Source organism: Poromitra crassiceps (genome assembly GCF_964638095.1).
Source record: "Poromitra crassiceps genome assembly, chromosome: 14".
In the NCBI taxonomy this organism is placed as follows: domain Eukaryota; kingdom Metazoa; phylum Chordata; class Actinopteri; order Beryciformes; family Melamphaidae; genus Poromitra; species Poromitra crassiceps.
This window is the reverse complement of record NC_139633.1, coordinates 17,265,978-17,395,977: the sequence shown is the minus strand read 5'-3', so window position 1 is coordinate 17,395,977 and position 130,000 is coordinate 17,265,978. Positions and strand designations below refer to the sequence as shown.

At 44.0% G+C, this 130,000-nt stretch overlaps 3 protein-coding genes across 3 annotated transcripts in view; 1 reads left to right on the top strand and 2 right to left on the bottom strand.

Moving 5' to 3' along the window:
* plekha7b (pleckstrin homology domain containing, family A member 7b) overlaps positions 1 to 28,662 on the bottom strand; it is a gene marked incomplete at both ends in the record, with an annotated part of 118,196 nt that extends 89,534 nt beyond the window's left edge. Inside the window, 3 exons of the mRNA XM_083651268.1 lie at positions 28,230 to 28,287; positions 28,395 to 28,471; positions 28,580 to 28,662. Of these exons, the coding sequence (XP_083507394.1) occupies positions 28,230 to 28,287; positions 28,395 to 28,471; positions 28,580 to 28,662 (218 nt within the window). The remainder of the gene's footprint in view (positions 1 to 28,229; positions 28,288 to 28,394; positions 28,472 to 28,579) is intronic.
* A 9,661-nt stretch (positions 28,663 to 38,323) lies between these two features.
* ext2 (exostosin glycosyltransferase 2) lies at positions 38,324 to 65,987 on the top strand. The gene is made up of 15 exons (XM_083651255.1): positions 38,324 to 38,439; positions 38,984 to 39,326; positions 39,454 to 39,677; positions 39,883 to 39,972; positions 41,659 to 41,775; positions 42,493 to 42,688; positions 43,781 to 43,920; positions 44,089 to 44,182; positions 50,425 to 50,556; positions 55,666 to 55,855; positions 59,569 to 59,735; positions 60,419 to 60,562; positions 61,161 to 61,289; positions 63,931 to 64,013; positions 64,340 to 65,987. The coding sequence occupies exons 2-15, from the start codon at positions 39,012 to 39,014 to the stop codon at positions 64,476 to 64,478; spliced, it is 2,160 nt and encodes a 719-aa protein (XP_083507381.1). The 5' UTR covers positions 38,324 to 38,439; positions 38,984 to 39,011; the 3' UTR covers positions 64,479 to 65,987.
* A 5,912-nt stretch (positions 65,988 to 71,899) lies between these two features.
* Positions 71,900 to 98,371, bottom strand: alx4a (ALX homeobox 4a; the record flags this gene model as incomplete). Its single annotated transcript, XM_083651265.1, has 4 exons — positions 71,900 to 72,220; positions 72,852 to 72,980; positions 83,889 to 84,202; positions 98,005 to 98,371. 4 exons carry the CDS (start codon positions 98,369 to 98,371, stop codon positions 71,900 to 71,902), a joined length of 1,131 nt encoding a protein of 376 aa, XP_083507391.1.
* Between the last annotated feature and the right edge of the window lie 31,629 nt (positions 98,372 to 130,000).

The following is a 130,000-nucleotide window of genomic DNA, read 5'->3' as shown; positions in this document are numbered from 1 at the left end:
TCAGGATTTTCTGTTTCCATACAGGCCACCAGCGTTGGCTAATTGTTGATATTTATAAAGATATCGCCCCTCTCAAATAAATTATTTTTGAGGCAGTAGGCAAACTGTAATGGCGTCGATTTCCGAAAAAAAATCTTGACTTAACACAGCCAAAGAGTCTAGTATAGACAAGAGTATATGTCATTTCTTGGTTTTTTCCATAGGTATTTTCAAATCACTGTTCTAATACATATCTAGGGGGTAAGTCCTCCTTTAATCACTACATTATATGACTACAGATGTTGCTCATGTCGTTTGGCAACCTTACTGCTGCGTTTCCAACGTACTGCCACAGCGGTCAAAGTGGGGCCTTTGTTATCAGGTTATTAAATTCCCAGTGAAATTTACCATTTCATTGCATTGATGTCACTTTGGACAATAAAGTTTATTGATAAGCTGTAAAATATCCTGCCTACATTACATATCTCAAGTCATGTCAAGTGATATCTTTGTCAAGTGTTTGATATTTGAGGGATCATTGCAATTTTTTTTTTTATATATAATGTGTATAATATAATATGAGGATATCGGCCGATATATCGATATCGGAATTTTTTTACTTCCTAATATCGGTATTGGCATCGGCCTCAAAAATCCAGTATGGGTCGGGCTCTAGTATAGACCTTAAAATGATGGTTATAATAATTCAGTTGAAGCCAAGGCACATCTGTCCCTCCATGGTCCGAGGACACATGGGCTATCATCACATTACCATTTTATCAGGAAAATTAAAGAGATTGGGTTAGATAAATTGGGTAAGGTTCCACTTGGCTGGCAGAGGGTAACTGAATCTAGAGGCTATTTTTAGTCCCCTCTGTCCCGAGAGTGTGGAGAGATTCCTGAGACTTAAGAAGCTTATTAAGTCAGGCATGATCAGAGGAGGAAGCGAGGCCACATCTGGCCCACAGCTCCAAAGGTCCAACAGGACCGATTTCTTACCAGAACCATCCCTTCCCTGGAATTTCCCTCCCGCAACAGAGGCTGATCTAAATCATATAACTGGGGAATTCAAAAGGTCATGGTCCTAATAACCAGAGAATCTACTCCCTTTTCAAATGCCTCAACCTTCTGTTAGATATCATCATCATGTCTATTCTTGGAAGCATTAAGTCTCCCTGGAAATGCACAGAAATCAGCAGGACAGAAACATGGGAGTTTAAAGAGAGGTCACCTCCTTCTTTCCCTGATACCGTCTCGTCTCTACACCTGCGAGCATTGTCCCCTGCACCAATTTTAGGTGTCTCATTTTTCCGTCCGGCCGCTCAAAAAGTGCGGTTAAGAAAGATTTGACCTTTATAGCAGCTAAGCATACCAATGAGGCACGGTGCCTCTGTGAGACACGGTTCAGCCTGTGGCCGAGGGATAGCAGAGGATGGGTGGGCTTTGCTGAGCTGGGCTGGGTGTGACTGGACTGGGCTGGTGTGGACTTAAACGTGACTGGAATAGACTGGGTGGAGCTTTGAAGTATGCACCAGATCAGGACTTACTGTATCAAGCAGCGGCGTGGGCTGGACCAGACCAGCAGGCTAAAGCAAAGCAACAATCTGATGAAAGCAGACCACCATGCTGGCCTGGATGAACCTGCGTGAGGCTCAGTCATGTTGATTTAGAATGAGTTTGGTTATGACTGCAGTTATTCATCCTACCCATGGACTGTAAATAATAATGGACGCAGCCAGCCATCGTTTTTTGGACTCATGTTTGGAAGCCTAGTGTTGCCTGTCGCCATTTTGGGGTCCTTGCGCATGGGGGGTTTCCCAGAGCCGCAGCTGCGCCTGCTATTGGTGCTATTGATCGGCAAGCTGCGCGATCACTGGACAGGCGACTTGTCAATCACCCCTAAAACATAGCCTTTTCTGTCATCTATTTTACTCTAAACGGGCGGGGTATATAAAAATCCATCCCCCGTTCAGTTGTTATGAAAAGGTGAAATTAGCTATATACTGTATAGGCCAAAACTGTGTCTTAGTCCAGGCTGTAAACATGCTTAATGCTCTTACAAAGTGGGGCATTTTAACATGGGGTTGAGCGGCAACGACTCCCTTTTGGGTCCAGCCTCAAGTGGCCATTTGAGGAACTACAGCTTTCAGTATCACTTCGGCGACGTCCTCGTCCAAACCCCCGAGCTAGACCACTGATCCTACCCATGATAATATGGATTCAAAGTGGGGCTCCTGAACTCTCTGTCCCCTCCCCTGTCATCTGTTGCTCATAGGTCACAGTGTGGTCTGTTGTGTGTCACCCGGTGCTTACGGACAGAGAGCCCAGCAGGAGGCCTGACAGAGCAGCGAGCACAGGCAGGAATGATCAATAGGCTACGTAACCTTATTGCTGTGGCTGACATCCAGACCCCAACAGAATGATAACAAGCTTCATATCATATGCATGGAGCTAGAAAAAAAGGGCCGGTTTCATCGCATATCCCAATCATGGCAGAAGAAACTAACGAGGCTGCAGCAGCCTAGCAGCCATAGAAGATGGCTTGAGACAGGAGGGTTGCCAGTTCAAATCCCTCAGCAACAGGAAATCTGGGCAGGGAAAATGAATTCCTCCAAACACTCTCCAGCAGGAGCCTCTCAGGGCCAACCAGTACAAACGCTCAGGTGTACTGGGGAGTCGCCAGGTCTTGAATTAACTGAACTTAAGAGCATGCAGCATCTTCACCTGACTTCCATCCATCCATCCATCTTCAACCGCTTATCCGGAGGCGGGTCGCAGAGGTGGCAGATCCAGCAGGGGAACCCAAACTTCCCTTTCCCTGGCCACATTAACCAGCTCTGACTGTTCACCTGACTTTCCCTGCATAAATACATATGAAAAAAGCACTATTCAAGGTTCCAAGCCCCAGTCACAGGTGAGCCAGAACAAGAAGAACAAACACTTTCAGCAAATTGAGAAATAAATGGTCCATCAGTGCATGAAAACATCTGAGAGGCAGCAGGTGTGTGTGTGTGTGTGTGTGTGTGTGTGTGTGTGTGTGTGTGTGCGTGTGTGTGTGTGTGTGTGTGTGTGTCTGTGTGTGTGTGTGTGTGTGTGTGTGTGTGTGTGTTTGTGTGTGTGTGTGTGTGTGTGGAGCTGGGCTGGGCCCTCAGCAGATGTGCTGTAGGGCTGAGGAGCAGACAGACCCATGTAAACAAACACATTCCAAAGAGGAGTGTTTCACTGAACTGGAACCAAGGGGAGGATCTGGGTCTCTGTGCTGCATCAAACCTGCCCTCCACTACTGTACTACCTTAAGAGACATATATAGAGTATTACCCAGCATGCATGTGTATAGGAGAGCGTCGTAATTAGCAAGTGAGAGAGCAGTTGTGCTGACATCAACACGCTGGTCAATGACCTGTGATGATCATAATGAGCATCTCTCTCTTTCTCTCTCTCTCTCCCATCCCTTTATAGACAGCTGCATCAGTGCACAGTGATAAACTGTCTTCCCAAAGGCAGCCAAACGCTTCCCTCACTAGTAGCCAGTTGCCTTTTCAAAACACTGATGACACACACACACTTCTTCTCAGCATGCACACTGTCCCTGCCTGTGCCCATACACTTTGTACAAACACTTTACCCTATAGGCAATGTAAAGCAGATCCTCTCCTGCGGCTGCTGCAATGCTTGAGCGAAAAAGCACCTTGTGTGCGGCTAGCAGCAAGACAACCCTCTCTATTGGCTGGGATACACACCTGCGAGTCGCACCAGACACGGGGATGTGAGAGGCTGAGGAGTTTCCTGGCTGGCCCCACATGCTAGGTAGCTGCAGGACTGTGATCTGCTGTGTGTGCTGTGCTGTGCTGTGCTGTGCTCCCCTCAGCTGCTGCTGCTGCTGCTCCTGCTGCTGCTGCTGCTGACGTCCTCCACTCAGCAGCGTCCCGTTGATTTGTTCAAAACATCCTCTTTCCCGCTTCCCCTGTGCTGGGCTGCGGGGGCGGAGCTACAGAAACATGCAGAGCCCACACCTGATCGCCGAGCCCCCTACAGACGCAGCCCCCTGCGTCCCAGCGGGTCGGGCCTATGATGTGACAGGCAGAATTTAAAAGGCAACCTTTCCACTGCAGCGTCTGAGAGGCCCCAAAGCACCGAGGAGAAGTGCAGGGAGGTAGAGTGAGCCATAACCCATCTAACTACAGCATATAACCAGAGCAAATTCTCTGTTCTCATGTTCCCTCCCTCTAGTGGTGCTCTTTCTCTCCACACCTCTCCTCTGCTCATTCCTCAGCAGCAGTGCTGCTGTGACGTCAAAGCCCTTCCCTGGACTGGACTAGCCCTATCTGTTCCATTCCCTCTGCACTCATGCAGGCAACACACACACGCACACACACACACACACACACACACACACACCCCCGGCATGCACAGCGAGCGTGAGTAAAGAGGGGAGGGGGGATGAGGGAGAGAGGGGGGATGAGGGAGGGAGGGAGGAAAGGCTGAATTAGTGAGCTAGAGAAGAGAGGAAAAGATGAGGGAGTGATGGAGGGAAAGTGAAGAAGGATTAGAGCGGGGGATAAAAGCTCGCAGGGGAAACGGTGTAACAAGAGGTAAGCGCAAAGGAAAGGAGGGGAGGGTGAGTGGGGGAGAAAGGAAGGGAGGGTGAGTGGGGAGAAAGGAAAGGAGGGGAGGGTGTGTGGGGGAGAAAGGAAAGGAGGGGAGGGTGAGTGGGGGGGGGGAAAGGAAGGGAGTGTGAGTGGGTGAGAAAGGAAAGGAGGGGAGGGTGAGTGGGGGGAAGGAAAGGAGGGGAGGGTGAGTGGGGGAGAAAGGAAAGGAGGGGAGGGTGAGTGGGGGGGAGGAAAGGAAGGGAGGGTGAGTGGGTGAGAAAGGAAAGGAGGGGAGGGTGAGTGGGGGAGAAAGGAAAGGAGGAGAGGGTGAGTGGGGGAGAAAGGAAAGGAGGGGAGGGTGAGTGGGGGGGAGGAAAGGAAGGGAGGGTGAGTGGGTGAGAAAGGAAAGGAGGGGAGGGTGAGTGGGGGAGAAAGGAAAGGAGGGGAGGGGGAGTGGGGGAGAAAGGAAAGGAGGGGAGGGGGAGTGGGGGGGAGGAAAGGAAGGGAGGGTGAGTGGGTGAGAAAGGAAAGGAGGGGAGGGTGAGTGGGGGAGAAATGAAAGGAGCAGAGGGTGAGTGGGGGAGAAAGGAAAGGAGGGGAGGGTGAGTGGGGGAGAAATGAAAGGAGCAGAGGGTGAGTGGGGGAGAAAGGAAAGGAGGAGAGGGTGAGTGGGGGAAAGGAAAGGAGGGGAGGGTGAGGGGGGAGGCAAAGGAAAGGAGGGTGAGTGGGGGGGAAAGGAAAGGAGGGGAGGGTGAGTGGGGGAGAAAGGAAAGGAGGGGAGGGTGAGTGGGGAGAAAGGAAAGGAGGGTGAGTGGGGGGGAAGGAAAGGAGGGTAGGGTGAGTGGGGGAGAAAGGAAAGGAGGGTGAGTGGGGGGGAAGGAAAGGAGGGGAGAGTGAGTGGGGGGAAGGAAAGGATGTTAGGGTGAGTGGGGAGAAAGGAAAGGAGGGTGAGTGGGGGGGAAGGAAAGGAGGGGAGGGTGAGTGGGGGAGAAAGCATTCACAGCCTGCTGAGAAATGGCCGCGAGGAGTTGGCAGTGACCCAACAGCCTAAGAGACTGATTGCTAGTCCTGCTACAACTGCCTCCTATCAGCTAATGAAGAGAGAGGGGGGTACAGGTGAAGGATGACTTCTGCACTGAGAAAAGACTAAGGAAGTCAACCCAACAGCCTACACTGACAGTAGATGTGCACACACACACACGCACACACACACACACACGCACACACACACACGTGCGCACACACACAAACACGCACGCACACACGTCCAGCTGCTGCTACCCTCATCCCCTGAGCCTCCTCCTCTGCTGCTCCATCTCATCCATCTATACTCCACACCTCGTTAGCATAACCCAGGAGTAAAAGGTGCTCATATTGTAAATAAAGAGCTGTTTAGCCATGTAGATGCACACTAGGCTGACACTTTTCAGTCTCACCTGCGCCAATTCATTGTCATTTGAATAATGTATTATCCTGTTTCTTGATTCACGTCACGTTGCGTATAAAGAAGGAGATCCTGTCTTCTGATTATATATGCACTGTAAGATAGACAGAAAGTCATTTGAATTGAACGGTGCAGTGTGAGTGCACAGACCAATCAAAATTGCTAATCCAGGTTGATGAATATATTCATTTTGTAAAATATCATATGATTGTAAAACTGCTAATTCCAGGAGAGACAGATTGACGCATTTCACTATGAAAAAATATCTAATCTGATCAGTGACAAACCTTTGGTGCTGTAGTGCTATCCTTTCCCCCTCACCAAGGGTCACTCTGCTTTATAATGGCACCATTTGAAGGGCATTTGTTCAGTGGCACTGCTCTTCTTCTCTGAAACCAAGCTGTATTTCATTGGGTGATCAGATTTTTTTTTTTTTTTCATGTTGTATAGTACATCACTGTACTACAATAACAGACTCTCCATATATGACCACTATTGAACTGTTTGCAGAAACCACTTGGTGCATTCTGGCCATTTATCACAAACACATGATGATGATCATGAAAAAAAGAATTCTCCTCCGCTAGCATTTGCTAGCTATGTTAGCTTGTGCTTGTGACTAGCAAGGCTGCCCTGCCATGCCGGCCGGTTGGCCAAGAGCCTGGTGACGCGAGGTTAGGTTGCCGTGGACACCTTGGTCTCTAGTGATTGGTTAGGAAAGACCGAAGCCTGCCCCCTCATAGAAATGGTCTGAAGTGAGCGCAATCTCAGACGAAGAGGAAATGATTTTATGATTTGACGATGCAGTCTGAATATCAGGCTAGTTCTAACTGGGCGTACACACCGAAAGCGATTTCACAAATTTGTGTAGCGAGCTTATATACACAGTCAATGTAGGTAACGAGCAGATGCCATTTCTCCCCTGGCGGCGCGAATGAAGCGAAATTTCACATCACAAATGACAGCAAATTCACCTCAGCCGCTATTCGCTAATGATTTGCTAATGATTTGCACTGTCAAACTCGAGAGTAACGAGATTCTCGTTCTTGCTGTGAATGTACCTTAAGAAGTATGATCGTTCAGTTCAACTATTCTTAGAACTATGAAAAAGTTCCCCCGGTCCGAAAACACCTATTGAGTTGGCCAGCCTGCTCTTGTCGAGCAGGTTGTCTAAATAAGCTCTTACTGAGACAAAGCTGTCTGAAGTCTGTGTATCACTATATAATTGGTTGTTCTACTCTCCTCAATCTATTCAGTACTCTTTCCACTCGAAGAGCTTCAGATTTTTCCTGATCCTGGTCTAGCCACTTACAGTATATCCTGTTACTAGATTGCTACTCACCAGAATGTGGACAGATATGGAGGGAGCAGCAAGTCCAATTCAAAGGCCTCAAAAGTCCAATCCGGTCCTGACCTTGTCCTCAACAGCCGACCAATGCAGAAGATGATCAGTATGCACACACAATAGCACAGTGTGTCCCTTCCCGTTTCCCTTGATGCACGGCGGCGACAGTGGCTGATCTGAGCGTGTGCAGAGCAGCGCTAGGTGAGTGTGCGAAGAAAGGCCACAGAGTGCAGTGTCAGAGAGGGAGATTACTGCTGTCTCAGCCCCCTCTCTCCGCTCTCTCCGTCACCCCGAGTAACACCGCCGGCACTTATATAGCTCTACTTGGCCTCTCCGGGGAAGAAAAGATGATAGCGCTCCATTGTTCCATCCCCATATGGAGGATGGAGGAGGAGGAAAGGGGAAAGGTCTGCCTCGCTCAGGAACATCTCTGCTCTCATGCAAGTCTCTCCAGTCTCTCCAGTTACCCCAGATGAGCAGTTATCGTCACATTGTGTTGTCAGATCAGCGCTAAGTGCTGACCTTGGTCTGTGAAGTGCAACCAGAGCCTTCCACCTCAGCCTGGGCCCTCTTCGTCAGCTCGGGTCCCCGTCAGAGCGGGAGACAGACAGGGGGGGTGGAGGACCGACTGGAGCTGAGTCTAGCTGGATTAGACTCGCTCAATAGTCCACAGACAGACATATAGACGAGGGTAGTTTAGGTTGATATATAGATAATCCAATAGGCTTTTGGTCAATATTCATCCTTGGCTTTATCACTCATGGTCCTTAGATTGTTGTCATTTTGGCTGCTGTATAAGTGAAGCTAGCAGCTGTTATACCCTTGTCCCAATAATATATCTATATCACTCAGACAGCGGCAACAAACCTAAACTCTATAGGGTGATGACTCAAATATTTTCATGTTGGTTCATTAGAAAGCCATAAAAGCAGCAAAAGGGCGTTGCAAATATGGCACTGGTGTGAACTTTCTATTTGAATTGATATTTAACTGACTGCTCAGAAAAGGATGGCACATTAGAACTGTTCAATACAAAAGTGATACAGCAATTGTTTTTTTTATCAAATTGAAAACGTAGGAAAGGAGCACTGTGACTGACAAATGCTGAAGACGACTATGATCAGAAATTATACAAACCTGTAACTATTTTCAATGGGAAACATCTGAATAAAAAAGTCGTGAGTGATCATTCTTTGGTTGTTCTGGACAACTCTTCTGTGTTGCTTGTTTTTCATATTAGAAAACTGAATTTTGTTTGGATGTTCAAAATCAAATAAAATTGAAGAATGAAAGAATACCATAGAAAGCAAAAATATGCTCTATACTCAACAAGGAATTTAGCAGGCATTTAACTTTTTACCTTCGCCAAGAAGGTTATGTATTTGGTGCCGTCTGTCTGTCTGTCTGTCTGTCTGTCTGTCTGTCTGTCTGTCTGTCTGTCTGTCTGCCTGCCTGTCTGTCTGTTAGCAGGATTACGGGAAAACTACTGACCCGATTTTCATGAAACTGGGAGGTACCATGGGCCGGCCCGGAAGAACTCATTAAATTTTGGAGTGGATCTGGATCCGACTCACGAACAAGCCTCACGGTCAAGCAATGATAGCGGATCTGGCTTTGGCGGTCTGCGCTCTCCGAGTGCCCTTCTGGTTTGTACTGTATATTTGTTTGCTTTTTCATCAATGCAGATAATATGAGATATGCCAGTGAGCTTGCACACTAAGGAAGGCCTGAGTGACAAAAGCATTGTATGCATTATCTGCATTGACTAAAAATACTAAATAAAAAAACATTAATGTGGAACGTTTTTGGGGATCAATGCTGAGAACATCTGACCTGAGATGTGGAGTGGCATCAATGGTCAAGCGTCAAGTGGCTGAAGATTCAACAGCAGTATCTAGTGGCTAATCAGAGAACAGCACAGCCCTGCACAGGCACATGCACGTGCACACCACACATGCACATACTCACTGGTCAGAGAATGGTTCATTGACAGACAATAACAGCAATATATTGGCTTCAGTTAACTTAAAATTCTACTTTCTTGTTCAATTTTTTTTTTTTGCCTAGAATTGTATTTCTTGTTCAGGCTCAGACAAAAAAACAAAAACAAACAAAACATACATATATCAACAATACATTAATGTTACAACATGGCGCTAATGTGCATGGAATCCCATGCAAGGGGTCCATGAGAAGTCAGCTGAGCAAGTTACTTGTCGCTCTTAACCTCATCTAAGTAGGCTAGAAATGGGTCCCAGATAATTGTGAATTTCCTAAATGAATTGGTCCTCGGGAACCGGAGTCTCTCCGTATGTATAACCGAGACCATGTCCGTCAGCCACAGCTGAAAAGAAGGGGGAGAGGGGGACTTCCACTCCTTCAGAATGAGTCTCTTGGCGACAGTCGTCCCCTGCGTCAGAGACTGTTGTACAGCCGTAGGGAGGAGCAGAGAGGATTCTGAGCAGCCGAAGATGGCGAGTTCCCCCTATTTTACCTCTCGTTAATGGCTCTGGGCTATTTGTCCTATGATCATTTGCGTCAGTGAAGGGAGGAACATAGTAACAACTAAGGGCCAGAGGAAAGACAGTTCACCACTGCCCAGCCCATTCATAATTAGCCACATAAATTCAAGCAATGGATCAATTGATCTGGTAAAATGGTCTGAAACCACTGTCTGATGTATTATTTATCTTCATGCAATGAGCAGGATAGAGATGTCCTCATATGACTTGTAAAAAAAAGTATGGTGAATTTACATTTTCCGAGTCCTTCATTTGGAAATTGACAAACATGTCACAATCACCGCTATCTCTAAAATATATATATATACTTTAAATTACAGACAATATTTGGAATGAAGACTGAGGACAGTGATAATAAATTACTCACAACTCCCCAAACTTTAGAATGGAGAGAATTGATTGGGTCATGAATAAGCAATTAGCTTTGCATCTTTTGCACTAAAGCAAATTAAATGGGATTGGTTGTGAGAACTCACACAGTTGTGCGGTCGATGATGTGTTCAATAAATGCTGCAGTGAATGAAATTGCCCTAACCAGCAGATCTGCTCTCAATAGCATTGGCCAGGCATTAGGCAAGGCTTTTCATTTATCTTTTTCACACTCAATATTCCATTAATGGGAACAGCAATGTTCAATCAAGCAATCCACACTGAGTTACATTTGCCACAGCTGCTGACCATAAGCGTACTACTGTATTGAAATGTTAGGTGACGCAGACTTCATCATTTTCACTGATACATGAGTGAAGAAATTCATAGACTGAAACATTAGAAAGTAAGAGTGTTATTATAATTAATCATTTGAGGTCAGAGGTCAGAATAGATGCCAGATGAGGTAGACACACACATGACTTTCTCAGCACTGAGTTGAAAAATAGTTTGTGTTAGAGTAGAGAGGAGAACTCACTACTGTCTATTGCTCCCATTGACTGTTTACTTTCAATCAGGACATGTTAACATTTTGAGCCCTCACAAGCTCTAGTCCTCACACAAAGTAGCAATTAAGTTCAGGATTATCTTGTGCTTAACATTTTGGCTACAGCTATATGGACATGTGTTAATGACCTAATCAGAAGAATGTTTCAAGTTATTCTTAGACAGGCAATTATTTTTTACAATTATCTACTGTAGCTACTACACAAGTGACACGTAAAGTAAAAACAAAATGTCCACAAAGTTTACAATTATTATTATTTCATATGTCTATGGAAGAATAGAGGAAGCTAACATCCCATGACTAGTCTTTGGGAAGATGTTAGCTTCCATATTCTTCACAAACTAAATTTAATCCCCCTGCAGCAAGGATATTTTCAGTACATGACTGAGGGAAGGGCAGCCTCAATGCCATTCATGAAACAATGGAGCACGGATATTAACCAGAAGATTGCTGTCATCGGAATTATAGATCCTTCAGGCAAACCTCTGGCCCACTGTTTGGCTGTAGCACTGTTGCAATGTGTAGTAAGCCCGCTATTCTCAATCGCTGGGCCGTGGCCCACTGGTGGGCCCCAGAGCACCGTGTAGTGGGCCATGGAGGCAGTGGCATTGCCAAATAGATTAATAAAAATAAAATAAAAAAATCATGATTAAAGGTACCGGTAGTTATTTATTTATTTTTATATCTAAATATGCTCAAGAATGTATATAAATCAAAAACTTCCCAATTAAATTGCACAATTTCAATGACTTTTCTTTCTCTCTCGCTCTCATTTATCTGGGAAGGTGGTCCTCAGAAATGTTTTAACAATCAGAAGTGGGCCTTAAGTTACAAAAGGTTGAGAACCCCTGTAGTAAGCCATGTTCACAGTCTACATATCTAGTGGAAGGAACACTGGGATGATATGAAGGAATGGGAGAGTTCATCCTCAAGCCTAAATCCAAATGAACAGCCTCTAATTCAGCATTTTCTTAATCACGCTACATACAGTAACAACAACATTGAACAAAAGTGCTTCTTATCGAGTGCAAATGTGGATTGTGCACGGTCCCTACCTCGCTAAGAAAGGTCAGATTCCATTTCTGTCGCTACAAAGACTTTCTATTTATATTCCAACACTTTTCCCACATCTCTGTGGCCCCTGTAGCTAATCACCTCTCGTCACCCATCTGCTTGGATGACAGCAGTGTGGAAGCTGCTTCTCTCTGCAGTGGCTCCAGTCGCACCCGGGCTCTGACAGAATGCGGCAGCAAGAACTGTCATCTGAACTCAATCGGGGGCCTGGAGGGGGAAGGGGGGGAAGGGGGGTGGACAAAGTCTGTTTCCCCCCCAGAGGAGCAGCTGAAATAAGAGCTTCATCCTTCTACTGCATGGTGTAGGCCGGGCATGTCCAAAGTCCGGCCCGGGGGACAAATGCGGCCCGCGGACTGATTTTCAAGTGGCCCTCGGCTTGTCTCTCAAAATATACTATATGTGGCCCTCCACACAGTATCGGTCAATCAAGCAAGTTCAATTCACATTTTTCCATTCACCTAACGAGGACAGCACTATCATACAGTTTGTAGACAAGCACCAAGTAGGAAGTTAGGAACAACACAGGCAGAACTACAATAATGTTTTCAGATGGTAAACAAAATCCTTATAGAGTACAATTGTATTGTATGTGATTTGTTTTTGGTATATATAACCCATATGATGCGAAAAGCAGCTGGCCCCCCGGTATTTTCACATTATCTAATCTGGCCCCCATTCAAAAAAGTTTGGACACCCCTGGTAGGCAATATTACTAACGTAGTGTACATCGAACACGGTTTCTATTCCAAAAAGACACAAGTTCCATTTTGCCAATAACTTTTAGCGTGCTCATGTTTGGTTACCTTGTCTCAGTCTGCATCCCCTCCCTCTCCGATCTGGAGGCCTCCTCCAGGTCAGCAACCAGGGCTGCTTCATGACGGCCCAAGTGTTCAGCCTGCTGGCCGAGAGGCGGGCAGAAGCACCAGAAGCTCCCCATCCCCGGCTCTGGCATCTCCCCTTCCCTGTCTGTGCTCTGGGTGGGTCCTGCTCCAGCTCTGCCCGCTCAGCCTGCTCCAGCTCAGCGACTGACTCCTTCTAGATAATGTTGTACAGTATATCATCGCAACGGTTCCAGGGTTAAAATATCACAAGTCCGGACGAGGCCTGATGGAGTGCCTCTTTTCCGTTCTGCAGGACAGATGTCCACTGTATCACACTCTGAATCTACTCTTTGTCCTCGCCTTCTTTATTGTCTGGGCTGCTTTAACCTCCAACTCTGTCTGTGTCCTCCAACACAACATGATGTGTTGTTTAAGTGACACGAGCAGCAGCACCGTCACCTCATCAGTCACTGCAGACATCATGTTGACAAGATGCGGCTGTTTGTAAAAGGTGGTTGGCCTCAAGAGAAGGTTCAGGCGGCTTTACAAGCACAGAGAAGCGATAGAGGCGCCAACGCAACGACTGGCTGCGATCTCAACGTGATATGAGGGGTCTACTGATAATGACAGATGCTCTCTATAAATCACCTGATCGCCGTGAAAGGACTGACTACTAGACCGCAAACAGCCCATTCTGAGCATGAGTCCTCCTGATATCAATTTCAGCACCATCAGGCCTGCTGCTGAGGACAGCGTTACAAAGCACACTGTTTCCATTATAACAGGATAAATGAGTCAGGCTGCAAGGCCAGGTTGAGAGACACAGGGAGAGAGAGAGAGAGAGAGAGAGAGAGAGAGAGAGACCTTAACAAGTCTTGTCACAGCAAAATGGCTGTGTCATCGCCTCTACTGTATCATGTCTGACCATGTGTCTGACGCCAAGTCCACTACATGGAGCAATTAACTCTGCAATAAATAAATACACCTGTGTGCAACACTCACAGTTTAACGAGACCTCGCAAATTTAACAAGGTGACCGGAAGACAACTGCAGTGGTTAATTGTCAGACAACAGTCCCACCACAAGCATGATGAGAGATGACGTTGGACAATTTGAGAAATTGACGATGGAAATAAATCAGAACAAATATTCAAGTCTCTGAATGCACATTAGTGGAAGCGTTATGCCATTCTGAACGTTTTAACCTGTTCTGGTATCATGGTATTTGTTATTCTGTACACTGACCCCTCATTGTAAATTGAACCTTTTTTCTTGAGGAGTGACAGAATGTAGTCAACACTTTTATATTGAGAGCAAATTTGCCATTCTTATTCTATAACTGGCTGCTGGACTCAGCTGACACAGGTGTGGATAATCAGAGTGTGTGGTAAACATGTAATGCTTAATTAGCATGCAGATTTTCATTGGCTATCATCCGAGCTATCGCAGAGAATAGAGCAGCAGTGTTCTGGCTCTATCACAGTAATCACAGTCCCAGTGAATTTATGAATAAATTCAAATTACCGAGCTGTACATTTTGCACACACCGCATTGTTGTTGTTGGGCTTGTCATCTTAGACAGGACTTTTCCTGTTTAGGGTGGCAGAACCACTTCAGAATACCTCATGTCAGTTGAAGGTAAAGTTACTGTCTCAACAAACGGCTTGGGAGAGAGGGAGAGAGAGAGCGAGAGAGAGAGAGAGGGAGAGAGAGAGAGCGAGAGAGAGAGAGAGCGAGAGAGAGAGAGAGCGAGAGAGAGAGCGAGAGAGAGAGCGAGAGAGAGAGCGAGAGAGAGAGAACTATATTTACAGACAAGATCTGACAGACAAGCATATGTGAGCATCATGAGAAAGCTATAGGGTGCATACTGGAAAAGACAAATTTGGTCACATCTAAGGGTAGAACAACTGGAACCTTCCATAAATCAAAATACAGGTTCATTATGTTGTAATATCTGCAAACTATTACAACAACCACGTTAGCTTGAAAATACATTCAGAAATTGTGTGTGACTGTCATCATTCCTTGTATTATGAAGTAAGTCAATACATTTCTAGGCACCCCCCCCCCTCCCCAAACAAACAAAATAAACTATAAATAAATTAAGTCAGTGGATAAATGATCTTGGCACCTCAGATACTATACAATTCCAGACTTGGCCTATTAAAGTCTATCAGTGCAAAAATATGACAGGTGTGATATATTAGTAACATGGTAGTAGATATTTTTTGACATTATGGTAATACATCAGTTATTTTACTTTTCCCTCCATTTTCATATCTCTGCTTACGTAAACAAATACACACAAGGTGCTGCTCGTAACGAAGTCCTATCCAGATTGACTCAGGGGGTTCAGAACACACAGGCATGATTTGGTATCAAATTCATGACAAAAAGAACGGTCTCCATGTTGCATTATAAAATGTGACTGGCTCAATACCAAAGCAACTTTCTGTGGGTGGCTTTTGATTTACCGTATTTGAAGTGTCATACATTTGATTTAAGCCTATGTCAACGACATGCAAATATGCAGCCTCACAACAATATAATTTACCATGGCATGGCAGTACCTGTTCTGTACCAGTTCAACAAGCACAACTTGCTTCTACACAGGCACATTGTAGGGCAAATGCAACACTGGGTTGTGCAGACCTTGCTGTTGGCACAATGCAGGAAGCTGTTAGTAGAGCAAAACTACCAGGAGGTTGTGGCAAGGCAGTTTCTCTTCCTTTCTACACTTCCACCATTTTTCTGGGAAAGTGTAAAAAAGATTAAACTTAGTTGGAAAAAAGACCTTGAAATATGGAGGGATGCATCTAGGATTAGACTTATTATTGGCACAAGTTAACCTTGTAATCATTGTAAATGATGTACTGCCATCACCCCAAAACATCAACCAGTGACCACAGAGAAGATTCCACATCATCTGTGTTCAGGGTGCAAGGATGTTCTTGTTTAAGGATGAGACACTTGGCAGTAGTGCTGAGGTCCATGGGAATTGAGAGTAAACAAACGTAATTCTTCCACTACTGGGAGAAGGCGCCCTACTATGCATCAAATTGGCTTTGTGTGAAGGTGAGCAAGTTAGGAATATGTGTCGGCATGTTAGGGCAGTTAAAATGATCTAAGGCTTAAGAAATGTGAGTAGACATAAGCCAGCGACTTGGTCCCGCGAGAGATAGTCAGCACCATCTGAAGACGTGACCTAGTATTATGATACAATATTCAATGGACTGTAGAACTCACTAGTAGACGGAAGACTGCTGCTTCACCTCAGCCTTGCTGCCTCACTGCATCTCTTGGCTTCACCTCAGCCTTGCTGGGACAAAAGCAGTGGTGCTAATCCTTCTTCTGTCCGCTGCCTGGGACAGCAGATCTCTGTGTCTAATTGGTATTCAGTCACATGTGTCTGATCACTCATTCTTCACTTTCCCCTGACACAGAAATATTGGATGTCCAAACAATGCCCCTTCACATCCATGGTCCTATGTCCAATATGAGTTTACTTCTCAAATCCAATAGAGAGCCCCAGGGATGATGTATTTTTGTAGTCGGAACGCGGAAGTCGCGGACTTCCGGGTTCTTCACTGTTTCTGTCTATGGGATTTTTGAATGGGTTTTTGGTGCGATGCTTCAAATGAGGTCTGTGGGCAACGCGAGCTTAATCAAACGCGAACCAGTGTTCAGCCGGATAATCTTCTTAATAGAAATCTAGACAAATGTCAGTAAGGTGAATGATGTCATTCAAATAAAGCTTTATTTCCTAAGGATGAAGTGTAAAGTCATTGCAGTCACAGTGTATGAGAGATACATTATCTTTTTATCTTTCATTATCATTTTGTATGGGATGAATCGTTTATCCACGTCCTGTAGCTGCAGTTCTGCTGAAGAAGCAATATGCAAAGCTGCCAAACAGTGGAATAAAGTATAGTGAGTTTCTATTTTTTACCCCTTACAAAAACTTGAATGGACTCTCTTCCTGCCCGTATCCCCACGATGCAAGGACCAGTTGGGGGAAAGTCTGTCAAACAAAACTCATAGCTTCAATCCATGGAACAGTACAAAGACGTACCGTAGAAGTTCTGCCTCACTCTGGAACAGTATAAAAAAAGGTACGGTTTGACAGTTTGCAGAAATCAAAATATTGCAAAAATCTTGAGTTCTCTTGAGCAAATGACGTCTTTTCAAGTCAACTTGGCATCTCGGGGGTTCTGAGACTTGGATTATGCCAGGTGAGCAGTTTGGAAGCATTTTATGTTTTTTTTTATGTTTTTTGTTTGTTTGTTTTGTTTTGTTTTACATTTGAAAGTTGGTCCCCATCCACTTCAATTGTTTCAGAGAATGCTGCAACAGTGTTTTGCTGTGAAACTCCACAAATGTTTTGTGAATTAAAAACTTCGCCCAGCACAGGGGTGAGTAGATATTGACAGAATTTTCGTTTTTGGGTGAACTTATCCTTTAAAGATCTAGCCTTATTATCTATAATCAATAGAAAATCAATACTAAAAATTTGCGCGAATGATACAGCCCGTGCTCATGTGTGTTTGACATATGTTATACAGGACAGGTAGAAAAACTGACTGGAGGGGGCTTTTTAGCATACTGTATGTTTAATTAAAAGAGAAATGTTCAAAATTATGGGTTTTAGTCATCTTCTTTAGTTAATTTATATTTTACAAGATTACCTTTGGACAAGATTACATTTGAACACATCATCGTTTTTTACTGAATGGACCTTGAACGTACCATCAACTTTGCTGAGCCTCCGTTTGGAGAAAGAGAAAGCCTCATTAGGAGAGCCCTGAGAAAACGCCCTGTAGGGAAACTAAACCAGATTTGTTCTCTATTAAAATGCTTTTCTTCAAACCTCCCAAAATCATCTCACGGTTAATTAACTTACGCCATACTGCCGCGAGGAAATAGTGAGCAGGAAATGCCAATTAGGAAACAGGGCGCAGGAGGAGGTGAGGGGGCAAATAAACACTCCTCCAAAATCTGAGAGAATAATAAAAGATTGATACAGCTTTCACATCAGACGATCAGAGGAAGTTGAGACAGAAGCAGAGGAAGTCTTTGGTGGGCAGACTTATGTGAGTCCCCCCCCATAGCATGGATATCCAACACTTCTTCCTGGACTGCCTCACAGCATTGTAAGCCCATACAATGTGAACTGTGTCCCAAAAGGACACCATTGTACCTCAATGGGATCATTTATTCCTAAGGGAGCTATAGGGTTGCACATTTCCTATACTCATTGAGTGCCCCAGCCAGGGGGGTAGTGGAGGCTAAACTCACCTAAATTCAGGGTGCCCTGTTTTTATTTGCTGAATACTTTACCCACCTTTTTAGGCTAATATATTTACATATGAGTCGAGGTTTTATGAATTATAATAAGTAGGGAGTACGGAGTAGGATCTTTAAGAAGAATAAATCAAATCAAATCAATGCTTTTTGTGAAAATGTAATTAATCTTTGTTTACATTGGTGGTTGTTTGCCTTTTGAGGATCGTTGGAAGTCATAGTCTACCCACCTATTCATTTACAGTACCAAAACATACTACGGTACTCACCACTTATAAAGACCTAAACAACCTGGCCTCCCCCTACCTCTCCGATCTCCTCCCCCGCCACGCCCCCACTCGCAGCCTTAGGTCCGGAGACACTACTGCTTGAAGATCCCCAGGACCAAGCTCCGGACCTGGGGTGACAGGGCCTTCTCAGTCACTGCACCCTCCCTCTGGAACACTCTCCCCATCCACATTCGTCAAGCAAACACCCTACCATCTTTCAACCTGGTCCTCAAGACCCACCTCTTCAAACTCACCTTCACCTGCTAACCCCATTATTTATATTCTACTTATTTTTACTACTACAAATGTACTTCTTAAATCATTTTATTCTGTGTGTAAAGCGACTTTGAGTATCTAGAAAAGCGCTATATAAGTTGAATGTATTATTATTATTATTATTATTACCACTTCATCGCTGCTAATGAATTTGCAAAACCACTTGGCACCTGCTCTCTGTAGCACTCTTAAACAAGAGCTCTTTGAATAGTGTCACGAATGCATGCACCAGAATCAAAGAGCAGATAAAAGAATGAATAGGTACAAAAGATTAGTATGGAAAGAAAATAAATAATCAACTGGAGCAGAGCAATATGAGTAGGTTGTCCCTCACTCCACTCTGCGAAACTTTCTCACCTTTGCTTCACTATGGTGCTGCTCTTTACTCAAAGAAGAGTCATTCAAATATTCTGTTTGTTTTTATTTTGTCAGCCACAACAATATGGACTTTTGAACAACAAGCACAAATTTGCAATAGCTGTGACCAGATACTGTGTGATGTCAGGCAGAGTGTGATGTCACCCACTCCATTGTGATGTCACCCATTAAAATGCCTAGTTGTAGAAGAATGTTCTTTTCCCTATCCCACAAATCCCATGACCCCTTGAAGGTTATCTAGCGATACCGTGGGGGGTCCCGACCCCCAGTTTGAGAACCACATCGCACGACTACTTTTCTAGAGGGGGTCAGCAGAAAACAATAACTGCACCACCCACACTAAACAATATGTCATCTTGTGAAATACACACTGCATTTGTCCCTTGTGATTAATGAATAAAGGAACGTTCTACAATAGGTCATAAATATGCTGCTTTTGGATCAGAGAGAAAAACACACACAGGGCTGGGTGTCATTTGGATATTTCTGGGAACAAACCTTTTTTTGATTGGCCTATCTTGTGTAAATGAAAGCATTTTTCTTTTTTTTCAGAAATCCAACTGTTTGTTTCTGCAAATTAATAAGGGTGCTTGTGGAGATAGGACTGTCACTGCCTGGGGGGGGGGGGGGGGGGCACTCCGTCATCACGTTGGTAACAAAGCTCACACAGGAGAAAGTGGTGGAGGCTAGACTAGAGGGGCTGCAGTGTTTCCCCTACCATTCTACAGGCCTGGTGGGGCCGCCAGGCCAACGACGCCACGCCAGGCTGGGGGGGAGGGAATCTATTTTTTTTCCTCCTCTCCCCAAAATTTCAATAAACCTTTATGGCATATTATTACAATATAACAATACTGGTGTTGACAGTAATAGAAGATGCCAAATCATTCAAAACAATAAGCATTTGGTTTTTAGGAGCATCGTGCCAGCGCGCGGCGCTGTTCCAAAACGTGTCAACGTGTGTCGTTGCCTGGGAAACGCACATCGCATAATACAACTGTTCGCATCGCATCCCATAATAGTATGATGATACTTGGGATGCCATTGCGAACATAGATGTGAACAGGTTAGCTAAAAGTTGAGCGCCGCCAGCGAGGGCCCCCACCGTTGTGGTCGGGGTACGTTTCGAAATCCCTCCAGGCCTGAAAGGTTTTCTAGGGGAAACACTGGCTGAGAGGCTAGGCTTGAAATATAATGATCATGTTCCCTTTGTTAGCTATTCCTTGGCTAACAGAGGGAGAGAATGCAGCAAAACATGTGGGTATGCAACGTCTGACTAGCAATAACGACAAAGCAACAAGCTTGTACAGTAATAAGATAGCAAGACCAGCAATGTGTAGGAATATACATGTGAAATTCTACATACGTGTTGTTTGTTTGTGTTTTCCTCAATAACGATGTATGCACAAGTGTATGTTGTGACTGATGGATGCTATGTGTATGCTGTCCGTCACTGGATTGTGAAAACGTAGCAGTAACAACAGCAGTAAACTCATAATGTCTCTTTCCATTGCTACATAATTACTACATAATGATAATGATCCCATTACAACCTACTAGTGATAAAAACTCCATTAACTCACTAAAGAACTACATCACATCAAATGCTGGATGTCTCTGAACTTTCTACAACTCAACGATAACAAATCTGAAATAGTCGTATTTGGTGTCTGACCTCCAGACATCAGTCACTCCCAAAGACTGGGTCGATTTTATTTGTGTATCTAGAGACCACATATATCCCCAATTTTAGAAACTCTACTGGCTACCAGTTCAATATATAATAAAGTATTTTACTGGAAATCATGTGATTTTATGATTGTGTTTCTTACTTTAGTTTATCTCATGATTTATTTGACTATTTATTTGTACTATGGCCCCCTTTGTTCATGTTCCTGTGAAGTACTTTATAAACTTTGTAAACAAATACGATTGAGATAAGTGCCGTATACAGATGAAGTCTATTGTATCATTATTAAATCCATTTTAGAGTTGAATTCAGTATTCTGTGCTGATCCACTTGGGTTGTAAGAAATGTTATCCATCCAGCTCGAACACTGTGACATCCAACAATGAGACACATGAGGCATAAACAAGCTGCTGCCTCAATGACAGGCAGCGAAGTGGGTCAGGGCCGGTCCGATAGGCTGGTGAAGCTTCTTAGTTAAAATGGGCCCATGATGCAGATACCTCAGGTACCTCAGGCCTGCTCTAGGTGTAAATACATGGGAGTTTTGCCATTGCAACAGTGTCAGAACAATCCCTCCTTTGTACTCCACCAAGGCCCGGTTTCCACCAGCACCACACAACCCAATCCATCGAGCGTTGTCACGGCAGCACCATGTGGACTTGAGAGTTCTGGTGAGTTTGCCCCTGCATGCTCCTTGGACAGCTGATGAAGGTGAGGAGAAGCGGGACGGTTCAAATCAGAGACCCCTATTTACTTCTGGTAAGAATCCCATAATGTCGACACAGCTTTTCACAAAGTCTGAGGTTTTTCATGTGGAAATAATATGGCTGACACAACATTTAACAAAGCAAAAGAAAATCATGATGTGCTCCACAGAGCACAAAGTTATTCAGCTCAGCTGTCAAACATCTAATTTTCATGAATGGAAATTGTGAAATGGCTGAAGAGCAAACAGGTTCACTTGTTTAGTTAGAATTATAGAGTGTAGTTATGAATTTAGACAAGCTCAGATCCTGTCGAGACCCACGGCGTGTGTGTTCAACTATGCACTGAAGCACTGCAACAAGGTTAAATGAACTAATTCCACTGTTACATAAATACCATGAGATTTAACTGTGGAATGTTAAGTTTCACTTTTGTTTTCACACTGCTGTTTTGCTGCTGGTCTGCTGTGTGTGAATCTCCAAATTACAGACATGATGTGATGTAATCACATGCATTAAGCCCCTTTTACATTGGCCCAAAAAAACAGTAATATCTACAAACTACCGTCTTTTTCTTCGGTCTAGATGTTACAAAGCCGTTAGTGACAGCCAATTAGAGGACCTCCAAATGACATGGCTATTTATCGGATCAGCTGTGAATGGCATGTAATATAAATAGCAGTATAATAGTCGAACGGATGAACGGTTCTCGAGATAAAGCGCATTCAGTGTTGCCAGTACTACAGTAGGTGTGGAACTATGACTATGCGCATGTCAGAATTGCACAGAATTCTGCACTGCACACTGTGGGGCTCCCAGCAGCGCAAACTTAACGTTAGTGAAAGTGTTGTTAATCAATGAGATATGAAAGCATAAAACTTTTAATTTTAGATGGATCCATTCTCATTATCTCAGTTGTTCCCCGCCCCCTCGTTTGCTCCACTCCATTAAATTGTATGTGCGTGATGCAGGTGTTGTCTACCTGGACGTGATTGTAAACAACATTGTGATTGGGTCTTTACAGTGATTGCGTTGATTAACTGTTTATCCGGCCGTGACCATATCGCAGCGTTGTCACAGTTTATGTAATGGAGACAATGTCAGGTCAATCTACTGGTGTAAGTGTCCAGTGTCCCTGCCCTGCAGCCTGTGACAGTGAGTTTACCCACTGAAACGCCCACTCCAGGGCAGCAGGTGAACAAAGTCTGAAGCTTCTTAGCTAAAAGGGAGGCAATGTGAAAGTGTCAATGGCGTTCACGACACGCTGTTTAACTGTGTTAAAAAAACACTCGTATAAGTGGTAATTTTTATGTATAAAAGGTATTAGAGATCGAATTAGATCCATTCCTATCCACTGAGCAACTATTGATTTTGTGCCTCTATGTGGGAAACATTGCATCTCAACCAGCATAAATCTTTTAGACCACGGCGCCACTTCCCCCCGAACACCACCAATATCCCCATAGCCACTAATCCCACCCACCCCTCGAATCCCGACTCTCTATCACCTTCTGATCCCTAGCTATGGCCCTTTTAACCACTAAACTCAGTGAGTGAGTGAGTGAGTTTTTCCATCTAATGACCCCAGCATGATAAAAACACTCTCAGTCTGGAGGCCATCTGACGAAGTGCATCATCGCACTATGGTTACCTGTTTGCACTTTTAACACACACACACACACACACACACACACACACACACACATGCACGCACGCATGCACACAAACACACACACACACACTATACTATTTACAACAAAGAAAGGGTTTGATTGGCAACAGAAATGTACTGTATGTCAACCAACCCTCTTCTGTCACTCAGTTGTTTTTGTCTTATTTCCAATCAAACTTCCAAATAACAGTTGATCATTAAAACATAGAAAGGGTTCATATGTCTCTCATAGTTCCAGAGAGAAAAGTTAGAGCTTTTATCTGTTGTCTGAATTTCAACTCAATTCGTGCACAGTGCACCAGCACCTCTCTGATGGACGTGAATCTGTTTTCATCAGAGACTTTGATTCAAAACACTTATAGCAATGTTGATTCCGTGTCGATTTTGATGTCCCGTGCAAGCAAGGAAGTAAATGAACATTTACTCAACTTCACAGAACATTATTTTAGACACACCCAGGAGGACCAAATGTGCGACCGGACGCATGGTGCCAAAACAGCCTGCATTTTATCTGCTTGTCTCCCACACTAATGGTCATTAGGACAAACGTGCATTCAACTCTCTGCATTGTTAAGCTGAATCAGACCACAGCCACTAACCAATTGGAATGCACTGCAGAGACCTAAACGGGGTGCACAGACTAATTGGTAAAGTAATAAACAAAAAGCATGTTGTCTTACCACTTAAACCAGAAATCCCTGGCCTGCATGTTATGAAAACTTAATCATCCTATTCCTATCCATCATCACACGTCCAAACCAGTTTTAATGAACTGCTTAATCGCAGCATTGTGGAGCGAGAACACATTTTAACACATGTATCTTATCTCACTAACATAACTGTCAAAAAACATAATTTCCAGTTTCAAGTACATGAGTCTGACATGCTTGTTTGCCTGAGGCTATATGACACTCACTTTAAATCCTTTTGCAGTGTTGGCAAAGTGCCAGCATCAGCATAACTGCAGTGACTAGCAAGATCAGCTCTATCGGGTTCATTATCTTATTATACCATTTGAATTTGAGGAACCACTTCACAAATTAGCTGTGTTTTCAATAATAAAAAATTGCATTTGTTTCTTAGCATGCAATAGACAAATTAATCAGGGCTTTCCTGCAGCTCACACACACAATAAAAATGTGTCTTCTTCAAAATTAACAATGTAACAAAGATACTTTTCCTATTTAACTGTTACATTTCCCTCATGCAGATGTCTCCATTGCTTCAACCCAGTGTTTACGTAGGCTAAACCCACACAAGTTGTAGTAGTAATAGGAATTTTAAAAGTCTTAAAGGATTTTTTATTTTTTTTACAACCTGGACCATATTTCCAGCTTTAATTATGATTTTTATATCACTCATATATAGTATTCGAATATATTCAAACGAATATGTCTTGTTTAGAAGGAATATGTGTGTGTGTGTGTGTGTGTGTGTGTGTGTGTGTGTGTGTGTGTGTGTGTGTGTGTGTGTGTGTGTGTGTGCTTCCGCTACAGCCGGCGTAACCAATCATCACTCCCCATGCTTTATCCCAACCAATCATCACTCCTCCTGTCCCCCCGGTTGATCTCTTCGAGCACCGACCATTTCGCCTATCATTCCCATTACTCAGCGACAAACGGGGTTACGGTGCCGCAGCTACTCAACGGCCTAAAAAACCCCACACACAGAAGATCTAAAGGATTGTTCCTGTTAAGTCGGAACCATCTTCACAGTCAGTTCACAGTTCACGATACGATATGATACACGATATTGGGTTCACGATAACGATACGATACGATATTTTAATTTTATATTTTTTTGCGATCGATTTATAAGTTGAGGGGGCATCCTCCACGCTAATTTGAGGAATTTCAACATTTTCATCCTCCGTGTCTGCAACGACGTCCCTCGTCTGTTCAAACAAAGCAATGAAAAGGAGAGCGAGCGTGCAATCAGATGCAGATCAGTGCCACCATGTTCAGCTTCTTTTTCTCGCGATATGAGATTTCATCTCAACGATACATATTGTCACGTTTTGATATCGCGATATATTGTGGACGATATACAGTATTGTGACATCCCTAACAATTACCAAAGCATACAGGGTGGTACTTGATTTATTTTCTCATGGCATTATTCAGTCTTCAATCTGTCAAATAAACACACACCTGTCTATCCAGTTTCATAACCTAATTAGCTGAGTGGTGGAGGGAGAAACCAGGTAGGCTTGACTTTCAGTGAAACCTCCTATAATTACCCTGTAAACACATGGGATGGATGCTGAAAGCATGGCATCATCCAGGTCTCCAATCAATCAAATGAAGCACCAGAGGTCAGAGGTCAACTCTATGTCAAACTATGAGACACTGACAGCACGCCATAACCTGCAAAAATAATCAGCAGAAACGAAAGGTCCCCCAATGAGCTGGAATGAAAAGGCCGTGCTCATCAGAAGCTGTACATCAAACAGCTGTTCTCTCTAAAACAATTCATAAATTATATAAGCACTTCACAGAAACAAGGGATCTCCATGGTCGAACTTTTTAACAATTAAATCAATCAATTCATATTAGCTCAATTAATCCTAGATTCGCTTATTTTAGTTTTCATTCTGACAATTAACTTTAAGTACATCTAACTACTCGTGATGTGATTTTTTCCCCACACACCAGTGCCACGTAGTGGAATGATGTTAACTGCGCTGGGAGACAAACTGTGCGAGGTGCAAGTGGGTAGAGGACAAATGACTCGGTGTGCTCCTGTCTTCCGTTTTGGCTCAGAGAGATCTGCCTTTACCTTCGCCAATCGCCACCGCTATTAAAGCAGCAAGTTAACAACAAAGACACAGGCAGAGAGCAGAGCAGGGCGCAAAACAGCATCCTTCCAGCAAGTCATTTGGGCAACAAGTAGCAGGCTGATTTATATTAACGGCCTTGACATTTAGGCCACCATATATCACACAGTTTGCACTGTTACATTGTTCCCTTTTCTTCCATGGCTGGAGCAAAACAAGAGAGAGGACGAGGGAAGCACAAAGACGCCCTTTATCCAACACATAACACACAAGTGTCGGCAAAAACACATTTCTCTGATCATCTTATCTGCCCTTTCAAATCCCACATTTTCACATTAGAGCATGTGTTTCGATGTTGCTGTGGTGGAATGCATGGACAGCGATTTGTTTGGCCCAATGCAACATTATTATCATTTTGATATGACTGTACACATGTGTCACTGAATGAATGTCCTCGTGAGTCCCGAGTGGTAGCGAGTAGTAGGTTGGTTAAACTCACTCCCCCAGTATAAAGGCACGTTAATCAGCTCCGCCAAGGGAGCTAGCTCTCCAGCTCTCCTGGTGCAGTGGTTAGCGTGTCCGCCTCACAAGCCGAAGGTCGCCAGTTCTAATCCACCCCTGGGCAAACCCTTAACATGAATTGCTGCAATTACCATCAAACACAATGGCGTTACACATGCATGCAAGTATTAGAGTATCTCTATCATTTTTAAATGTGTTTGTTCCAGACTGGGTTCAGAGTGTGATCGTGGTTGAGTGAAAAACGCTCTCCCGATCTTAAGCATGTGCCCCGGACTGAAAACGTTGTGTGTCTGCAGTGCACCATAGTCTCTGTCTGAGCAAAGACCTTATTACAGTAGCAACTCTCAACATCAGGGGGGGGGGGCAAACTAACAGGGTCATGACAGGGCTATGAGTAGAAGTACTACTAGTCTCGCAGGCCAGCCTCCCCTCCCTTCCGTGAGAGGAGTCTGGCTGCACGGAAACAGGCTGCTGGCATAAGCCCTCCCCTGCTCTACAGCTGCTCTCCCATTGGAAGCGTCGATTTCAGACGCTGCCGGATTTCCGCTCCCCGCTTAAGAAGCTCTGTCATTGGCTCCGACCATGTCAATCAGAGCGGCTTCCGCTCCCTCCTCCCTGTGTGTCGCTGTAAATAGTCCCCTGCCGCCGGAGTGAAAACAACAATGCTAACTAGCTGGCAAGCTAACGGCAGAAACTTACACGCTAGCTCGTTGCTACACGCTGAAAATGGCAAGTTGGATTGTTGAAAACTATTTTCCAAGGGCACTGCCGCTAAGCGCCGCCCATCGCAATTCCATAATGGTGACCAGAGCCGCCAGACTCCTCTCACGGAAGGGAGGGGGGACTGGCAAGTGAGACTAAGGTACTTCCAAACCTGAAACAGTGGGAGGAGTTACCACACTAATTCACTGACTTATCAGATGGGTTTCAGTATAATTTGCTGGCTGCTCTTGTGTCCCGAGTTTCTCTCACAGGGACCCGTCTGCTGGACTCATACACCGGAAGCCACAACCAAACCAGACAAACACGGTATTAAACACTGCAGTGGGAAATACACAACTATTGCCAAATATGACTCTCCACTTAGCATCTGGGTACACACACACAAGCCCTTTTCCCACACACACACACACACACACACACAGTCACGCACGCACAAGACAGCTCGGCCAAGCCATGTCACCCAGAAAGGACGTCCATTAGTTGACTTTGGAAATACTGTCCTCTCTGCTTCAAGTAATTGTGCCATACATCTCTGTCACCATATGGTCACACAAGCAGACCTCTCACCTGCCTCTGTCTCTCTCGCTCTATGCCACACACACACACACACACACACACACACACACACACACACACACACACACACACACACACACACACACACACACATAAACACACACCCAGGCTTTTACACGTGTCTAATGGAGAGAGTAAACCCTGCATGGAGGATGTGAGGTGAATTTCAATAGCTTTCCGCCTCTGACCGCCTGTCCCGCTATAGGCTACTTTCCCTTCTTCTTTTTTTGAAGCGGGCACAATAAGGCCAGAGATAATTCGTTTCACTTCCAATGGGACGTCTGTGTGTACAGGTATATGCATGCTTGTATGAAGTGGGTGTGTGTTTGTGTTTGAGTGTCGGTGCGTACTGCGTATTCATTTCAGCGTTACCTTATAAAATAGCCTACCGTTTATACAGTAGCTTTTATAAGGGCCATTGTGTGTGGTGGTGGTGGTAGACTGTAGTAGTAGTAGCCCATCACAACTAACGTGTTCCCAAGCTTGTCATGATGCAGAATTGCAGGTAAGAAAGCGATACGAGATGCTATCATTGAGCTAATAAGAAATAAAAGCGTTTACCCCCAGCAGGCAGGCAACACACACACAGCAGCAGTATAAAACAAACACAACTGGTGGGCTCGCGCTCACTCACTTGATGAAGTAGCTGGCCCCTTCGTCCGTGAAGCCTTCTTCCCATCCTCTCGGTAAATCTACAACACGAATAAAACAGGCTGAACACAAACTGCAGCAAACAACAACACGCTCCCCGCCAACAACAAACCCGCAATTTATGGTTTATTTTGTTCGCCTAGCTTACCTGACCGTATCATGTGTCCCGAGTTAACAGGTTCGCCAGTGCGAGGATGTAGCCAAGTAGTGCTGTGAGTTTTATCGCTGCAAGAAAGACACCTGTTACTGCACGGTTACAACAAGCCTGAACACTGCGTTAATGCCCCGGTCGCCACAAAACCCCGGGCTGCATCGATAGTTCAAAACGCTCACTTAATGAAGAAGACTCTGCCGTCCCTACAAACTCCGTACGACCAGTGGTCAGGTAGGGTGTCCCGTCCGAGAGGTGCCGCCATGATCGTCTCCCGGCTCGGTTTATTACGTGCCCCCCTCTCCCTCGCCCTCCCTCTCCCTCTCCCTCTCCCTCCCACTCGCCCTCTCCCTCTCCCTCTCCCTCTCCCTCTCCAGTCCGCTGACTTTTCCTGGGAGCCCAGTCAGATATCACCGCTAGGGCTGCATTCCTCTTAAAGGCGAAGAAGACCGTCCAAACGCCGACGAAAAGGGACTACTAGCCCCAGCTGCCCCACTGATGGCCTGAACGATGCTTGAAAATCATAATAGCTCATCATACTACTCCATAATAATAGCTTCGTAACATTACCCCATTGCGAAGAAGTAGGCTAGGGTACCGCCCCCCACAGAAATGCAGTGGATTAATGCACTGGACCTTGAATCTTAACATTCCTGGATTTATTTGTCACATGCATAAATCTAGAAAATTGCCCATAAAGATCTATATCCTATCTTATATTATTTATTTAATTATTTAGTTAGTTAGTTAGTTAGTTAGTTAGTTAGTTAGTTAGTTAGTTAGTTAGTTTGTTTCTTTGTTTCTTTGTTTGTTTGTTAGTTAGTTTTCATTTATTTCAGCAAAACTGAGGACTTTTCATTAAGGTGATAGAATGGGTATGAAAATTAGCCTGCTTGAGATTAAGCTACCATGCGGTGGGGGGTTGGTCTGCATTGATTAATTATCCCTATTATTATTTTTACTCAAGCAAAGGGAGGGGATATTGAAATACTTATGATTAAAAAAAAGGAACCCAGCATTTTCCAAGAAGGGATGTCTTATTATGGGCTAATAAGTTACAGGAGGAAACTATATAGGGAATTTCAGTATTAAAGGAACACATGTAATGATGGTTTATTAAAACTACCTCACCATGTAGTAGAATGCAAATGTCCACTTATTTTTTTAATTGGACCCCTTTGTCTATACTGTAGAAAACTGGGAAAACTGCTATTCCTCATATCCCCTAGTACTAGGGGGAATACTACAACAACCAGAATGCATTGCACGTGTCAGTGGTATGTTTACAGCCAGTGTAGCACCAGAGACAAGTTAGCACTAGCAGAGACAAAGCAGCATTATATCTCTTTACTGAGGTTTTCATTGACAAAATGTTTTTCCTCATCGAATCTGGATAAATCGCACCCATTTTCAAAAGATCATAAAACAAACCAGCACGCTGGAGTCACGTCACGTAGATCAACATACCGAGTGCTGAACGGTGCCGCTGGATGTAGCTACAGATCAAGTTAACGCAGTCGCTGTTCGCTGTTGTTCTGTATTCAGACTCAGAGATGGCAAAATCTGATATAATATTCTGTCAGAAAACAAAGTCAGGTTCACCAAAGCACCACGAAGTTTGTTGCAGCACAGACTTTTCTTTCTGTCTCTCTGACGACCATCACCGTGCACCGGTCATGCCACGGCTGATGCCGTGGTCGCCCTCTACTCCATGCTGTTTTGTCTAATTCCACAGCGCTATATTCAGCCTCATAAGATGTAGCCTGATAGTGGTGCCACATCTCTGCTCTGACATTATATTGTAAAGCTACCGTAGTTGTTTGTGTTAGTGGTATCATGGTCACATCTCTGCTCTAAAGAAAATAACTCCTGCACACTGTCTCCAAATGCAAAAAGGTTTTATTTAACAGAAACAATAACGTTTCGGTCCTGAGACCTTCATCAGATTCATGGGTGCAGGCAACATGGAGGGACGTTAAACATTGTTAATTTGCATTGTACCAACTACCCACATTGTGATCATACTGTATATTAAATGCTGGTTGAAAATCGGCAAAGTTTCCCTTTAAGAATAGATTTTCTATGGAGGCAGCTTTTCAAAGTTTCAGTTGAATCTTTGAGAGCTGTATCATCTAAATTAAAATAGACTGTCAGGAAAAGAACAGGAGATAATTAATCACAAGTTCCGAGGATGAATTCAGAGAGCAGTGCACAATACATTCCCAGGATGGAAGATTATTCTAAAAACTTTAATTTTACTGCTGTCATGACCATAAAATAAAGACTTAGCAGGATGAATGCATGGAATCACATGGGAAGAAAAAGCATTTCGACTGGCTTTGTGTGTGTGTGTGTGTGTGTGTGTGTGTGTGTGTGTGTGTGTGTGTGTGTGTGTGTGTGTGTGTGTGTGTGTGTGTGCATGCGTGTGCATGTGTGTGTGCATGTGCATCTGTGTGAATGCATGCATGCACGTGTGTGTACACTGTAAGTTGTATCGGAGGCTATGGGTCTGGTCTCTCAGCCTCGCATCACTTTTACTGCAGTCTTAGGACAGGAAGCCTTCCCGACCATGACACATTACAATAACGCTTACACTGCATCAAACAGACCTGCCCAGTTTACTGATGCCGCCCATACATTTCACTCAGGGTGCGACTGAGGGCAGGCGATGCTCAGGAAAGGAGCTATCTCACTGAGCAATGAACAGCCACTGGGAGACAGGCAGCAAGGTTTCACTTAATCATTCCTCCCTCTATATGCAAAAGCATCGTCGTGAATATAGCATATATCCCTGCATGTGGGGTATGTGAATATAGCTGTCTGCATGTGGGGTATGTGAATATAGCTCCCTGCATGTGGGGTATGTGAATATAGCTCTCTGCATGTGGGGTATGTGAATATAGCTCTCTGCATGTGGGGTATGTGAATATAGCTATCTGCATGTGGGGTATGTGAATATAGCTCTCTGCATGTGGGGTATGTGAATATAGCTATCTGCATGTGGGGTATGTGAATATAGCTCTCTGCATGTGGGGTATGTGAATATAGCTCTCTGCATGTGGGGTATGTGAATATAGCTCCCTGCATGTGGGGTATGTGAATATAGCTGTCTGCATGTGGGGTATGTGAATATAGCTGTCTGCATGTGGGGTATGTGAATATAGCTCTCTGCATGTGGGGTATGTGAATATAGCTCCCTGCATGTGGGGTATGTGAATATAGCTATCTGCATGTGGGGTATGTGAATATAGCTGTCTGCATGTGGGGTATGTGAATATAGCTCCCTGCATGTGGGGTATGTGAATATAGCTCTCTGCATGTGGGGTATGTGAATATAGCTATCTGCATGTGGGGTATGTGAATATAGCTGTCTGCATGTGGGGTATGTGAATATAGCTGTCTGCATGTGGGGTATGTGAATATAGCTGTCTGCATGTGGGGTATGTGAATATAGCTCTCTGCATGTGGGGTATGTGAATATAGCTCTCTGCATGTGGGGTATGTGAATATAGCTCTCTGCATGTGGGGTATGTGAATATAGCTGTCTGCATGTGGGGTATGTGAATATAGCTGTCTGCATGCCATGTGGGGTATGTGAATATAGCTCCCTGCATGTGGGGTATGTGAATATAGCTCTCTGCATGTGGGGTATGTGAATATAGCTCTCTGCATGTGGGGTATGTGAATATAGCTCTCTGCATGTGGGGTATGTGAATATAGCTGTCTGCATGTGGGGTATGTGAATATAGCTGTCTGCATGCCATGTGGGGTATGTGAATATAGCTGTCTGCATGTGGGGTATGTGAATATAGCTCTCTGCATGTGGGGTATGTGAATATAGCTGTCTGCATGTGGGGTATGTGAATATAGCTGTCTGCATGTGGGGTATGTGAATATAGCTCCCTGCATGTGGGGTATGTGAATATAGCTCTCTGCATGTGGGGTATGTGAATATAGCTGTCTGCATGTGGGGTATGTGAATATAGCTATCTGCATGTGGGGTATGTGAATATAGCTCTCTGCATGTGGGGTATGTGAATATAGCTGTCTGCATGTGGGGTATGTGAATATAGCTGTCTGCATGTGGGGTATGTGAATATAGCTGTCTGCATGCCATGTGGGGTATGTGAATATAGCTGTCTGCATGCCATGTGGGGTATGTGAATATAGCTGTCTGCATGTGGGGTATGTGAATATAGCTCTCTGCATGTGGGGTATGTGAATATAGCTCTCTGCATGTGGGGTATGTGAATATAGCTGTCTGCATGTGGGGTATGTGAATATAGCTGTCTGCATGTGGGGTATGTGAATATAGCTGTCTGCATGCCATGTGGGGTATGTGAATATAGCTCCAATAAATGTGCCAAACAACCCAAACAAGATGTGTAGAAACTATTTATTCCTGCTGACTTCCTTATAGGTGTTAGGTTATCCATCTCTCCTGTGTGGGAAAGGGAAGAAAAACTTTAGAGTGCACTTCAGAGAGCAGGGAGCATCAAACATCTCTCAACATTTGATTTGTGAATCCCTTTTGTTGGCACGTTCCCCAGAGACATGAAGCACTGTTCCTCAAAGATGGTGGGAGATAACATTTTGTCTTATTTGCCTGATTGAAGAATAAAACCATAAAACAATGACAAAAACATGATTTTCCCCGGTTGTCTTCTTTACTTCAGCTTCCAATTCACCGAGCACACATATTCAGATGTTAATTGCTCAGTAAATGGGAGATCTATTTTACTAGGAACAAAGTGAAAGTGGCAATCATGGAATGCATTACTCCATCTGGCACGACAGGAGAACGAACAGCTGCGATTGCACAAATGACTTGTTAAAGCTACAGAGATAGAAGCAAACAACTTATTATGACTATTTTCTGTGCATCACAAATATATATATTTTTTATTAAATTTTTATCCCGCATTAGTGCTAATTTTAATTTATTTATCCTGGTTGCTGCTCCACCCTCTGCCGATCTGGGGAGAGCCGAAACTGGCTCCATGCTTCCTCCGAGACATGGGCAGTAGCCAGCCGCTTCTTTTCACCTGACAGGAGAACCTTCACCGGTAGGACATAGCACGTGGGAGGATCACGCTATTCCCCTCCCTCCAAACAGGCGCCCCGAATGACCAGAGGAAGCACCACTTCAGCGATATTGCATGTTTTTGGTGAGGGGTTCCTATAAGGAAACCCCCAGGGGGCACGGGGAGAACATGCAAACTCCACACAGAAAGGCCCTGTGAGATTTTCCCTATAAACATGGATGTGAGTAACCTCCCACCATCAACTACACAATTTAAAATAGTTTTAGATGAATTCAAATATCTTGGAATTACTATCACACGGAAGTATGCCAACCTACTTAATAAAAATTTTGCTTTGGCACTGGAACGTACTAAGTCGGATCTTACACGCTGGTCGTCCCTACCGTTGTCTTTGATGGGCCGGATTAATTCTGTAAAAATGAACATATTACCTAAATTTCTTTATCTTTTCCAGAGTATCCCGGTCTTCATTCCAAAATCGTTCTTTAAAAATCTCAACCGAATCATTTCTTTTTTCATCTGGAATAACGGTCCTGCTAGAATACGGAGGTCAATTTTAAATCTACCTAAAACCTCCGGTGGACTTGCTCTCCCAGACTTCCAGTTATACTACTGGGCCTCCAACATTCACAGCATCCTCTACTGGCCGCACTGCCACTTTGGTCTTAGTGACTGGGTCCCTGCATGGGTAAAGATGGAGGAACACTCCTGTAAACCACTGTCCCTGACAGCGTTACTTTGCTCCCCACTACATTTGCTAAAAAAACAACCAAACCGCAACCAGGTAGTCAACCAGTCTCTGCGTATATGGCGGCAGTTCAGATCTCATTTCGGACTCCAATCCCTTGTCTTGTCTTCTCCCTGTGACAGAAACCCAACATTTCTTCCGTCACTGATAGACAACGTTTATAAGTTTTGGGCGGAGAAGGGAATTCGAACATTTAAAGATCTATATATTGAAGAGACTTTCGCATCCTTCTCTCAACTATCTTCGAAGTTCAGTCTCCCCAAGACCCATTTGTTTAGATACTTTCAGATTCGAGATTATGTCAGGACAAATTTTTCACAGTTTCCAAGACTGCCCCCTCAAACACATCTTGACACCATTCTTGAACTTAATGTCAATGGTAGGGGGGCTGTGTCCACATTGCATGATTGTATTGCGAGTCTGTGTCACTCCCTTGTTTCCACTATTAAACAGGGCTGGGAAGCTGACCTTGATTGCAGGTTTGAAGACTGGGAGTGGAAAGAGATTTTAGATAGGGTTCACTCCTCCTCTATATGTGCTCGACATAGCCTCATTCAGTTTAAATTTTTACATCGTATATACTGGACTAAGGTCAGGCTATCAAAGATTAAGCCAGACATCGACCCCACATGTGACAGGTGCCGACAGGCACCAGCCTCACTTTTACACATGTTCTGGCTCTGTCCTAGACTGTCAGAATTCTGGAAATGTATATTTAACTCCTTTTCATCAGCGCTGGGCTCTGTAATCGACCCATGCCCGCTCGTAGCACTTTTTGGCCTTCCTCCAAAACACATAACACTTTCAAAACTTCATCAAGGTGCCCTTGCCTTTTCTACTCTTATAGCTAGAAGATTGATCCTTATGAACTGGAAATCTAGTCATCCACCTACTCATACTAACTGGTCTCGCAATTTACTGGGTTGTATTCACCTTGAAAAGATAAGATATGTAAGGGACGGCAAGCAGGAGAAATTCCAGGGTGTATGGGAACCGTTTATCATTCACCTCTCCTCACTTAGTGCTGATGGGACTACTTCTACTTCACCGTAGATCTCTTCACTGAACTGAAATCGAACATACTGGAGACTCAGTGTTCTTCCCTTCCCCTCTCTTCCCTTTTTCCTCTCTCCCCCTTCCCTTTTCTTTTTTCTTTTTGTTTGATTGATTTATTGTGTTTGGATTTATATTTTGAGATTACTGTGTCTCTTGTCTATTTTTTTATTATTTCTTATTTTCTTTTTTCCTTTTTGGTCTGCCATAGCTGTCATGGTGTTGTTATATGTTATGCCTAAGTTGATCACACTTGTATGCACTTTGAATATATTTGTATGCACAAAATTGAAAAGTGAAAATAAAGCATTAAAAAAAAAAGAAAGGCCCTTTTGATGACCCCACCCGGGCGGTGGGCACCCGAACCCAGGACCTTCTAGCTGTGAGGCAATAGCGCTACCACTGCGCCACCATGCCCCGTAAAATATCTCATTCTAAAATACCCACTCACTGTAACCTATTTATCAATGCAGATTTAAAAGAAACTATTATGCTGCATGCCGACAGACTTGTCAAATACTTATATTGTTTTATTTTTTATCTTCAGGTTCACTTTCGAGAATACATCATCATATCATAGAACATCAGTTTCTCAGAAACAGATGAGAAGCCATTCAGATATGAGATATTACTGTTTGGCAGACAGACTTTTGCTGCATCAATGTTAAGGACAGTGTACTGATATAGAGCAGAGGAGAGTTACAGCTCCTGTGTAAACAACTCATCAACAAACTTCACTCAATTCACCAGTTAACACAACCCATAACTTTAAATTGGTGGCAATCAAAGCACAATGAACTAGCCTTGGGTGTGTATTCCTTTTACAGGAACAAGACTACAGTATACTGCTGCAGTGTACTCATCTGAGATCCCCAGTCAAATAATCGCAGCTATTTGACCTTGCTTCACAATTTATAATCATCCCCACACACACACACACACACACACACACACACACACACACACACACACACACACACACACACACACACACACACACACACACACACACACACACACACACACACACACACACACAATTTACACACACACACACACACACACACACACACACACACACACACACACACACACACACACACGCACGCACGCACACACACACACACACACACACACACACAAATTTACACACATACACACACACACACACACACACACACACACACACACACACACACACACACACACACACACACATTATACATACTAATTTACACACACACACACACACACACACATTTACACGCATACACACATACGCAGTCCGGTGCAGCTCTGCAGTAGACAGTCTGTGCTGTGCTGCTGCAGATCTCTGCCTCTCCACTCGGGCTGCCAGAGGCACAATGCAGCAAGGTGACTCAATGTTATTGTCTCCTGCTCAGAGAGCCGCCTCCCGCTGAATCGAGGCTCTGCACAAAATGCCATAAAGGACTCTTTACTCATTCTCTTCTTCTGACTTTCAGCCCTTCAATTTATCGGCAGGATTGGCATTTCACTCTGGAGGCAGGGGGTCCCATCTACAGTACCTGGCAGCATGCCGCCCACATGGAAAATCAATAACATCTTAGTTGAAACGCATTCTTTCAAATTATCCCTTAATCTCAGAGAGGTCAAGTATGTCAATGAGTCTGTATGCTATATCCAAACGGCTCCGCAGACTATTAGGGGTTGAGTCATCATGGTACTGTATAGCTGCTGAGTAAAAAGAGGTGCTGATCTTTTCTCTTCCAGCTTTCACTTTCCCACATTCGCTAGGATCTATAAAGACAATTACCTTCCAGTTTATAGAGCTTTATTACAGACACCTACAGGGCAGGGATATTAAGTCATAAATCCACCATTTTGGCTGAAAACCAGATTCATTGATGTGCTGTATCAGCTAAAATTAAATTGTCATTTTATATTCAGATTATTTATTCTAACATGCTCAGTGTAACAAGCAAATGTTTTTTATGACTAAATATGTATGGCTTCTCTCTGAGCAGGCACTGACACCTGCTTAGTCGTACAGCAGCACGGAGGCACATACATCATTTTAATGTATTCTCTTGAATTATTTCTGAATATTTCATATACAAAGCACATGAAAAAGAGATAAAACACATGAATAGTAGGTACAGTTTCTACACGTGCAATTGGCCCAATAAAGAGATAAACCAGTGGGTGTCACCAATGCTAAGGATCACAATTTCCAGTTGGCTTTAATCATGCAATTAAAGGCAGCATATTTGACAATTGAGCTAACTCAAAGCATGGCCACACATCCAGTATTTCTGTAGGAATATGAACTGCAATACCTCAGTGACTGAGGCTCAGTCTACACACCACAACAGCAACCTCTGCTGGAGAGATGGGGGCACACCATGTGACTCAAAACATGAAACCAATGATTTGTGTCTTGTTTATTCGTTTGTTAGCCTGTTAGCTTGTTTTATTCTGGATTGGGCTTCTAAATGTGTTTTCCTCGGATTTTGGCACAAGGGATAGTAACATCTTGTCCTGTGTATTAATTAATATTGCTTGATTGTAAAACTGAGGAATGATTCGATACAACCATGGAACAATGTAAATAAATTCAAATGAGAACAAAATGTGACTGTGCAGAATCATGTTCATTTCTGAGCCAAAAAAGTATCTAGCAATCTTGCTAGAATGTAAAAAAAAAATGTTGTGCTGCTGAACTGGACGTAGGCGTGGGCGTGCTCTGGAGGGGGGAAATGATGAGGTAATGTAAGTAAAAAAAAAATAACGTTACGATTAAGTTTTACAAATTTGAACGTTACGACGGACACATTTAAATTTAAACGGTTGTTTATTATTTTAATTCTCAATTTCTTGCCTATGGGCGTGCTCGTCACTACTTAGGGGGCGTGCTCTGTAGTTAGGGGGGCGGGGCGTGCTCTGTACTGGCTACTGGCCCCGGCCGGAGCCCCCGTTTTGGGCGTGGTTTCTGAATGATGACGCGCTCTGCAGTGTCTCTGAACCAGATTGCTCTGCTCTGAACTACAGCACCCAAGAACTACAACACAGTCGGAAATCACAAAATACTTCCGTAGCTTGATCATCTGACGCTAACATTAGCTAACGTTAACGGTAGCACTGTGTTTACGATTTGTCGAACGGGTGCCATGAATTGATAGCTGAGCTGTCGACGTCTCTTCGGTCAAACGTTTGGGTATGTACAGTTAGCTAAAGTAAAAAAAAAAAAAAATCCTTGCGCCCCCCAATGTTTTTGTTTTATTAGCAAAAGAACGTCAGCTATCGTTAGTTAACGTTAACGTTAGCTAGCAAGAATGTTACAGGGAGTGGAAGAGAGGTTAGCCTAGCAGTTAGCTAACGTTAACTTTACGTTACTAACGCCAGGAAAACTAAAACGTATTGGCATTATACATTCAAAATTCATTAATTCATTCAAAACCTTAGCTGGATCTACAGTCTTTTGTTTTGGTCATTTTGGCTTCGCTGAGGTGCCCACAACCATGTGTAACGTTATCACTGAAGTCAATTTCTTGTAACGTTAGGGATTAATCAGTATACACTGACTTGATCTGCAGTCTGAATGGGATATTCTCTGCCTCACTGAACATGGATTTTAAATTTAACAGAGCTAGCGACATATCATTCTCTAAGTTTCAGAGATCTGTTGATGAGATTCGGTAGCCTGTACTGTATAACCATTTAAACAATGTATGCAACTGTCGTTTTCCTCATTCATATAGTGGTCTGTTGGAAAGACTGGAGTCAGGCATGTGTGCATCTGGTAAGTATAGTTCACGGGGCCCGGCTCTTATCCCACGGATGAAGACCAAGCACCGTATATACTACATCACCCTCTTCTCCGTGGTGCTGCTGGGACTCATCGCCACAGGGATGTTCCAGTTCTGGCCCCACTCCATTGAGTCCACAGCTGACTGGACCCTGGATAAACGCAGCATCCATGATGCACCTCTGGTCCGCCTCCCTGTTTCCAGCCCCATTCCTGAGCGGGGGGACCTCAGCTGCCGCATGCACACTTGTTTTGATGTGTACAGATGTGGCTACAACCCTAAGAACCGAATCAAGGTGATTGTCTCCCAGGACCACCTTCACATCACTTATCCAAGCACATCCCATCAACACCAGAATTGTCCGTTTGTCCAATTTCTTTGGTGTCAAAATGATGACCCACTGTTCAAACCTTTGTTTGCAGGTGTACATCTACCCTCTGCAGAGATTTGTGGATGAGGTGGGGGTTCCCATCAGCAGCACAGGGCTATCACGGGAATACAACGACCTGCTCAGTGCCATCTCTGACAGTGACTTTTACACTGATGATGTCACCAGGGCTTGTCTCTTTGTTCCCTCCATTGATGTACTAAACCAGAACTCCTTGCGTATCAGAGAGACTGCCCAGGCCCTGGCAATGCTACCTAGGTAAATCACGCTCCTGTCCTATTTCCAGTTCTGGGGGAACAATGATTCCCCCAGATGATAATGATTGTGTAATAATGATATTACACAATGTGTGTAATATCATGGGGTTATTGTTAGGATTGAGGCTCAAATGTTGCTTTTGATCCACAAAAGATGATGATTATTTATTTTATTTCCTCAACATAATTCCTTTATGTGTTTCTAGGTGGGACAAAGGGATGAATCACCTGCTTTTCAACATGTTACCTGGAGGCCCGCCAGACTACAACACTGCCTTGGATGTGCCCAGAGACAGGTAGCTACATCTTGCAAAAAGCCCTTTTAGCAACTTAAAAAGTGGTCCATCATAATCTGGATTATTTGGAGAAGTTGTATGCACCGAGTCACCGACCATATATTACATTATATGTATATTTGTATAGATTGGTTGTTGCATAATTGCTTTAAAACCTCTGGAAAGTTGGCTTCATATATATATATATATATATCGTATATATATCGTATATATATATATATATATATATATATATATATATATATATATATATATATATAGCAAGCACAATTACGTTTTCGTTAGGAAATTTAGCTAGTTTGAATTGGTTCACTTCTTGTTATTTTCTGCTTTTATCATGTTTTGTCATTGTTGGTTTGTAACTAGAAGATAAGACAGAGGACAACCCTTTTTATCCAACAGTCACACCGTTAAATGGCTTTGACCATAATTGCAGTCACTCATGCTATGCTGAAGATGATCAATTGATGAAGGTGACAAAGACTCAGAATAACCTTTATTTCTCCAAGGTACATTATGTACTAGGAATTCCACATGGTCTTCTCTGTGCAACTCAGTAGTAATAACAGAATACACAATAAATACAATACAGTGTGCAATACAAAGAAACAGTGTATGAATACAATACAGTGTGCAATAAAACAGTGCATACAAGATGTACGCTATACAATACACAATACAAGACCTGCAACATACAACACCAGGATAGTGAATAGTATATACGTAGATGAATGATGTATAGACTTTGCAGTAGGTAGGTAATGTAGTATGAGTTTCATGAACAGGCTGTGGGCTGGATGGGAAGGATCAGCTACAATCTTCCCTGCATGTTTCCTGGCTCTGGAGCTGTGTAGATCCTTGATGGAGGGCAGGGGGCAGCCGATGACCCTCTGAGCCATGCCTACGGCTCTTTGTAGCTTGGCCTGGAGCGGCCAGATGCAGAGTCAGGACATACAGTATACCAGACAGTGATGGATGTGGTCAGGCTGCTCTTATGATGGCCCTGTAGAACTGAACCAGGATGTGTGGGCTGACATGTCTCTTCAGCTGTCGTAAGAAGAACATCCGCTTTAGTAGTTATAAGATAGCACAGTTTCAAGAGGCCTTGAGTAGACATGTTTGATCTCCTGGTATTTACTAGCCAAAGGGCCCATGTTTCTCAGCCTTCCTCTTGGCTAGACTGATGGGTTCTAGGTGGACGAGGTTGGTTTTATGAACATCTAGCCTTGAGACACTGAACACTTATCTGTATCTGTAAGGAATTTCCTGGGCTCATCCAGCTGGACTCCATTTGGCATGGAGCCTCATCAGAAGGAACCAGGCGGTGTGTGTGTGTGTGACTGAGTGCGTGTTTCGACTGTATATTCAACTTGTCTGAATAGAACTGAATCCAAAATATGTTTCATCACTTAAACTACATTCAGACGATATGTTTTCTTGTTGTAAGTACCGGTACTAGTGTTGCATGTGACTGTACCACCTCGGCAAATTATGTGGTGCTCAGAGCAGAGGAAGCATTTGGTCAAAATAATGAATTCGTATTTTGAAGGCTGTTCCTTTAGTTCAGTTATGTTGCAAGCAGAGTCTGTTGAAGCAATGGGACAATTATATATATATTTTTGAAAAGTAATATGTGTGTGTGTGTGTGTGTGTGTGTGTGTGTGTGTGTGTGTGTGTTTGTTTCAGAGCCCTGCTGGCTGGTGGTGGTTTCTCCACGTGGACCTACAGGCAAGGTTATGATGTCAGCATCCCTGTTTACAGCCCCCTTTCTGCAGATGTTGAGCTGCCTGAACGACAGCCTGGGTGAGGTCATCATCTCACACATCACCCTTCATCATCTTGTTTTAGGGTCACATCATCAGTCACTTCACCTAATTTATTTCCATTTGGCACGTCCTAAGATGGTGTTCCGTTAGAGCAGGGATACTCAACTTGCTTTGCCCGGGGGCCACTTTCGTGAAATGATAGAAGGCCAGGGGCCAGTTAATAAACAAACAATAAACATTTTTTTGTAGCGGATTGTAGGTTTTTGGGGTGTCAGCCGGAGTTTAGTCTGACAATGTTGCGCACACCGGATAGTTAGTTAGGTTAAGTTAGTTAGGTTAAGTACATACATAAGTGCCTGGGTAGCAAGCAGACAAGCAGATAATTTAGCAGCTAAATCATAGATTATTGAAAGATATTCCATATTCCACACTGAAATGCTATAACAGAAGTGGAGTATTGGCCAGAATGACATGAACATTTGGACACTTATTCAGCGGGTATCTTGCATGTTGCGTTCAGGTGCACTGTAAAATCTTTGTTGTTGTTGTTACAATTCCATCGCGGGCCACACAGGGGGCGCCCGCGGGCCGCAAGTTGAGTATCACTGCGTTAGAGGAACATGATGCTACTTAGAAAGCTGACTGATGCTCTTTAGGCCAGACTCTTCTTGAGGAGCCATTTATGGATCAACAGTAATAAGTATGACTTGGTAACCAACCCAGTGGCACATGTCCTATCTCTATTTCCCCCCAGGCCACGACGCTACTTCATTCTGTCATCTCAGACCGCGATCCACCGGGAGTACCGCGCCGAGCTGGAGCGTCTGAAGGAGGAAAATGGAGAGGCGTTGCTCCTCCTGGACAAGTGCAGCAACCTCTCTCAGGGAGCCGCCTCCACACGCAAACGCTGCTACAAGGGCCAGGTGTACGACTACCCCCACATCCTGCAGGTGGGAGGCATGACGGCATGAAAGAGTGTCTCCATCTTTGATAAACGCAGTACATTAGCTTCATTAGGCAGCGGAAAATCAAAGCTGATTTTATGCTTTTAATTGAATCCTCGTTTTAGACCTAAATCTAAAATTACTAGTGTACACCTGAGGATGCGCGCACGCTGAGCAGGAAACAGACTTTACCATTGTGTGAGTGTAGCTACTAGCTAGATTAGAATGGTGTAGCTGGCAAGTTTGGCAGTCACAATTGATTCTCTCGCTAACGTGGGAAAATGCAATTTTCTCAGCAACTGAGCAGGGAAAATATTTCACCATTGAAATCAGTGTGACTTGTACCTGTTAGTAGTAGCTAGTGTTTCAGTCACTCAGTGGCGTTTGAGAAATCGTTATGTGACATGTAGAAGTCCCAACTATGCGCAGACTCCCGGGGATGCGCACCACAACGCCGTGCAGACTTGCCAAAAATGCTCGTAAACAGCTTAGATTTGGGGAAATTGAAAGCGGTTTCGCCGGTCCCTGCCTATAGAGACACTGCGTAACGCGTCATCATTCAGAAGCCACGCCCAAGACGGGGGAAAACAGAAAGCCCCCCCCTCCAATCCTGGCGTTCTCCTATGTCACGTGCATGGTTGCGTGTTGCACAGAAAGATCGTATATACGGAAGATGAACACTCCAACTTACTTCTTGACAGCTAGATCCACATTTTTCTTCTCGCCAATTCTCAATGGCTTCCTTGTTTTGCTCGGGAGTACAAAAAAACTTTAACTGGAGATTTTTTACATTTGTTGTCTGCGCAGCCCCACCACACAACAGCTTTTAGCTATGTTTAATTCAAGGAAAATTACGCTGGTGTGTGGAAATGAACGGAGGCTTTCCCCCGTGATGGGCGTGGCCTATTCAATGCAGTGTCTCTATGCCACTGCTCAATGCCCATGTGCAGTTTCACATTGATAGGCCAACGCCTTGAGGAGAAAAATGTATGCAGACCGATGGGCAGAGTTTTCTCATTTTATAGTAGGATTTCTCAGAAAAAGAATATTTGAGTTTGTTCAATGTAAAGTGGCATGTCGTGTTCCCAATGTCTGCAGGAGTCGTCGTTCTGTGTGGTTCTGCGTGGGGCACGTCTGGGTCAGGCTGCCCTGAGCGATGTGCTGCAGGCTGGCTGTGTCCCCGTCGTCCTCGCTGACTCCTACATTCTGCCCTTCTCTGAGGTCCTTGACTGGAAGAGGTCTGACTACAGCACACAACAATTGACAGTAAATTGTGTTGACTGTGCTCTTTTCAGTTTATTTACTCTGTGTGTGTGTGTGTGTGTGTGTGTGTGTGTGTGTGTGTGTGTGTGTGTGTGTGTGTGTGTGTGTGTGTGTGTGTGTGTGTGTGTGTGTGTGACACACAGGGCGTCGGTGGTCATTCCGGAGGAGAAGCTGTCCGAGATGTACACCATCCTAAAGAGTATTCCTCACAGACAGGTGGAGGAGATGCAAAGACAGGTACCAGTCAAAATGTTATGGGTGCATTATGTCCAGCTGAATAGCTGACCTTTTTCCTAACATATTTGGGAGTGGTTTATTGTAAATGCAGAGTTTGCAGCTTCTGGAGCTTTTTTTTAGCACACACAAAATGTAAGTCTTGTAGAAATCAATTTGTGAGGCCCAGGTGAATCGGCCGTGACCTCTCCAATTGACTCGGTGTAAAGTGCTGGTTAGAGGAGTTGTCACTAGGAGACATAATGTGCTTGTACCTCAGTCCATCAAAGCCATAACAGATTCGGTCTGACATGACAGGCCCTTGGATATTACCCTCACTTGTTTTGCAAGGTTGTTGGATGTGTGTGTGTGTGTGTGTGTGTGTGTGTGTGTGTGTGTGTGTGTGTGTGTGTGTGTGTATATATATATATATATACATATATATGTATATGTATGTCTGAAGCTCGTCTGAAGACTCAAATGTGTTGATTTTAGGTCTAGTAAAATGCATGGAAGACAACACAGTCTGTCTCTTTGTGTTTAATGGCTACATTGAGCCACAATAAACAAAAGTGAAAGCCCCTATGAGAGAAGTGCACTGGTTCAAGCTGTTTCTCATTCCCTTATATCAACGCTGGTCCATTTACCAATTATACTGGTCAAACACACGTCTCAGACCAAGGGCTCAGAGACGGGCTTGGGGTTAGATTACACCAGACAAGCTCTAAAACATGGCTTGTTCCTGTGGTGGAGGTGGGGGGTGAATTCTCTTTTCCTATAGCGCACAGCTAACTCAGTAGCGTAGTTCTGCTTATCCACTATGACTATGCACACACAGTGCTCTCCTGTCTGCACTGTCTAAAGGTGGATTGGGTTGGTTGTCTGTCAGTCCTCTGTTGTCTAAGCCAGTGTTTCCTAAAGACTGGGTCGGGACCCACAGGTGGGTCGCCGGAGATTCTATTTGGGGGCGCCAAATAAATTTGCAGAATTTCTTCCATAGATCTTTTTTTAACGTGTATATTGTTTTACCGAGAGGAGATAAAAACAATGAGACAACCTGTTAACTCTGTCTAAGTGCATTTATTTGGTCTCATTTACTGTATAAAGTGACGTGTTTTCAATAACGTGCATAAAACAAAGTTAGGATTTACCAAACATCCGTATATCTCTTCGAAATAGCTGGTTTAGGTATTCAGGATAATATGAGGTGATGCGGAACTGGCAGTAAAAATCAGGAGGAACGCTCATTTATGCACAAATTCACTGTTTTCACCATCAGTATATAAATGGGAGCTTGGAGTGCTGAGAGCCCGACCCCTTCAGCCAATATTTCCACAGTGTCTGACTTGTTGGTATTGTTGCTATACCCCAGAAAGGCTTCATCATTCACTTTGTTGTTGAGTATTTCAAGGTTGTCTTTGTTGTTGAGTATTTCATAGCCTGACCAGCAGAGGGCTCAGCAGTCTATGCTTCACACAGCAGCATGTAGTCTGGCTTTGTGCTTATGTGAAAATAGGTATAGAGAATTCCTACAGATTCAAAAGGAAATACCAATCAATTTGAGAATTTGTTTTACTTCTTTGACATAGCTTAGTTCAGTGATGGCCATCAACCCTTACGCCAAAGCCAGAGACCAGAGAAGTAAGACTGGGATGTCATCAAGATGTAAAATCTGGACCTGCTCCAAACAAGGAATCTGCAAGGATTATGTAGATGGTTGTTGATTGGTTGATTTTGTAGGGAGATGAGTAGCTACATTGACCAAAGCCTTTAAGAACAAAACTCATTTGGAAACCTGGACAGAGAGAAACGACGCCCCTAAATCAGTACTCATTGTCATCTATTCATTGTCATTGTGGCAGCTTCGGGTTCTACTTCTTCATTCATGACATCACATGTTGTTTCTTAGTCTTAATACTTTGTTTTCTGGCTGTGTTTTTCATTGATACAAACATTGACTATAGGGAAGTAGCATGTATGAATTGAGCTGCACTCCAGAGCAGTTGATTGACTCATGGGGGGGGGGGGGGGGGTGGGTCTTATTTGAGACCAGGTCAAATAAATTATGTAGGACTACTGTTGTGTTGAGCTTCACACAGTAACCAGCAGATTCAATTTAGACGACACAACTCATTTTTAAATTTGTGTTGGCGTAATAGCATCCATTTAGCTCACAAATTAAAAGGCTAGGTGATAAACAGCTGCGAGATGTTAGCGGTGCTCAAGTGGGACCTCTGAGCCCATGTTCCGCACACTGACTCCCTTGAGCCTACTTTGAGTCAGAGCCTTAGAATAGAATACACGCAGGCCTTTATTACATTAGCACAGCCAAAGTAGTTGTTTTCAGCCATTAGAATAGATAAGATGACACCTTATTCATCCCCATGGGGGAATGTGTCTGCTGCAGCAGCAAGTAGTTATACAATTAGAATACATCAGGATATTAAGAATAGAGCAATTGGGTTATACAGTATAAACAATCACAACCTACGGTTGCAAGACTAGAGTATCTGAAGAATTGTATGAAAGTATCATTTTCAAAGCATTGACAGAATGTGCAAAATATCAGCAGTAGGTGAAGATATGTAACCTTAAGCCCCTTTTAGACTGGCCAAAAATCCCACTAATATCCACAAACTAGTGGCATTTTCTTCAGTCTAAAAGTTTCCAAGCAGGGCCGTTTAGCCGATAGTGACCCTGCAAGTTAGGTGGGTTTTTACGCGACGGCTCTGCACGCCACGGAGATATAAATCTTTGCGGTGGTCCAACGCGTGATTTTCCGACCTTGCTGCAGAGTTGCCGCTTATTTTCCAGTGTGAGTCAGTAGAGATTCAATGATCCCCACAGGCTGAAATTCGACTTTCTTAACACTTAATTACTTTACATTGACGGAATATGGCGAGAGAAAAGTGTCTCTCGTCATGCACGAGTGCAGTGCACCCCACACAGCCCAGCCAGCCCGAGGCGCATAGACTGCATCAAGTCAGCCAGAATGTAAGTAGGTCGTCCGCTTTAGCTCTTTCAAAATAAAGCCCTCGTAACGTTCACATTTTGAGTAATGCTTTAAGTTTCACTATTATGTCATCTTAACATAAAAAGGAGTATTTTGATACAATGTTTGCTTGGGGAATGGCTTCAGGGGGAATGAGCAGCCATGATGCCAACTGCTGCTATGATCCGCCAGAGTGGGGGGTGACGTAGTACCCTCGCTATATATACTAGGAAGAACTGACGTCATACTGGATGGGATGAACTGACGTCATGACTGACGTCATGCTTGGGCTTGACTGACATCACAGGCTGATCAGGTAACGTTAATATGGCGGCCATCCACATTGAAATTTGGTCATAAACCTCACTTCAATCATGAGAGACCGGTCGGTAAGGTTTACCAAGAGACTTTATTTAGCAAATGGCATGCATGGCAAGTACGTCGCCCTATGTGTGTTTATCGGTTTTCTCATAAACTGATAGCGGCCTTTATCCGATGAAGGATGCTGTTTACATGACACTTGAATAATCAGGTAACTCTAGAAATCCACTAATAAACAGTTTATTAGTGTGCATGTAAACGCACTCCATGATAGCTTATATGTGCTGTACAGGTGCCTTGCATCCTTAAACCCTGCAAGAGCGGAAGAGGTGTTCAGTCTGATGGCAGTTGGCACAAAAGAGCACTGACCTGTAGTGCTCTCTCTGGAGCCTGAGGCAATGAAGTGGAGGCTGAAGGTGCTCCATATGGGCTCACTATAAAGGTGGAGAGAGGTGATGTCCAGGATAGAGTTCAGCATAGTCCTCATCCTCCCTCTGCTGCTGCCTCGATGTCCAGGTTCAACCCCACAACAGAGCCGCCTGCCCAGGATGCATTGAAAGACCTGAGCTTCTTTAAGAAGAACAGTATGCTCTCAATGCCTCCATGTTATATCAGTCCACTCCAGTTTGTTTGTTGATGGTACAGAATGTTTTGACCTGCTGCTCTGGAGGCAGACAAACTGCAGACTGCTCATGAGATAGTCTGTAATCCAGGAAACCATGGGGCTCTAGCTAGCACCAAACCCATCCCATCTAAAGCCGGCGCCTAAGGCAGTGGTCCTCAATCGTGTTCTTGAGGACCCAGAGCCCTGTTGGTTTTCATTGTAGCCATCTCATTTACACCTAGCACACCAGGTGAATGTTATTAAGTACTCGGTAGGATAGAAAACCAGCAGTAATCCGGGCCCCGACGAGGACCAGGATTTGAAAACCGCTTCCCTGAGGTTGGGTGCGTTGAAAATTTGTTACATTTTTGTATTTGTGTGTAGATGTTTTGATTGCATTAAAAGCAAAGTAAACTGCAATGCATAGCAATCAAAGCAGTTTCTCAAGTGAGCAGCTGTACCACTGTTTTTGATTATGTCAAAACACTCATGATTGGCAGGCTCTATCCCAAGCTCACTGGCTGCCAATTGTGGTCAAGAGGTTGAATCATCTGTCAGGCACTTGCCAACTCCCACCAAGTTAGATGAAGTGATGAAGTCTACTGCACTCCAAACTGTTTTTGCCCGTAATTTTGGCCAATTATTGTGGGCAGTTTGGAGAGTTTGTGTCATCATTTTTTTTAGTTGACTGACAGATGTGTATCCAGCAGTTTAACCAACAAAAGGGGTGTGGGGAGCTGCTTGTTAGGTCTCCAGTCTGGGGAGAACAGGACTAGGTCAAAACCTAGTCTATGGCTGGACCGTGTTCCGGGCCGACCAATGGTGTCACTTGATCACTCAAAAGGATTGGAGTGTTGACTAACTTAGATGTTGACTCTTCTCCTTGACTTACTGAGGAACATCATCCTATTTAACCTGAGGTTTTGTATCTTGTGATCATGTCCCTCGTTTCCTAATTGTTGCGGCAGGTTAACATTTACACTTTTTAAATGGACCATAATACCTGCTGCTACAAAGCTCATGGAACCACTGGGTTTATCCTGCTAAATCTTTGTTTGTCAGCACGTCGAAGAGAAAGGAACACTTGAAACTGGGGTTTTGGACTGGAGGCAGGGACCATTGATACCTGATGCAGCATTTGCGTGTATATCCCTCATTTGTGTGCGTATCCCTTTGGTCTTAAAGGGATACGCACACAAATGCTGCATCAGGTATCAATGGGTTAAGATGAAGTGAAGTGCTTCGCTGCAGTGGAGACTCTTCCTCTCCTGCAGCTCTGTCTCTTTTCTCGCTCATAAAAATTCCTCCAGGCGCTGGGAGAGGGTGGAGGCCTCTCAGGCCAGCACAGTTTGCTTTCTGCCTCCTCCCGGTCGGAAAAGAAACTTTCATCACTGGCTGATTTATGGGCTGTTAGGATTTCCCCCCTGAGATTAGAGTCTTTTTGAATTTCCCCTCATCCCCCTCTATAAAGTGTCTTGAGTATCTAAAAAGAACGCTAGTCTAATATAATAATGTATTATTATTATACAAAATAATTACTGTTTTTGTGTTGTACATCTCCATTGCTAAGTCGTGATGGCATGGGCGTTTTTGGGAAAGGTTTACTAGTTGCACACAATAATGAGATAACTGAGAATAATCACTTAACTGGCAGTAATCTGATTTCTGCCTTTACATGCACTTAGTGAATAGCGGGAACTCACCTCAAAGTGTGTGAGTGGACCATTGACTGCAATGAATAAACCTGATGACTCAGCAGAAACGGCTTTTATCCAGTAAAGGATATGGGTTTATGCTGTTTACATGACTACTTGATAATCTACCTCTATAAATCCAATAATAATCTGTTTAATAGTTTGCATGTAAACACACTCAGTGGTGCATCTAATGGGAGAACAGGATGGAAGCATAGTGCACTGGTGCTACCCTGGGTAACCCATAGGCACATGGTACACACACACACACACACACACACACACACACACACATGCACACACGTGCGTATGTCCTCTGCCCCCCAGAACTCTGGGTCAATGAGGAGCTGGTGGGCAGTGTTAATTTTGACAGCAAATTTTGATTTCGCTTTAGTCATTCTCTTTTGACTAAAATGCCATTTAGTTTGAGTCATATTTCAATCATGTGAAATGTTAGTTGACTAAATATCATAAGATTTTAGTCGACTAATCAATGGTAATTTAGTCTGAATATATTTCGAAGGTGTGTAGAGAAAGGTGTTTTCTTAATGTCCAGTCTGTTAAATGTGTCGTGCAGTGTGGATCTTCTAAGCAGGTTTGCTCTTGTTCTGTTTGCTTGTTTGCATTTTAACCAGTGTGTCCAATTTGTCCATAGGCACACTGGTTCTGGGAGGCCTACTTCAGTTCCATGAAGGCTATCGGCATGACAACGCTCCAGATCATTAACGACCGCATCTATCCATACGCCTCACGCACTTACGAGCAGTGGAACAATCCACCTGTCGTGGTATGTATTCTTTGTAGACTTCATGTTACCATGCATTTATAACATTTAGCCAGGAACAAAGATAATTGTCTTAATTTAGCTTTTATAATGCTTGCAGAATTATTTGTCTCTAACCATGGGTTTGTGTCTTTCAACAATGTCTGATATACATCAATATCAATGGCATTAAGTATTATTATCTATAGCAGTGTTTCCCCTACCATTCTACAGGCCTGGCGGACCCGCCAGGCCAGAAAAAGAAAATCCCCTTCTCTCCCCAAATATTCAATAAACCTTTATGGCATATTATTACAATATAACAATACTGGTGTTGACAGTAATAGAATATGCCAAATCATTCAAAACAATAAGCATTTTGCTTTTAGGATCATTGTGCCAGCGTCCGGCTCTGTTCCAAAACGTGTCAACATGTGTCGTTGCCTGGGAAACGCACATCCCATAATAGTATGATGATACTTGGGATGCCATTACGAACATAGATGAGAACAGGTTAGCTAAAAGTTTAGCGTCGCCAGCGAGGGCCCCCACCGTTGCGGTCGGGGGACGTTTCGAAATCCCTCCAGGCCTGAAAATCTTTCTAGGGGAAACACTGTATAGCATAGTCATTGTATGTGTCTTAGTGTTGTTGCACTCTACTGTTGTGAGCTAGAGCTACAGAGGCTTATATTTCTGTGAGTTTTTTTGTTTGTTTTTTTGCATTCATCCTGGCACTCTGAATGACACGGGTCCAGGTTGGAGCTTTGGCCATACAGACGCTGCTGCCACAGTGCCACATGAGCAATAGCTTTCCCACTCTGCGATCGCCTGTCAATCGAAGCCACCGCGGCAGAGCGAGAGACTGGCTCCCTTCCCTCTCTCTCTCTCTCTCAGGCTCCACGGCGCACAAAGTGCTTCAAAGTTTGGTGAACACCCAGCGAGCTCTGAGGCAGCCAGTTTGTGTCAGCAGTTCTGCACTCGGAGGATGCCTCCACTGTGGTGAAAAATAAGTTCCTGCATGGCTGAGTCATTGTGATCGTAGAGAGAATATTGGATGTGTGTGTGTGTGTGTGTGTGTGTGTGTGTGTGTGTGTGTGTGTGTGTGTGTTTGTGTGTGTGTGTGTGTCCTTGTGGTTGTGGGAGTGTGTGGCTGCAGACAGCCTGGCTGGGGGGGACCATCTCTCAGGAGTTGTTAATCAGCCCAGTCTGATCTCAGGTCTTTCCTCCATCCTTCTCAGCCTGTGTGGTAGAGGCGTGTGTGTGTGTGTATAATAGCGCTTGCGCATCTGTCAAATGTCTGTGTAGCCCAGTGTAGGCAGACCCACTCACAATCAGGTTGCATTGGTGATTTGGTGTAAACAAGCGGTACTGCGAAGGGTGTTTTATGATGATTTGGCGTTTCAGTGCTGCTCACAGCCATACAGTCACACAGGATGAATGGGTTCACATCATCAGGCAGCTACTCTGTCATGACCACGGTTGCCTGTTTTCCTCCGAACAGGTAGCTTGTTAAATCAGCAATTACACTTGACGTTGGCCACTTGTGTCAGAAGAATGTCTGGTCAGTGTGTCCACCCCCTTTGCTCTCCATCAGCATCACTCAGGTCTCACGGCTTGTCCAGGCCCACAGGAGGCTGCGTGTGTCAGGGGTCAGGGTTCAGACCTCTGCTCGTCCCTGCCTAAGATGGGAGTTGTAGTGTTTTCTGGGTGGATTCAGTGGAGGGCCGGTGAGAAGAACTTGAACAGAAGTCTTCTGTCTAGTCTTCAGGCTGGTCACCCCCCCCCCCCCCCCTCTCTCCTGTAGTCTTCAGGCTGGTCACCCCCCCCCCCCCCCCTCTCCTGTAGTCTTCAGGCTGGTCACCCCCCCCCCCCCCCCTCTCTCCTGTAGTCTTCAGGCTGGTCCCCCCCTCTCCTGTAGTCTTCAGGCTGGTCACCCCCCCCCCCCCCTCTCCTGTAGTCTTCAGGCTGGTCACCCCCCCCCCCCCCTCTCCTGTAGTCTTCAGGCTGGTCACCCCCCCCCCCCCTCTCTCCTGTAGTCTTCAGGCTGGTCACCCCCCCCCCCTCTCCTGTAGTCTTCAGGCTGGTCACCCTCTCTCCTGTAGTCTTCAGGCTGGTCACCCCCCCCCCCCCCTCTCCTGTAGTCTTCAGGCTGGTCACCCTCTCTCCTGTAGTCTTCAGGCTGGTCACCCCCCCCCTCTCCTGTAGTTTTCAGGCTGGTCACCCCCCCTCTCTCTTGTAGTCCTCAGGCTGGTCACCCCCCCTCTCTCTTGTAGTCCTCAGGCTGGTCACCCCCCCCTCTCCTGTAGTCTTCAGGCTGGTCACCCCCCCTCTCTCTTGTAGTCCTCAGGCTGGTCACCCCCCCCTCTCCTGTAGTCTTCAGGCTGGTCACCCCCCCTCTCTCTTGTAGTCCTCAGGCTGGTCACCCCCCCTCCTGTAGTTTTCAGGCTGGTCACCCCCCCTCTCTCTTGTAGTCCTCAGGCTGGTCACCCCCCCTCCTGTAGTTTTCAGGCTGGTCACCCCCCCTCTCTCTTGTAGTCCTCAGGCTGGTCACCCCCCCCTCCTGTAGTTTTCAGGCTGGTCACCCCCCCTCTCTCTTGTAGTCCTCAGGCTGGTCACCCCCCCTCCTGTAGTTTTCAGGCTGGTCACCCCCCCTCTCTCTTGTAGTCCTCAGGCTGGTCACCCCCCCTCCTGTAGTTTTCAGGCTGGTCACCCCCCCTCTCTACTGTAGTCTTCAGGCTGGTCACCCCCCCCCCCCCCCCCCCCCCTCCTGTAGTTTTCAGGCTGGTCACCCCCCCTCTCCTGTAGTTTTCAGGCTGGTCACCCCCCCTCTCTCTTGTAGTCTTCAGGCTGGTCACCCCCCCTCTCTCCTGTAGTTTTCAGGCTGGTCACCCCCCCCTCTCTCTTGTAGTCTTCAGGCTGGTCACCCCCCCCCTCTCCTGTAGTTTTCAGGCTGGTCACCCCCCCCTCTCTCTTGTAGTCCCCAGGCTGGTAATTGAAAGCACATTTGCCAGGATTGCTGGTGCCTTTGGAGAGGGGTCTTTCAGACCCGGGGACAAGCTGCTTTTTGTTTGGGAGTTGGAGGTAGTGGGCATAGTTGTAAGGTTTTTGCATTTCAAGACTTCAGGCATGTCATGCTTTTAAATGTGCCATGTGTTTGAAAATGCTTTTTAGCCGTCAGTCAAAGCACCTGGGGCTCATGACCCATATTCTATATTAATCACGATCTTATATTTTGAAAGGCTTCCTGTGTTTTGGCCTAACTTTTGAACAATGATTTACATTTCAAACCTAGTGCTACTGCTGCTATGGCTGTATGTGTACAGTATGTGTATATTCTAGTGAGTATTCTAGTTAAGCCTGGATGTTAAAATGGATATGTTTTAGTAGGAATAATCCTGGCCAGATTAATATAAAAAATAAATCAAGGTAATACATACATTTTCCTCCCATTTCAGTGCAAGAAGCAACTGTTGAAAAAACACCTTAACTCCCTGTAACAGAATCTGTTGGTGATTCATTTAGATAATTTGAGCTGTGGCTTTCTTTTCATCCAATTTATTCTGTCAGACAAATGATTTAAGTGGTCTCTGCCACTTTGATTCATTTTAACGCACGTGTGTCGCCGTGTTACTTTAATTATTTCCCCCCTCTGCTTGTATGACAATGTCACACAACGACCACAAGGAAGTTTCCGCTTGCCAGTAAAGCCAATCTTTATTGGTGGAGGAGTGACTGATGTTGTGTATATGGCAGTGGCTGTGTCTCTGTTGACAGACTTGCGTGGATGCGGTGGGAGGAGCCACATAACCGCCAGCGTGTGTCTGTGGCCACCTGGGGCCAGAGGAGAGACGTGCTCTCGGCGTACTTCAAGAAGCCGACAGATTTACTGGGCCAGATCTGCCCTGTCTCGGATTGGTTTGAGTGTCACTGTAACCAGTGTGCAACATTTGGGGCGTCTTTGATGAAATCTATTAAGTGAACTTTGACACTTCATTTGCTCGCGGCGTAGCGCTGCATGCTAGTAAATGAGGTATACAAAAGCAATAGCTTTTTGTGTGTTTCAAGCTGTTACGTGAGGTGTGTGTGTGTGAGAGAATTACTCCATGTTTTGTGGTCATTGTTGTAATCAAAATGACTATGTTGGTCACTTTTAGAGTTTAGTACGTGTGCGCACTTTTCGCAGCGTCAGACGCCTCTCCTTTGGCATCCTTTGTTTTAACAGTGTCACTTGTTCTAAGCTGGTGCCAGTGCAGCTCCAAAGGGCTTTACAGGCCCTTTTAATGGATAGAGGCAGGAAAGAGAGAGCACTGTAGACAGCCACTGACGCCCCTAGCATTTACTATCTGGCACACCCCACTCCTCTCTGTACCGTCTCCCCTTCCTCTGCCCTGCCCTGCTGCTTCACCGCTCTTTTCTCATCCTCCCCATCCAACCCATCAACCAGAACCCCGGAGCTCTCCTGGATTCGGTGTAGGAATTTAGCCAGGAGCAAGGGCAAAAATGCCCCCGAGAAATCTCAGAATGCCCCTAAAAACCATCATCCATGATCCAAAAGAAGTTCACACACACACACAAACAGCGCTGTTGTTCACACTGCGCTTTAGCAACTTTATGCACTAATGACTATTTTTTTAAGTTGCCCCCCCAAAATATTTAATTTCCTCCGCTGCCTGGATTCCTGCTGCATAGAGGACCCTCGAGCTCTCTGATAAAAACACACGTCATCAGAACTTGGCCAGAGCAGGAGAATAATGCAAACTCCCCTCTTGATGACTGCGCTTTCTGCTTCTCTGACTCTTTCTCCTTCACTTGCTGCTGCTTTTATATGGTTTACTTGGCTACCCGTCCGGCGTCTCACTGTTTGCCTGGCAGCCTCTGCACTGACTCAATTAGCCCCTGAGAGAAATGAGTGGATTGTTCTCGCACCATAGCGAAAACCATCATCTGGAAATGGCTGCAGGTGACCTCATAATAATGCTACAGTGAAGCATTATTATGGTGCCTTCATGGAAAACATGACAGACAGCGGTGACCCAGAAGACATGTGGCTTGGTCTACATGAGCTTTGCATGGCGAAAGAGATGATCTCCACCTAAAATGCTTGTGTTTTTGTTTGTTCCTCGTCCTCTGCAGAAGTGGTCCAGCGTGAACAGCCCTCTGTTTCTGCCCCTCATCCCACCGAGGGCACCCGGCTTTACAGCGGTGGTGCTCACCTACGACCGCATCGAGAGTCTCTTCCGGGTCATCACGGAGATCTCCAAGGTGCCCAGTTTGGCTAAGCTGCTGGTGGTGTGGAATAACCAGAACAAGAGTCCTCCTGAAGGTGAGCCGGGATCTGAGGATCGACCCTGCCGAGATCCTCACGACAGCTGAGGAGGTTCAACGTTTCAAAATACACATTCAATTCGAAATCGATTTATTTTATCCAGTAAAGATTTTTGTTAGCGTGTGCATGCTCTCCTTTAAATTAACACACCCTTGTTTCACGATTATTCACTTCCACGCATTCACTCGTAAGACCTGCCTACTGCAACCAGAACCTTCTACTGGCTAGCTACTGACCAGCAGTGCTAGGGCAACTAAAATCGAAGGTGGTAGTTAGAAAGTTAAGTGCTTTGACCTCAAAATTGTAGTTCATGATAATTAATTTATCCTCTGTCTATTCTTCGAAGCACCTACATATATGTGTTTAAGCGCAGAAGTCAGAGAGCAAAGTCGGCCTTTTGCAATGTTCCTGGGGCAGGTCGAGGTTCAATATCTTGCTCAAGGACACTTGGAGAGGGAATGAAACCTCCAACCTTTCTGTCTACTCTCTAACCATGAGGTCACTCTAGCGACCCATATATCTATAGTGTTCGTCTGCATAACTCAAGTCTTATGCTTCCCCATAGACATCAGTGCACAATATCCATTTAATATCCATAGATGGGATATTACAGTGCTATACTTGTTTTCCATTGTCTACAACAGCATTCCAGCGTATTTTTAACGATGTTAAGAGATTGACTAAACCTGTCAGCTGGCCACATACATGAGATTAGAGGGGCTAAGCACACCAAATTGAAATAGCAACTTTATGTGAGTGTGGATAGTTTTTTTTTTTTAACTCATTCTCCATGCCATGCTGGTTTTGAGTGGAGCTTGTGATGTACAACAGATGAGTGATACCGGCGAGAACAGCCAAGACGCGTCTCTCCAGAAGAAACACCGAGCAGCGTGACGTGCTGGTGCTGGAGAGCCAAAGCTCTCTGGCTCTTTCCTTCTCGCAGAGAATGAGGAGAGCGGTACAGCTCGATGGCATGTTGCCCTCAGACAGAGAGCAGGAACGAAGATAGCACATCCTCACGTTAGTCGTGTTTTAGTGTAGATTAGTACTCACACACTTGAAGAGGTTCTACCGATTTAACCTGAAGATGTCAGTAGGTCTCCTCAGTCTTGCCTCACAAGAAACGACACTATAATTACACTTTCTTGATGTCTGTCTGGTTTTCTGCTTTTCGCTGCTGTTAGTCTGTGACACTAGATGTGAGCAGTATTAGCCCATCAGAGACGTGTCAGAGTAAGCTGTTATTAGTTGTTATTTATAGTGCCTTGCGCTCTAATTATTCGCCTTAATATGGCAATTAAAGTATACAACTGTTGATGGAGCCCGTTACCCCACTGACGGCTTAACTCAGCTTTCAGACCAAGACTGGTCTCTTGACCAGGACTTTACATCTACGCTGCTGCTGCTGTAGGAGTTAGCCAAAGTAATGAAGTAGTGAAGTGACTTTGAAGTGCCCCCTAATGGCTGAGACTTGCCTTTTGATTAGAGGCGTCAGCGGCGCCTGACTGGAGCTTTGTGACCCATTAGAATTAACAAGGGGCCGTTGACGGGTCAAACTCTTGGGGCTAAGTCCAGTATGAAGACAGATTTCTTCCTCATTCACACCGAGGGCTGATATGTTTAGTATTTTTTCAGGCTGCCATTTTTGCTTCCTCCTGTATATCATTTTTATCTCGGCCTTGGGGATCATGTGTTTGGTCATGTATGTGCATGTGTGTGTATGTGCATGTGTGTGTGAGTGTATCTGTCTGTCCGCACTGCAGCTAATCTCGCATACGACTGGACCAATCAACCTATTTACTGTGCACATTGATGCCTGTAGTCTCAATGTAGCCACAGGAAACCTGCGAAGTCCGGCATGCCGTCCGTGGTTGATCCATTCATATGTTTGTCACACCTCTTGGAAACAGATATAATGGTTGAAAACGTAGATATAATGCGTGGCAACATAGATTAATTTAATGGTTGGAAACGTAGATACATGTATAATAGTTGGAAAGCTACTTACTGTAGCTTGCAAGTTAAGGACAGAAAGTTTGTGATGAAGAGCAGTCTTGACAATTTGAGGCACCAGTCGTGTTTTAGCTGCAGTGTGTGCAGGCTAATAGAGTCCCGCCCCTTCCTGGGTTCGCGTGGGACCTCAGGAAGTGAATTCCCCATTCATTTCTCCATTGACATTTCGTAAAATCCTTATGTAGTGTTTTAATTGGACAAACCAAGCAATTCAGCTGCGAGATGGATCATGAGTAAAACATTCGACTCGGACAAAAACAAAATACGATATTTTGAAAAGAATTGTATATGACGGCAAATATCGCAATATTTGATATTATCAAAAATCCGCCCATGCCTACCGGGAGTGAATTGCTGAATACCTTTCACACTGAAGACAAAAGCCAAATGTTGGTGACTCTTGGTTTTTTTACCCAATGTGAACGGGCCTTAAAGCAGTATCACTACCGATACTGAATGGTGCAAAACAAGTAACGTTCCAGATCCTGTCCCACGGTGCGTGTGTTGAATTCAACTAGCTGCAGCAGAAAACGCACAGAATTAGTAACAGCTAGATTTCTGTCCACTAGACTGTTTTGGTAACCTTGCAAGGCAGCTGGATTCGCACAAGATCATGACATCACGATCACATGCCCTATGCCAGGTTTTTTTTGGTTTGTTTTTTATATGTGTGTCAGGTTACTGTTTTGTAACATGATGGAGCGATAGAAACACTATAATCATAATGGAGCTACTTCATCAAGTCAAACGAGTTGAATTCACAGTCGAATACTTGTCTTGTACTCACATTGGGTTGGAAATACGAAATAATGTGTAGTTTCTTCTTTCTTGAGATTTTCACAACACCTTGAATCTCTCAGCTCCGCAGCTCAGAGTAAACCCAATTTTGAATTCGAACAGGTCATTACAATTCGAATGTTATTTCTTCCCCCCCACGTTCTAACAAATGTTCGAATTTCGAATGAAAAGTGACAGCCCTATTGCACAATGGAGCAAAATGCAGCAGATCTGCATTAAAGCCATAGGTTATTGTTCAGAATATAGGATTATATATTGGCTTTAGCTGAATGAATACAAGAGAGGATTCCAGTTATTTGTGGGTTTAACAGTGTGTACATTTGAGCCCAAGCGAAGGTGAGGCTGCATTTTTATAATTGGGATAATAACCCCTGATTCCCCCTATTCCCACTGTCTTTCCAACTTTGGAAATGAAAGAAGGAAAGATGGCAACATTTAACAGCGTGAATTAGAAGAAGAATATTAGTGTTTAACATTGCAGTTTTCCTGAGAATAGCTTTTGACAGGAGAGCTCAGACTTGGTTAGGATGACCTGAAGCACTTGTTATAGTCTGCCAGGCCCCAGTGACGCCATTAATGATGATGTCATCTGTCTGCGACGTACTCCTCCGTGCCGTGGACTCTGCCCAAGCTCTTTGAAACACCGCACCACACTGCCTCATGAAGAATCTCTGTGTGGTTAGATCTGCACGCGCTTGAGGTTAGAGTAGCGATACGAGTCAGTGAGTGACGCTTTGCTGCCAGAGAGCACTCTCTTCCACTGCCAGACAGACTTCAAATGTCCCCTTCAGTGGTGAATGACATCATCATTTCTCTTGACCCATCTTCAGAGACTGAAATTGGCCATACTTGTAATTTTCGTTTTAACCTTGGTATTTTAATTGGTTTCCTCCCGGTAGAGTCTCTCTGGCCGAAGATAGCCGTGCCTCTCAAAGTCGTGCGGACCAAAGAAAACAAGCTGAGCAACCGCTTCTTTCCCTACGACGAGATCGAGACGGAGGCTGTGCTGGCCATCGATGATGACATCATCATGCTGACGTCTGATGAACTGCAGTTTGGCTACGAGGTGAGAGAACGACACCCGACGACTCCAAAATTGGACGTCAACCTTGTCCTTAATTCCCCCCCCCCCCCCCCCCCCCCCCCCCGATGGCAGGTAATACAGCCAGCCATTTCAAGTTAATCCCAGAGTTTAAAGTCATTCAGGGAGATTATAGTCTCAGACTCCAGTAGTGGGGATTTGAGCGCCTGCTGCCTGGGGATGTGTTTGATGTGTGAGGAATGATGACAGGTCTAGAGCTGATGCTTTCCATGCTCACAGACCTGCACGGCCCCACTCGTTCTATCACACTCACTCACCTGAATGCACTTAGGACCCATTTAATAAAATTGTGCTCAGTTTAAGGATAATTACATGGAATGAGAGGCAGGGTGCCATAGTGGAGCTGTCTGTCTGTCTTGACTACATGATGGTGCGTCTTGCTCTCCAAAGAAGGATTGGACAGGCTGCTGGCATCAAGGCTGATATTCAGCCCTGCATCAGGCATTTCACTTTGATTATCACAGTGGTTTTTGACTCAGACAAAAATGTCCAGACAGCGATATTTTGAAATTTAAGATTAATTTGTGTATTAACCCTTTCTTAGACTAGGTTCATTAATCATTGTGTATATGCCGTCAGTTCTCACCTTGGCTCAATTAAGCTGAGTGTGTCAGACAATCTGTCTCCTGTGCTGCCATTTTACCCAGGTGTGGAGGGAGTTTCCAGACAGGCTAGTGGGCTATCCCGGCCGGCTGCACCTCTGGGACCATGAGATGGGGAAGTGGAAGTACGAGTCGGAGTGGACCAATGAGGTCTCAATGGTTCTAACTGGAGCCGCTTTCTACCACAAGGTACCCTGGGAATTTTCAATCTTTTTCTTTTCTTTCTTCTCTTTTTCTCTTGCATTCTCCAAATTTCCCTGTTGGTATAACACATGGATGTTAGAATTTATGCTTAGTGAAGATGACAAACAGACGCAAAGGGTTTTGAAAAATAAATTTGCCATAATATCTGTAAACCTCATTCAAATACACACAGAAATAACTTGTGAAAGTTCTATAGATGCCCCGACCCATTATTCATCACTGAGAAATGTCCTGTGGCAGACTTTTCTCCTGTGAGAGTGCCAAAATGATGTGTAGAGAAAAGGTCTAGTTGTAAAGAATTAGATTCTGTCTATCGCTCTGCTTTGGGTTTGTGAAGGGAAGATCACAGACAGAGAGAGAGAGAGAGTGATAGACGAGTACAGTGTCATAGGTAAGCCAAGGTTATCTCACTGTCGCCCAAAAGGTCACGCAATCACATCAACTCAAAGCAAATTCTCGAGTAGCGGTTCCTCCTACATACTTGGGTATCTTCTCTATTTAACAAAACAAGTTGGATTTTATTTCAGTTTGAATGCCCGTATGACATCCAGTTTTCATTGAGTGTTGTCTGTGTCGCTTCCAGTACTTCAACTATTTGTATACATACAAGATGCCGGGAGACATCAAGAACTGGGTGGACGCTCACATGAACTGCGAAGACATTGCCATGAACTTCCTGGTGGCGAACATCACAGGCAAAGCCCCCATAAAGGTACGCTCGTAACACTCAACCGATCTGGGGGTGTGCCATAATTCTTTCAGGGGGGGGGGGGGTGAAGGCTGACAGACGGGTCCAGCATCTCTGCGTCTGATCAGTTCTCACCCTTCTATTCCACTGCCCCCCCCCCTCCTCCAAATTGGACTGACTGTGCCCAGGTGCAGGGGCCCGAGCCAAAGCCCGGCCTTAACCTCCCTTATCTGGGTGTCACTCACTGGCACTCCCCCTCAGAGTATGTTTTCCTAAGCTCACTGGGACTCACGCACACCCTGCCATCGAATCATGAGCTACACACTCCCCTGCACCCACCACCGCCCCGCATATCTCCAGCCAGGTTCTTTCAGAGAACACTGACCCACCCCCTCTGTCTTCCTCTGTGTGTGTGTGTGTCTCTCTCTCTCCATCTCATTCACTGTTTCTCTCTCTTACACACACACACACACACACACACTCACAGGTCTAGAGTGTTGGGTGCAGACATGCGGTGGGGTGTAGATGTGATGGAGGTTAGACAGAGGAAGGCCATACATCACTCCACCGATGAGAATTCAGCCCATTTTTCCTTGGCATGCTCAACACATGTAAAGTTCTTGTAGGATATCACAGACTGAGGGTGAGCATAAGGCTGCGTGATAAAACGATAGCAATATATAGCAACAATATACACTTAATCAATACAGTAAGAAAATACCGTAAAACTTCAAATTAATTCTATTAGCAGTGTCTAGAGCTAAGTGACCACCCGCGCTCTGAGTTGTATCTATACTGGAATAACACAAATCCACAACATGGATGTAAAGAGAGACGGCCACAGCATGCTTGAGAAGAAATACTTTGCTTTTGGAGAACGCAGCCGTGGGACTACTCCATCTCCCGGCTCCATATCGGTGAAGTGACGACACCCAGGAGTTCCCCTGAAATTGATGCTAGGAGCTAGGCTAGCTAGCTGCTACCGAAACCTGGAGGCGGACATGCATCTCACTGGAGGATCAGAGCGGCCGGGTCTCGTCCCGATGATCGGCGTGACGCAATGATGTAATATTGCTCTCTTGACAGGGTCCGGCGTTCGACATCAATATCCCGCAGTTGAGTTGTTCCCTGATAAACCTTTCTTGGAGATAAACGTTTTGCACAAAACTTAATAGCTCTTCATAGCGATGAGAGAGGAGGGCGACTTAAGAACAGGATCAAAGCCGTGAACAACAGGGGTGCTCGCAGTGCTCACGCGCGGGACCAAACGTTCTCTGGCCTGTGACACGCCGCGTCGTCCAGGCGACCGCTCCGAAAACAGCTGCGTGCGCCGATCCCAATCCGGAACAAGGTACCATCATCGAAATCCTAGATCCACGGACAACAACCACCCGGAACCCGGATCGATCCGCAGATGGCAGAAGATAGCGAAACGAGAGCTCAGTCCGGACAAACAGCCGAGATGCCAGCTGCTGCTATGATTCGGCCAGAGAGGAAGGTGAGCTAAGATCTTCGCTATTTATACTAGGAAGAAACTGGCGACGACATACATCACAACTGATGTCATACTTGACTGACGTCACGGGCTGATCAGATATGAGAATGTGGAATATGGAGGTTGGTCTACGTGGGTTGAAATTCAGTCTCCGACCACACTATGTATTATACCGGACATGTATTGGAAACGTTTGGTAAGTCTGCTTGTTGCACAACACTGTATTGTCTGATAGTGCTGCTTGGTTAGCTGCTGCCTGCAAATGCTAACGTTACTACTGGTATAATGTTACTACTGGTATAACGTTGCTATAATGTTACTACTGCTATGTATTGGTTGTACTGGTTGCTACTGGTTGCTATAACGTAAGTAAGTTTTACGATAGTTCAATATATCGATGTGTCTCTTGATAATGGGACGTGGTCCGACACGCAAACAGCCATTCAAACAGACAAATCCTACAGTTCCCACTTAAACACATTCGGTGGGAGACCGGACGTTTGTTTGGTCTCCGCCTCGCACTTTGAGTGCACGGGAGAGAGCAGCATAGCCCAGGCTAGTGAACGGCACTAGCCTACCGACTTCCAACCCCTGACAGCGCGTCAAAAAGTCAGCCGTTTGTTAGTCCGCCCGTCCTTACAGACCAGATCCGACTTCTCTTGACTCATCACGCCATTTAACATTATTCACCAACCCTCTGTTCATCCCCCTGGCCAGTGGCCGACCATTCCTGCTTTCTCCTGGGAGCCTGCTGCCTCGTCTGAACCGGAATATAGGAGGGAAGACACTTGTGTGTTTTTAATTGGTGTGTTAACATTATAATTATTCAAATAAAATAAGGTCCGCACACTGGAATTAAGATGCTCCCGCCAACATTATAATTATTACCTGTGTGCTTTAAGGTGGTTCAAAATAAAATGGTTAAATTCAACCTTTTTTATCGTGGTCTTTATACAAATAGGTAATACAAAATGATCAATAATGATCTATATCGACTGACATAAAATATTTTATATTGATAAAGTTTTGGCTGTTTCGCCCAGCCCTAATTGAGCATTGTTGGTTCATTATTATTTCTTCATAATGGACAGTTCAGTGTATAGTATAACCTCTATATAGACCAGTAGAACACCTCAACTAACTTGTTGATATGCTTCTGCTTCCATTTAGGTGACGCCCAGGAAAAAGTTCAAGTGTCCGGAGTGCACAGCTATTGATGGACTGTCCCTGGACCAGACACACATGGTGGAGAGGTACGCTGATTTGTTTTTCAAAATCTTAGCCCAACAATCCAAACTGCTTACGAAGTGAAGAGAAACTACTGTATATTTTTGAATACAAAGCTTGGAAATTCCTTGTTTTTCTATGCAATTAAATCATTTTTCACTGCAAATTGCAAGATTAAATGCATGTACCCCAACATTAGTTTTGACATGGTACTGTGGAGCATTTCACTATTCAAAATCTTTTTCAGGCTTTTGAATGATCTCCATTCTCTAGTCTAGGGCTTTGGATAAGAGTCTTCTGTGAACTTATGCAAACCATCATATCTAAATAAGCTGCGTTTTCTTATCCATAGATCTGAGTGCATCAACAAGTTTGCGTCCGTTTTTGGTACGATGCCTCTGAAGGTGGTGGAGCACCGTGCCGACCCCGTTCTCTATAAGGACGACTTCCCAGAGAAGCTCAAGAGCTTCCCCAACATTGGCAGCCTCTGACCAGCCTGTGACAGATGTTTGGAACAGGCCACCGCCTCGAGACGTCTCTATTTGCCACCACCATCTTTCAGTCCTCTTGTTTAAAATGGCAGCAGTAATACTGTCTGGGACTCAAGTACTATGCTCCCATCCTCTTTCAGTTCAATGGACTTTTCAAGTTTAATTTGCTGGTAGGGCATGGAGTAGATGTTATATTTTCATTGCCAGAGACTGTCCTGTTCTGGTGTTCTAATGTAGAAATCTAGAGGAAATAATGTTGACGTCTTGGATGATTAATTGGACTAGTACGGTGGTTCTCAAATGGGGATCCGGGGACCCCCAGTGGTTCTCAAATGGGGGTCCAGGGACCCCCATTTGAGAACCACTGCACTAGTGTGATTGAGTAAACTGAGGCGGAGTACATGCCATTGATTCACGTATTTGGGTTAACCAAGTGAAAGATAATGACCAAGCCTGACGCACAAACTTTCTACTGTTACATGAACTGCTATTGGAAGGTCAGGCCAGCTGTGATGTTGGATGGACTGAGTGAGCGATCCGAGGCTTGTGGTCCCCCACATCGACGTATAAGAAAGAGTGGTCCCCCACTGTTACCGTTTTGGAGCTGGAGAGATTCTGCGCTCTGGAATGTATATATTGCAGCAGTGCTGGTTTACAGCAACTCAAGAGCTGTACAGATATACATATGGGAGAGAAGCTCACCTCTATGTACAGTGTAATAATGTAAACAAGTTATGACACTACATTTAGGATTATTAGTATTATGATATTTCTTTTAAGGCTGACACTGATCTGATGAAGATTTCTTTGAGGAGTTCTGCTGTTTGAACAGACAGGAATACATGTTTACTTTTAAATTATATAAGTAAATAAATGGCTCCGCAACATTTCAGTGTAGGGTTTTTCTAACAGTAAATGTAATAAAATGTCATACACTGCATGGTGGCTGACCATCTTACATCTAATATTTAGAGTGAATATCTGCTAATAGGAATTGATGGCTGAGCTGCTAACGCATCTCAAATTTAAATTTTACACTGACTGGGCAATCCTTTTATTAAGATATATTTAAAAAAGAAAAAAGCTTACAGCGCTGCTCATGGACAGTGGTCACTGGTTCGTTTCATGGCTAGAGTTATTTATTTGTGATTTGTGTATGATCATATGGACATTTCTTTTTTTGCCATGCATAGAACACATAGTATTATCAATAGACATTTCCATATCTGAACATTTTCCACAAGAGTGATGGTATAAAAGGAATGATGAATTTGGATGTAATGTTTTTTGTTTGTTTTTGTTAATTTGTTTTGATATACTTTAATTTTAGCTGTTGTGTGTCCTTATCCTATCCCCATTGCCATGTAGACTTTTGTACAATGTTAATATTGCCTTGTGATTATTTTATTTGCCTTCTTTATTTTCATAAGGTGTATCATTGATGCAATTGCTTTTAAATGTGTGTGTGTGTGTGTGTGTGTGTGTGTGTGTGTGTGTGTGCGAGCGTGTGTGTGTGTAAAAAAAAATATATATTACTTTGTAATACACAAAATAAATACTACATTAGTACAGCTCATGGTTTTGGCCACAGTACTGTCTTGCATGTTACAGGTTATTTTTTTATTTTTTTTATTTTACTGTGAGAGGAGGAAGATGAAGTAACACGTCGGTCACATATTTTTGGAATGTCGGCCTTTCCTCCGATCTGCGACGGTCCAAACCAGCCCTCCATGACACCACCAATCCATTCGTAGCACCACTATTCCCTCTAGCCTGTCACCTGTTGTTAATATACGCTGCCTAATCCACCCTGTACAATGTCAGCAGTTCAAAAGGGCGCAGTTCGTATTTTTGTCAGCTTCAATTAGTGTGATATTCTTGTGGGTTGTGCGATCTCGTTTCAGTGCTCATGTCCCTTCAAAGGCACTGCGATGCATAGGGATTTCAGAATGTGACTACAGGAATGACACAATCATGACATTTTGGCAGCGTGGTGCGACGCAACGAGAGGCCCACACTGCAATTCATAAGCTACGCTATTATACACATAATAGCAGGCAGCGTTGTTTTCAAGCTGCGGCCAACCAGGGTCTTGAACTGAGGACTTGAAAGACTTCTCCAGAAATGTGGAGGGACTTAACCGCAATAATCTCTAAACACGAGAGGAAAGTTGTCCTGATTTGCTCAGTGCTGTCTGGTATCCGAGTTGTTCTAGACTTTGGCGTCATGTTTCGTCAGCGGAGGATCTGGAGGGAATAAACCATCACACAGTTGTTGGTTACCTGAAGCCATTTACCATACAATGTAATTTTCAATTTCCTTAACCACAGCAAGGAATCCTGACCTTATGTACCAGCTGTGTTCCTCCAATATTCATCTTTTCACTCATAGAGTTTCACTATATTAAACGAATATAACATACTGAGTCTTGATAGAAGTGCAATAACTTATTGTACTTTAATCACACACAAAACATATTATGAAAACACAAACATAAGTAAAATTATACCATCATTTCAAAATACATATAGCTTAAAGCCATGAAAAGGGGGGGGGGGGGGTTTGAAATTAATATAATTATTGCATATCTAGAGAAAAACAAAATGCTCAAACACAACTTTGGAAACAATGCAATTTGTCCATATCCCACCAAAAGAAGAAAAAAGTGATACACTCAAATACGGTAAACTTCAATTGTCTCACAAAATAAAACAATACATCAAATTAGTAACACTTCCAAGGGTCTTACACTTCAAAATAATAAATTTTGCATGCACAAAAAAATTACCTGCACACAACAGCACACACATTTATATAATTATTATTTTTTACTGATTGCCTGACTTCAGTAGTATTAGAAAAGGGGGGGGGGGATTGAAAGATGACATCATCACTGGGGGACAGGGAGCTGTGCAGCATACAGGCGGGTAAAAGCCTGTTTATGTGCAGCCAATCCTGTTTTAACAGTCCTTCACTTACGAGATTCTAGGACCTTAAATCAAGCTGCAACTATACGGGACAGAGGGGATCTGTGGCGTCATCCTAGAAGAGGGAGGCATCGCTGGAGATGTTTGAAGTCCAAGAATACAGAATCATAAATACAAGTACACAGAATAGAGTGAAAGTGGTAAACAGTTTGAGTAGGCTGAGCTACGGTTTCCCTGCAACTCCACGAGCTTTGCACAGAAAGTGGTCTAAAAATCCTATTTAGTCATTGTGTTATAAGTGGGGAAAGAAATCTGACAATGCGGTTAGAACCGGTTTCCAATGTTGATTTTTGAATTTTGTAGAATCACATTTTATTTTCTTGATAGTAGTGCAGTGATCTTATTCTGACTTGTCGGAGTGGAGTTATCGTGTATTTTTCTAGGCTTACCCAGAAGTCCCTGCACTTCCTGGTTCTTATGTGTAAAAGCCAATGGGAGTTTTGTATGGCAATTTTGGTTAAATGCATGAAATAAGGTCTGTGGCTAACAAAAGTTTGTGAAACAGCAAAGCTTGTGTACAGCAAGATCATCTTCACAACGAGGACCACATTTATGACTTTTGAAGAAGTTTTCTGAAAATCGCATTTAAAAAAAGGCAATGCTTTGAAAATCATAAAAGTCCTCATTTGTGAAGATCCAAATGCCATTTTACACATAAGAGCCGGAAGTGCTAACATCCAGGTCTTCCGGACTCATTCCTGTGGTACTCTATAGGCCGAGCTTTTCTGAAAAATAAGATTTGATGACATTTGAAATGATTTGTTAAGATGGGAATTTTTTTGCAGTGTACCTTATTAACCCTGGAGACAACCAGACCAGATCTGTCCCCAGAAGACAGACGGCTCTGTCTGTTCTGACTGACACACAATCCTACAAGCCTTGGGCCTGCACATGGCCCAGTGTTAATTAAAAAGCGGCCGGGTCGTCCGTGCGGCCGGGCCTCACCCCAGAGCCTCGGACCCTGCGGAGGGGGCTGAAGCTTTGGGGACGGTGGAGGAGAGCAAAGGGAGAGAGCCCTGGTGCTGTGTGAGAGTAGAGGAGAGGGGGGTTCTTTGAAAGCAGAGCCATGACAGCTGAGGGGGAAGCATGTGTGAGGCATGTTTGTTTTGCATTTACCCCCTGAGCGCAGCTGTGTGCACTGTCCTTTTCCCAGAACACCGGAACACAGCAGACGCCCTCGCGGCTCGCCCTCCTCTCAGCCCTTCAGCCCGGCCTGGGGGAGCGAGGGGGGGACCGCTCGCTTTGGAGATATGTACTGCAGTGCAGTATTATGCATATGCATTAGATTTGGACTGGAGACTAAAAACTGGATCTAATTTGGAAGAGCCCAAGGTGATCTGCTATGCTGACAGGTTATACCCCGCATCCTGCCTCACAAACCTAGCCAGGAGGAGAGTGAATGTGGTTCAGTTTAGGGAATTAGAGATGGTTTCTCTGCCTAAGGTGTACTACAAGGTATCAGGTTCCCCTTCCAAAACATGAAAGAATTTGTTATGATTTTGGCCTAAATCAGACCTTGCAACAAAAAAAAAAGTGGTGCCCCATTGCTGAACCACATCTGCTATTTCTGTCACTGCTGCAAATCTTGATATAGTGTGATAAGAGGTGGACCCAAAGTTAAGGTGCCTCTCCCCTTCCCTCCTCTCTCCGACGTACATGCAAACACACACACACACACACACACACACACACACACACACACTGTCCCACTCCCAAGCCCTGACAGAGGCAAACAGGGAGTGTGCAGGATGTGACAAGAGCGGAGACAGGGAACCGGATCCCTCGTGGTGCTGATCCTGGCATGCTAGTGGTTTGGACTTGAACCGGTCCTGCTCAGACCCCATGCCAACTAATTAATGAAGCCGGTCTCAAACTTCACACACAGCTCAAGCCCGGTCTCCATGCTGAGGCCATGTTCAGGACGGGGACTTTGTCACAGCGTAGTCACACCATCATAGCCATGTTTCCATGCAACCCAATCACCAGAATAGAACCTTGGCATTTGACCTGTCTGGACACCAGGCAGGGATACGTGCAATCTCAACGTACATTTGGAACAAAACGTCAGCATTTTACGTTTCCAAAATGTCGGTTACTTTGAAAACCTGGTTACGTTTAGGGAAGTAAAATAACTTGGTGGTTTGGATTATGGTTTGGATTAGGCTTAAATAACAAAAACGTTCAATGTGATTTCGACTTTGAACACGCTGGGCCTCGAACACAGTTCTCTGACGCTGATACACATCTAGAAATGTTGATATGCAACGTCTGTTTCGTTCAGAAACGTTCTATTTATCCAACGTTTTACTCTGGCGACCAGGTGTCCCATGCTGCAGAATACACTGGGCTGAACTGAAGGCAGCTACAGCACAATTACAAGCTTTGCTGTATGGGCAGTAGTGGCCTAAAGGTTAGAGAAGCCAGCTTGTGACCGGAAGGTAGTCTGTTCAATCCCCGGGACCGGCAGGATAATTCTGGGTGGGGAAAGTGAAAAGGCAGCACTTGCCCCTCCCTCATTACCACTACTGAGGTGACCTTGAGCAAGGCCCTTAACCCCTCCCCAACTGCTCCAGTGGAGCTGCTCAGTGGCCAGCAGATCAGACTGTGGTTGTACTGGTCAGCTTCCAGGTGGGAATGAGTGTGTGTGAATGTGAACAGGGCGCTCCTGAAAAAGAGCATTGCTCTCAGTGAGACACTCCCTGTTCCCCTCACCATTCTAGAATACCTTTGGGGTTTAGTCATTCTCACAGCAGCATACATACAGAGATGATAGATGTATGTGATGAATACAAGCATGTTGCGTTTCTAGTCAAGTAGGACTGTTAAATGTCTGGAGATGGAGGATACGCTTCATATTTTCTCAAGCCTGTTAACCTGCAGTCCGTGCCTACTGCCTAGTTTTCCGCAGTACCACCATCCAACTGGGACGCAGTCAAGATTTTACTGTCAGTGGCAAAATGATGGAGGTTTCCATGCATAAATCTGATTGATGGCTTCAGTTGTTTTGCTTTGCGAGAAAGAAAGAAAGAAAGAAAGAAAGAGAGAAATTAATAGAATGACATTTCTGCCAGTGCTGCTCCAAGAGGAGGACTGCAAAGACGGTTTTAGCGATCAGCTTTGACAGCCAAACACGGCCGTAGGTGATGCCGACATGCTAGAATAAAAAGGTTGTTGAACACTGACATCCTTTCAGTGTCTCAAAGTGTCAACACAGACTGTAATCTCCACCAGTCCGCTCTGTTTCAAAGGTGGCTGCTGCTGATCTGGGTGTTATTTCTGGCAGCCTGACTGACCGGCGGGCACTTCCTGACTGACCGGTGGGCACTTCTCTCCCTGAAACTCCAGAGATTTGACATGCAAGGGGCACAGGCACGTCCACTTTGGAGTCTGTCCCCCTGAAAACAGAGGCGGGTCTGTTTGGAGGGCTGGCTCTCCCAGGCTCTTCAGACCTAAGAACAGCATGCATGCTGTGCCTCGTCCCCCTCCTCCTCCATCCATCCCTCCCTCTCTCTGGGCTCCACACGGTGGACTGGACATCAGCAGGCCAAGGCAGCATGGCAGGTGGATCTCTCACTCTGACCACACTAAAAACAAACCACAGTTCGTCTGTTTGACTTTTAAATGTTAACTGTGTTTTAGCAAAGAAAAGGTGGCTATTTTAACTCTCTGTTTCGTGTTGAATCTGAGAAGCTTCATCATATGACAGACTGGGTATAGACAGTTTTCTGTAGCACTATCTCAGCTCCATCATGACTCGTGATACACGCCTGCCTCTTGTCGTAACGCTGTTAAAGATTGCCTTAGAATAATATTTACACAGCATGTAACGGTAATATCAGTATTTCAGTTTGTTTAAGGATGCTTGCTGAATTCTTTAGCTAAACCAGTACCAAAATAATTGGAGGAAAACAAATATAACACTTGAATTTAAATAAGGTATCAACAATATAATAAAACAACACCTGGACAGAAAAACTACAATGACATTGAAAGCACTGTACAAACAGCATTTCCTGTATTTTAGCAAATAAGTGCACGGGTTTGTTTGAAATAATTAAACTTTTCTTTGTGTTTTCTTTTGCCTCGCTTAAACTCTATACTGCAACCTGTGTTGTACAGCGCAGTATTGCCTCTCGCCAAGCGCTCCACTTTGCTTGCTCTCTTGGATGCTGTCTCCCCCTAGAGGTGCGGAGGAACTCACAAGTCCCCCGTTCAAATCGGCAATGCCATGTCACTTATCTTGCCAAATCTCTCGTCGTTTTGTCTCCGAGTGATCTTCGCCCATCCACATATTAGCATAATCATTTTATTGCAACATTTTTGAAGGTAGTCACTGTTGCCTTTACACATGTTAGTGCCCCCTCGCCCCACGTTGGGCTGGTTTCAACATTTCAGGGGTCCCAGAGGTCCCCCCGTCCAGCAGGTATCAACGCATCATGTGGCCCAAGATATGGCTGCACTGTGCTCCTTGGCCTTCATGCGCAACGCGGCGATACTGGAGGACTTGCGGTCAGGGTCCATGTTGAGATCGTAGCCGTTCATGCCCGTGCCCACGCCGGGAGGTCCTCCGAACAGGCCGCCCATGTGCGCCTGTCCCACGTGACCCCCGGGGCTCGGCACACCCAGGAAATCAGACACCCCGCTGGCAGAGTGGGGATGCGGGGTCATGCAGGTGGCCACGGTGTCACAGGGCACGACGCAGCCCGGGACAGGAGACGCTCCACTGCTGCCGCTGATCCAGGAGGGGTTCTGAATCTGAAAGATGAATGGGAAATCAGCATTGTGAGAGAATGATAGGATATTTATCTACCATGGCTGTTAAAATGTGATGCTGCTGATCTCCTTTCTTATCACTTATCACACAGTCTCATGTCTTCAGAGTTCAGACACAAGTCTCAAGTCAACTACCAAGTCTAAATGTCGTTAATCCAAGTCCAAGTCATTAATCTCAGGTCTAAATCAGAACAAATCGATAGTCCAATATCTTAAAGAAAACAACATATCTAGGACTGTTCAATGCAATATCTTGTCTATAGGATAAAAACGTTGTAAGAACATCATGAGTTTGATTTCTATAATCAGTTTCAGCTTCAATAAATGCAATCATTTGATACAAATTAAGAAAACAGAATTTAAATTGCGGTGAAACAAATCTCTTAACTCTCAATCTAAATCTAAATCCCAAGTCAACAGAACCCAAGTCAAGTCAAGTCAAGTCTCAAGTATTCTCTTCATGCATCAAGTCAAGTCTCAAGCAGTTAAAATGTGACTTGATTCCCCACCTCAGACTACGACATTAACACATTGGCTTCTCCTTCTCTGGGCTGTTTCTTGACTTCCTGACATACATTAAGAGAGAAAGAAGCTTTGACTACTGGTTCTGTACCTGTGCGTAATTCTCAGGCCGGGTCAGGAGAGGCAGCTCATACGCTGAGGAGAAGTGCGTTCGGACCTGTTGCATCTGACCGAAACGCTCCCTCTTCCTCCATTTGGCCCGACGGTTCTGGAACCAAACCTGCAGGGTGAAAAGGTCTGAATGTCAAACGACTGGAAGCAACATCATCTGTTGTATCTGAGAGAAGGAGCTCTTTGATCCCACATAACATCCAGCTTTGATTTGGGGTATAGGTCTGTGCACTGGGTTAGGGTTAGGTATGTAAAGAGCTATCCAATTACCCTCAATGGGTTAGGGTTAGCTTACGCTGGTTGTAAAGGATAAGTTCACCCATTTTTTTTTAATTCAGTCATCATCTCTCGCCATCGCCATGCCGATGGAAGGATGGGTGTAGTTTTTCAGTTCACAAAACATTCGTGGAGTTTCACCGCAAAACACCATTGCAGAATTCTCCTAAACAATTGAGGTGAATGGTGACAAAAAATAAATAAAAATACAATGAAAAATCCTCCATACTGCCTCCAAGTCTCCACAAGCCCGAGATGCCAAGTTGACTTGAAAAGACATAATTTACACCCTGGTTTTAGCTGGAATTTTCTGAAAACTCCATGAATGTTTTGTGGACTAAAAAACTTCACCCACTCTTCCATCAACATGGCAGTGAATGGATAATGACTGAATTTTCATTTTGGGGTGAATGTATCCTTAAAAAAAGCGAAAGAAAGTACAGGTAGTGTGTTGTAAGACAAGAACATTATAATAATACAGTATTAGTATATTTTCTATAGATACAAGATTCTTCCTTTTGAATGGAAAAATGATCATGTGGTTATGTGCAGCAAACCAAAATATGTGCTAAATATAAGAAAACCAGATGAAACGAGATGCTCCAAGGGATTATAATCTCAAAATCATACCTAACTTTATCTGCGGTGGATTTCCTGTGATCGATTCTGTCTCTTGGATTATCTCTATGTATTCATTGAACTATTTACCTGCTCATTGATTCAGTGAAATAGGGAGAGGCATCCTTGACTTGACATGAAGCTTGGAGCTTTATTCTAAGAAACTTTGGTTGATGAATTGGCAACCCACACTACCACACAAGTGTGCGCGCACACATACACACACACACACACCCACACACATACATACACAGACACGATTCAGAGTTGATGGAAGTAATAAAGATGTTGTCAGGATCGGAGTTAGACGTGTGGATCTATTCGCGGGTAGTTGACGACCACGGGAAACTTGGTAGGTCTGGAGAAGCTGGGGTGTTGTGGAACTTGGTAGCTTGATAGCGGGGGCTGCACTGTTCGAGGTTTTGGGAACGGTTGCAGAGAGATTGCAGAAGTTGCTGGTAGCAGAAGTTGCAGGTTGCAAATGTTGCAGAGATTGGTATGATCCTAGTTTAGATTATGAATCACTGGCCGGGACCTGCAGGAACAGGCCCTTATAGATGTGAATATGACATCACCTGTGTTATGACATCACCAGCGAAAGGCATGAAGACGCTTATGAATCATGACATCATCAGTGATTGATGACATCATAGTAGGAATGACGACGTCAAAGTAGGAATGATGACGTCATCCTAACAGTACCCTCCCCTCAACGGACGTCACCTGGCGTCCAATGAGGCCATCAAGGATGGCATCTGGGAGACAAAAAATCCGTAGGTTCTGGTGGAGGTGCTCTTCCGGAGGTGGTTAGACGCAGGTGGTTAGGCCCCAAAGGGGGTGTAAGAGAGTGAGCTGCTCTTCAGCAGGTGGTTAGATGCAGGTGGTTAGGCCCCAAAGGGGGTGTAAGAGAGTGAGCTGCTCTTCAGCAGGTGGTTAGATGCAGGTGGTCAGACCCCAAAGGGGGTGTAGGGCAGTGGAGGTGCTCCTCCCTAATACAGGATATCGAACCCATAGATGGACCGATACGTAGATAGAACTTCCACCGGGTCCGGTGGATCCTCTGGGGCCGGCCATCCCCCGGGGCACGATCCAAACACGGGAGGCTGGAGACCATCAAAAGGGTCAAATGCCGCCGTCACCGAAGGCAGAGCCACAGGGGGATCTGACTCAGCGAGGCCTGCCCTCCCGACCTGTAGTACCTCCTTCTTTAAACGCCTCTTATTTCTTCTTGCTCTTGACCGAGGGCTGACGACACTACGGGAACCTCCCAGCATGAAGCTGGAACCTACGTGTTGGTCAAGGACAGGAATTGGCTGCTGCTGGGGTACGGGTTCAGACTCGGCGAGGGGAAGGTCCACAGGTTGTGCCTCAGGTACAGGTTCAGACTCGGCGAGGGGCAGGTCCACAGGTTGTGCCTCAGGTTGCGCCTCAGGGCCAGCAGACTCGGAGGCCCCCTGCGGGGGGACGGAGCCGATCTGCAGGCAGCGATTGAACCTCCCAATGAGACGGTCGACAGTCCTCTCCAACTCGTTAACCCTCTTGGAGACACACTGCCACTCCTGGGTCCTGCAGGGAGCGCTACCCAACCGTACAGATCTTTCGGCTGGACACGTAGAGTCTTGATCCACTGAGAGTACCACGGGCCGGCGAGCGGTGGGACCACTTACTGGACGCCGGGAGCAGGAGGAGAGGTAATGCCCGGCTCGACCACAGTACAGGCAGCTCCGGGTGTCCAAACGGCGCTGCCTCTCCTCTGGTGTGATGCGAACCCTGCCGGTCAGATCACGGTACAGATGGCTGCTGGTACAGATGTCGGCCGGCTGCCCCTGCTCTGGGATGACGCGAACTCCCCCCCAGAATATGCCCTTAGCAGCTGGAGGCGGCCGAGAGGCAGAGCTAGAAGCAGGTCTGGAAGGTCTGGAAACCTCCGGAACGACGGCGCGCTCGGAAGCTGGGGCAGGAGGGGCAGAAGGCTGCGGAATGGCACCCTGGGGGCCTAGCCTGTCGAGACGATCTAGCCTGCTCGCCAGGAGGGCGAGCTGATCCTGGGCAGTGGAAGCTATATTCTGGATTGTGCTAACCAGGAGGGCGTCCCGATCATCGGCCTTGGAAACCAGAGCCTGGATTGTGCTAACCAGGCGGGCGTCCCGATCATCGGCCCTGGAAACCAGCGCCTGGATTGCTTTTTCCTGCTGGGCAATCAGCTCAAGTATTGTCGGCAAGTCTCCGAACGTGATGGGACGAGTGGAGACATCAGGATGAGTGGAGATATCAGGATGAGTGGAGATATCCAGCTGAGACTGCGGAATGACGCCCTGGGGGCCTAGCTCGTCGAGACGATCCAGCCGGCCAACCAGGAGGGCGTGCCAATCCTTGGCTTGGGAAGCCTTGAAAGCTGCCTCCCTCTGGCCGTCGAGCACGTCCCGAAGGATGTCATCGAGGAGCGCCTGCTCCCGTTGCATCTCCGCGAGTCGAGCGCCCAGGCCAGAAATAGTAGAAATCAGTGCTGGCAGGGAGGTGTCGCCTGGTGGACTGCCTGACGTGGCCGGCGGGGAAACTGGGGTCTCGGGAGCCTCCTCCTTGACTGGCGGAAGTGTGTCCGCTGGATCCGCTTCAGAGTGATTGGGGGCCTCCTCCTTGATTGGGGTGAGAAATTTGCCCGCTAGATCCATTTCTGAGTGATTCATACTGTCAGGATCGGAGTTAGACGTGTGGATCTATTCGCGGGTAGTTGACGACCACGGGAAACTTGGTAGGTCTGGAGAAGCTGGGGTGTTGTGGAACTTGGTAGCTTGATAGCGGGGGCTGCACTGTTCGAGGTTTTGGGAACGGTTGCAGAGAGATTGCAGAAGTTGCTGGTAGCAGAAGTTGCAGGTTGCAAATGTTGCAGAGATTGGTATGATCCTAGTTTAGATTATGAATCACTGGCCGGGACCTGCAGGAACAGGCCCTTATAGATGTGAATATGACATCACCTGTGTTATGACATCACCAGCGAAAGGCATGAAGACGCTTATGAATCATGACATCATCAGTGATTGATGACATCATAGTAGGAATGACGACGTCAAAGTAGGAATGATGACGTCATCCTAACAGATGTACTTGTGCGTAGGTTAGGAGGAAACCCGAGAGACAGAGGAAGAGTAAGCAGGCTTTGTAAACAACATGGAGCTCAAAACAAAACATTCACAGATCCTGTCTGCCTCACCTTCGCTCCTTTGCCATCTGACAAGAAATAGGCCAATTGTCTCATGACAAAATGTCTACTGTAATCACCTCAGACATCTGAGCCCCAAACCGTTGTTTATGGAAATCATTGTGTTTGAATTACCATCAGAGTGGGTGAAAGTCATCTAAATACCGTCAGTGGATTTAGGCCTGGCGCCCTTCTCTTCATAACGTCAGAGCCTCTATCTCAGAATTTGGAAGCACGATATCCAGCTAAATGTAGCTATGCTGCATGTCAGGGCCTTGCATCATATCATGCATCATATACTGTATATGTAGGGCCTTGCAACATATCATGCATCATATATGTCAGGGCCTTGCATCATATCATGCTAGGGGTGTCAAAAATAATCGATTATACGATGCATCGCGATGCGGACGGTGCACGATTCTGCATCGATTAACAAATATCAAAAATCGATTATTAAATTTTTTTTTTTTTTTTTTTTTTTTTTTTTTTATAATCAAATAAAATAGAATGTAAGTACATGCAGTTGTTTATTTTAATTATGGATCATAATACAATGCAATTCCAAATGCACTTTTATTTTAAAAGTAGTCACACAGTGAGAAAAAAGAAAGTGAGAAAAAATAAATCATGTATTGCGGGAAAAGTGATGCATCGATTTAAGATGCATCGCGATGCATCGTGATGCATCGTTTAATCGAATCGAATCGAATCGTTGACAGATGAATCGTAATCGAATCGAATCGGGAGGCCAGTGAAGATTCACAGCCCTATATCATGCATCATATATGTCAGGGCCTTGCATCATATCATGCATCATATATGTCAGGGCCTTGCATCATATCATGCATCATATATCATGTCAGGGCCTTGCATCATATCATGCATCATATATCATGTCAGGGCCTTGCATCATATTATGCATCATATATCATGTCAGGGCCTTGCATCATATCATGCATCATATATCATATGTCAGGGCCTTGCATCATATCATGCATCATATATCATGTCAGGGCCTTGCATCATATCATGCATCATATATCATGTCAGGGCCTTGCATCATATCATGCATCATATATCATGTCAGGGCCTTGCATCATATCATGCATCATATATCATGTCAGGGCCTTGCATCATATCATGCATCATATATCATGTCAGGGCCTTGCATCATATCATGCATCATATATCATGTCAGGGCCTTGCATCATATCATGCATCATATATCATATGTCAGGGCCTTGCATCATATCATGCATCATATATCATGTCAGGGCCTTGCATCATATCATGCATCATATATCATGTCAGGGCCTTGCACCATATCATGCATCATATATCATGTCAGGGCCTTGCATCATATCATGCATCATATATCATGTCAGGGCCTTGCATCATATCATGCATCATATATCATGTCAGGGCCTTGCATCATATCATGCATCATATATCATATCAGGGCCTTGCATCATATCATGCATCATATATCATATCAGGGCCTTGCATCATATCATGCATCATATATCATGTCAGGGCCTTGCATCATATCATGCATCATATATCATGTCAGGGCCTTGCATCATATCATGCATCATATATCATGTCAGGGCCTTGCATCATATCATGCATCATATATCATATCAGGGCCTTGCATCATATCATGCATCATATATCATATCAGGGCCTTGCATCATATCATGCATCATATATCATGTCAGGGCCTTGCATCATATCATGCATCATATATCATATCAGGGCCTTGCATCATATCATGCATCATATATCATGTCAGGGCCTTGCATCATATCATGCATCATATATCATGTCAGGGCCTTGCATCATATCATGCATCATATATCATGTCAGGGCCTTGCATCATATCATGCATCATATATCATATCAGGGCCTTGCACCATATCATGCATCATATATCATATGTCAGGGCCTTGCACCATATCATGCATCATATATCATGTCAGGGCCTTGCATCATATCATGCATCATATATCATGTCAGGGCCTTGCATCATATCATGCATCATATATCATGTCAGGGCCTTGCATCATATCATGCATCATATATGTCAGGGCCTTGCATCATATCATGCATCATATATCATGTCAGGGCCTTGCATCATATCATGCATCATATATCATGTCAGGGCCTTGCACCATATCATGCATCATATATGTCAGGGCCTTGCATCATATCATGCATCATATATCATGTCAGGGCCTTGCATCATATCATGCATCATATATCATATCAGGGCCTTGCACCATATCATGCATCATATATCATATCAGGGCCTTGCATCATATCATGCATCATATATCATGTCAGGGCCTTGCATCATATCATGCATCATATATCATGTCAGGGCCTTGCATCATATCATGCATCATATATCATGTCAGGGCCTTGCATCATATCATGCATCATATCATATATCATATGTCAGGGCCTTGCATCATATCATACATCATACTGTATATCATGTCAGGGCCTTGCATCATATCATGCATCATATCATACAATATGTCAGGGCCTTGCATCATATCATGCATTATATCATACTGTATATCACATGTCAGGGCCTTGCATCATATCATGCATTATATCATACTGTATATCATGTCAGGGCCTTGCATCATACCATGCATCATATCATACAATATGTCAGGGCCTTGCATCATATCATGCATCATATCATACAATATGTCAGGGCCTTGCATCATATCATGCATCATATATCATATCATATGTTAGGGCCTTGCATCATATGTTTGCAAAGCTTTACTATCTGATTGAACTGATACTGGCTCAGAGGTACCCTCATCTCTTTCTGTTGCCTCTGACATTGTTTCTCTTATCTCTCACGTATCTGCTCTCTGCTCATACACTTTATACACATTTCACTACAAATCTGAGGAGGGGATTTGGGAAATTGAAAAGTGAGATGGGATTATAACTGGAGTTTGTTTTCACTTTCTGTTTAATTTCCTGAAGCCTAAAGCTCCTGGCTTTGAGATGCTGACCCTTTCCAACTTAAGAGAAGCACATAGACCAGAGAGGACGTAGTCATTCTCTCCTTTGTGTTTTCATACTTTTTCCTCTGCACCATTAGTTAATCACGCTCGGGATCTACTACGCCACACAAGATCACTGCGTTTCTCTCTCCCAAACAAAATCCTTCTCTACACAGATGATACCTTTGAAGGAGTGCAAAGTGTTTCTTCCTCCCTTGATACCTGTCAGTCCAGCTGCTGCTGTGTCACCAAAGAGTTACATTGCTGAGAACCGACGGCTAATCATTCCATTGCAACATCAGCGCGCAGCAAATCTGCCATTTTGGCCTGAAGGAGACTACCGTAATATGTGAGGCCAGTAAATCGTCCCGCCTACCAAGTGTTGGTCACGATGTGTCTCTTCTGTCATGGTTCTGTGCCGTGTTCCTTTGGAGCAAGGAGGCGTTTTCAGGTGCTGTTGTCAAAAAAAGCAGCAGAGCTTCATCTCTTGGCTTCTATACTCTTTGGTGTCACCAGCAACCAGCCAGACGCTGCTGCTGTACTCTCATCTGCTCAACCTTTGTTTGGTGCCTCGTCTGTTGGCTATTATACAGGGAGAACATATTTTTGTGTTGTGCGTACTCCGTTGTGACAGTAATTGGTAAAGACCTTGACAGCTTAAGTAGCTCAGGGACTTTCAATGAGACTTTATTTATGTTACAGGCCAGAGAGAAAGAGCAGAGAAATGCCAAAGCGGCCTCAGCTGGAGAGCTGTATGGGGCTGAGAACACTTTGAAGTCAGAGACCAACTCAGAGGATTGATAACCTGCCTGGGCTGTCACTCATGTCAGCTTCCACACCAGAGCAAAGAGAGCCAAGGCTGGACCTGGGCTGGCTTTTCCAAAAACCCTCAAAGCACTAACATGATCTTGACAGTGCGTTTGAAGGACATTTTCGTTCATTAAATGTAAGTGAATTGTATTTGTCCAAAAATCCTTTACCACCTACACAATTCCTTATTTCCCATGCCGGTTCAAGGTGACTCCAGACAGACTAGTCATATTATGGGGTGACAGAGAAGCATATATATGGTGTAATTTGATCTCTGTCTTTGCTTTGCTTCTTGGCACACTGCTATGTGTATCCAGACTAGGCTTTGTTGTGTCTGGTGTCTCAAGGTCTTTGATATAACAAAGACCTGTTTGTTGTTATTGGGAGGGGGGGGGGGCGTCATTTACAGCTTAAATATTGTGCACATTATGGCATTTCCCCCCTTAATGATTAGCTGATTAGTTCCTGATACTCTCAATCTAACATTATTTCAAGGAAAACTAGAATTACAATGTGCTTTTGGAAAGTCTTGCTAAATGGACCCAGTTGATGATATTTCAAGATCCTTCACTATCAGAAAACTCATCTCTGCATATGGTAGACAATGATAAACCATTTTTATGTAATAAAATTACAACAGAAATACTTTAAAACTATATAACAGGACTGACCCTTTATTTGTATGGACCGTTGTCTCCTCTCTTTTCCAAAAGCAGGCAGGTTGCTGTTTAATCTTCAGTCCACTGTTTGGATGTGTAAACTCATACGGACACCTGTGTTTGCCTGGTGAACTCCCCATGTCAAATACCATCCTGGCTCTCCGAGCTCTCTGGACGGACGGAACGGTGAATCTGAGAGACGTGATGTTGTTGAAACCCCTGACCCCTGACCTCTGACCTCCCCATGTATCCGCAGTGCATCTGACTCAGAGCTGAACTGACTTTCTCCCTTTGAAACCAGGAGACAGAAAAAGCAAACATCTCCAGGCCTTTTCAACTAAAACCCTCTTGTTATGTGAGAAACATCAGACAACGAGGCATATCGGCCTTCCTTAGAGTTACATTCTCTCTCTCTCACACACACACACACACACACACGCACACACACACTGCTGACTAAAGAGTTGATAACTTACAAATTAATTTAAACTTTTTTGATCATTCTTTTTCTCCACCCCCCTTTTTCTCCCCAAATGTCCTTGGCCAATTCCTCCTGCTGTCCCCGTCATTGCTTGACCCCCTCTGCCGATGTGGGGAGAGCCGTAAACTAGCACATGCTCCCTCCGATACATGTGCAGTCGCCTTTTCACCTGTCAGCGAGGAGTTTCACCGCCAGGATGTAGAGCGTGGGAGGATCACACTATTCCCCCCCAGTTCCCCTCTGCCCGAACAGTTGCCCTGACCGACCAGAGGAGGCACTACTGCAGCGACAAGAACCTATACCCCTAATCCGCCTTCCCACCCGCAACAGACACGACCAATTGTGCCTGTATGGATGCCCGACCAAGCCGGAAGAAACAAGGGGGTTCGAACATGCGACCCTCAAGTTGTTGGTAGGCAGAGAAATTACCGCTCCACTACCGCCCACAATTTAAATTAATTGTAAAAGTTAAAGCAAACTCAGGGTTTTTCGGCTGCACAGGCGTTTTTTTTTGCTGAACAGTTTGTTCACTTGAGATGCAGAATTCACGAGCTGTGAGTTCCTCTCCGTGTGTGAATGACCTGAATATAAAGAACAGCGAGCCCTGCTCTGTGACTGACGAGGCATCTAGCGTCTTTTATCTTTTTCACTTGAGTGTTTAAGAGGGCCGCTGGGAGAGCTGAGGGCTGTAAAGTCCAGTCCATGTGAAGCAGCACAGGTCTGTGTCTGTGATAGCATGAGCAGCGCAGCAGACCGGCATACCTTCAGAGCCTCGGCTTTGAGTTATAACCCTCCGCCCGCACAGACTTCCTGTGTTTCACTGCTCCACTCTGCTGCTCTCTGTTCCAGCACGTCATGTCAAAGATCGGTTGTAATCTAGGTTTTTCTTATCTCCTCCCGCAGTCGTCATCATCCACGCACAGCTCCCAACATTGCACCACTCAAATTGTGGTCAACTGTGCACAAAAAATGTGCCTTTGTCCCTCTATATTCATTTCAAAAAGTAAAAACACATCAAGTGCTTGTTAAAAGTTAGGCAAAAGCCGATCATGCGGTCAAAAGTTGAACGCGTGAAACTAAAATGAAATCTCAAAATAATGTTGGCGAACGTGCTGAAAGCCCACGGGAAGGTTTTCACACCTACCCTGGAGACCACAGCAGCGACACATTCTTGTCTGAACAGGATGTTAATGAAAGAAAAACACGGAGAATCCAGGGGCTCTTGGTAGTGTCTGCTGCGCATACACACTGACACACACACACACACACTCAGTCATTTGCACACACACACACACACACACACACACACATACGAATACACACACACACACACACACACACATATGGAGGTCTCCTGTTCACCAATATTGGAATGCAGCGGCAGTTACGAATGGATTATAAGCAAATCAGGCCGGAAGATCACAGGGAGGTTTCGGTGTTTGAGGGGAACTGTGGTGGTCTCGCTGCTCGCAGAACTGAACTCACAAGGTCAGGACACTAAAGGACACAGGTATATACAGAGTATTATCTTCCTGTAGGCTACTGAGATGAACCAACGCCTCTTCCTCCTCACATGTTGATGAAAGTCTGCTCTCCTAAAAAATGAGCATATGAGGCCCAGGCAGCTCAGAGCTCAGCCCCCCTGGGCCCCCTGGCCTCTGTTAGCTCCCACTCCCCTCCGCCCCCTCCCCCCCTACTCCCACATAACCAGATAAATCTCTCACGTTGTTCTGTGAGTGACGTTATCTCCGCAGAGCTGCAGATGTTGAAGGATCCATGAGGTGCTCTTGTCCAAACATTTCTTATTAAGAGCTCTGATGTGTATTGGTTTGATTCATATCATTTTTGTCTATTGGCTGTTTTAGTCCTATTTAAGCCACATATAATCATACAAGAGAGTCCCAAATTCATTATGACTAAAAACCCCCAGCTGTTACTGTACCTGCACGCGGGCTTCGGTGAGGTCAGTCCTCAGTGCCAGCTGCTCGCGGGCGTAAACATCAGGGTAGTGTGTCTTCTGGAAAACCTTCTCCAGCTCTTCCAGCTGGTAGCTTGTGAAGGTGGTGCGGTTCCGTCGCTTCTTGCCCTTGTTGCTTTCCTCGCCCTTGTCCAGTGGGCCGGGCAGCTCCGTGCCTGGGGGTCTGTCAGACGGGCCCTTGACTCCCTGGTCCTTCACGCCCAGGTAGCTGCTGTCCATTCCAGGGGACTCAGAGGGCGGGGCCAAGTCAGAGTCTGTGAGACCTGTGCTGTCTTTACCTGTGGAAACAGAGAGATGAAAGACCATTTACAAGTGGAATTTAGGTTTTAATTATTATTATTATTTTTTAATTAAGAAAAGAAAAGCCAAGGATGGTGTAGCGCATTTTTGTTAAAGGGTCACTTTGCCGATTTTCAGGAAATGCATATAAATTATGGGATTTGGAGCAGTTTTGCTGTGGTGTCACTACTGTCACTATTAATATCACTATCATTGTTACTCTCTCTACCTTCATTCGCTGGCATCCATTTGGAGGAGTTTTGCCTGTGAATGAACGGGGCTCTCTCGGTGCAGGCAAAATGGAGGGAATTTAAACATTCTTCGTTTGCATATTATATATACTATTATATTTTATTATATGATATCATATTATATTATATTATATTATATATTAGTATTATATATACTACAATTTTGAAATGATACAATGATGTTTGAAAATGGGAAAAGTTTTCCTCTAATGTGTTAAACTGTATGTGAAGATGAAAGTGGAAATAAAGGAATGTATGAAAGCCATTACATGACGTAGTGCACAAAGGGAGTATTATGACTTATGGTTATCATTGACACCATATGTCATTTTCAGCAGACAGAATATGAAAGTAAAACAAGATAGATGTGCGTTCATAGCTTTACTGTATCTTCTGCTGCGCCAGGAACCGACTAGTCTGTTCAGTTGTGAACGTTTAGGTTGCAAATCAGAGTTATAGCTGACTTAAGTCAATTTCTTCAGATAAACAAGAAAGCTGAGAGGAGATACACAGGAAAAGGGAAAAAATATTGAACTCATATTTTGAGTGGTGCATCCAAAATATTGAAGCTCGCTGTTTCCAGCACTTTGCCCTGCGGGTGGGAGGCAACGTTTTGTCATCAGAAGGTTTGTGGGGAATGAAAGTTTTCAAATTTCAATACATCTCACGTATCCACATAAAAGCACACTTGACTTTAATTCTGAGAAATGTCCAATTTGCCGTCAAATGTAGACTTCATAAAAATGAAGAATTGTCACATTTGATTTTTTTGGTTACCGGTAAAGCCAAGAAAAGGTCAACTAGGACTCTCATAATCATATTTGGCATTTAGCAACGACAATGTGACTGCCAGGACTACTGTTGGAGTATAAATGCTGGCAGACAATGTATTATTTGAATTCTTGCTTGATTTCTCTTCACCAGAATTAGGTTACATATATTTCAGCGTCAAATTCTATCTCCAGTGACTGGCTTATAGCAACTTATGAAATAAATTTCCTGAAAACAATAGAGAGGCAAAGTGAACGTCACTTCCTGCTCCAGCCCTGTACCAGAGATTTTCTTCCGCCATTTATTTTCCCATAGACATTTCATAAAATGCTTATAAAAATAGTCAAACCAAACAGTTCAGATATATTTAGAATTGGGAGAGACCATAAAACATTTCACTTGGACCAAAACGTAAAAAACAACATAAAAAAAATATTTTCTTTAAACCCGCATTTTTTTAAACTTTTTTTTTCTGAGTGAAATGTTATGCAATCTCTCCTGTTTCTAAATATATCTGAAGCGTTTGGTTTGAACAAGTAAAACTATTTTTATAAGCATTTTACGAAATGTCTATGGGAAAATAAATTGCAGATGAAAATCTCTGGTACAGTGCTGAAGCAGGAAGTGACGTTCACTTTGGCTCTCTATAATTAGATAAGAAGAGGATGAACATGATCATTCATGCCCTTTGATAAGCTGTGACAAAGGAGTCGCTCAAACATCGTGAGGAAATTCTGTGACTCTTGTGAGATCTCTCGGCCCTGCACACTATTTCATCCTCTTCCACGTGTGTGTCGGTTTGTTTGTCTTTCTGTCGGAGTAATGGATGGCCTGGACCACTGGTTGCTTACGGGAGCCAGTTGTAGTTCATAGATCATTGTGTGTGAAGTATGGGGGAACAGACAACCTGGACATGATTTGAGACTGACAGAAACACTACAGCTTTTTTATTGCAATCACCCCACCCCACACTCACTCACTCACTCACACACACACACACACCACACCCTCTCTTTCTCTCTGTCTCTGTTCCTCAACATTTCATGTGGTTGAGTTCTATATGGCATTTTCTAACTTGTCGTGAAGGGCGCGAAATAACGCTACAAATTTAGGCTAAGTTGTGGCGCGGGAAAAACTGGCATTTTCAAAGGGGTCCCTGGACCTCCGACCTCAAGATATCCGAATGAGAAAGGGTTCTATGGGTACCGACGAGTCTCTCCTTTACAGACAGGCCCACTTTATGCTAATCTCATCCCATTCAGTTTTGGCACACACACACACACACACACACACACACACACACAAAGACACGTAGTATGCAGTATATTCTATTTGAATATTTCTGCATACTGGGGGTCCTTAAACAGTCTTGGAATCGCATGAATTGGGTATGACTGGAAAGCTGAGACTCCTGTAGATTCAAAGAACCCAATTGTTTGAAAGTGTGATGACGTTAGTCCCCATAGTAGCCATTTCATTGTAGCGAGGCCATTTCTTGAAACTTGACATGTGGTCATCAGGGACCACGCTCGGGAACCGTAACACCTACACAACCCCACTAAATTCAGATAAGTCATTTTGTTCTGGAACCGGGCCTGACAAGACTGTCAGCATTCATTTGCTGGTCAGGAATGTCTAGTGCACATCCTCTCTCTCTCTCTCTCTCTCTCTCTCTCTCTCTCTCCCTCTCTCTCACTCACGCACACATACACAGCTTAACTGTAAAACCTCAGGCAGCCTACTGATCATACATTTCCATAGCCATGTCTCTGCCAGTGTGCTCATCAGTCCTGTTCCACAAACCAAGAGCATCATCAACTGCCCTTCATCAACCCATCCAGCCTACACATGCTGTATGGTGGCAGCTATACATGCTATGCTATATGCTATATGCTATATAACTCTCTGTCTTGGATGGATGTGATATTTGAACGGGTGCTGCATACTACAACATGGATTCAGGTCCACCACGGGCCTTATGAGACCGCAGCCGCTCCGCCTGTGAAACACCTCCCCTCTCTGGCTCAGTCTAGTGGTGAGTCTGAGTGCTGCGCCTTTCGGGTATCATCCGAGGTTGAGGCTATTTTCATCTCCGCTTAGCTTACCAATGGTTGGGCAAAGTCTTGTCAGGTTAGAGGGTTCAGGTGTGTGTTCATGTGAGCTCTCTATGCAATTCTCAGCACTCGGCACAAGAAGGGCACACACACACACACACACACACACATACACACATTCTGGCCCACCGCTCACAACCATGTTGGGTAATGTGTTGCAAGGTAGGTGACTGGATAGCTTTTCTCATAACCCCCCATCTCTCTCTCTCTCTCTCTCTCTCTCTCTCTCACATACACACACACACACACACACACACACACACACACACACACACAATCATTTGAGGATGGTGGCAGCACAGGAAACTGCAGTAACCACACACATCAACTATTAGCCATGATGGTCAACAATGCCCTATGGAAATACAATACTTGTTCTATAAGATTAGTGACAAATTATATTAAATTTTCTATTGGGGGACTAAAGCGTTTGAAAAGGTGAAGAAACCCAGCGATGTGGTCAGCTCCATGAGACGAGAATTGGAACCGCAAACCCCTTTCTTCAATCTGTGAACGTGTTGACCTGTGCATGTGGTGCGCACACGCGTTTCAAAAGCAGCTTCAATGTCAAATGCTGCAAGATCCAATAAGCAACAAGGCACTGATTCTTGATCTGTGCGCCTGATCCAACAGTGAGTTCGCCTGACGATCCATGTTTGGGTGGCAGAACTCTGGCTGAGGGCGTAAAGGCCCCAACATCGCCTCGCCGTCCATGACTGACACATCCTGTTAAGCTTGAAGGGAGCAAATGTGTTTTATCCCAACATAAATATTTTCTAGTTATTCCATCATATTCCCCTGGCCTGCACCCACGGTCACCACAAGGCAGGGCTGTCAGCCTGTTTGAAATCAGGGGCCTCTGTCTGATCAAAGGCCCTTGTTTATATCTCATGTCACTGATGTTTTTTGGCAGACACGGGGTATTGTGACAGTCTCCTGCATGTTATCCAAGCGATCAGCCGTAGCTGGAGGGCTCTCCACGCTGCCCCTATAGGTGACGAGCAGTGGGCCCTCCTGCAGGCTGGGCCATATGGAGGAAGAACATGAGAACGCTTTTATTGCAAATAACGTCTGTCAGGGAATCTCTGCGGAAAGACAGGGGGGGGGCCTGGCTGTGAAAAACATGCTGTGTCCAAACTGATGTGAATTTTCACGAGTATGATTAGCTTAATCTCTGAGGCAAATTATGATTCTATTAAATTATGTATAGAACAATGCGTTAACCCAGGGGGGTTCCTCCGTATATAACCCCCCCCCACTAAAAACATGCAGAAGATCAGATCGTCATCGTCATCCGACCAGTGACGACAACATCCGAAGTCGGTCCCCGGGCGCTGTACGAGAAAGCGACCACTGCTCCTGGCCTGCCCCAGGAGGAAAGGACAAAGCCAGGATGGGTTAAATGCAGAGGACAAATTTCACCGGCCACCGTCAGCATGTGTGTGTTGTGGCCCTCCGTGCATGTGTTGTAGTGTGTTGTGTGACAATAAAGACGGGCTGCCGTCTGAAAAAAATCGGTTTAAAATCGGTTTAAAAATCGGTTTAAAAATCGGTTTAAAAATCGGTTTAACTCGTAGCTACTTGTAAACAGAGGTTCTCAAATGTTTTTCAGCCAAGGACCCCTTACATGATAGAAAATATACCGGGGGGACCCCCTCATTCTGATTTGTGATTTTGGGCTAAGCTTAATTGTTTCCACGGTAACGTGCTAGACTTTTAAATTGATAGGTTTGTTAGATTAGAATGTAACATCCATGAACCATTTTAGATTTCAAGCATCAAATATTTTCGTTGAACTATGAAGCTTTTGCAACAACAACAAAACGTTTTTAGTTTTATTTTCCTGAAAACCTCTCGTGAATCCCTGGCAAAGTGCCAGGGACCCCCATTTGAGAACCACTGGTATACGGAACTCCCTTTTATTTGTCAGCTTATACCTGTCAGCTCTACATGCCATGGTCTCTGGTGTAACACAAGTAGGCTGCCTGCAACAATAATGTAGCAAACGACCAAAATCTTCTTAGCAACTGTGTGTTTTTTATTCAGATGAATATGCCACACAAAATGTTTGGAGATGCGACCGCAGAATGTTGTTTTCACTGCAGTGGATGCAACAGTCAGCATCGGTTCCCATTACTGTGCACATTAAAGGGACAGTCTGTAGCTCGTTGTCGGTGGTCATACAGAAAGTTCTGCAAAAGTGAGACAAAATTGAGCAGGGGTGAGAAGAGCAGTGGAGTTGAACTAAAGGGCTAATTGGCAGATTAACCCCCAAGAATATTCCCACCACAGAAGGAAGAAGAGCGTTTTATGATGTCTGCATGCACGTCTGCGGCTCAAAATATCATTGAATGTCCCCATAGTTTGATATTTGCTATTACTATTTATATCGTTGTAGACATAGATATCCAAATGGGTGTAAAGATTTCATTAGGCACTGTGTTCGTTCATCGCACTTCACCTCTAAGATGGTGAAAGGGGAAAGGCGTGCGGATGTCGGCGGCAGACCACTGGAGTCACCCTGGGTCAGACATCCAGTGCGGACAGCCCATTAATTGGCAGTGGAGAACGAGGAGGTAACATCAAAGTGTAATTTAACTGGCTGTAAAGCCACAGGGCGCCTCCAGCCTCTTTATTGAGTGGGACGACCGGGGTCAGCGCACTAGTGTTTAAAGGAAACACTATAAATTAGATGCCCCGTGGCGACTGAGAGGGCAGAACAACACCTTGCTCAAACTGAAAACAAGACATATCCCAAATATTGGGAAAGATCAATAGCGGAGAGGAAGAAGAGATGGAAGAGACGCAGGGAGCACAGGAACGGGAACGTGTGAGCAAAGCATTTATTTGCACCTCTTTATTTGCACCATTGGCTTGTTTTCATTCACTTACTGTAAAATATGGATTTGGATGCGATGTAGAACTTTGAATTCTTGACAGTAGTGAATTCCTCCTCAGTTGTTTTGCTCACTTGCTGTGTTGATACAGGCAGAGTCACTGACACTAAGTGGACTGGACCACCAAGCTGACACCACGATCCATTGGATACATATGATGCCTTTTGTTTTTCCTTGTGACAAGGGACTAGCATTGGGAAGGGACTAGCATTGGGACTAGCCCTTGGTCGACATGGCTATTTTCAAAACGGAGCTTAGCACAAAGTAAAAATGCACGTGAAGAGATGTCGTGTGAGTTTCTGTGATTCTGTTCTTCGTAGCCGACCTTGCCTCTTATGGAAAGCACACATAACACCACTATGAATAGCTTGGCACTATTTGCACAGTGTGGTGTCAGTTGCATTCATCAACACAGTTTGGGACAACACACGCGCGCACGCACACACATGCACGCACACGCACACACACGCACGCACACACGTCTCCTGTAGGCACAGTACATTGGCACATCTCTGCTGTAATCTTGCAGCAGTGCATCATGTGGGCCGCAGACACAACCTCAGCACACACACATACATTAGGACAAAGCTGTCGGCCTACTTTTGTGGCTGTATGCTAGGTAGCCGTATGCTAGGTAGCCGTCCACTTTGAAATTCAACTCTGCTGCCAACTGTGGAGAGAGATGATCCATCTCTGTGCTGTGAAATGCAGAGACTATATATAAAAAAGACGCTACAGGAGTGCATGCATAAAGCCTAAGACTGATAAATCACCCCCCCCCCCCCACACACACACACACACACACACACACGCACACACACACACACACACACAGACACACACAGACACACACACAGACACACACGCATACACACACTCCTGTCTCTTTCTCACTCCCCCAGCTCTCTTCCAAATGTTTCACTCGGGTCTTGGAGCAACACAGAGTTTCCCTCGTCTTGAGTTTTTCTTGTCTCTGATCGAAAGAGAACATTCCATCCAATTGGAAATAGCTCACTAGAGTGCATTTTTGTGTGCGAGCATGTAAAATAAAAACACTTTGCCGGGAAATCCACTGAACATAATGTGGATTCCACAAAGTGGATCAACATAATCACTTGTTCCTTCCAAGGATCCAGTGATTACAAAATGGTAATGAGAAGCCGCTCAGAGAGCACAGACCTGAGCCAACGCCGAGCACTTCTCCAACTTGCTGTTCACCCAAAGACATCGTTATCACTTTAAGTGCAAGTGAATTTGTTTTCTCGACCCTGCAAACACAGCCTCAGGATTTGGACACCTCTGTCTGAATCACCACCAACATCAAATCATTTTGTTACTTGGCCCAAGTCCCATAGGTCCACCAAATCTCTTGAAAACCCATTCATGAGGTTTTGAGATATTGTGCTGACAGACAGACGAACGGACGGACGGACAGACAGACAGACAGAATGACTGACAGACAGACAGACATCACAGCGGGGTGGCTGTGGCTCAGGAGGTAGAGCGGGTCGTCCGCTAATCAGAAGATCGGTGGTTCGATACTCAGCTCCTCCAGTCCGCATGTCGAAGCGTCCTTGGGCAAGACACTGAACTCCAAATTGCTCCCGATGGTGCGTCGGTGTGTGAATGGGTGAATGTAGGCATTGTAAAGCGCTTTGGATAAAAGCGCTATATAAATGCAGTCCATTTACCATTTTTACAGACAGACAGACAGACAGACAGACTGACAGACAAACTATAACTAATGGTGGCAAAAACACAAGCTCCTTGGTGGAGGTAACAAACATTCACTGTAGGCCTACAAGTGCATTGAAATTGCATCATAAAACACAGAAGTTGCTGCGACGATCCCAATGAACAGTGAATCCCACAACAGAGGACGAGGAAGTCAACCTGCATCTGAAAATATAGTGCTGCCGTCCATTCTCCATCGTTTTTACTTGAACTGGATGCTTTTGTCATGCTTCAACCTCAGGGCCCAACTATTCCAAAGCCATAAGAGTAAAAAATGCATGATGGCTGTCAATACGGATAAAACCTTTTCCCCCAAATAGCTGAAAATAGTATCTGATAGATGCAAGTTTTTGATAGAACAACAGTGAAAAGCTACAAGACGGAGAAGCAGCTACCTCGAGAAAGCCAGACCCCCATTGTAGAGTAATGATGCATGTTTGTTGTTTGTTTGTCGCAGAGCCATGTAGAGTCGCGACATCTCCATTCACTCCAATGGACCAGTTTTTTACTCCCAAGAGTTCCAGGAAGTAAGGTCCTGGATTAAGCAGCACTGTCGAGTTGCAGCAAAATCGACAGTTTGTGTTGTACTCTGAAAGTTTTTTTTTTTATCAAATTGTACATTATCAGCTTTATTTTAGCATTCAAAAGTAATTGGCTAATGAATCACGCATTTCTGTCCTCCGCTGATACCACTCTCTCTCTCAATTGCTCTGGTTTGTCGTACACTTGCATACACACTTCAGGAAACGAAAAAGTCACGAGCACACAATATCTGAGTAAAACCCACAGGTGAACGATTCTAACCTCTGACCTCAGGTCTTCCAGGTCTGCCTATAAGACGTTCAGTTTACATGAAACTAGTGACAGAGAGAGCAAAGGAAGTCCTGGGGTATACGAGCCTTGTTGCCCCGCCGCTCTGGCCTGGCTGGCCCGGCCATGCAGACTGAGGCTAATGTAAATTGCCCTGCCAGAATTGAAGCTAAATGGTAAAATGATCCTGAGTCCTTGTCACCTCCACTCATGTCATGGACTTGCTGAAGTGTGCCTCGGTTGTCTGGGCTGCGTGGCTGGTTCCCATTACCCCCTGCTCAAACCAATCAGCTGAGACGGCCATTAAGAAAAGGCTGAAATAGCCATGGTGAGGCAAACTGCTTCTATAAGGAACACGTCTACAACTGCATGCAAGGCAGAAGAACTGGATCAATTCAATGTGGTTCAGTTGGAATAGCAGCTTTTCATGTCTTGATATTACACATTTATAACACCAACGTAATATAGCATTGACAACACTGTGGCCTACATATTTGTTGCCATAAACGAGGAACAAGTGCCAAGTGATAAAAAGCACAATAATTATGCTTCAATAGCTGCAGTTACAACACACTTTGTCTTATTAGCGTAGTTAAATGTTTATTATAGGCTAACTGGAGCCCAAATGTTGCAAAAGGCTCTGCTTTTGACACGGGGTTTCAAATGTAGGGTTTCAAATTGATTTTCTCTGGTCTCTGAGCACACAGGAGATCCTGCCCTCCTCTCACAGCAGAGGAGGGCAGGGAGCCATACTAAGAGGTCACACTCCCAACGGCCCCGAGAGGAGACACGGAGACATCAAACGAGGAGAGCTGTTGTTTCTGGAGGATCACAAAGAACTGGACGTGGCTTGCTTTTTGTAAATGCAAGTGTCCCAGTGAATCATCCTCTGACCACTTGATGGCACAAGGCTCAGTGTTCCAGCTCACTATAACGGCCCAGCTTCTTCTTGGGTATGAGGAGTTACAAGTTGATCGACTTATGCCTTTTTCTATGTGCATTGCTTAAAAAACTATATGCTTTATTTTATTTTTACCTCAGCTGTTTTTGACTGTTGTGAGGTAGCCTACATGCCAGATCCCCCCCCCCCCTTCCCCACTGTGATACTGTAGGCTAGGCTATGTTACTCAAAGCTGCATTGCACTATACCCTCTGCTGATAGGCTTTCTCCAGTTTCAATCAATCTGATGCTGTCCATGCTCCATGAGCTGCCTTTGTTGATTTCAGGCAATGTGTTCAGTAGAAACAATGTGTTCAGTAGAGTATTCAGTAGAAACAATGGTTCAGTAGAAACAATGTGTTCAGTAGAGTGTTCAGTAGAAGCAATGGTTCAGTAGAAACAATGTGTTCAGTAGAGTGTTCAGTAGAAACAATGGTTCAGTAGAAACAATGTGTTCAGTAGAGTGTTCAGTAGAAACAATGGTTCAGTAGAAACAATGTGTTCATGAACACATTGTTTCTACTGCAGTAGAAACAATGAGTTCAAACAATGTGTTCAGTAGAAACATTTACCGTAGTTCAGTAGAAACAATTAATTCATAAACTATATGTGTGTTAGAGTTTATAGTAGCCTAAATGTTTATAGCTGCTCCCATTTCAGCCAAAACTTTCTGAGCAAGCACTAACCCATTTTAGAAGGCTTTGAGGCCAGTCACCACATGACCTTTGATTGAATGAATAATACCACAAATTATAACAATAAAACCAATTTGAAATGACCCGGCGATTATGTAAAATAGAGGTTTGATAAATCAAATACATAAGCCACAATGTAAAATAGCCATATGGATTTTCCAATAAAAACAAGAGCCATCATTTGTGTTTTATCCTCAGCCTGTCTTAATAAGTTCAACATAATTCACTGCTCCCTTCAATTGATGTGGTGCAGCAGCCAGTGAGAAGGTGGGTCAACTATGACCTCCAGTCTCTGATCATCATAAGGCAAACAACCACCAGTGTCAACAAAATTCTTCCTTCAGAGAAACAGTCAATCAATGTTGTTGTTGTTTTTCCTTTAGTTTAAAGGGCCCTACACATAGTATGACTTTGCATCATAAAAATGTGAAAAATAAACATGTGAATAAGCTCAGCAGATATATCAGTGTTATACTCTTTAGTCAATAGATAACACCTTTGAAGACTATCTGAGTTGCATTAATGTTGGAGCTCTTGTCTATAACGCCGAGATGTTTTTCATGCCTTTCTTGTCAATCGGGAGCTGTCAGGAAGACAGCTTGCTTTGCGTATAAAAACAAACAAACAAACAAACAAAATTTGATTGACAAGATTTGATGACATAATGTATAGCTCACCAAAACTAAAACTAAATTTAAAGCTCTGAAATTTAATATAATTTCCTTACGCCAACATCTGCTGCACAGGCACAACCGACAAATATAAAAACTGATAGCCTACGAATTGGACGGGTTTTTATTTATTTATTTATTCATTTATTTATTACAGACTGTTATTATTAGCATATTATGATTCATCACGCCTAAATTGCCTATATTTTCATTTAATTACGATTTGCCAGGTTAATATTATTCGCAAGATTATTAATGTTAATAGCCTATCATCTTAATTGCCATTATAAGCTATTGTGAGCTTTCTAAACGATTGATCTCCGTTCATGACATAATTTGTGGAGATGGACCTTTTCCCGCAGGCCGTTTTCCAGAGAGTCATAAAATTATGCTTAAACAACTCACTAACAGAGCAGCACTTAAAATGTAATAATATTGATGGACAAGCAATGCAATTCAAATGCTGGTTGTATGTGCAAAAGAGACTGGGAGAATAATTGATCAAATTGAAGTAAATGCGTAATAATAATAATAATAATATACATAGCCTAACTAAAATTATTATGTATTACAATATAATACTATAATATAATAAATATAATAAATGTTGGCTATACGTAGCTACGATATAATAGCCTAAATGTGTGATCGCAATAAATAATAATTCCCCTGTCATGAGGGCATGTGTGCAGACATTATTTCCGTCTTTCGCTCCGCAGCTCAAGTTTCTTTAATAACAGGCTGACTGTTGCTGCATCACATCATAGCCTAAGTGCAAGTAACCGACTGAATGAGAGCCGTCGTAAAAAGTCAATGTAAACAATTAGATCAATCATTGACCCATCTAGAGTGAACTGGAGATGAATTTCACCCCCACACCCCCTTAAGGCATCTTCTCGTTACTCAACCCCTTACCGCAACTATCATCGTAAACTCGGTACAAATGGGCGCTTAAAGTGATTCCTAATTATTTTCATATAGCCAAATTTATTTGAAATTAGTTCTTGTGTCATAGGGCCTATAGCCCTAGAGGCTATCGACACGTTAGGCTTTTTTATTTTATTTATACTATATCCGCCATTCGCCTTTTAACGAGATTTCGTATGTGTGTGTTGCCTTAAGTATGCAGCTCAGTGCATTTGTTCTGATGTTTGACGAATTATATCGAGATCAATGAGTCAAAATAGAACACATAAAATTGGATATTAGAGAGGGAGAGAGAGAATAAGGCCCATTGGTGCACACTGATTTTGATCTAGCCTATATGCAAGACAATTCTGCTATAGCCTACGTGACGTGAGTCTGTCTGTCCGTCTGTCTGTCTGTCTGTCTGTCTGTCTGTCTGTCTGTCTGTCTGTCTGTCTGTCTGTCTGTCTGTCAGAAGTTCAGTAGGCCTATAGCAATTTAATAATTTCATGCAATGGCTTTTGCAACATTTCTGTTAAATGTAGGCTGATATGAAGCGTCCAGCATCTGGCCTTTGTTTTAGCCCTCAAAATATCCCCGAGACATCAATATCCCACCTTAGCAGCGCACATTACACAGCTTGAGTCAATACGGGTTATATTCAAGAATCATCCGTCTCCTATCATCTGTTTCTGATCCTTCAGTGATATTAGCAGGAATTAAGATAACTTATTGTGCGTGTGTGTGTGTGTGCGTGTGTGTGTGTGTGTGTGTGTGTGTGTGTGTGTGTGTGTGTGTGTGTGTGTGTGTGTGTGTGTGTGTGTGTGTGTGTGTGTGTGTGTGTGTGTGTGTGTGAGAGAGAGAGAGAGAGATGTGCTCGTGCTCGTGCGCGTGTCTGATATGGGCCAATTCGATGTGGAGGGCAACCCCAGCTAAACTGCAGTTAATTTGCCCAAAACAGTGTAACCGACATAAATATGAATGACGTATGTCCATCATTTACAACACCAACACACGTTTATTTTATCCAGTAGCCTATATTTTGAGGGGGGGAAATGTTATGAAAAAATAGGCCTGTATTGTTTTTGTTTGATGATGATGATGACCGACGATGGTCAACGTTTTATTTAACATAGGCTACCACATTGCAAGCACACAGAAGCACCATACAGCAATCTAATTTAGCAAAGACAGGGGCGAAATTGAAGTCTTTTAACACGCGCATCAGTTCGGAGCGCACTAATAGTGCCAACTGAAAACGTGCTAATTCAATTGTCCGATTCAGCTCAATATTGCGGATTGTAATGCAGATTATCGCATTAAACGAGGCCTAATTTAATTTCGATCACCAGAGAGAAAATATTAACTAAGAAAATATGATAGTCGGGAAGATTATGCGTCTTCTTAATTGTGTTATGGGGATAGTTGCTGCATAACGCAGTGCTGTGAAGTCTCATGTTGCCAACACAGCTGGAGAGGCTTTTTTACGCACGAAGGAAATTCCAGAGGACACGGAAAGGATAAAACAAACTAAAATAAAAATATATAGCATAGACCAACAAACTAGGTTAAAATGCTTTTTGAAACGATCTATTATTTGCGAGTGCGACAAAAGGCTGACTTATGGCGTCACTTTACAGCATCATTTGCCAGCAAAACTTCCAACCCCACTTGGATCAATTAAATTTCTTGGAACAAGTAGCGCAATGACTGACGGCTGAGAGGATATTCATATTAATATGATCAATGTTGTTAAATACGTTTTCACAGGTCACCAAACTGTTGCGCATGACTCAGCGCATAAACCTCGGTCTTGCACACTCGCCAGATGTGTTTTTTAAATAGCCATCTCTTCCAAATAAATTTCTCCACAATGGTCAGGGAAAAAAGAAGAAGAACAAAAGCTACAAAATCAAGTTATGTGTTCACTCGGGCGTTTGGCACCTTGCCATACCACTGGACGCCCCATCATCACGTCTACACAATCAGCAGCACGTTGGCTTTACACTCACCGTAGCATGGGATGAGCGCTCCGTTGTGTCCGCTGTCCTGGTGCAGTTTGCCTTCCTCGGTGGGAGTTTTGCAAGACGACCGCTGCTGCACGAAGAGGTGGTATTTGCTGAAAGTGCCTTGCCCAGCAGCAGCGGCAGCGGTGGGATCCAATGACTGGCACTCCTGTTGGAAGGGGCTCCGGGACTTGTCTCCGTACGCGTGACCTTTGTTGGGCAGGAAAGCGGCGGGACTGTATTTGGTGTCAGTGCCTGGGAATGTCCTAAAGTGGTCCGTCGTCTGGTGATCCCTGCCTTGCGCTGCAGAGGGGCTATAATATGAATCCATGGATGTCATATCGCTGTATGAAACGCAGGTCTCGCCGTCCATGCCTAAAAAAAGTTAAGGGGAGAAAAAGACCCGAGCCCAATTTTTTCTCCCTCTCTCCCTCTCCCTCTCTCTCTTTTGGGAAGCAAACAGACCCCCTCCTCTCTCTCTCTCTCTCTCTCTCTCTCTCTCTCTCTGTCTCCCTCCTCTACCTCAGATGAACACTCACACCAGGCTGCAGCTGGGTTTGGTTATAAAACGATTCAGATCTTTTCCAGGAACCACTGTCGTTGACCAAACACTCTCAAAAACTCCCCCTCAGGTTTAAGGAGAGTTACAGACGCGGTCTCTCCTCAGAGGATGCATGGGACCCAGGCAGATCTGGCTGTGTCGGCTGCACCTCTCCCGACTGATTGTGTTGATGAAATGAACGGGTGAGGACTACGGATCTATCTGAGACAGGAAGGAAAAATGTTTTGTAGCAAAATATATGGGGGGACTCAACACATGACAGTGCACAATGTAGGCTCAAATGAATAGGCTACTGATGGCGTTTGGGCGGAGAGGGCTCAATTTTACGCTTCATTCGCAATGGTTCATCAATCCATCCATACTTAGAGACTGCTGTATTATTAGAGCTAAATGTGATTTCTGAATTGAATCAGGATTTGTACTCATGACAGTTCAACAATAATAATAGGTTGTCTCAATTATCTATTTGGAACCGAACTTGCATGCTAATCATTTATCCTATTTCCGCCATTGACAATAGGTATAGGCCTATGGGCTATATTATTGCCTATTGCCAATTGGGGAAATAGGTTAAATGGCTAGCGTGCAAGTTCGTTTCCAAAGAGATAATAAGGAAAAGGGGATTTATGTGGAAAACAATAATTAATCATTAAGGCGCTTGTTAATTATATTGTTTTCCGTAAAAGCCTTTTTGCAAACTCATATTTGAGCTTCAATTGTAAAAAAAAAAAATAGTTTGTTACTGTAGGCCTATATTTCCTATTTCTCGAGATTTAGGGTAAAACCCGTTACACTGTTACATTTATGGCAGTAGAGTTTTAAAATAAATGTGTGTTTGTTTGTTTGTTTGTTTGTTTATTGATTTATTCATTTAATAATTTAATTAATTATTTATTTATTTATAGGTCACTTCCAATATATAGCTTACTGGCTACGCCATATGAGCCTGAGTTTATAGGCCTATAATAGTTTGGATAATAAACTCATGCTCTGTCGTCTCACTATATCACATTCACATTGTCCTATCCGTGAAACGTGAATATAGTGGCCGTGAATATTTTTCATATAAAGCTCCAGTTCATGGCTTTATGAAATATATGGTTAGGCCTATTAGTCTTTACGGCTATTTGTAAAATAATTGTATTTAATTAAAACCTATAAATGTATAGCAGCCTATAGCAAGGTGTTAGCCTAAATTTGCATAGCCATAGCCTATTACTTTTTATGATTAGTCGTGACTCGTGAGGGCGTTTCCTGTCATTTCACTTGTCTTCAAAATAACGGGATTTGTGATTTTCTATATCACACTTGCTTAATTTCTTGGTTGTCTTGTTTTTTTGTTTTTTTTAGCTGCGCACCCAAATAAAACATCTGAGGAGATATTTTCAATTGTTAGAGCGCCTTCTTTCTATCATAATTACCAACCGACAACTGATAAGCCTATTTCTCGTTGTCAAAAGAAAACCAATTGGACGCTCTCATTGGATTTTTATTATTATTATTTTTTTCGGCCAACAACCCCATGCTGTCATCCTTATGAATATATAGCTCAGATACTGACATGCCATAATAATAGGTCAACCCTGTGTTTTTAGTGTTATTATTTATTTATTTTATTTTATTTTATTTATTCATTACTAAAAAACACATTGTTAGACAAAGCCAAGACAAGCCATGTTAGGATGCCCTGAAATTATATAAATGGACATCACATTGCCATTAATTTGTGGAGTCTGTTCATATCAGCATGCAGGTCGATCATTTCCCTCTAATGCAGTTTCCATAATATTAATTAATTAATATGATCCGAATATTTTCAAAAGTATTTGACAATTAAGTCATATTAATGTCATGATATTGACCACATTTTGCTGCTAAATCCCTCATCTAGTGAGTGGGATGTGCATATAGCTGCCTGACACAACATTGAAAAGGTGGGGTCACTTCAACTAATTTATGTGCCACACTTTATTTGCCATATTTTTATTCCATGGTTCATGACAGGCTTTTTGTTTATTTGTATTTTTTTTATAACCTAACTCCACAAATGACAATTAATGCTTTTCAGTATATTTATATCTCATTTCAGCATCACATGATCCAATATAATAATGAGGGGGGAGAAGGGGGGGGGGGGGGGGGGGGGGGGCAACCAACCAAGTTAAAGTAATTGTGAATGTGCATTATAAAAAAAAATGTCCCCAAACTTTCCATATACATACTATTCCTAAAATGTAGATTAATAAAACAACATACAGTTTTATGATCTGTCCATCCTCCATACCGTCCATTGCAGATGACCTGTCCTCGTCATCCTCCCTCTCTGGCCAGTCGGTGCTGCCTGGCACTCATGATGTCACCTTGATCCTGTCAGGGCCCACGCTGCAGGCCTGCTGGCACCCAAATGAGCAGTGCAGGATATACTGGGCACACACAGCATGTTAGCAACCTAATTGTAGAGCACAAGAAATGCGAAAGACCCACATCCAGCAGCTATACATATAGAGTATACACACATATACAAACACACAAACGTATTCCTACAGTCATGTACACATGGTGTACACATGCAGGATTGCACAGGAAAAAAGGCAAGACTAGAGAGAGAGAGAGACAGTATGTGTGTGTGTGTGTGTGTGTGTGTGTGTGTGTGTGTGTGTGTGTGTGTGTGTGTGTGTGTGTGTGTGTGTGTGTGTGTGTGTGTGTGAGAGAGAGAGAGCACAAAAAACTTTTCTTTACATGAGATTGGATTTCAAAGTAAGTTCATCAAGCTGAAACGTGGCCATACTTGTATGTCAGACACAATGTTCACGTTCACTAAACCTGACCCGCACTCAGCTGCTGTGTCCCAGGGGCAAAAAGTGATTTGAAAAGAAAATGATTTCACAACAGTTCGTGTTTCTTCTAATACACTTTAACAAATGGCTAATTAGGACTTGAAACTATATTTCTCCACCTCATTTCAGCAGCATGGTTCAGGGCAGCGGACCAGACTTAACTATTCTTCACCTGAATGTTCCAACCCACTGGAACTGAATACTTCTGTCTCATGCTATTCTTAGCAGTGAGGTGGATACTGTATGTTGGGTGATGGTTCTGTAATGTATAATACAGTGTTAGAGCCTTTACACAGATTCAGTCCAGAGTCTAAACCTGCTCAGTGAGAACATGTGGATTAGGTTACTCTTGTGATTTCCAGGATGCAGCACAATAATGCTTCAAGTTGGCCAAGGCACCATGCAGGATTGTCCAGTTATTGATAAATCCTATCAAACATAAAAGCTGTAAGGGATGCACAATATATCGGCAATCATTGTATCGGACATTGTTATGGGCCCTATATCTGGCTTTGTCCAATCCAATTTGAGTGCCGATTTGAGTGCCGATTTGGGTGCCGATTTGGGTTCCACTTCTGTTTAGTGATGTGAGCTGCACGCCAATCCGAGGACACGCTGCAAGCCTTTCGGACACGGCAGCAGCCTTGCCTGCGAGAGATCGCTGCCTTATTGAATTTAGGTTGAACTCCTGTTGAGTGTCTGATGCACTCTTTGCACTTTGCATCCCTGATGATGTCATAGACATTGTGACATCATTGTGATGTCATCAGTGAGTGTAACAAAAAATCACAATGCCTATGACTCACTGGTGACATCACAATGATGTCACAATGTCTATGCCATCATCAGTGATGTCACAATTGCCCGAGGGTAACCAAAAACCACATCAGCGACGTCATAAGATGATTTTGGCCAATAATTATGTCACTGTCTACAATGTATGACATCATCAGAACTTTAAGCGTCACCAAGAGTCCTCCGCCTGCTACAACAACAGGCTTGTGAACGCTTTATCGCGCTGCAGGCCATATAGGTTCCGACCTAGCCTTGTTTAATATCCAATGGGCAAGATAACAGCAATGCTCATATTGGTATTGGCCAAAAGTTTCATATTGAGAGGAAACAAAATCTATAATTTATGGGCTTTTCAAAAGGTTTTGGAAACAAAGGAAGACACATTTACAGTGTGTTTTTTCAGTGCAAAATTCTCAAACTTGTTTATATACAGATCAAAACGACATCAGTAAATATCAGTTATCGGCCATAACAGCAATCTTAATCGGTTATTGGCCAAAATTTCAGATGGTGCTAATCCAGCAGGTATTGGGTACCAGTAGATTTTATCTGTATTGCAGCTCCAGGAAGTCTGCACTGTAAAAAAAAATGCTATGAAACCACTGTAAATAAAGACAGAATAGGCCTGTAGTGTTTTAAATTTCCATTGGCATGTTTAATGGGTGGTTCATCATACTTTGGCCACAAGCGCTATTCGATCTCCTTTTACCTCACAGGGAAAAAAGCGTCCCCATAGTTTCATTGACTGTAATTGCTTTATTATAAAAACCATGCGCTGTCTTTGTATGGCAGTGGCCCGGGATGGACAGAGTGTGAGCGTGAGGGACTGACTTCCTCTCGCTATTGAAAAGTTATTAACGTGTCAGTTTTCTGGCAAAGCTAGTGAAAGCTTCCCATTGACTGTTGGCCCACCTGCAGCGAATAAGGGAGCATTAAAACACACATGCACACATACACACACACACACACACACACACACACACACACACACACACACACACACACACACACACACACACACACACACACACACACACACACACAAGAGGCAAGAAACACTGGCATCATATTTTACTCTAGAAACATGAGCGTTATGGTGGCTGTTTGCTTCTGTCTTTATTCTGTAAAGTCCCATTTCTGGACAATGTCTTGAAGAAAGACCGTATTGTTTATAACTACAGTCAAATATTTAAACTCAGTGACTGCAGTGTTAAAGTGTCATATCAGGATAAATCTGTCAGGGATAGTTGTCGCAGGACAGACAGACTTATGACTTTCACTTGATAAAACAGTTAAAACGCATGAAATCAATTGTGTTTAATTCAAGCTTACGTAAATGCACTCTTTAAAAGCAAGAAAGACAAATTGCAGATGTTATATGGGTGATAACAGACATTGTCTTATTTTCTTTTGATGTATTTCTGTAGCCATAAATTATTTCTAATGTGTTGGCACAACGAGTCTCCTCACTTTTCATCCCAGTCAGTACATATTCAATTGATGTTAAACAGCTGAGTGGGGGGAAATTATGACCAAAATATTTTTGATTTATTTATTTATTTTTAAACCCTGATGCTCTATAGCCCTCTAATCTATTACACATGTAGTAGCCTACTGTTTTTCTAATAGAAAATCTGTTTAGAACACACAACTTATAAGGTTTGGTTACTAGGTCAAATTGCTAGCACCCATTTAAGGGAATTAAAACTTACAAAGCATCATCTTTCAAAACCCCTGAAGACAAAAAGTTGGCAGACAGTCGGAAGCTCATTCTTAAACTTTGCAAATATTCCACATAGTTAATTCTAAACTGAGAGTGCTAATGCTTCAGCAGCCTATATTAGTCGTGACTAATTTATTAGGAAGTCGTGTATAATAATGTTTTATTTTCCGTTTGCCCAGTGAAATACATGCGACATTGTCCTAACTGCACAATGGGCAATACTGTTGTCACAGTAGTGACCTTTGGATGCCCCTCAGTCTGTGCTGTTTTCAGATGCCTTGTTCCACCAACCGGACTTGCACGATATTTGTGAATTTGGAGGTTAGAAGAAAACACAAGGACACAGAAGAGCCACATCAGCCCACATCCTCACTGCACTGACATTCAAAACAACATTCAACTTTAGCCTCTCCCCATCTTGCCTTTAGCCTGTGGCAAAGCAGCTTGATTGAGGCCTTTGATGGGCATTAATACACCGTGGCGAGACGGCTTTGTTCAGGGTTGGAACTGAACATAAAACGGAAAGCGAGCGGAACAGGAAGGAGAGAGGCCCACAAGCTGATCTTATTTAATTTCACATAAAAGAGACATTCCAGCTTCGGAGGGCCTATTTGGGCATCTCAGCGTACGACGACAAGCCACGCTTTCTCTAGATATATTATTATGTGCTGTTTTGTCGAGCCTCTCCGAAACAAAACAAACTGTTTCGCCTTTTTGAACATTTACAGTATTAGGTCCGGTGGTAGACTTTCAAAAACCATAACATAATTTTTTCATTGAAAAAAGTTGTCAGTCTGGCACAGCCACAGGGTTGTTTTGAGGCCCTACCTGGCATCCCAACTGGCTGCTCTGCTTCCACGCAAAACATCTGTAATTAGTCTCAACCACACTTTGCTGTTTTACACACAGATGAATGAATTATAAGCTGTGGTGAATGCGTTTCATCTGACATGCACAGTGTAGGGCAGGCTATATCTGACAGAATCAGAGATTACTGTCATGTCAAATCTCATTTCATCCTTTTCGGTGTGAAATTGTATTGCTTATTATTTTCATGTTCATGTTCAGAGAGTATAGGTGGAGTCAGCAAAGGTTCTGATGATAAGGTTCAGTGACTGGATGCCTCTCAATCTCCTCCATGGATGTAATGATACGCTGCTAAAACAAAACACGCCACACAATAATGCTTCATAGACTTCTTTCTGTAGTAAATTTGCACAAAGGAAACTCCTTTGAAATTGTGGTCAGTTCATCAGCAGTGCATGATGCCCATGTTGCTGTTTTCCTCAGTCTCAGATGTATAAAATGCATGGTGGCTGATGGAGTTCAAAGCAGAACCGTGTACAGAAGAGTCGCGACATCTCCATTCACTCCAATGGACCAGTTTTTTACCCTCAAGAGTTCCAGGAAGTAAGGTCCTGGATTAAGCAGCACTGTCGAGTTGCAGCAAAATTGGCAAAAAAAAAAATTAGAATCAAATTGTACATTATCAGCTTTATTTTAGCATTCAAATGTAGCGCGAGACCCCTTTCTGGCTGTTCATTGGCTAATGAGTCACGCATTTTGGTCCTCCTCCGCTGACGCCACTCTCTCTAAATTGCTCTGGCCAACACTAAAGAGAGCTAGGAATTGAACCATGCAGTGTTGAGAAAGCGATGGTAGGATTGAAAGTCAGTTGCCTTAGATACAAGATGGTCTCACCCATTTTCTCCCAGCATTTATAAATGATGATCAACAAATGGAAACCCAACCAGTTGATACTTTTGCACCAATTAAAGTGCTGCTCACATTAAAGTCAAGCAAGCTTTGAAATCATCACTTGTCTTTCCTTTGTCTCTATGTTGTTTTATACATAATGTGGATTGCTTATCATCTTGTTCAACTGTTGAGATACTGCTGTGTGTGTTAAACAGATGCTAATATGTGTGTGTGTGTGGCTCATGTGTATCTGGCTGGTGCTCCGAGGTCTTCAGACCCCCGCCTTTCCTCCACCACAGCACCCAGATGCTTTGCCACCACCCACCATCGTCTCTCTGCGGTCCTGACTGCATGACGCAGAACATATAGCATTCACCGCTGCCTTGTTTACTCCGCTCTGCGTGTTGATTTGTGTGGTCGTGCGTTGTCAGCCCTGTCACTTTCTGACGAGAGCTGCTGAACGTGTGAAAGTGTTTGTGTATGTCAGCCCGTGGCTCCTCCTTCTCATTGTCCCCATGTAGACTAGAGGGGTGGAACAAACCCACCTGTGGGGGTCACACATCGATGGACACTCGAGTGCCCTCTCTGGGTGAGGATGAGCCGGGCCCGATCGAGGCTCTGCCCGTTTGAAGCAGCAGCAGCGCTGCAGCAGATTTTTATGTACTGCTGAAATTGGTTTCACATGAGCAGGGGGGCTGAACTGTGTCAGCAGATTTTCTGATCAAATTAAATGAAGAAAGAGGGGGGAAAGCGAAAGAAAAAAGTCAGCGGTTGCACTTATCTTGAATTTAATAAAAATGGCTGAGGAGGTAGAGAAAGACAGAAAAATCATCTGTTCCTGCTTTCTCCATCCTTACTAGGGGTTTGGGTTGGTGTGTCATGTTGGTGCGCGCAGACAGAGCACAGAGGTCTGCACCTCTCTGTTGCACTCAGTGTCAGTGAAACATCTGGTCAACTTCCTGTGGAGAAGCGTTGCACATCTGGCACCTTATGTCACGCACCTGGGGTTTAAAGACAGAACAGGTAGACTCCCCGCGTGCGATCCTGCTCCATAAGCACAGCGTTTGATTTCCAGATGCTTTTGCATGCTTCAACAAATATCATACTTTGTTCTATTTTGTTTTATAGCTTTAATTGTTTGGATTTTGTTACGATGCTCGTTGCACAGTCTCACTCTCTTCAGTGTGTGTGGCTGCATGAGCATGCGTCTGGGGGGATTGATTCTATATGGGGGCCAGTGTGTGCAGACTGCAGTGCAGTTTGAATTCGATTCAGGATGGATTTCATCGGCCTTCCTCAACAACACCTTGAGTGCTTTCTGGGCTCTGTGGAACTATAGGAGGCCTGGCGCTGATGCCCAACCCACCCAGCCCCTCAACAGAGACAAAAACCTGCAGATGAAAGTTTATTAGGATTTGGAAAAATGCGTCCCATATGTGAGTACCCCGAGAGTCTGGTCTTGATCTTGGGATTCCTCCTTTACTGATATGATCAGTTGGGAGAATTATCCCACTTCATCAAATTCAGAGCACACCCAGCCAGCATACACAGCTCGCAGTGAGCCAGGTGGTGTGTGTATGTCAGAATGTGTGTGTGTGTGTGTGTGTGTGTGTGTGTGTGTGTGTGTGTGTGTGTGCATGCGTGCGTGTGCGTGCACGTGCGTGCGTGCTCTGGAGCTGGGGTTATAGGGTTGGCAGATTGCAGATTGTCTCAATCAGATAACCCCTGGAAGGTATCGCTGATCAAACCAAACACTGTCAGTCAACAGTCAGTCCCAGTACTGGTGTGTTGGGAGTGTGTTTGTTGGCTATGGCCTGAGTGCTAGACTGGACAGTTTCGGATCTGCCTGGCTTCCTGTAGCCGGCCTGCACTACAATCCTGCCTGCCTCACTGCGCTTACACAGCACGAGTGTCACACTGTTGCTCCTAAATGCCGCGTCTGGAAAACCAAACTGCACTCACCAAGAAGTTATTTATTTACTATGTAGGAGACAGAATAAATGTGTTACCATTAAAGAGATACTCAACACTAACAACTCTGAGGTAGCAGCAGTCAGCCGTGCGTCGTGTCCATTTTTTTTAAAAAGGCGGGGAGTTTTGAGGCTTTCGACTCCGCCCACTCTACATTTGGATAGGATGAACTTTTGTGGGGCGGGCAAATTTATAATATAAATTATATAAATTTTATAATACTCTTGACTATGTTGCAATCATCCACTGGTATGCAAATGTCTAATGATGTGCATGCTTTGTGCCTTGGTTACCTCCTAGTGTAGTGTGTGCCCCTACCTATAATTTAGTTCTCAAGAGCGACCATACTGGTTCTACGGGTCAGAGGGCTTTTAGGCTGGTCTTCTGCTGGCTCTACAATCTTTGGAAACTGTGGCCGCAAATTATGTCCACAGGATAATGACACTTAAACATACAGTATAGTGATTGCAGCCTATAGCAGATTTGATGACAGTCTTACCCATGAGCTACTGTACGCATTTCCAAGGTCCAGGAGAACTTACTATACTCCGAACGTGTGGGAAACAACTGCCCACAATCGATGTTTTCATCGTTCTCTTCCTCTAGCTTGGTGGCCAACTTTCAGAAGAGCGAACTGGCTATCAATTGTGGAGACATATTGATAGTGAAGATGATAGTTTTGATGGTGAGTAGGTTTAAACTGAAATTATACTTTTAATATTTTCCAAAGTTATTATTAAAAGCCAGTTGTTGGTGGCCAATAAAACTGAATTGATAGATTTGTACATCCCATAATAAGTTAAAAGCAAGCAGTAAGAGGCATGCGATGCCAATGTGTAGCATAGTGTGAGGACACTTCAGAAACACCGCACTGTGGCACCTCAGCCAACTCCGACCACCGCTGCCAGAGATAATGCTGTGCAAATAGGTTGCAGGCCGCAATCTAGATGGCGCTGTATTCTGAATAAATTACACAAATGTCCAGCAATTTGTTGTCTCCCATTATGCTCCCTCCCTCCCTCCTCCCCCCCTCCCTCCCTCCCTCCCTCCCTTGGTCCAGATGCTGAAGCGTTGGGCGATGCTGTCAGCATTTTTGTTGCATTGGTTCTCCTTCCCTATTATGCCATTTTGTTGTTTTCATGTACTTTTTCTAGCATTTAATTTAGTGTTGCAAATATTTTGAGACCATCCATACAGCTGAGAAAGTTGAGAGCCGATAGACTGTTGTGTCTGAGCTGTTACGAGATGCGCCAATAGAGTATTTGTCAGACTATTGGTATTATCAGCTTTAAAAAGCAATATTATCGATATCCGTTTGATATTACTTTTACTGCCGATATTGGGCCGATTTTGGAATTGAGAAAAAACGAAAACTAACGTGGTCTTTTGTTTAAGAAACACTTATCTTAAGATCGGCATGTCTGAAAAGCTTAACCTGTTCTGCACATGCACCAGATTAAAAAAAAAATGCATATCAGTATCAGCTGGTATGGGTGGTAAAATATCAGATATCGGTATATGCCTCAAAATGCATATCTGTGCATCCTTGTGTTAAGCCCACAGCTACTAGTCGTGCATTCTGTGAAGGTCTAGCCACTGGCACTTGAAGGACAGATGCTGCCAGAAACCAGAGTTTAACTTCTGTGATTTATCCTAATATGGGATTCACTTTCAGTGACAGTGACTGAGGCCAACTGTCTTCAATTTAGACACAGCGCACACTGTGTACTCTCAGAACCTCCAGCGGGACAGTTTCAAGGTTGCTGGCTAACTAACCCAAGATCCTCTGTCCTATACTAACCTCACTCGTGTTACTAATATTTCACTATACCCCACCATAAAACTCAAAATGAAGTCTATGTAAAACCATAACATAATATCTGGGCTGCTTTTATGGGGTTTTTCCAACTGATTTGTTTCAACAGCAAATAGCTTATCATATCAGCTACATTTGTTGGTTTAAAATAGTCACGTCAAATGAATAAGAGCTGCTGCATTTGGATTACAATCAACCACTGTCTTCCAATGTGTCTAAGGCAGTGGTTCTCAACTGGTCTAGCCTCACAACCCACATTTTTCCTTAGTCATCAAGTCGCGACCCAATTTTCAGAATTTAGCCTAACTTTGTCGCTTCATTTAGACCCCTTTGCAACAAGCTAGCAGGGCATGTTGGTACCAATGGATGCCTTAGGTCTTCTAGTTTCATATGGTACCAGTATCTTCAGTCTGGATTTAAAAATGAGCCCACTACAGACTCTGAAAGACAGTCATGTTGGCCTCAATGAGTAGAAGCGACCCACTCAAAACGGCCCCGCGATCCACTTTCGGGTCCCGACTCACCAGTTGAGAAACACTGGTCTAAGTATATAAACCAATGCAAAAGAGTCCGTTGAGCTCAGGTCGTTTCAGCTGGCTTGAAAATATGATGCATCCATTGAAAGAAAGAAGAAGAGAGACATTTTAGCGTTATAAATACTTGACAAGTTAGCGGATAGCCTCTGAGCAGCACACAGAAACTGGCGCTCTCTGTATTACCTTTTGGAGATTGCCAGTGTGCAGTAGCATGTAAGGCGTGTGGAATGCAGGGAGGAGAGCAGAGTTGTCTTTCATACTCCTCTTTACAGCACCCCCCCCCCTCCCCCCATCTCTCTCTCTCTCGCATACGACTGCCATATGGAAGCACTTGTAAAGAAAATTAGGTACAAATCAGAATGACTTGACAGCACTATTTATAGCCAGAGGAGGCCAAGTTGTGTATCTGCCTGGCAGCTTTCCTCCCTTGGTCATCTATCAGGTGTCCTCTAGGGATGCTTACCTCTGTCCTTCGGTTATATTATGCTATAGGTCATTACTACTAGCTATTGGCTAAGCACTCTCATGCAGGTTTTGGAGACGTATCGGTAACACTTTATAATCACATTCAGTCGTAAGTCATTTATAAGCCTTTAGTTAATGGTGAACTAATCACTTACAGAACATGAATATACATTTGTAGATGATTAATACATGCTATGTTAACATATCACAAATGCATTGTGAGTCATCTATAAACTTTTAGTAAATGAAGTGTTCCTCACCTGTTATAAATGATGTGTAAATCATTTACAATTAACTTACAGGGCTTTCTGCATCCCCTAATCTAAAGTGTAAACCATCCATGACACATAAATGTGTTACATACAAGGGGGTAGCTCTGTCAAAATTGCAGCCAATGCGGAAGTGCACTTAAACCTGCATCGGTGAGCTGTGTGATCAGTGGACAAGCGACGTGTCAATCATGCCCCAAAACATAGTCTGCAACTACAACATAGTCTGAAACTAGCGATTGAGACCATAAACACATTAGGAAAGTGTTTACTGAGGCCATACTTGAGGCTTCAAAACAGAAGTCCACAAACCAATGCGTCGCCCCTGCAGGCAAAGAGGACACTTCCGCATTGGCTTCAATTTCGACAAACAGAGCTACCCCCTTGTATGTAACACATTTATGTGTGATGAATGATTTACACTTTAGATTAGGGGATGCAGAAAGCCTTGTAAATGAATTGTAAATTATTTACACATCATTTACAACAGGTGAGGAACACTTCATTTATAGGTTATAGGTTTATAGATGACTTACAACACATTTGTATATGTTAACATAACATTTATTAATCATCTACACATGTATATTCATGTTTTGTAAATGGTTAGTTCATCATTAACTAAAGGCTTATAAGTGACTTACGACTGAACGTTATTATAAAGTGTTACCGTATGAGTGACTCTTATCTGACTGTCACTGAGGTGTGTATTGTAGGCTATGCATGACTGTGTTTGTGCCTGTGTCACACATGAAGCTTGCTCTCTTCAGTCTTGTCAATTGGCACTGTACAAAATTGTGTGTGTGTGTGTGTGGGGGGGGGGGGCTGTCTGTCAGAATTTAGGTATGGTCTTCTTCTTCTCTGTTTCCAGCTCTCTGGTGGAGATGGTTCCCTTATGGACGGAACTGTAAAAAGCTATGGAGGAAGGAACTGTGAGAAGTTCCTCTCGTTGTTATAAAAGAGTTATAGATTTGGCACTGTGCTATAACCCTCTGGCACTGCTGTATTTCATCATTTGATGCCCAAGATCATAAAAACCCCCAAGAATATTTCATTCTTTTACATCTAAAAGTTTTCAAAAGGAGATATTTGACATCCAGTTCTTGATGGCTTTCTCAGACAGTGACAGATGAGGAGCATCAGGAACATCGCTACAGTTGACACACATTCTCTGAAGCACATTGACTGATGATGTGTATGAAGTAGAGAAAAGAGCAAGGCAAACAGAGGTGGTGGTGAAAAGCTCCTCAAATGGGAGTGCAGACAAGAACAACAGAGCAGACGTTGCCTCCACCAGAGTGAAGCCACATTTTCTGGAACAACGTTGCTGGGATGAAAGCGGGCTGTGATCTCCCAGCTTGACCTTTGACCCTAACAGTATTTTGATTAGAGGAGGCAGGATCCTCTGCATCCTTAGCGTTTTATCTGTGAGATGCGGTCAGAGCTGGACAGGGGGTGGTGTGGGATGGGGGCGGACCAGACCCCCTAACATTAGCCCTCCTCTGTTTATTTTGGTGGGCAGATAGAAGTCTCGCAGCAAGGTGCTCGCTGTCATCGCCGTGACCTCCGAACTCGGGCCGCCGGACATCGCCGAAACACCAGAGGAGAGGGCCGCAGCAGCCAGTAGGACGCTCGCTCCGAGGTCAAAGTTCAGGGCTGCTGCTGAACACATGCACATATGTCAGGAAGCGGCCCCACTCAATGTTCTCTTACATATTTATTAACTCATCAACATGCCTCAAAATCCTGCAGTAAGATTCACAAAAGCGTTGGTAGAAATATTTCTAGTGAATAATTTGCCTACAAAGCTTATGCAGACTTGACCTGAGACACTTTTGGTAACCATATCTTTTTCTTCTCAATGTCTTCATTCAATACCCCATACATGTGTAATGTAAGACAGGAATCAATGACTTAATCCATGTGCGGTAAGCTTCATGTTGGTCCAATGACCTCCTCAAACCAGTAGTCTCTCATAAAGATTGATTCAACAACGGGTTTCTAGTGTTTAGTGTTGAGTTTCTCCAGGCAGGACAGATGTTTGACCATATTAAAGCTGTAGCTGTCATTGTAGGCATTGATTGATCTTGACAACAGCCAAGGGCTACTACTTGTGTGTGGGGAGTGTCACGACGCTGGTGAGACCGATTGTCAAATCCTGTCAGCCTTCATTGTGTAGAAGCAAGAGAAACGATTGGTAACAACACACAACATAAGTATAGCTGTAACGCTATCTGTCAGCGCTTTCTCAGCTATCAGCTCGTTTCTCTTTGTCAGATCTCTCTACATGGCTACCTGTCAGTCACTGTTCCTCTGTCCATCTCGACCAATAAATCGTCTCTCTCTCTCTCTCTCTCTCTCTCTCTCTCTCTCTCTCTCTCTCTCTCTCTCTCTCCCTTTCTCTCCTTTGCCAACATAGTTCTTTTTTTAATCATCACTTGAAACTAACTGAAGTAGAAATGTGGTCAGTGTGAGTTGTTGCCGCTAGCTACATCCATCCATCCTTCTTTGTCATTATTTTAGTGTGAATTCAAATGCAATTTAGAAATACCAAAAGGAGACCAAAGAAATCGGTAGAAAGGTCAGTTTTGGCAAATCCTGTACTTTAGGCTGTTTGGTCTCATCTCTCTAAAAAATCAAAAAGAAGAAGAAGAAGAAGAAGAAGAAGAAGAAGATAACCCCAAAACCTTTCCACTCTGGGCTACTGACAGCAATCCTCCATGTCTGTTCTCCCAACCAGTCTCTGAGCTCGGCAGCAAACACTGATGTACTATGTAGCCTAGCTTAGCAGCCTTTCAAACAAGTGGGTAGCTCCGTTTGTGAAAATTGAAGCCAATGCGGAAGTGTCTTAAATGTGCATTCTTTTGAATAGCCTACAAGGGGCGACTCCACTGGCTGCAAAAAGAACTCCGATTGTATGGAAGTCAATGGGGAAATCACTTGATTTATTACCTGAGTAAACACTCTCACTCTCAGTAAAGAGTTTATGGTCTCAATAGCTAGTTTCAAGTCTTCTTCAATACAGCATCATTGTCGTTTTGTAAATGATGGTCCCATTTAGAGTAAAATAGATGATAAAGCAGTCTATGTTGTGGGGCGTGATCGACAGGTCGCCTGTCCAGTGTTCGCGCAGCTCGCCGATCACAGATCAACAGCAGGTCGCTTGTCCAACTTTATGTCACTTCTGACTCCAAATAACGAAGATGGTGACAGTGAATATGCCAACATCAAGGCTTCCAAACAGGTGTCTAAAAACTAATGGGTGACGTCACGGCAGCTACGTCCAAGAGTCCAGCAAAGAGTAAAAAACAAAAAACAAAAACAAAAAAAACAGACTAAAGGCCCATTCATACTTACTAAATAGATTTAAATCATTATAAGTAAATAGAATGGATGTGTTCACACTATAACTATAACTATAATATCATATCATATCATATATCATATAATTGTAGCCTTTCTATTATTTAAATATGAATATTGTAATAGTTATGGTTATCTTTGTATAGTTCTAGGTGTGAACGGGCCTTAAAAACAAGCCCACCATCAGGCATTTGTAAAGTGACATTATTGCTGGATTCCCAAGTTGATCATTTATCCATCCCTTACCACTTATCCATGCTGATCGCTCAGGGAAGGAAGGCTACTTTCAACAAAGTGTTAGAATTTCAGACTTTCTAATTGGTACTATTTTAAAGTGTGGTAACAGTCAAGATAGCCAAAAATATGTATAATATCATGTCCAAATTTGATTTCCCAGCTACCTCAAAATACGCTTTGGATGAGTATGCATGACTGTGGGAGTAGTGGCATTTTTTCCTGCTTCGCCTCACGTCTGCTTTCTTTCATGGTCCCTTGTTGCAATGTTTAAAATACCGCTGTAAAGAATTTGACCCTCTTGTTGAGCATAGCATGGTTCCTCTTTCTCTTAATGGCAACACAGAGGGTAATTAGATGTTATATAATTGCTCTGTGTTCAGACTCAAAATATGATAAATCTGTCTTCAATTTATAAAATCTGGATCGAGACAGACGTTGTTGAATAAGATCCATCTTTGATCCAGCTGGGAATCCCTCTGTAGACGTATGTATACGGAATGACTTACAAAATATTGGGAAAGTTTGGGGTTTGCGGAAAGGTTTGTGGTAAAATATCTGCTACATGTTTGCAGTGTATTTTCCCTCAGCCATGGGAACCCAGACCCAGCCCTTGCAATGATGATTAGCTCATCTAACTGAAATGAATTTTAGTGTTGGAAAGACAATACAAAACATTTTTCTTGAGTTGGCAAGGATATTATTTGTCTAGAAAATATGCTTCAAAATACTCATCGGAGATAATAATAATAGTTCTGTATATTTAATATTTCAATCATAAGAGTCCAGTGGGTAAAATTTGACAAGCAAGCTTTATTTACAAATAGCATGGCGACTAGTTTTGGCGTAATGACCCCCATGGTAAGATGATGCTCCTCTTGTGGTGAGAGAGGAGGGCAGCTCAGTCTAGGATAGAGAATCCACCCCCTCGTCATAACAGACATCACATTTGACATATGGTGTGAGCTGATTGGCTATTGAGGATGGGGTGATATGAGGTGACGTGACAGGGTCTCCATTTCTTGAAACTTGGTCCGTGACAAAATATACAGTTTTTAGACAACAGATATCCAACGTTCATTCACTTATTCTCTTTCCCAATAGTCATATCAATGGTCAACCCCTCACACCATTGGACAATTTAGATTCTCCAATCCACCTGACTTGCATCTTTAAATTGGACTGCAGAAGGATGCCCACCTGAAAAATGGGGGGAACATGTAAATGAGCAAGAACAACCTAACCTACCGTATGTATCATTTATGTGGAAAAAGACAGGCACTTTTAACAGGCTCTCAGTGGCGGTATCATCTTACATGGGTTTCCACATAAAACACTTGTATGATGCCACAGAGGGGCCTCCATGTTTATCAAAGGCTTTGACATGGTGGATCTGGACTAGACCCATGTAGAGTGCATTGCTGCTCACTTTGGTTTAACAAGCATGACACCACATAAAACGCTTTACAGGGCGGCTATATGAACGTAAGCAGGGCTTGATTTCAGTGGACAGGCGACACAGGGGGGAAATCAGGAATAAATGAGTCTGTAATGAAGACCTCCCATCTGCAGAATAGACTCTACATGGATGGACAGATCAACTGTGAAAGGATAACACTCAATGTTGTATATTTCCTGGACATCCTTTGGTTTTGTATCGTTCCACGAACGTTCACTCTAAAGTTGCATTTTGAGAACCATGATTCTTATACGAGGCGGTTCACATTTACTTTGATGGGAATTGTGTTTCTTCTGGTGTATCTCTTGGGTGAGACTGCAAAGGCTGACTGTTAATTAGCCTCACCAGAGAGGCACCGCAACATTTTAAGATGCAAAAGCGCCACAGTAAATGGCATTGTACACAATCAGGCAGCGTGTTTGAGAGCGCCATGGGGAATGATTAGATTGGGACACCACATTTATGATGGGCCAAATGTGAGCCAGAATTGGAAAGAGAGACTGAAAGACATTAACTAGCTAACTCTAAGGGACAGAGGCTTATCTTGCAAAATAGTTGGAGTCGTTGAGGGCTGTCTCTGTCATAAAAATGTCGGTTCAAATGAGGCTCAGGGTAGAAACTCAGCTGCCTCCGAAAATCCTCACGTCAGTTGGAGAAGTCTGCACTTTATCCTCAGCCTCTATCCTTTTCTAGAGAAAACAATATTTAAAAAGAAAGACGACCACCACTAGATCATAGCATTAAATATTTCATTTTTATAGTTTTGGACACTCCAGACTGGATTTGTAAAATTCACTTCTGTACCCCTAAGGATCAAATGAGGGGGAAGAGATTGTCCCACCTCCTAAACTATGATGTTACGCCACACTGCATAACTCAAACAGCCAACAGAGCACGGGGCAAAGAATGGTCCTCGGGGGATAAGGGATAATTTTTGTTTAAAATTGATAGCGATAACATGGAGTTCTTTAGATGATTATAAACGGCGACAAGCACACCACATAGTCTGTCAATGACCTTGATTCAATGTTTTTAGCTTTTTGGGGATGTTGTTTATCCTCATAAAATATCATCAAATACTAACATCAAATACTTGTTCAGTCCCTAAAGGCACATAAATAGATTATATAAGTTTTAAAAATTGAATCACAACCCCTTTTAAACATGAAGGCATCCTGGATCTGTTCCATCCAATGAATGAATGAATGAATGAATGAATTAACTAATTTACTAATTAATAAAATAAGGATTTATGGTTTTATTTATGGTTTGACATTCTCGGTAATCTAATCTATTTGAAATACGTGCAAATATCACATTATAAAATGAAAAAGGACCTGCAGGAATTTCTCAACACTGGCATTCATGTGTGCAGGTTTTGACTTTAATCGGAGTGCCTCTGCTTGCCCACAACAAGAGCCTGTGTGTATCTAGCAGCGTAACAGCACAGATGACAGGTAGCCTACTGCAACGGGACTGACCTTTCTGGCCGAGGTCACCACCGAGAGGAAACAGAGAGAGCACTCATTGGCCATAATACTGTGGAATGTCCTGGACGCTGCGAGAAAACAGTCCTTTCAAACAAGAGTCCTAATCAGAGTCATGTTCCTGATTCAATTTGAGAGAGAGACACTTTGCACAGAAGCAAATTGCCTTTCTTCACAGCTCATTCATTCACTTTGGGGAGATTGAGGAATTTGAATGCTGACTATTTTTGCAATAAATCAGTTTGAGTGTTTGTAAGTCAGTCAGTCCTTAGGCCTTTCCTACAGTTCATCCGCTGCATTCATTACATGCATAGTTCAGCCATTTAACGCTGATGTTGCTGATGTCTATCCGTCCGTCCGCCCGCCCGTCCGTCCATCATCCATCCATCCATGCATTCATCCCTCCATCCATCCATCCATTCATTCAGCCGTGCATTTAAATTCAGTAGACAAGAATTATGTCACTGTGCTGTTTTTCAGATGTTTTGAATTTTTCTGTATGGTATTTGTCATAATCCAACATCCTTTTGCATTCATTGTCTTTTACAAGTGTTCCTTATCCTCCCTTTCCCTATAGTCCAAATTAGAGATGCACGGATGAGCTTTTATGCCACCCTGCATGACCCATCTGCCTGGCATGAATCCGAAAATGAAAATCATTTTAACACCTGACATACAAACTTCAGAGGCTGTATAATATAGCCAACTGACTATTAATTAAGTCACACCAGGTAAACGTCTAAAACATTTAAGTGATATATATATAAATTAAATATAGCTTTACTGTTTCTTTTTTGTTTTGTTCATTTCATTTCATTTTCAACAACAGCAACAACAGTATCAATATCACTGCAGCTATTTCTCCTCTTTTGTTTTTGGTGCTGTGGAATATTCATATGGTTCTTGCGGTCCAACCACCTTGGAGGGATGTCAGGTTGTGGGCTGCTGCCATGCTGGCAACAAAGCCCTGTTCATCCTGCCTCTGGTCACCCAAGTGATTCTAATTAAAGCTGCATGTGTTGTTTACTGAGGCTGGGGTCGTGCGAGTCAAACATGAAGGAGTCTGATCTTACAAGGAGAGCGTGGAGCCCTGGATCTCCCTATCCCAAGTCCCTATGGACTGGAAACATGACCAAGTCAACAGTCCAGTCTCTACCTCTTCAAACCTTTCAGTTATTATAATTAGATTCCTAATAGATTCCCAACATCAACCTTTATAGCAGTGGTTGTCAAATGGGGGTCCGGGGACCCCCAGGGGTCTGTGGTACTTTGCCAGGGGGTCCGCAAAAAGTTCTCAGGAAAATAAAAATATAAACTTTTTTGTTGTTGCAAAAGCTTCATAGTTCAATGAAAATATTTTATGCTTCTTTAAATCTAAAATGGTTCATGGATTACATTCTAATCTAACAAACCTATCAATTTAAAAGTCAACAATTAATCTTAGCCCAAAATCACAAATCAGAATGAGGGGGTCCCCCCGGTATATTTTCTATCTTGTAAGGGGTCCTTGGCTGAAAAACTTTTGAGAACCTCTGCTTTATAGGACACGGGCAGCTCAACACAACTGTATCTCATGCCACAATACATAATGCCTAAAACATTTAAGGATGCTTGACAGAAGAACTGTTGTTCCCTATTAGCCCCCACATCCACATCCCTTGCTTTGAAATACAGAAAACATGACTGAACCTCTGAACTACACTCAACGATGCAGCCAATCGATCAGATTATCATGAAGCAATGTACAAAAAAAAAAAAAAATGGGGAGGGGGGGGGGGGGGGGGGTCGTTGCGAGAAGAATCAATTAGCTTCAGTATATTATGGACGGAAAGAGGTGATCAGAGAGGGCAGAGGAAGAGGAAACTGAATGTCGGAGCGTGAGGTGCCTGGGGACAAAAATGTACACATTCCTCATGCAGCACAATTTTGTCTGCATCTTCAGCCGTCCAAGCCGAATTTAACTATGACACTACTTTGATTATGCACTCGTGTCACTTAAATTGCTGCAAAAACACTGCACCAGTACGCTTAATAACTTTGCAACTGTCGAATGTGTGACATGACATCACTGCGAGGAATAAAAAAACAACGGTCCAATATGAAAAGAGCCTCTCAGTACAGGCGAGGCGATTTGCACCTTTACAACAACTGGTGAAAAGGGAAATAAGAAGAAGCAGCATGTGGTATACACTCTTAGAAGAAGTGGTTCTATATGGAACCTTTAAGGGTTCTATAGCTTGGGACATATTTGGAACCCTCAAATGGTTCTATGTAGAACCATTTCAGGTGGTTCATTTAAAAGAGCCCTTGGGGTTCTATATATAACCATTTGGGGGTTCTATATATAACCATTTTTTAAGCATTATAGAACCCTGTGGGGTTCTATATAGAACCGCTTTTTAAAAATAGAACTCTTTGGGGTTCTATATAGAACCCTTTGGGGTCCACCAATCAGTGGACACCTTAAGAAGAAGAAGGGTTCTTTGAAGGGTTCTTTGTTGTCTTACAGAAATTGTATAGAACCCTTACATGGGGTTCTTTGGTAAATTATATAGAACCGTAAGTTTTATATAGAACCCCAATGAACCTTATTTTCTAAGAGTGTAGTCAAACCACTGAGTCACTCTTTCATGCCAGCTGTTAGTAGACTAATAGGAAAACGGTGCGGCCCACTCAGTGGCAGTGATATAAAATAAAACTTAATAACCAGAAAGAGCAAAATGTCACAGGACAAGCTTTGTTGTGTTGTGCTCTCTATAGCTTTGTGTGTGTGTCTGTGTTTTCTCATCACTTTTAATGGTTTTCTAAAATGCTGAGGACATTTTAATAGGTCGTGGAAGACAGTAGTTATATTACAGGATTGATGGTCATGAAATACTTTCCTTTGAGTGTTTTTCTATGCTGGCAGAGTCTAACTCTTGAGCCTACATTATGTATATCATGCCACATTCTGGCATCATGACTCATGACTTCATTTATATACAGTAGCCTATAATACAATTATGATATAATCATCTTGACCCTTGACACCTTGCAATACGCCATGTAAGGTCACTTGGGTTGGGTATTTTGTTAGACTAAAATTCACATTTCAGATGTGCATCAGCCTTAAAGTCCAAATCAATCCTAAAATTGATAAGATTGTCAAAATCAATGACTTACCGTTTTGTGAAGTAGGCCTATATACTGACATTTCAAAACTCACTTTGCAGCCACTACTCTCTCTCCAGCCCCCCCCCCAACACACACACATCATACTCCTTTACCAGACATTTCTGTTAATTACTTAACTTACTCATTTCTATTGTGAAAATGGCTTTAGTATTAGTGTCAAATACACGCCGCTGTAAACTGTGCCAGAGAACAATTCCTTGGTCGCTAGAGACCAATAAAAGTCTGATTGTTTAATGCCACTTTAATGGAGCTTTATTATGCAACATATATGGAGAGTTTTGAACCGAAGTCTATAGATGATCAAGTGCAGGCAGCCATCAAAGTTCCTTGACACTGACACCAACATTGCTGCTGCTGAACATTCATCCAGTGCCGATGATGGATACAAAACCAAAGTTTAAGCAAAAGTTCAGTCTCAACTAAAGTCAGTCCAGAACTCCTCGCAATACCTTTAGGGTATGAAACAATTATAGAGACACGATATGTTAAAATGCTTGGATACGTTAAAACGCTTGGCATGTGAAAGGAGAATAAGAAAGATGAAAGTCAGACAGGATAAGTTGATTATGGGCTATGAACAGAGGGGTGTACTATTTGGCCCGGGCTTCACTCTGGGCAGTGGCAGACGTAAACTGTTGGCCGAGTGTCTGCGTGGGCTTGTGACTTACCGACTATCTGTCCAAGGTATAGAGGGGCTGTGGCTGCAGAGAGAGCGCTCTCTCTCTGAACAGATGTCCTTTTCATTTCATGCTTTACATCCATACACCCTGTTCTTCTGCTGCTGATTCAATTACAGCTAATCACTCGATTGAAATCACATGTATGAGCGAGTAAATAACCTATTCACAGACTTCTGCACCAAAATAACTTCCTTCTTGCCCTGCGTGTTTGCGAATGGAGTGGATTCAGTGGATCTTCCTATGCTCATGATCCCATATTTAGCACCTCTGTGATGAATGGCCCACTTTGTAGCAAATCCATGTCTCGTGTTTAGGGTCTTTACAACCTATTGTATTTTAGAATGGCTATTTGACAGACGAGGAGATGCTTGGCTCCACATTATGTACAGTACAGCCACATGCTGCATCACTAAGGGAAGGCCTAATACAATCTCGCCGGAGGGAACAACTGAAGTGAGGGGAAGGAAATCGGGTTTGGCATGTTGACTCAAGACTACATTTCCCAGGAGCCCTAAATGGACAGCTATTAAAGTTTAATTGCTTTCCTTGCACATTGGGGAAAGTGGTCAGAGCAGTGGTGGAAGTCAATCTTAGAGCTACTGGGGGGGGGGGGGACACAAACCTGCTGAATGACACTGAAGGAGATCCTGAATGAGGTCTTCGCCTCACACCTGTTGACAAAAGGTCTGCAAACAAGAAGACTGACCTACGGCCAGAGGTCACCATACGTCATGACCTCTGATGGTATCAAAGGTCAAAGGAAAAGATCTACAAGTGTACATCAGAAGAAAATTGACAACAATGATTAAAATTTCCAAAAGCCAACCCAATTTCTCCCTCCTCCCTGGAAAAGAAAACGAGGGGGAAAAAACAGGGAGTATCTGAGCTTTGTTTCTGGATTATTTGCATAATACACTTTGATGGGAGGATACTGCTCTCGATCCCCGGCTCTTTTGTATCTGCGAGATTACAAAAGGACTGTTTCCAGCGCCGTGCAGGCTACCAAGAAGAGACTATCAAAGGGAAGGAACGGGCTTTCAAGTCAGGACCCTTCGATTGTGTTACAGATTGGTTCCAGGTGAGGCAGCTTTGGGAAGTTCAGCCGGAGGAAAATTGCCCCTCCGTGCAGCGCTTGTGAGAGGCAGGGAGGCTTCACGGTTGGCATGGTGCTCCGGAATTCCAATACTACTCACGTTTTTGGTGGGATTTCTAAGGGATGAATGCCGGGCCTCAAAAATCTTGTTGTGGTTGATTGCAGTTACATTAAAAGCTAAGCCCAGAAAAAAAGGGGGTCTACGGAGCGTCTGGCTATTTCAAAACAGCACGTCGAATAGCTGGATAGTACCATCCATCTACAGATAATTGCCACTATAATGTTCGAAACATCCCTTTGATTCCCCTCATAAGATAAGCCCTGGATTTATTTCTCAAAACAGACATTTTCCAGTTCCACGCTGGTGTTAACATTATTTTGAAAATGAGAGGTTCATGTTCTTCTTTTTCACACATGCTATTATGGCAGGAAACTATCTCAAGGACTCCTGGCTGCTAAGTACCATCCAGATAACTGCACTCCTACAGTGTATTATAGCGTAACCGCTCATGACATTATTCTATTTTCCCTCTCACACAACATTGATTTCTTGGTTATGTTGAGATATGTCGATTTGACTAGCTGTCATCGCTACATAGCTCATCTCTTTTGGGGAGCCAAAGGCTTCTCAAATGATCTTTTATTTTATTTTCCTTTTTTGGAGAGTGGACAGTTTTCCCCAGATTTCATAATCTATGGATCTATCTCTCCCAGAATGACCTGCTGGACCCTCTGCAACCTGGTTTCAAGCCTTCTCACTCTAGCTGTGACAGCAGCTTTTGATACAGTTAACCACCAAATCCTTCTTTCCATTCTATCTGACGTAGGTATCTCAGGATCTGCACGCTCCTGGCTTGCTTCCTATCTCTCTAACCACTCATACTAGGTCTTATGGAGAGGGTCCCTATCCAGACCCTGCACTCTTAGCACCGGTGTTCCCCAGAGCGCAGTCCTGGGCCCCTTGCTATTCCTTCTCGATACCAGATCTCTTGGCCAACCGATCTGCCTCTCACCTTGACAACTACGCAGACTAGTGCCGCCATCTCTCCTGTAACTGATATCCTGCCATCATCATCTTTTGTCTTGAACGAACCATCCTGCAAAAAAAAAAAAAAAAAACTACTTATTCCTTCAAGTATCGACAAATGCTACGTATTCCTTTTTAAAAGTCTTGGCTGATGCAGAATGTTTTGCACAATTGATCTCACTACTGTTGACAAAATGTACTATTGTAAGTCGCTTTGGATAAAAGCGTCTGCTAAATGATGTAATGTAATGTTACTGTATAGAGGACTCTGACATCTTATTTGGTTTGATGCAATGCAGATACAGTAGCCTGCCCCCTATATGTTAAGGTCTGTCAGTCAAAACATGTTGCCAGCCGATCTGACGCTCACCTTGACAACTACACAGTGCGGCCATCTCTCCTGTAACTGATATCCTGCCATTATCATCTTCATCTTCTTTTAATAGACGAGTACCCACACTGCCCAGTCTCAAAGCCAGAGGGCCATCTGTACAGTTCAATACATCTTCAACCAGTCCTCAGGGAAACTCTAAACAGACCCTGAAGTGTTTCACACGTATGTGGAGAGAATGATCCTGTGTGTCTGCTACGCACACACTGTCAGCTCTGATCTGAAGCAGGCTATGTGTGGGCAGGCCAATTAGGCCGAGACGGAGCCGAGGCATGCATGGGCGTGCCGAGCCACGGCATTGTGCATCACTCACCTGTCTCGCCAAATATACTCAGAAACATCTGCTCACGTTTTCTAACTGGGCAAACTTTAAACAAAAAGTGTCGTAAAGTGTGCGTCCTAGTTTGTTTTCGGGTTTGTGAAGCTGTGTGCAAAAAGATGGAGGGTCTATTTTTGTTGCCAGCACTGTCTCCTCGCCTTCCTTCAGTCACAACCGCCAGCTCAAAATGCTACCATTGTTACGCCAATTTTATATGAATTGAATTTGGAATCAGATCGGCTATACTTGGGGCACTGGTGGTGATCTGCAGTGGGTTGCACCAGCTGTGCGTAAGTTGAAACGTAAGCTAGTTTGAACGTAAAGTCTCACTAAGTCCGAGTTTACGCACTACTAAAAATATTTGGGTTGCACCAAGTGAAATAGTTACAACGTAGGCATAAGTTAGAACTTAAATTTTACACCTACGTCTTACTAGGTGTAAAGTCCTCCGTAAAATAAGCATTGGCACGGATTGCAACTTGGCACCGTGGCGCATCGTTGTTTTGCGTCGGTAACGCGCTCTCCGTGATCAATAATTACACCCTTTGATATTGATGACTCACGCTTTTGTTTCCCACAAGCTGCAGCACTGCATACAAATTAAAATAACCGCAACAATTTAGCAGGCAGGATGGTGCTAAATTAGCCTACAATACTGATAGAGCTCACAGATAAACGTTAACAGTAATATGAACCTAAACGAACGTTACTCAATAACGTTCTCATTTGGTTAGTGTAGTGTTGATGAAATATAAAAGCACTAATTTGCGGTGGGCAACATGTCCTGTTTTCACTCCACTTACTTAAACAACGGTAAATAAACACCGTTTCCACCGTGCTTTTCACTGATTGGTCACAGATACTGTACACGTCATTTTCTGCGACACTATTTTGGCTAGTGTGAGCATAGATATATATAAAGGCTAGATAGCTTACCCGCGCTGCCGGCCAATGGAGAGCGACGTCGTCGCATGGCGGCCATCTTGCTACAGGGAGCTACTAGGAGTTATGAGCATCTGTTGTTGGGTTAGTATGGCAACATCATATGATCATAACTCCTAGGGAAATTGATGAAACTGCATGAAACTTTGTGCCTGAATCCCTCTCATGGCATAGATGCTTCGGTTTAATTTTGGTGTAATTTGGAGCCCATCAAAAAAATAGTGTTTTTAGTGTGTTTTTTTTTTTTTTTGGTCTATCTCGGGAACGGAATATGCTTGTAATAAACCAAACTGTTTGTAAATCCGTCAAGATTTCAGCGAGTTATGAGTATTTTTGTCTGTGCAGGTCACCAGCTACCATAGAACGTACCAGAAAGGCACTGTAGCAAGATGACGGCCGTTCAACGACGCTGCTGACTCCGCCTTAAGCCATCTAGCCTTTATATATATCTATGAGTGTGAGGTTTAAGGACTACTAGTTAAGATGTATCTTACGTCTCCGTGGTGCAACTCAACAAAGACACAACTTTAGTGTCAAACTAACTAGTTTGAACGTAGCAGTTAGTGTGGACTTTACACCCTAACTTAAGACAGAACTTACGTTCAGCTGGTGCAACAGGCTGCAGCGTCGTTGAAGCGCCGCCATCTTGCTACGGCAGGCTTTCTGGTACGTTCTCTGGTAGCTGTTGGAGGGTGCACAGACAAAAATACTCATAACTTGCTGAAATCTTGACGGATTTACAAACGGTTTGGTTTATTACAAGCATATTCCGTTCCCGAGATATGGCAACAACAACAAAAAAAACACTAAAAACACTATATTTTTGATGGGCTCCAAATTACACCAAAATTATACCGAAGCATCTATGCCATGAGAGGGATTCAGGCACAAAGTTTCATGCAGTTTCATCCATTTCCCTAGGAGTTATGATCATCTGATGTGATAATACTAACCCAACAACAGATGCTCATAGCTCCTAGCAAAATGGATGAAACTGCATGAAACTAGGTGCGTGAATTCATCTCATGATGATGATGCTTCAGTTTAAGTTTGGTGTAATTTGGAGCCAAAAATAATAATAAAATGTTAGCGTTTTTTTAACCCATAGATATATATAAAGCTGTGGTGCCGTAGCAAGATGGCCACCATGCGACGACGTCGCTCTCCATTGACCGGCAGCGCGGGTAAGCCATCTAGCCTTATATATGTCTATGGGTGCAACAGGCTGCTGATTCTCAATGTGTAGCATCATGGGGCTCTTGAGACATGTCAGCGGAGAAGAAGCAAAAGAAAATCAAGATGGCCGCCCATTGATGTGGGGAGAAAATGAAATCTAATGGTTTGGCAATTACCCGCTGATTTTACAATGAGTGAAAAAATTGTTTCCACCTTTGCCGAAGGCCGAGCTCAACAACAAAGAGGATTCAGCGGACCTCCATTATACAGACTACAATTACCCCACCTTCTCCCAAGGCCACGCAGAGCAAATAAGCTGTTATTCCACTGTTGTTTGGAAGGATCGTGGAGAGATTGGTCTTGTAATGAAAAGAAAATAGGAGTGATGTTCCCATGACGGATTTGGTAAACCAAATTGAGACAGGGTGCTCTTTCGGCTCTGAGTTCACACCTCTGGTCCCGCAGTAACCCCCCCCCCCCCCCACACACACACACACACCTACACACACTCCTCCTCCCACTCATTCTTCATCCTCTACCCTCATTGACTCACCCTTTCCAAAAGAACCTGATCCGGCCTAGAGGCCCATGCGCTCACGTCCTGTGTGGAGGATTTGTTGATTTCTCTAATCACTGCTCCAGCCCCAGCTTGTCTTTGTTTGTTTTGCAGAACAAGCAGCAAACACAAGCGCTTAAGACGGCCCTCTGTGGAACAAAGAGAAGGAGAACTGCTGGAGGACACTGACTGCGCTCTTGATTGCATCTGTAAGGTCATTGTAATCACTTTGTCCTGCGTGCCGTTGTCCTGAAGTCCGCTGTAGCAACATCATGTCAACCCGAATTATGGATGGGAAACTTCTTTTTTTTTTTTGGTCAAACACTGCTTACACAGACTCACATGATATCAAAGTAAGGAATGTTCATTTCCAGTTGTATAGTCCTGTTTTATGTAATATCTTAGAATTTGCCCATGAGTGGACACATGTCTTGCCTAATTGGGGATGTGTATATACTATATAATGTGCGTGCGTGCGTGCGTGCGTGCGTGCGTGCGTGCGTGTAGGAGCAGCAGGGGCGGACTGGGATCATAATTCAGGCCGGGCATTAGATACCAAGCAGGCCAGGCCGATACGGGCCGACGGGCGTGCCGGCGCCCGAGGGCGGCGGCGAAAAATTTGGGCCGTTTGAAGCTCAATTTGGGCCGTTTGAAGCCAGATTTGGGCCGTTTGAAGCCCAATTTGGGCCGTTTGAAGCCCGATTTGGGCCGTTTGAAGCCCAATTTGGGCCAAGTCCAATTTTACAATGAGATGCACCCACTTTAAACCTGAATAAAGTAATAAAACCACTAGTAAACCAGTAGGCGGCGCCTGGCCTGCTGTTCAGTGAGTGGCCTGGCCTGGCCTGCGAAAAAAAAAAAAAAAAAAAAAATTTGCAGGCCAGGCCAGGCCAGGCCACCGGGCATTTGCCCGACGTGCCCGATTATGCAGTCCGCCACTGAGGAGCAGTGATCCAAGAGGAGATGCACAAAGTGGGATATTAGAACGTTGCTGAGAATGAAAACCAGGAGGGGGTGGTGCTGTATTTATACTGTTCATGGTCTCCTCTCTTCACTGACAGGGAGGAACAAGCCCTGCTGGCTATGTGAACGCTGTGGCCTTTTTCCACTGACAGGAGAGCCTCCGTTCTCTGAACACTGTTTCAAACCAGAACCATGATGACTCTGCCCCCGCATCCTCAACAACCCCAACATGTACCTTCTGACCTTGCACACTGTTTATTCATGGGAAAATGGATGGACACACAGAGGCTGTGTTACATTTTGTCATCAAAAGAGTAATTTCTAACTCGGCAGCATCCCTTGGCTTAGACAAATACAGTGGTTGTTGTTTGGTGAATTTGTGTTAATCCTTCAAGACAAGAACACTATAGCGGAGTTGATCATGAAAGTTGATTTTCAAGTTAGAGCAGACTGAAATCAAGCAGGAAAAAGCGTATTGTACAATAAGCAATAAAGACTAGTTTAAGAGGAGCCATGCAGAGGAAGCAACAGCAGGGATTAGCCAACCACAAACCAAAACCATTAATTCTCATTAATTCTCAACACAATCCTTTTCATGGTGGTACATTTATATAGGCCAGGCTGGAGCCTATCCCAGCATGCATTGGCAGGGGAACAGGTTGCTGCAATTCCAATCCATCACAGAGCTAACGCTCACTATGGGCAATTTACAGTCTCTATGTTCTACGTGACTTGCATGTCTTTGGACTGTGGGAGGAACACAAACTCCCACAGAACGGGCCCGGGATCAAACCCAGGGCCATGTTGCTGTGAGGCGACGGTACTAACCACTGAGCACTTTCATGGACCCAAGAAATCAAAGCAGGTTGTGAGGGGGATGAAGGGGAATTTCTCCCATTTTCACTTTTACCAAAACATAACAGTCACACTTATAGAATGATTTTGGTTTTTCAGCTCTTTTGAAGAACACATGAATTTGGAAGGTTTAGCTTGCCTTTAAAAACATCAAAAAGTTAATTGCAGCATTAGTGTTTAACTCAGCCCAAAATTTGGAACAGTTACTGCTTACACATGTCGGTACATCATTGCGGATCATTTGCACAAGTGTGTGTGTGTGCATGCATGCGTGCGTGCGTGCATGTGTGTGTGTGTGTGTGTGTGTGAGTGAGAGAGAGGGAGTGAGGGGTAGGGCTGCCCTTCGAAAGGCCTGTGTCTGATCATCAGGAAAGTCAACTGGTGTCAGTTTTTAAAGTATTTGCTCAAATTGAGCAGTTCTCAGCCAGACTTACTGTAATAAAGCCACATAATTTAAGGGTTGAAGATGGGACGGGTGCCCAGCTCACATTTCACGGGCCTGTTTTCCCTCCATACCTGCTGTAACACAAGGCCGCTTCACAATGAATGCACAGTCACACCACCACCAACACCACTGATCTGGAGCTTTAACTACATAATGAACTGCTGCTGAGCCTCAGATGTTGGGCCTAAAACACATTGCACAGAGTTACACACAGTCTCTCTCTCTCTCTCTCTCTCTCTCTCTCTCTCTCTCTCTCTCTCTCTCTCTCTCTCTCTCTCTCTCTCTCTCTCTCTCTCTCTCTCTCTCTCTCTCTCTCTCTCTCTCTCTCTCTCTCTCTCTCTCTCTCTCTCTCTCTCTCTCTCGTTGCCATACTCACCAGATTAAATGTCTGCATTGTACGTTTCTAGAATCCACAGAAATGTAAAATATGAACATGTCTGAAAATACATAGCATTTCACGTTTCAGATACATACGTGAACAGTTATAACACGTCATAAGGACAGTGTGAGTTTATAAGTAGGGAGACTTGCAACTTTCTCGTCCCGAGAGAGCTGGTTCGAATCCCGACCCAAACCATAATAACCGTAACCCCAACCAAGTTGCCTTTGTTTGCCTAAACCCAACCATTGTTTTACCTAAACCCAACCAAGTTGTTTTGATGGCCTAAACTTAACTGGTGATGCGAGCCATCAGCTACCGGCTTATTCGGCCCAATAGCCACGAGTCACGGTAGTCAACTCGCTATACCAGCTGAGTCAGTTGTCACGGTATAACCAGGGAGTAGCGGTGGCTCCTCCAAGGTGGGGGCAAGGGAGGCGGTTATGTGGCCTAGCTGGGTGGCGGTAACCAGGAAGAGCCGGTGTCTGTGCTGGAGGACCTAAATATTCATTTTGACCTTTCTGTAGATTCCAAAAACCTACAAGACCGACATTTTATTCTCTCTCCAGAGTGCAAATTATACAATGACAATTGGGGGGGTCAACTTTTTCTCTAGGACATATTAAGGGAACCCAGTACAGCAAAAGTTAGAAACTAGTTTGTGCCTCCGTAGACACTTGACAACTTAATTCAGAAGCTCTGACGGTATTAGCTACTTACAGCTCTAGAGCTCTCGTCTCCATTGTGTGATGCACGTGAGCGTAGACTTTATTAATAACTTTATATC

Excerpts from the sequence above, each read along its gene's own strand:
- ext2 (XM_083651255.1), top strand. The coding sequence starts at position 39,012 with ATGTGTGCATCTGGTAAGTATAGTTCACGGGGCCCGGCTCTTATCCCA. Across the intron at positions 42,689-43,780 it reads ACTACCCCCACATCCTGCAG|GAGTCGTCGTTCTGTGTGGT; the intron begins GTGGGAGGCATG and ends CAATGTCTGCAG. Across the intron at positions 60,563-61,160 it reads GAGCCGCTTTCTACCACAAG|TACTTCAACTATTTGTATAC; the intron begins GTACCCTGGGAA and ends TGTCGCTTCCAG.